The 141,212-nt window shown below is 51.1% G+C and overlaps 2 protein-coding genes across 6 annotated transcripts in view; one reads left to right on the forward strand and one right to left on the reverse strand.

The window, feature by feature from the left end:
- Positions 1-2,546: 2,546 nt before the first annotated feature.
- MLLT1 (MLLT1 super elongation complex subunit) lies at positions 2,547-67,589 on the forward strand. Of its 2 annotated transcripts, XM_033854559.2 has the most exons (12): positions 2,547-2,766; positions 12,417-12,597; positions 20,629-20,711; positions 49,158-49,301; positions 52,467-52,592; positions 56,397-56,951; positions 61,190-61,277; positions 62,909-63,017; positions 64,049-64,148; positions 64,410-64,481; positions 64,748-64,819; positions 65,031-67,589. In XM_033854559.2, the coding sequence occupies exons 1-12, from the start codon at positions 2,755-2,757 to the stop codon at positions 65,157-65,159; spliced, it is 1,671 nt and encodes a 556-aa protein (XP_033710450.1). In that variant the 5' UTR covers positions 2,547-2,754; the 3' UTR covers positions 65,160-67,589. The 2 variants fall into 2 exon arrangements, with proteins under 2 accessions (XP_033710450.1, XP_033710449.1); XM_033854558.2 differs by lacking the exon at positions 52,467-52,592 and having other exon boundaries at positions 2,583-2,766.
- A 28,045-nt stretch (positions 67,590-95,634) lies between these two features.
- The window catches only part of ACSBG2 (acyl-CoA synthetase bubblegum family member 2), a 69,104-nt gene continuing 23,526 nt past the window's right edge, over positions 95,635-141,212 (reverse strand). The window contains exons 1-15 of one of the 4 annotated variants that reach the window (XM_073803357.1): positions 136,822-136,918; positions 127,891-127,991; positions 126,103-126,332; positions 122,321-122,409; positions 121,358-121,478; positions 118,995-119,081; positions 114,164-114,313; positions 109,314-109,490; positions 104,799-104,980; positions 104,433-104,666; positions 102,019-102,236; positions 100,044-100,183; positions 99,709-99,955; positions 98,270-98,445; positions 95,635-96,096 (exon numbers count right to left, since the gene is read on the reverse strand). In XM_073803357.1, the coding sequence (XP_073659458.1) occupies positions 98,372-98,445; positions 99,709-99,955; positions 100,044-100,183; positions 102,019-102,236; positions 104,433-104,666; positions 104,799-104,980; positions 109,314-109,490; positions 114,164-114,313; positions 118,995-119,081; positions 121,358-121,478; positions 122,321-122,409; positions 126,103-126,332; positions 127,891-127,945 (2,004 nt within the window). In that variant the 5' untranslated portion in view covers positions 127,946-127,991; positions 136,822-136,918 and the 3' untranslated portion in view covers positions 95,635-96,096; positions 98,270-98,371. Of the gene's footprint in view, positions 96,097-98,269; positions 98,446-99,708; positions 99,956-100,043; positions 100,184-102,018; positions 102,237-104,432; positions 104,667-104,798; positions 104,981-109,313; positions 109,491-114,163; positions 114,314-118,994; positions 119,082-121,357; positions 121,479-122,320; positions 122,410-126,102; positions 126,333-127,890; positions 127,992-136,658; positions 136,794-136,821; positions 136,919-141,212 lie in introns of those variants that run through there. The other 3 variants (XM_073803358.1, XM_033854572.2, XM_073803359.1) reach the window with 3 other exon arrangements.

Here is a 141,212-nt window from a genome sequence, read left to right on the forward strand (position 1 = left end):
GCTGCTAAAAGTCACTGAACAAAGGTGGCAACGGTATGATGCTTCCATTGGAAAGTTATTTTTTCCCTCTTTGCATCTAGCAGGCAATCTATGAGGAGATCATTGGTGGACCTGATACTATCCAGTCTCCCGTGAACCTTTCAGTTAATCGTGTTAGCATCCATTGATGACTCTTGTCTGTGATGATTAGTTCATTAGGGGTTTCAAAACAGTGATTTTTCTGTCATCCTTTTAGCATTATTTGTTGGCATTTTTCTGCAAAAAGGGCTTTCTTCCCTCATCAACTGGAGCTGGTTTCATGCTGTAAAGGCTTGGTAAGTGAGGAGTTCATACAATTGTCACCTTCGAAGGTGACAAATGTGCTTCGTTGTTTTAATATCACTATGGACTCATGTATATTTGTATGTTCACAGAGTTAAATGGTCCTTTTTTTATTGTGGTAGAAACATATACAACATAACATTTGCCATTGTAACCGTTTTTAAGTGCACAGTTTTGTGGTATTAAGTACATTCTTATTGTTGGGCAACCATCCCCACCATCCATCTCCAGAACTTTCTCATCTTCCCAAACTGAAACTCTGTCCCCATGAAACACTGACTCCCCAGCCCCTCCCCCAGCCCCTGGCCCCCACCATCTAGTTTCTGTCTCTATGGATGTGACTCCTCTAGGGGCCTCATGTGAGTGGAATCAGACAGTATTTGTCCTTTTGTGTCTGGCTTCTCTCACTGAGCATCCTGTCCTCAGGTCCATCCATGTTGTAGCACATGTCAGAATTTCCTTACTTTTTGAGGCTGAATAATATTCCATTGTATGGACAGACCATATTTTGTTTGTCTGTTCATTCATTGATGGGCACTTGGGTTGTTTCCCCATTATCCTTTCTAATGCTCAAAAAGTTATACCTGATCTAGTCAGAGCTCCAGGGAGGTAGTTTTGAAAACCCCCAACAATTAAGAATCTCATCTAAGGATAGTTTCCAGATGAGTAAGAGGGAGGAGGCTGAGTTCCTGAAGCTTTTCTTTGCAACAACTGTAGCTTAAAGGTTCTTCACTGCCTGCTTCCTTCAGAGACAAATTTCTGCACTACCCCACCCCCAGCTGGCCACACACCCAGTTTCTGATTCCATAAATCAAGAGAAACCAGAAATTGCATTTGTAACAAAGTTCCCAGAGATGCTGAACCTCCTGGTTCAAGGACCACTTAGAACCACTGATCCACTTACATTCAGTTACAGGATTAAAAAAAAAAAAAAGTTAAAGTTGTACCCACATTAAAGGTGCTGCTGGGACTTCCCTGGCGGAGCAGTGGTTAAGACTCCGTGCTTCCACTGCCGGCAGCACGGGCTCGGAGAACTAAGATCCCACATGCCACGGCGCGGCCACAGAAAAACAAAACAAAACAAAAACAATAAATAAATAAACAAAATAGATGATGATTAGGTATAATTATGAAGAATATCTAAAAAAAAAAAGTTGTTGCATATTTTCTCAGCATGACCTCCACCCTCCCCTCTCCCCCCACGAACCAGCTCACCCTGCCCTAGATTAAAAAGTACGGTGTTACTATGTATTATGACAGTGATCTGGCCCTCTTCAGAGTTTTTGTTTGGACTTACTTCTATCCCAAAATAACTGATTTTCCGGCGCTGTTCTTCAGCGCAAAGCACAGGCCACACCACCTAATGAATACTTGCCTGACACTTAAATGAGAAGTGGAGGGGGGAAAATAGCCAAACAAACAAAAAACCCTGATTTCTATTTATAAGAAGGGATTTAAAATAACTGCACATCGTAGGTAGAAGTCCTAAGGTCCAAGAGACAAGTGGCTTACAGGATCCTGAAAAAGATGGGGCCATATGTTTACATTCGATATAAACAGTTTACAAGTCGCGGTATATTATCATGGGTAAATTAAAAAACGGTTTTTGGAGGGATTAGCATGATAAATCTCGTGGATAAAATGAGAACTTCTCGGTTATGTCAATGCAGCAGATTTTAGATTTGTATCATTCAGATTACCACGTACTAGCATCACACCGTGATGGTCCCCATTCTACAGACGCAAACTGAGATTCAGGGTAAGAAGGGAGTTGACCATGATACAGTTCCAGGATTGGAAAATTAATCTGCAGTTCCAGAGCCCAGGTCTCATTCCATCACACAGCAGCAACACGTGGCCAGGAAACAAAAGTGTCCCTGGGGATTCCTCCCTACCGGGGAGGTTGGGGCCCGGGGGAGGCTCAGCCCCGGGAAGCTCCGGTCACTGGGCAGCGGCCCCTGGGGCCACAGTGCGCAGGCGCGGCGCTCCCGTCCCGCCTCCGCCCCCGCCCCCCTCCACGTGCGGCGCACACCTCGCGCTCCCCTCTGCGGGGCTCGCCTCGCGCCTCCCTCCCTCCCTCCTCCCGCCCCTCCGGTCCGGGCCCCCCATTGGCTGCGGTCTTCGTCCCTCCGACCGCAGCCCGGCAGGCCCCCGCCAGGCCGGAAGTCCCGCCCCACAAGTCGCCGTCCGCGTCGTCGACTGGCCTAGGCAGCTGTCAGTCCGGGCAGCGGGCCCGAGTCGGCGGCGGGGGCCCGCAGTCGGTGCGCGACCCGGGTTGGCGGTGGTTTCCGGTTCCGCGGGGCTGGCGGGCGGGCGGGCGGCCGGGAGAGGCGGCGGCGGCGCCTGACAGACAATGAGGGCGGCGCGGCGGCGCTGAGCGGCGGCGGCGGCGGCGAGCGACGCGGGGCCCGGGGGCGGGGCGGGGAGCCAGCCATGGACAATCAGGTGAGGAGCGGCCGCGCCGCCGCAGCGCGGCCCGCGCCGCCCGCCCGGCCCCCTCCCTCCTTCCCTCCCTCCCTCCCTTACCCGCCCGCCCGGCCGGGCCCGACCCTCCTCGGTCCCGGCCTCCCCGCTCCCGCTCGGCGCCCGCCCGCCCAGCTTTGTGCGCGCCCGCAGCTCCCCGGGCCTTTATGTGGGGCGGGGGCGCCCATCCCCCATCCGCCACCCCCGCCGGGTCAGAGCGCCGCGGACCCCCCTGGGAACCCCGGTCCCCCGCTGCTCAGAGTCCCCTGGGAAGCCCCTCGGAACCCCGCTCTGGCCCAGATCCCCGTGAGACACCCCCCGTGATCTCCACTTCAGCCCAGAACGCTCTGGGACGCTCCTCGGGACCCCGGCCTGGCCCACATCCCCCTGGGACGCCCCTTGTGACCCCAGTCCGACCCAGCGCCCTCTGGGACATCCCTCGGGATCCCGGCACAGTCCTGAGTCCCCGCAGCCCCCCCGGGGGCCCCTTAGATTCCTCTGATCCGGCCTGTACCCCCTTTCCTGTCTGAATCCAGGGCCAGTCGGTGTCTCCTGCCTCCTCTGGCCCCTTGGCCCTGAATCCTCTCAAACTCCCGGCATTAAACCTTTGCTGGGGTTTGAGTTCCCCACAACTCCTGGGGCCTTGGTTTGCAGCCTCCTCCTTCCTCGAACCCAGGCTCACGCTGACCTCTCTCCCCTCTGGTCCTGCCCTTGCCTCAGCCTGAGCATCTGTTCCTCCTCAAACCCTGGTAGGGTCCCGGGTCTTTTCCCACCAGGACCCAGGCCTGCATTGAGTGGCCCCCTTTTTTGGACCTGGGCTTTCTTCTTCAGATGCCTTTGACCCACTCTGCTGCTCAGCCCCCTCTGCTTTCAGGCCCTGATCACTCTCCCTTGGACCGCAGGGCCCCAAGGGTCTGTCTCTTCACCTTCAGACCCTCTTTGACCAGGTCCAGGGACCATTTCTGCTTGGACCTGGAGCCTCCACGCCCTTCAGACACCAGATGCCTCACTCCCCTCAGTTCGGGCCCTCTTTGCCCCTGTGACTCTGATTTACACTTCCCCACGTTGTCCCCCAGTCCAGGTTTCCTCTCTCTGGTTCCTGTAACCATAGTCGTCCTCCCTGCAGAGACCTGCAGTCTCTCCTGAACCCATGTGTCTCTCTCCTTACGTTCAGGGTCGCCCACTTCCTCCCAGCATCCCCTAGTCTGATGCTGTGACTTTGACCCACTACCCTCTCCCCCTAGCACACCCCATTTTCCCTGCCTTCCCCAGCATCTTGGAGCCGCCACCGAGAGCCTTGCTGCAAACCTAGGGTGTTCCCCAGCCTCCCTAAACTCTCCCCACGGCCCCTTTCCCTTCTATCTGGAAACCCTGAGCCAGTCCTGGCGAACCCAAGGCTGTTCTCCTCTTCAGTACCCAAGCCCCTTACCCCTCCCCAAGCCCTGGACCATTGCGACCCCCGACATAGGATCATTTATTTCTTCACCCTCCCCTGCTGCCCCTGCCTTCCAGGGGCTCGAAGCCAGGAGAGGCAGTGTGGGGGCAGTGGGGCTGGCAGCTGAAATCCCCGCTGTTCGTCAGGGCAGGTTGGGGCATCCCTGGCTGCCGGCGCCACTCAGGCAGCTCTGGCTCGTAAGGTGCTGTGTGGCCGTGGGGTTTCAGGGTTGGGGGGTGGGAGACCTCCCCCCCGCCCATCCCAGCCACCTGGTGGCGCAGGATCACTGAGGCCTGTGCTTGGGGGCACCCTCTCACTGCGATTTCCTTTCAGCCTTGGTGTTGTACCTCTTTCTTGAGAAGTAGGGAATAGTTCATGACAGCTGAATGGGGGATTTCTGCAGAGTGGTGTGAGTTCATTTCCCTTGAAGGGACAGAGCTCGTTGCCTCCGATCTGTATTGAGTTAAGAAACAAAACAAAATAAACCTTCAGTGTCCACTTTCAAGGAAGCTGGCCCCTGGGGAAGTCTTGCTGGGCACCCTGTGGGCGTAGAGCATGGCTCCCGCTCCTCACCCCACCCGCCGGGCCTCCCGGGGAAACATCTCAGGCCCAGCTGTGTCCATTCCCCTTGTGATATGTGGCGCCCTGGCTGGTTGGGTGGCTGTCATCTGTATGAGCGGAGCGGTAAGAAGGGGCGGCGTTCTGGGTCGGTGACAGAGGGAGACAGCCGTCCTGCTGGGGGTGCAGGGAGCAGGCGAGCACCCTGGGCCAAAGAGAGGTACCTCGCCACTGCCCAGCGCGGCAGCAGCTAGCACTCGGTGGCTATTTAAACTTAAAAGTACGAGAACGAAAAAGTCAGTTCCTCAGTTGCACCACCCACATTTTAAGTGCCCAGGAACCACCACTCCTGAGGTGCCGGCCACCTCATTGGGTAGCACGAAGAGGCGACCTTTCCGTCAGGGCAGAAGGTTCCACTCGACAGCGCTGGTCTGGATCCTTGCACACGTATTGACAAGTGAAACCGGTCCCAGAGGAAAGCTTGAGCCACCCAGGCGTCTGACTCTTCATCCCCGGCTGTGTTCTCATGCAAATTTGGGAGAGGCCCAGGAGCTCTGTCCCTTCCTTAGGGGGCAGCAGCCCCTGGGGAGGCAGGAGAGAAGGGGCGGGGGAGACGCTGTGAATCCAGCAGAGTCAGCCTTCTCTGTCTCCCCCACGATGCCCCAAACCTGTGAATGCCTCAGTGTGATGGGAAACAACAGGGCTTCCCCCGCTCGCCCAGGCCCGCTTGCTCTGGGAGACTGGTTCTCTTGACCTTCCTGTTGCGTTTTCTAGAACTTCCAGGCCCAGCTGAGAAGGGGGATTCTGCATTTGGCTCTGGCTCCCGGGAAAATGTCATTCTGGTACCCTTTGCCTTGACCACACCCCCACCTGTTTGATCCCTTGACCTGTAGCCTGTACTTACACGTCTGTCGTCTGCGGGATTTGTATTTTTTTTTAGGGGGGACATGGTGATGTATTTTGGGGGGCAGGTCTTTGCTCACGCAGGGGTCATGGCTGGGAGCCATGTGATTTATCTCCAAGGATGGTGGGGAAGGAATGGGCGTGGTTACAGACTGAGCAGCTGCTGAAAAGATGGAAAGGAGGCAGGGAAGGGAGCCTCAGGGGGCAGGGGGTTGCCTAGGGAGCTAGAAGTGGTATCAGCGTCTGGGGAGTCCTGTTCCCCAAAGGACCAGGGAGTCCTCCCTTCACAAAAGCATTGGGCCTGGCTGCGAGGTGGGCGGCCGACCCGCTGAGCCACATGGTTGAACTGACGCTGACTCTTCATCTCCAAAGTTTGGATTTGAGAACAGCTGCCTGTGACCATACTCTGCTGTTGCAGAAGGGAGGTTTGTTTCTCACGGGGAAGGCCCATTTCACGGATGTGCAAACGCAGGCCCAGGACAGCCCTGCAAGGAGTCGAGGCCTGGTGGGATGTTTAGGGGGAGCGCTCGCTCTTCCCCCAGACCTTGCATAGAGAACCTCAGGACTGTGCAGAGTGCTAATGAGAGGGTGATGGGGTCCTCCCCCACCTGGCTCTGAAGCTGTCACAGCAGGTCGATGCCAGGTTTTAAAGTTGTGAAGCATGTTGTAAAGTGCTTGAGAGCGGGGACCAGAGTTCTGCTCCCCTTTGGGTCCCTCGTAGTTTGTAATGCGAAGATTTGCACTTAGCTTCGCCAACTGTTGGTTAAATAAAAGTGACTAGGAATCACTGCCTTTGTCACCAGGCCCACCTGGCCTGGTGACAGATGCCTTTATTGGGCTTGTTCGTGTTCAAAATCTCCCAAGACTGCTCTCTGGAGAACTCTGGGGATGGCCGACGCATCATCTACATGTCTGTGTGCGTTTCCTACATATTTAATGCATATCCTGTCCCAGGCCTCCCTGGTGGGCTGGTAGGGGTGAGGCTTCCCAGCAGCCTGACAGCCCTAAAGATTGTGGGTGTATCTGCACACCCTCACGGTCTGCACACTTACCTTAGAGAGTTTCCAGAGGCACATTCATTGAGCCCCTTCTTGTCCCTTTGTCATTAACCTGGTGCCCTGGGTCAGAGAATTGAGGCCGGATGGAGCCCTAAGAGAGTGTAGGGGCAGCCACCAGCCCCCGTGGGCCAGGCATTAGAGGGCCAGGGCCTCCTGCGGCTGTCCTGAGAGGTCCCAGCCTCCGGGCAGGCAGTCTCCACTTGAGAGGATTGTCTCAGAGGGACGGCTGTCCTCTCCCTGTCTTGTGCTCTGATTCAGTGGCTGCTCCCGGGAGCCCCCCGCTGGGTCTAGAGGGAGAAAGTTCTGTGAAGAGCACTTACTTCGGGCTTGTGTGGCTGCCGCTCTGTGGGCCCAGCCCCTGTCCCCCTTTGTGGGTGTGTGGACCACGTTGCCAGTGACCCTGCTGGGTGTCATCGGACTTGGCAAAATCGTCCCAGGCTGATCAGGGAAAAGACCCCTGGGTGCTTCCTCCTCCTGGGAGGGGAGGGGATTGCGCATCTGAGGGAATTAGCTGCAGTAGCCAGACTGCAGGCCTAATTAGGCCACTTGGTAAAGTGGGAATTCCCGGGGTGGGGGGACGGCGTGGGGGGGGGCATCTGGTAAAGAGAATTCCCACCAGAAGATCCGGGGAAATCTTACAGATACACTTGTTGAAGACCTGTCTCCTGGGGCCGGGCTGAGGGCAGGGTTCGAGGGATGTGGGAAGGATCCCGGGAAGCGAGGGCTGTGAGGCCAGCAGGGCTGTTGACACCAGGCTGGCTCTGTCTCTGCTGGGTGGGGCCTCCCCTTCCACACCTGCAGGGGTCTGTGCTGGCTGATGCGTCTGCCTGGCTCGCAGGACTTAGGATTCTGGCCCTTGGGTTCCAAGTGCCCGCCGCCAGTTGGCCTGGAGCGAGGGCAGTGCCCAGCGGAGGCCCTCAGCCCAAGCTTAACTGTCCCTAGATGGCCCTGGGAGCCCTCGTGCCACTCCATCTCATCTCAGGTCTTAGGGACGATTTCCCAGAGGTAGAATAGTTAACTCTTTCTGGAGCAGCCTGGAAAGTGCCCCTTTGTTCTGGGCTTTTGTGGGGGCAGTGGGTGGCGAAGTGGCCCTCAAGATGCTGGGACGTGGCAGTGACCAAGGCCGGGCCCTCCCTCTGGAGGCTCTGCAAGGGGCCTCCCAGCAGCCGCGGGGCAGGTGAGGGACGTCACTCCAGGCAGCGCGGGCTTTTTTTTTTTTTTTTAATTTATTAGTTTTTCTTTTTTCATTTTGTTTTTGGCTGCATTGGGTCTTCGTTGTTGCACACGGGCTTTCTCTAGTTGCGGTGAGCAGGGGGGCTACTCTTCGGTTCGGTGTGTGGGCTTCTCATTGCGGTGGCTTCTCTCGTTGCGGAGTACGGGCTATAGGTGCATGGGCTTCAATAGTTGTGGCACATGGTCTCGGTAGTTGTGGCTCTCGGGCTCTAGAGCCCAGGCTCAGTAGTTGTGGCGCACGGGCTTAGTTGCTCCGTGGCATGTGGGACCCTCCTGGACCAGGGCTTGAACCCGTGTCCCCTGCATTGGCAGGCGGACTCTTAACCACTGCGCCACCAGGGAAGTCCAGCTCGGGCTTATTAATCCAGCCAACAGTGAGCCTCTCCAGCAGGCACCCTTCCTGGAGAAGCAGCTGACTGATCTGCTTCAGTTCTCTAGTTCTGCTGGACAGGGAAGGAGTCCAGGTGGAGTAAGGAAGGAGGGGGCAGAGCCTGCAGAGGTGGAATTGTCGGAGGTGGAATTACCGTGACTCACCGAGTCGGAGTAGTTGGCCAGGGCTCAGCTTTACTTGCCTCCGCTTCGGTGTAGCTTGAGTGTCCTACGGAATCAATGATTTCTTTTCTAATATAGTGTCCCCAAATCTGTGATATTCCACCATCTTTACTTCTTAGAAGGTTCCAGCATTCAGGGGAGACTTCTCCTGTGTGCACTGGCGTATGCAGTCATTGGCACCTGGGGTCTGGGGGTGTCGGGACTGAGCTGGCGCTGGCCCCTGAGGCAGAGATGCCGCCTGGGCGGAGCTTTGGGCACGGCCCGCCGGCTGCAAAGATTACCCATCGCGCTTCAGAACCTTCCTGTTTACTTTGGCCTCTGGAGCGTCTTTTTGGCACTTCCATTTTCCCCCTCGGATGGAACTGTGGTCTTCCCTTCTTTCACAATCACTGCTCTGCCGGGCTTGCTCATGTGCCCTGGGTAGGAACCCCACGTGATGAGAAATGCCGGGAAGGCAGCTGGGGTTGGAGCAGGGTTGTTAATCTCCGGATTGGTGAACAGCAGAATCTGAGGGGGCATCTCATCACCTAGGAGTTAACTCTGAAAGTATTGATACCAGAAGCCATTCAACAGTGTCCTGTTGTCATTGTGATTATGTGGATCTGGTTTCCCATAATCCATGGATTGTCTCCCGACTCCTCAGTGTGAAAACAGGTCAGAGAGAAAGGCAGAGTTTCTTACACACCCGTAAGTGTACGGGGCGATTATGGCCTATTTGGGATCATGTAAATATTGTTGGGGGTTGTTTATCTTGAACGCTGTCCATAAGCAGCGTTCTGCGGATAGAAGCTTGTGGTTGATTCGAGCATGACTTGTTTATCCAGACGTCCAGGCCTTTTCTCCAGCTGTCAGGGGGGTATTTCCCCCCAAATGTCCCCAACCCCCCACCCCCGCTCCACCCACCCGGGCTCCATGGGCATCATCACAGCCACCCAGCTGCCTGGTCGCCTGTCTCTCCTTCTGCATCCGCCCTTGGGTCCTCCCAGTTCTCCTGTTTCAGGCTTCTTTTCCAGCCACTCCCTCTGGTTGCCTCCCAGCAGGCTTGTTGTTGTTGGTCTGTCTGTCCTTTTTGCCTTCAGCCCAGACTGTGTACACAGTTGCTGGGGTGCTTTATCACTTAGATGCTGTTTCCTCCAATCCGTCACCTGCGTACGGTTGGCTGTCATTTCTCTAGTGTGGAATCTAAATGCTCCATCCGGATCCCCACCCCTCCCCCGAGTGGACCGGTCCCGGGGCTCTCTGCTCTTTTCCCAAGCAGCCCCACGGGGACTGTCGTCCTGTGCCGGCGGGGTGGGGGGCTCCTGCCCTGTTTTTACAGTTGTCTCGCTAAGTACCCACTGCCTCCCGCCAGTCCATGCGTCCGGGCCACCCTGTCCTTATCTGTCACCTTGGCCCTTCCCTCTTGGAACCAACGCACCACTTAGAACTCACTGATCTAGGAAGCCTCTCTGGTTTAATCCAGTGTTGATGCCTCGTGCAGCGTGATTCCAGGATAGAGGTTAAAAGGACGGGTGGGATGTGGCCCTGGGGGAGACAGCAGTGAACAGTCAGGAGCAGGGTCGGGATGAAGTGGCACAGCGGAGTTGGTTGTACACAGACTGCTGTGGAGACCAGGGTCTGGTTGGTTTCCGGTGTGGATCTATCAGAAGGGGCTCTGGAGAGAGTAGCACTTGAGCCAGGGCTTAAGGGACAAGTGGAATTCCAATCAGAGAGAAGTGAGTTAGGGCGCCCCCGGCTGCGGGCCGGAAGGAGCAGAGGTGGATGGGAGTGGACGTTCCCGGTATGTTTGGGGATGGCTGGTGTCTGACTGAGTTGGGATGCAGGGTGTGTGCGTTTTCCTGTGCTTCCTCGGTTCTCAGCCTCTAAGGCCTGGCCAGAACTTAGCAGCATCTTCTTTGTGCACGAGCATGTGTGTGTGCACGTACAGGGGATTGCAGCGCGGGAAACTTGCACGGCTCTGTGACATACTCTCTGATCTTGGGTGAAAGCATGGTAAACGAGGAATACCCCAGACTTGAGGAAGCACAGGTGTGAGATGGGAGGTATGCTGAGGCCTGCGGACTCGATTCTGACCGAGAGCGGCGGGCCATGCTTTCCCGGCAGTGACCGAGCAGCGAGGGGTGGAAGAGTGGGGAGTACGCCGGTGGTGGGTCTGAACAGGGTTTTGGAACCCAGAGAAGAGGCAGGTCCTGGAGGGACTGTGGCCCCAGGGGTGCCTGGGGTCCGGTGGTGAGAAAGAGAGTGCAGAGGGAGGTTTCTGGTCTGGGCCTGGGCTGTTGAGCCCGACAGGGGAGTTTCCTTCCGGATGCGTGGGATCCAGGCCACTGGCCCGCTTGTCCCTCGTTATCTCAGTACTTAGGAGCAAGTGTCCACTTGGCCTCTGCTTTCTTTGTAACGTTCTTGATTTTGATACTAGGTGTCAGACTGTATCTCTGTGAAGTCCAGAGAGGGTTTTAACAGGCCAGAGCAGATGTGTACAGTGGGTCCCTGTCGGCGGTTTCAGCTGGCCTCACTGGTGCAAGTTCTACGAAGGGTTGGGGCTGCCTGCTTAGTGTGTGTGTGTGGCGGGGGGCCGGCACGAGCTGCTTCCTGTCTCAGGTGAGTGGCCAACATGTGTGTGAGGAGGGCAGCCCGAGGCCGCGGGCCCACCTGCACCTGTCCCCAGCTGGCTTCACACTTGCCCCCCATTCTCACTGTGAACCGCTGTTCTGCTTTGAAAACAAAGCCAGCGTTTGTGCAGGTGACTCAGGTGACCCCAGGGGTCTCTGTTTTCCAGGAGGCACTCTGTGGGATGGTGGAGAATGAAAATGCTTTAATCAAGGACGGCAGGATGGCACACTGGCCAAGGGAGTGGCCTTTGGGTGACACACACACACCTGGGCCTGAATCTCCCCACAACTCAGGCGCCTCGTGTGTGCCACTCCACAGCTCACTCTTGGAGCCTTGGTTGCCTCATGCGTAGAACGAGGTACAGTCTGCCCTCCGGATCCGTGGGTTCTGCATCCGCACATTCAATCAGTTGTGGATCGAAAATATTCGGGAAAACGATTCCCGAAAGTGCCAGTAAGCAACCCTTGAATTTGCTGTGCCCCAGCAACTATTTCCATAGTACTTACATGCAGTTACAACTATTTACCCAGCATTTACGTTGTACGCGGTATTATAGGTAACCCAGAGATGATTTAAAGTATGCAGGAGGACATCCGTAGGTTACATGTAAGTGCTAAGCCTTTCTACCTAAGGGACTTGAACATCCGTGGATTTTGGTATCCTCGGGTCCGGGAAGCGATCCCGCATGGGTACTGAGGGGCGACTGCAGTGGCACCACGGGTCACGCTGCTGTTTTCCAGGAGATCTTGGTGAGGGTTGCTACTCCGGGCAGGGAGCCATTTGCCGTGAGCCAGTGCAAGAGGAGAGCAGGCAGACTGCTAGCAAGATGATGTCTGATCATGGAGACTGCTGAGAAGACTGTGTCATAAAGAGCCATGGGGTGGTGGTGGGTGCTTTCAGGTTGGGTGGTCAGGGAGGGCTTCTCTGAGGAGGTGACAGTCAAGCCGAGACCTCGGTGACAGGATGGAGCCAGCCGTGGGGAGGCCTGGGGGAGAGCATCCGAGGCAGTGGGAACCACAGGTGCCAAGGCCCTGGGGCAGGGTGGGGAGGAGGCGCGGGGGGGGGCCCCGTTGGCCTCCTGGGGAGCGAAGGCATGGACAGCCGTCCGGGCCCCGCCCACCTGAGCACGTGTAGGCTCCTGCTCCTGTGAACGCGCTGCCCCTTCGCAGACTCCCTTCACTTACGAGCTCTGTAGGCCTCTGGGGGCCAGGGGGAGGGCACGGCCTGCAGCACCCTGCCCTGGGCTCTGCGTTGACCCTGTGCCCGCCTCTCTCTCCCTGCAGTGCACTGTCCAGGTCAAGTTAGAGCTGGGACATCGTGCCCAACTGCGCAAGAAGCCCACCACGGAGGGCTTCACGCATGACTGGATGGTGTTTGTCCGCGGCCCTGAGCAGTGTGAGATCCAGCACTTCGTGGAGAAGGTGGTCTTCCGGCTGCACGACAGCTTCCCCAAGCCCAAGCGTGGTGAGTGTCCCCACCCTGGCCGCCTGCCCTCTCCCTGGGGAGCAGGTGGCCTGTACCCCGCAGCCCGAGGTGAGAGCTCGCCCTCCACACAGGGCCTCCACCATCCCTTCTGCTTCTCCCTTGGCCGCGGACTTGGCTGTAGGGAAAACCCAGCGGAGGTGGTGACAGCATCTTGTGTCATCACTTAGACTCAGGCTCTGAGAAGCTTCCAGAGAATGTAGCCCTGTGGTTGAGGGTGGGAAGGGCGACTTACACCCCCTGGTGAGTAAGCAGGAAGCTGCTTACTGGGCCCACGTTGGAGGAGAGATGCCCTTTAGAGAGCCCGTGGTATGTGGGGCAAAAGCAGAAAAGGCTTGCGTTTCGCCGCCGCCTCCTCCCTGGCTTCACCCCTCAGAGTGCCCGGCCATCTGCGAAGTACAGGGTGACATGCGGCCCGGCTGTTTGACGGGGTGGAGAACCGGGAACTCACCCAGGGCGCGCGATCAGAGACCACTTCCTGGGGAATTCGGAGCAAAGTTGGAGGCGATGTTGGGAGCTCTGTGGGGGCCGGGCCCTGTCTCCTGTTTTTACCATTCGGTCCCCATGTGAAGCCCAGCCCGTCACAGGGGTCTTGAAAATAGTTCTCGAATGGATGCATTGATAAAGGAACAAAGGACTCTGTGCTCGGAAAGGGCTTCAGGGCTGGGAGAGCCGTTGCTGGGCTGCTGCCCCCTCTACCCACAGTAGGTGGCCAGGGGGCCGGGGGTCATGCTGTGACAGCATGGAGCCTCGGGTGGAAGCAGGAGCCCATTCCGGGACCTGCTGGGGGCCTGGGCTTGGGCCGGCAAGTGTCTTGCTGTCCAGTGGGGAAGTGACGTGTGTTACAGGAGTAGAAACTCCTGGTTCAGAACTGGCTCGAGATTCTTTTTCTTCTGGATTCTTCCATCAGCTTTCCGCTGTTCCTTTTCCTTCGTTTCTCCTTTCCTGAGTCTTCAGCTTCTCTCCCTTTTTCCTTTTTCCATCTCTGAGCCTCTTGGAGAGAGCCCATCTTGTTCCTGGCAACAGCAGGTATCTGTAAAGCACCTGCTAATAATAATAGTAGTAATACATGCCACTTATCAGGCACGTCCTGCTCACAAGCTCTTTTCGTTCACCCCGCGACCCTCTTTTACAGATGGGGAAGCAAGCTCAGGGGGCCAGGTAAGCTGCCTGTGCTTTAAAGCATGAGTCTATGCTCTGTGGGCTGGATATGCCCGTTTTTCTTGGCGCTTGGTCACGCCTGTTCATTCTGGGGGAGCCCGTGGTCGCTGTGTCCGGACGCAGAGCAGAAGCCGGGCTGCCCCCTCCTGGCCCAGGTGCCTGCTTTCCCAGACAGCTGCCACTGCGGTTCCTTCACCACCGCCCTCTCCCGTCCCTCCCTTTCTCTCCGGGAGGGGCCTCAGATGGTGACTCCTATCCACCTTTCAGCTGCTGGTTTCATCTTCCTCCCCTCCGGTCCTTAACCAAGCAGCCGCTAGAAGTAACACTCAGAGCGGCCTATGTTTGTCCTGCCCTCGCTCTGTGCTGTGCGATGCAGGGAGCCCCCCAGGATCCCCTCCCATATCTAGATGTGGAAACTGAGGTCCCGAGAGGCCCAGTCACCTGTTTGTGGTCACGAGGAAGCGGCACATTCTCTGAGCTCCCGATGTCTGAAACATGGGTTTTGAGTGAAGTGCACTCTTTTGAAGTGTCGTTTTGCAGGCAGAGTTTCAGTAGGTGAATCGTGCGTGTTTGCAAAGTCGGTGCGGCCTCTACACAGAGGGCACCTGCGTCATGGGTATCGAATGGTAAATGCTCACTCGCCATTTGCTTAGTGGTCAGTGAAAAACAGATCAGGTGAAGCAGCCAGTGAATTTCTTATAGGGCTCCAGCCTCTGAAATTATACTTTATGTGCTTAAAAAGTATCTTTTACACCACAATATGCACCCGTAACAGACCCAGCAGAGATGTGCCAGGTGGGATGTTCCCACCTCCCAACTCATCAGTGGTGGTATCACCCCAGGGGCAACATTTCTAGGCCTTTCTGGGTCGTGTCCTTTCTTAACACCTTAAAGCAGTAGAAGCAAATTTGCTTCTTATCTCTAGATTTTTCACATTTGTTTATTAACTTACTAGCGTGAAGGGTTAGACTTTCTCCTAAGCTTCTCCCTCTTTCATCCCCGACAAGTGAGGGGTTTGTGTCTGGCCATATAGTTTGCTGCTGTATCCTAAGTAATACTTAGGTGCTTACTAAGTATTCGTTGAGAGAACGAATGCATTCTTCGATGCTGTCAACTTTGGCCAAGGTCTCCTGACTTTTCATTTAGGAAGAGAAGGGCAGGAGCACCCCGTCTTCCTTGAACCTTACACCCCTCCCTCTGAGAGCTACACTTGACTTCATTAAGGTTGCTCCACTCCAGGATTAGAGATTAAGTCTAGAAGTTGGTAGCTGGCAAAGGGCACTGACCGTAGCGACTCTCTCCATTGTCGGGCTGGTTGGGATCCTCTCTGAACTCTGGGCCACTCCAAGGAGAACGCTCAAGCTCATGTCAAGGTCAGATGGGCTCTTTTTATCATCCTTGGTTAAAATTTGGCCCCGTTTACTGCGCTTCATATTTGACCCTTTGCTTCTCTTCCCATCCTTGCATTGTGTCTTTTTCATCAAAGGTGCTTTGCCTTTTTTCCATCCTCCCCAGCATTTCATTTATTCAGTGGAGTTTTTTCCCCTTCGAGATATTTCATTCTGGTCTCTTCCTCCTCTAGTCAGAACTGGCTCCTCTTTAGCCATCACGCTGGGACTTTCCTTTACTTTTCTCCTGGGGGGATTTACCTAATACCCTTATGTTTTGGTTTATTTTCCTGTTTTACTAGAATAATTTCTCAAGAAGTTTCCCAGGAGATTAATTACTGAAGCAATTTCCAAAGAAAGGTGTGTGGGGAATAAACTCCTTGACTCCTAGTGTATTTGAAGTGCCCTTGTTCTGTTCCCACACTTGAATAGTAGTCTAGTTGGGTGTAACGTTCTAGTTGGAGAATTACTGTCACTTAGAGCTTTGGAAATGTCGCTTCTTTGTCTTCTGAGAAGTCTGATGCTATTGGGTTCTTGTTCTGTTGCAGATGACCTGTTTTTTAGTTTTTTGTTTTGTCTTTAGAAGGACTTAAGATGGTTTTTATGACATTGTTTCCAGGATCTTTTTTGGTTGTGTGTTTGTTCATCATGTTGGACATGTGGTGTCCTTCATTTTATTTTATTCATTATTACTATTTTTAAAAATATTTGTTTATTTATTTGGCTGTGCTGGGTCTTAGTTGCGGCATGCTGGATCTTCGTTGCTGTGTGAGGGATCTTTGTTGCCGCATGTGGGCTCTTTTAGCTGTGGCATGTGGGATCTAGTTCCCTGACCAGGGATTGAACTTGGCCCCCTGCGTTGGGAGCGTGGAGTCTTAACCACTGGGCCACCATGGAAGTCCTGGTGTCCTTCATTTTAGCTTCTATTTCTTTGACAATTTCTTTCCACCTATTTAATTTCTTTTTTCGCATTCTAGGATGCTTATTATATAACTTGTCTATGTTTAAGTCTTTTCATCTGTAAAATGGGAACAACTGCATCTGCCTCACAGTGTTGTTGGGAGGATTAAATGAGTTAAATGTATAAAGTGCTGAGAATACTGCCTGGCATACAGTAGTTGCTTTATGAATATTAGCTGCTGTAGACATTTGTCTAATCTGCTGAGTTGTTTTTGCACCTTTCACCCTTTAAAAAAAATGTCTTTTTGCTCTACATTCTGGGAGATTCCATCGAATTTATTTTCTGGTCTTTTTGTTGAATTAAAAAGTTGTAAGTACTATATTTGTACTAAGGTCTAAGAGCCCTTTCTTACTCTCTAATTTTCCTTTTTAAAAGTATTTTGTTTTCATTTGTTGAGCAAGTCTTGCATCTGAGGGCATTGACTCTAGGTTTTTGTTTTTGTTTTTGTTTTCCTTTTCCCAAGTTCTCTTGTGGTCCCCAAAGTATTCCTGTTTCTTTGGCCTCTTTCCTCCAAGTGGGAACTCTTACCGAGTGCTCTGTTCAGGGCAGGATGGGTTCGCTTTACCAGCGGTTTCTGGTTAGGGAGTGGGTCCCCCAATTTCCTGACTGAGAAGGGCCTGACTCAGGGGGTGGGGTGGGGAAGGTCGCAGGAGGGATACCCAGGGCTGTTGTTCCAGTCACAGCCGCTCTGGTTGGCTTTTTTTTTTTAATAACTGCTTTACTGAGGTATGAGTCACACATGATAAAATTCACCCTTAATGTGTATGATCCTCGTGTCTATTGTGTTCGTACAGTGGCTCAGCCATCACCTCTCTCATTCCAGAACGTTTTCATCACCCCAAGAAAAACCCCTAGCCACCCGCTCCCCACTGCACCTGCGGATGCCCCAGCCCAGGCCTCCCGGGGCTCAGGCCCCCCCTGCAGCGCCTGTGCCATGTCCCTGGCTGCAGCTTCCTCTTCCTGTTTGCTTGCCCGGCATGCTCTCACCCACTTTCTGCCTTCCAGAAAGTTCTTGACTGCTCACATCGCCTCCCTCCCCGTTACTCTCCCGGCATTATTTGGTTTCCTCCTGGCCTCACTTTGCTTGCCATGGGCCCTCAGGTGGGACGGCAGGCAGGCCGGTGGCGTCTGCTCGGTCTCCCACATCTGGAAGCCTGTACTCTGGCCCCTGTGCCCCGTCTCTGAATGGATAAGGTGGTTTTCAGCCTGGGAGTGCCCGTCCTCCGAGAGGCCTTTAGAGAGAGATTGAGAAATGCAAAGCAGGGTCCCTTCCCTGAAGGGGTTTGTCGTCTGGTAGAGAGATGAAGATCAGAGGTGACATGAGTGGAAGTAAGTGACCTGGGGGTCAGAGGCCGAGGGAAGCCAGGGCTGTCCCTGCGGGAGGGGGCCCTGACTCGGGCCTTCATGGCTGAGGGGATTCAGACTGGGAGTGGGCGGGGGGAGATGGACATTGGGGTGGAGGGTGCAGGCAGGTCCCCGGTCCCTCCCTCCTCTGCTGGGGGATTGTGCAGCAAGAACAGGCCACCCTTCCTCTCTGCTTCCTCTTTCCTTCCTGGATGCAGGTTAATTCAGCAAGCAAGCAGGTGCCCGGCCCTGTGCGAGGCCGGGGCACATGAGGCAGACTGCAGGACGCTCACAGTGGGGGGGCTTGGGCACTAGGCGGGCAGGGTTCATGCAGGTGGAGAAACCCCCCCTCAGTCTGCTCAAACGGGATCGAGAGACTCGGGGAGAGGCGGGCCGTGACCTGGCCTCCCTGCCCACATTTCTTCCTGTCCCTGGACAGGCCTCTCACTTCAGTAGATGACCTGACAGAGGTGTGACATGTGGCCCGCTCAGCAGTATTTGACAGATATGTAGTGAATGTTTCCAAAAGGCCTGGCCATGGTGCTGGCTCTGGGGGTGTCACACTGCATGAACCGGAGCTCGTGTAGGATTGAGGAAGGTGGAGACAGTAAGCACAAGGAGTGCTGAGACCCAGTGATACAGGACGCTCGGGGCCGGAGGAGGGAACCGCAGCCTGGAACTTGATGGGGGACGGGGGCTGCTGCCCAGTGAAGGGGTCCCGGAGGAAGTGGTCTGTGATCTGAGAGGGGCAGCGTGGCAGGGCTGGTGAGAGATGAGCCTGGAGGGCATGGAGCCCCGTGCAGGCCCCCTGGAGCGGCTGGAAGTTGGTCCTGAGGGCAGTGAGGAGCCATCACGGGACACAGATCTGTGATTCAGAGGGGTCCTTCCCGCGGCCTCTGCAGAAGAGGCCTGGGAGCAAGCCTGAGGCAGGCCGGCTGGTGAGGGGCTGGAGCGGAGGCTCAGGGCGCCAGGCAGCGGGGTGCAGCCCAGAGATGTTTGGAGGTAGCCTTCACAGCGCTTGGTGGCGGGCGAGCCACCGAGCCGTAGGGGCAGGAGGGGCTGAGGCGTCCTCGGGGGAGCGGTGGACAGCTGGGGCCCTGACCTGCACGACGCCGGGAGCCGCGGGCTTCAGAGGGAACGAGGAGGTATCTTGGGGCGGGCTGCTTCCGGCATGCCCAGCCAGCACCACCAGGAGGCTCTCCGAGGAGCAGCAGAGTAGGAGCTGGCTCAAATAGGGATTTGGGGCCGAGGTCGACCCCACAGTGTCCCCGGGCTGCCTGGGCCACCGCCCATTGACCCAGCCTGCAGGCAGGGGCACTCCTTACTTCCAGGTGGGCTGACCGTCAGACTGAAGGTGACTGAGCTTACTCCTGGGGACCAGAGGTGTCCCCTTGGCCTCTGGCGTCAGCCGGGCACCTGACACTGTCGGGCGCGGATAGTGGTGGAGTGAATGCACGAATGAGCGAGTGCAGCGTTTGGTAGCAGTAATGATTCTGTGCAGGCCCCGAGGTCAGGTGACAGTGCTCAGGGCGCTCAGCCGAGGCAGCCGGGCTACTGCTGCCCCCACGGGAGGCTATGCTGCGGGGGCGGTGGGTCCTACGGCCCGGTCGGGACGGCCCCCCTCGCCCCTGGCAGGGAAGTCCGTCCAGCTGAGCATGCCTCAAGCCCCGGGCTGTGGGGACTGGAGCCTGAAGCGCAGGCTGAGCCCTCCTGGGGGGCGTGGGGGGAGCGGGAGCTGGGCTTGGAGGACAGTGGCTGGCGTAGGGGCAGGGGGAGCCCCTGGGGCCGGCTTACCCGCCAGTCCGCGCAGCTCCCTGGAGCCCCGCCCCTGTGGTTTGCAGAGCGGGGTCCTGTGCAAGGCTGTCCAGCCAGCCCTGGCCTTGAGGGTCCCCAGTTACTCTAAACCCACCCCCCACCAGTTTTGTTTGCACAGATAGATGAGACACGTGAGATATTTGAGGTATATGATATTTTAAATGATTTTTTTAAGAAAAATCTTACGAGGTTTTAATTTTTAAAAAGTCATGTTTCTTTTTTAAAATTAATTTATTAATTTATTTATTTTTGGCTGTGTTAGGTCTTCGTTTCTGTGCGAGGGCTTTCTCTAGTTGCGCCAAGCGGCGGCCACTCTTCATCGCGGTGCACGGGCCTCTCACTGTTGCGGCCTCTCTTGTTGCGGAGCACAAGCTCCAGACACGCAGGCTCAGTAGTTGTGGCTCATGGGCCTAGTTGCTACGCTACATGTGGGATCTTCCCAGACCAGGGCTTGAACCCGTGTCCCCTGCATTGGCAGGCAGACTCTCAACCACTGCGCCACCAGGGAAGCCCTAAAAAGTCATGTTTCATTATGTTCCAATGCACTGTTTTCTGGCAATTTCTGGCCCCCTTAAGAATTACAGTACAGACATACGTGTGTAAAGGTTTTTCCCTATTTTTTCCTATCTCCGGGTCTGGTTGCCTCAGGAGAGGGAGGGGCGGAGGACAAGGGGGATTTGATCTGTACAGTTCTGATTTTTTTTCTTACATGCGGGAGAACAATATTGTTCTCAATGCTGTCATTGCATAATGACAGCATACCTGTCAAAACATTGACAGTTCATCCTGGAGGGTGAGACTGCGGGAGATTGTTTTACCTCTATTTTACTGTTCTTCTTAGTTTCTTTCTCCCCCTCCCTCCCTCCCTCTCTCATCACTCTTCACCTGGGAATGCTTTGCTTAGGTGCTGAGGTGGAACCCAGGCGAGCCCCCGCTGGGACCGGGCCATGTCCATCTCCATCTCCTGGCGTCCGTGTCCCTGGCCCCAAGTGGGGCCTCAGTATCCATGTTTGAGTGGGCGATGGCAGGAGGAGGGCACAGCAGAGTGCCTGCCCTGCTGGGAGACCAGGGGCCCCCTGGCCCGGCACCTCGCTGAGCCGCACTGCTGTGCTGCCCTCAGTCAGTTGAACCTGTGTGGCCTGTGGCCAGTGCTGGCTGCGCTGCCGTAGCTGGTCTCGTGCCCCTTCCCCAGCGCTCTCCCACCCTGGCGCCACGGGGTCACCTTTCTCCTGCTCCGCTGCTTCTCTTCCTCTTGACCCCTTTGGCATGGAACGGGGCCTGGGGTTTCCCATGCTGGGGGAGCTGGCCTCCTAGCGCTGACAGCGGTTTTCCCTTTCTTTCCAGTGTGCAAGGAGCCCCCCTACAAAGTGGAGGAGTCGGGTTACGCAGGCTTCATCATGCCCATCGAGGTGTACTTCAAGAACAAGGTAGGAGCCCGGGTAGCGGCAAGGAGGATGCACAGCTCACACAAGGGCCAGTGGGACCAGCAGCGCCGGGTGACAGGGTGGATGTCGGCATGTGTAGCAGAGACTGCATGTTGGGCGCCCGCGGGCGGAGCGTCACGCGCATCCCTCCCGTGGTGGCAGGGCTGGGGAGCCGGGCACGTTGCGGCAGCAGGTGGGGGAGTACCGGGGCACGTCGCCATAAGTCATCCTGAAAGTGGCAGGGTCCCCGGCTCAGCCGCCACGTGCTGGGGTGGGGCCGGAGTCTATGACCTGTCCTAGAGGGGTTGTCACCTCGCGGGAGGAGGGGCAAAGAACTGGAAGTTATTAGACGTCTGACAGTGGGCTGTTGGTTGGATGCACTTATGCATCTTCTGAACAGAATCTTTGATGACCTTGGGGGAAAGAGCTTTTAATGCTGTTGAATGAGGAAAGCAAGTTATATGTGTGTCATTTATAGAAAAAAGGAATTATGTACGTGAAAGATGTTAACAAAGGTAATCTGGGTGGCAGGATCACAGCGGGGTTTTGTATTATTTCTCTCCATATGTATTTTCTAAACATTTACAATGAAAAAGTAGAAATAGTCATAGACCGTTCAGGCTGCTGCAACAAAATACTGCAGATGGGATGGCTCACAAACAACAGAAATTGTTTGCTCAGCGTCCTGACGGCTGGAAGTCTGGGATCGGGTGCCGCCGTGGTCGGCTGAGGGCTGTCCTCCATCCTCTGGGTCACAGGCTTCTCGCTGTGCCTTCACAGGGTGGAATCGGCGAGGGGCCTAGGGGCTCTTTCTGGAAGTGTTAATCCCATTCCCAAGGGCTCCATTCTCGTGACTTAAGCCCCTCCCAGCACCATCACGTGGGGGGTGGGAGTCAGCATAGGAATTGGGGGGGACACATTCAGGCCATAGCTTTTTTTTTTTTTTTTTTTTTTGAGCCCAGTAACCAACATTTAACAGTTGCCTCCCTGGCAGCGTGCCTCTGCTGATCCTCACAGGTGCCACCAAGCGGCCAGCAGTGCCCTTCGCTGGCTCCAAGGTGGCCGGCTGGCTGCTGCTCCTCCACAAGTCCAGCCAGACTGGCTGTGGGCGGCTCTGCCATCTTTCAGGAAGGACATCCCCCTGGGGGGCCCGAGGGTGCCACCACTCACTTAACGAGCCCCTTGTTCTGAGAGCCCATGGCGTCAGAGGCCTCTGGGGTGGAGCTCAGGTGGGCACCCGCGGCCCCCTGAGCACCAAGGGATATCTCAGCGGGTGCGGCTCAGCGGGATTTGGCGGCGGGGCCTGTGGGTCATCCCGAGGCTCTCTGGGCGTCGAGGCCTGAGAGTCCCAGTGACTGGCCACTGTTGAGAGGAGAGCCCAGCCTGTCCGCACGGGTGGGGGATGGATACTGCACCCTGAGGGGCCTGGCGCCCTGCAGCTTAGGGACCATGCTCAGGGAGGCCTCCTGCTGCCCCGGGAGCGTGGAGAAGGGGGCGTCCACGTGGGGCGGGGTGCCAGTGCTGGGGTGAGTCCTGGGGCCCCCCGTGGGGAAGCTGTGCAAACAGGATGCTGATTGTAGCCCCTCTGAGTGGTTGAGGAGACAGAGCGAGTCCATTGGGAGGGAGCGCTGAGCTGTGGGTGCCTTGGTATCTGCAGGGTTGGGTGCTGGGTCCGGCGTGGCCCCGTGAGCCCTTTCTCAGGATAAGTGCTGGGTGCTCTCCTGTGCCCTGCATCCTGTTACTAGAATCCTCTGTTCCTGGTGGGGGCGTTGCCCTCAGGGCTGTAGCGGGCAGCCCTGCGCTGCAAGGCCCATAGCGGGAAGGGGTGCAGGTCCTGTCACAGGTCCTGTGGGGTGTGTGTGCTGTGCCAGGCGCTCTGCTGAGCGGTGCTTATTACTTAGTACCCGGACAGGCCCCAGAGGATGGTGATCTCCCCAGTCTGGATGAAGGGGCGCCTAGATGCCCGGTTGTGTGGTCAGGGCTGCACCATGATTGGCGGAGCTGGGGTTTGGGCCAGCAGAGCGTGTGTTCACACAGGCACACCCATTGCTTCAATACCCGAGACAGGCGTGACCCGGGATGACAGCTCCTCATGAATTCTGTTGTTTACTTGCTTCTGGGTGACAGGGACAGTATTGTTTTATGTATCGTGTGGTACAGCTGTTGTCTAAATGTGGGTCCCTGTTGAGGGACGTGTGGGGAAAAGTGAGTGCCGGTTCATGGCAAAAGCAGCTTCTGTAGGCGTGGGATGCATGTGAACCAGGGACATCGTGAGAACGTCTGCTGGTGACTTTTCCCCCCTGCCATAGGCAAGGGCTGCGGTTGGCTTTCAGCCCTGCCTTACTGTCCAGCTGTCAGTAAGGTGAGCTGGTCTTTGTCCTGCTAAGAAGAGGCGGGGCAACTGTGGACAGCTCACTTCTCTTGGCCCCAGTTTCTCTGTCCACGAGATGGGTTCCTAATTGTGTCTGCTTCTCAGGCTGTTGGGAAGATTCGGAGTGATGGAAGCTAGCGTGTGGCCCGGTACCCAGCACAGAGTAAGGGCTTCATCCACGTGTGTCGTTGATGTCACTGCTGGGTCCACCTGGGTGAGCGGGTTGAGTGGAGCAGGCGGCCTCTGAGGCCTTCAGGCCCCAGGATGACATGTGGCCTCTCCGGACAGTGGGGGGATCTGCACCCAGAGCAGAAAGGACACTTTCTCAGGCGCGGGATGTTTTCTCGTGTGAGCGTGAGGCGTTCTAGCCTCAGTGGCGCTAGCTGGAGAAATTCTGTGTTATGTGGTGTTTGGCGCTAAAACTTATCTGAGGCCACGTTCCGTTTGACCTGTTGGCAGGATGTTCTTTTACAGATAAAGCCCTCCTTTCCCCCAAGCGAAAAAAAGAAGCAGTGTGGGGGGTGGGTCTGTCTGACTTAATAAAAGTAATCTCTGTGTCTTCTTCTTTTAATACTTTTAAAATATTTATTTATTTATGTGGCTGCGCTGGGTCTTAGTTGTGGCATGTGGGATCTTTAGTTGCCGCACATGGGCTCTTAGTTGCGGCATGTGGGACCTAATTCCCTGACCAGGGGTGGAAACCGGGCCCCCTGCATTGGGAGCATGGAGTCTTTAGCCACTGCGCCACCGAGGACGTCCGTTGAGCAGTTTTTACTCACATGCTTCTGACTCCAAATGCACGGTGTCCTTCCCAGCACCTCTCCTCCGGCTCTGATTCTCCAGGCACCACTGGAGTGCCCAGCAGTTCAGTTCGCTTCTGACACTAGCCACTTGAATTAGCGCAGACCTGCAGGTCAGGGGTCAGCCCCACAGGGCTGTCCCCAGTTCAGACGACAGCCACAGGTCTGCGCTGCGCCTCCTGTACTTCTGATGGATCAGCTATCCATCGGGGGTTCCCACAGCCCCCTCAGGTTCTGGAATTTGCTGACAGCTCACAAAACTCCGATCAGCATTTTACTCCCTGTTTCCGGTTTAGTGTATGGGATGTAATTCAGGAATAGCCAGGTGGGAGAGAGGCAGAGGGCCCATGCACCGCCCTCCTGGCACCTCCACGCTCACCTGCCCTCCCTGAGGTCTCCGAACCCCATGTTGAGGGGTTTTATGGAGGCTTCGTTGTGTAGGCATGAGTCAGTCATTGGCCACTGCTGACTGACTCAATCTCCAGCCCTCCCCCTCCCCGGAGCTTGGAGGTCGGGAGGGGGGATGAGCTTCTAATCAAGACTTGGTCTTTCTGGGGACCAGTCCCATCCTGAAACCATCTAGGGACCCACCAAGAGCCGCCTCGGTAGAACAAAAGACGCTCCTGTCACCCCGTCACTCAGGAAATTCCAAGACCGGGAACTGAGGACAAATGCCAGATATCTTTCTATGATGCCACAATTGTAAAATAAAATTTTTATTGAGGTGAAATTCACGTAACGTGCAGTTAAGCGTTTTACAGTGTACAGTTCAGTGGCATTTAATGCATTCATAATGTTATGCAGCCACTGCCTCTCCAGTTTCAAATTTTTCGTCTCCCCGTCCCCCCGACCCTCATCTTCTGGGAGCCTCTAATCTGCTTTCCGTCTATGGATGGCCTATTCTGGGTATTTCATACAAAACGAATCATACAGCGTGTCTTTTTGTGAGTGGCTTCTTTCACTTAGCATAGTGTTTTCGAGGTTCATTCAAGTTGTAGCATGTGCCAGTACTTCATCCCTTTCTATGGCTGATTGGAATATCCCACGGTGTGGGGGTGCACACGCACATACAGTCGATTCTCGTTACTCGAAGTAGCTATGCTCTCTGTAAGGTCACCAGGAACATTGAGTTAGTGAAAACTGAAGGGTTGCTACAGGGGGCCTAAAGGGTTAAGTTCCTGCGAGCCTCTGGTCACAGTGTTGTCAGCTGGTGGATACATAACCTTGTTTCCTGAGTGCTTCTGTTTGAAACCTCCTTATTTACTGTACACTGTTGATTCACTAACATTGAACTCACAGCCCAGGCACCGTCATTCATGCCTGAACCAAGCTTGTCCAGCAGACATATTTTCTCTGTAAGGCACATCACAGCCCTCCTGGGCTTGGGAACCCTAGACAGCACTTCAGCACTGTGCTTGGGGCCATTTCAGATGGCAGAAGCATAAAAATTTGGTAAAGATGGCACTACATACGTGGTGAAAAGGCCACTCGTTCAGTGTGAGAACTGCACAGGAAGGCCGAGTGCAGCTTGTTTCACAGCAGCCGGGGACGAGCCTGCAGCCAGCTGCTTTCTCACCACTCGGTGCCTGTCTGCAAGTGGACACGAAAGCCACGAGGACTGATTTTGGGTTTATAGGTAATTTTAGTGAGTAGCTGAATACAGAAACAGGGAACGCACGAATATTGAAGATCCACTCTGCCACAGTTTGTTTATCCACTCGTCTGTTTGTAGACGTCTGGGCTGTTTCCGCCTGCTCGCTGCTGTGACTCATGCTGCTGTGGACGTGCGTGGACGTGTACATGTTTGCGTTCCAGTCTCCAGTTTTGTGGAGCGTATGCCTAGAAGTGGAATTGCTGGGTCATGTGGTAATTCTGTGTTTAACTTTTTTGAGGACCTGGCAAACTCTTCTCTACATATTCCCACCAGCGATGTAGGAGAGTTCCTATTTCTCCCCATCCTCAACAGTGCTTGTTATTTCCTGTTTTTGTTTTGTGGTAGCCATCGAAGTGGGTGTGAAGTGGTATCACGTTGAGGTTTTGATTTGCATTTCCTTAATGACAGTGGTGTTGAACATCTCACCTGCTGTTGGCCATATATGTATCTTTGGAGAAATGGCTGTATACATCTTTCGCCCGTTTTTTTAATATTTATTTTTTTAATTGTTGTAAGAGTTTTTAATATATTCTGGGTATTAAACTCTTACTGCATGTGTGATCTGCAAATGTTTTCTGCCATTCTTTGGGTTTTTATCACATTCTGATAATGTTCTTTGATACACAGAAGTTTTTAATTTTTATGAAGCTCAAGTTATCTACTTTTCTTCTTCTGTTACACTTTTGGTGTCAAATCTCAGACTCCATTGCCAAATCTGAGGTCATGAAGATTTACCCCTATGTTTCCCTATACTAGTTTTAGTTCTTATGTTTAGATAGTTGACCCATTTTGAGTTAATTTTTGTGTGTGGGATGAGGTGGGGTCTAACTTCATTCTTCTGCATGTGATCGTTCTGTTGTCCCCGCACCATTTGTTGAAGAGATTGTTTTCCCCTGTGGAATGGCTTTAGCATCCTTGTTGAATATCAACTGGCCATGTATGGTTGGTTTTATTTCTGGACTCTCTATTCCATTGGTCTTTATGTCTGTCCTTATACTAGTACCATACTGTTTTGATTACTGTAGTTTTGTAGAAAGTTTTGAAATCAGGATATGTGGGTCCTCCAACTTTGGGGGTTTTTGTTTGTTTTTTTTAATATGATTTTGGTTTTTGTGGGCCTCTTGGGATTACATATGAATTTGACACTTGGCTTTTCCATTTTTGCAAAAAAGGCCACTGAAATTTTGATACAGATTGCATTGAATCTGTAAATACTTTGGAGACATTACGTCGTAACAGTATTGAAGTCTTCCAATCAAGAACACAGATGTCTTTCCGTTTGATTAGGTCTTCTTTAATTTCTTTCAGAAACATTTTGTACTTTGCAGTGTACAAGTATTTTACTTTCTTGGTTAAATTTATTCCTAGATATTTTACTCTGTTGCATGCTATTGTAAATGGAATTGTTTCCTTAATTTCCTTTTGGAATGTTCATTGCTGGTATATAGAAACATAACTGATTTTTGTGTGTGTTGATCTTGTACCCTGCAACTTTACTGAATCTGTTTATTATCTTTAGTAATTTTTTGTGGCTTCTTTGGGATTTTCTACATAAAAGATACCTGCAAATGGAGATAGTTTTACTTTTTTCTTCTCAGTTTTGGATGCCTTTTTTCTTTTTCTTGCCTCATTGATCTGGCTAGGACTTCAATACAGTGTTGAATAGTAATGATGAAAGTGGTCTTTCTTAGTTTGTTCCTGATCTTTGAGGGAAAATGTTCAGTCTTTTACCACTGAGTATGATGTTAGCAGTGGTTTTTTGCATAAATGCCCTCTATCAGGTTAAGGAAGTCCCCTTTTATTCCTAGTTTACTGAGTGTTTTCATGAAAGGGCATAACATTTTTTCAAACTCTTTCTGCCTCTGTTGAGATAATCATGTGGGTTTTTTTCCTTTATTTTATTAATGTGGTATATTAACAATGATTGAACCATTCCTGGGATAAATTTCCACTTGGTTATGTATATAATCTTTTTTAATGTGCTGTTGGATTAGGTTTGCTAGTATTTTTTTGAGAATTTTATGTTCACAAGGAATATTGATCAGTAGTTTTCTTGTGGTATTTTTGTCTGGCTGTTTTATTCCTAGTTTTATTCCTAGTTTACTGAGTGTTTTCATGAAAGGGCATAACATTTTTTCAAACTCTTTCTGCCTCTGTTGAGATAATCATGTGGGTTTTTTTCCTTTATTTTATTAATGTGGTATATTAACAATGATTGAACCATTCCTACATTCCTGGGATAAGTTTCCACTTGGTTATGTGTATAATCTTTTTTAATGTGCTCTTGGATTCGGTTTGCTAGTATTTTTTTGAGAATTTTATATTCACAAGGAATATTGATCAGTAGTTTTCTTATATTTTTGTCTGGCTGTGGTATCAGGGTAATAATTATGACTTCATAGAATGTGTTAGGCAGTGTTCCTTCCTCTTCTATTTTTGGAAAAGTTTGAGTAGAATTGTTGTTAATTCTTAGAATGTTTGGTAGCGTTTACCAGTGAAACCATCTGGTTCTGGACTTTTCCCTAATGATTTATGGCATTGAGCGTATTTTCATAGCTTATTTGCCTTTAACTTCTTTGATGAGGTGTCTGTTCAAAGTGTCTGACCATTTTTAAAAATTGGGATGTCTATTTTGTTACTATTGAGTGTATAACTGTGATAGAGTGTATAATATATCGATTGTATAATAGTGATATTGTGGATATCAGTCCTTTATCAAACCTTCCTTTTGCAGATATTTTCTTCATCTATGGCTTGTCTTTTCAGTCTCTCAGTCTCTTAGTGTCCTGCAAAGAGCAGAAGTTCTTGATTTTGATGTAGCTCAGCTTGATTTTGTCATGTGTGGCTTGTGGTGTATCTGTGTCAGTAACATATTTATCGTTTTAGCCATTTTTAGATGTATAATTCAGTGGCATTAAGAATACACACGATGTGAAATAAGCCAGACACAAAAGGCCAAATATTATGTTCTTCCACTTGTATAAAGTATCTAGAATAGGCAAATTCACAGAGACAGAAAGTAGAATAGTGGTTACCAGGGACTGGGGGAGTTATGTTTAATGGGTACACAGTTTTCATTTTGGATGATGAGAAATTTCTGGAAATGGATGGTGACAGTGGTTGCACAACATCGTGAATATACTTAATGCCACTGAATTGTACACTTGAAAATGGTTAAAATGTTAAGTATCATGTTACATATATTTTATCACAATAAAAAATTCACCAAAAAAGTAAAAAAAAAAAAAGAAAAGAATATGCACAGTGTTGTGCAGCCATCACTGCTATCTGTTTCCAGAACTTTTTGATCATCCCAAATAAAACTGTACCCATTAAATAATAACCTCTCCTACCCTCAGTCTTCTATTCTACTTTCTGTCTCTGTGAATTTGCCTATTATGGGTACTTCACGTGAGTGAAATCATACAATATTTGTCCTTTGTATTCACAACGTTTTCAAGGTTCATCCACATTGTAGTGTGTGTCATTGTTTCATTCCTTTTTAAGGCTGAACGATATTCCATTGTATGGATATACCACATTTTGCTTATCCATTCATCTATCTTGGACACTTGGGTTGCTTCTGTGTTTTAGCTACTGGGAATAATGCTGCTGTGAACATGAATATACAAATATCTCTTTGAGACCATGCTTTCAATTCTTTTAATTTTTTTATTGAAGTATAGTTGATTTACAGTGTTGTGGGCTTTCAGTTCTTTTGGATACATACCCAGAAGTAGAATTACTGGATTATAGATATAGTAAATCTATTTTAATATTTTGAGGAACCACCATGCTGTTTCCCACAGCAGCTGTACCATTTTACATTCTCACCAGCAGTACAGAAGGGTTCCCGTTTCTCCACATCCTTGTCAACACTTGTTCCTTTCTCTCTCTCTCTCTCTCTTTTTTTTTTTTTTTTTTTTGATAGCATCAATAGTAATGTGTGAGGTGGTATCTTCTTGTGGTTGTTGTTGGCCACACTGCACGGCTCGTGGGATCTTATTAGTTCCCTGACCAGGGACTGAACCCAGGCCCTCGGCCATGAATGCAGCGTGTCCTAACCACTGGACCGCCCGGGAATTCCTTCATTGTGGTTTTGATTTGCTGCTTCTAATGATTAGTGATATTGAGCATCTTTTCATGTGCTTATTGGGCATTTGTATATCTTCTTTGGAAAGATATCTATTTGAGTCCTTTGCCTATTTTTGAATTGGGTTGTTTGGTTTTGTTTTGTTGTTGAGTTTTATGAGTTCTCTATATATTTTGGGTAATAATCCATTATCACATATATGATTTGTAAGTATTTACTTCCTTTCTGTAGGTTGCCTTTTCACTCTGTTGGTCATGTACTTTGATGAATAAACGTTTTTAATTTTCATGAAGTCCAGTTTGTCTATTTCTCCTTTTCTTGCCTGTACCTTTGGTGTCATATCCAAGAAATCATTATCAAATCCAGTATTGTGAAGCTTTTGCCCTATGTTTTCTTCTAAGAATTTTATAGCTTTGGCTCTTACATTTAGGTGTTTGGTCCATATTGAATGAATTTTCAGATACAGTGTTAGGTAAGGGTTGAACTTCATTCTTTTGGACGTGCATATCCAGTTTTCCTAACACCGTTTGTTGAGAAGACTGTCATTTTCCTGTTGAATGGTCTTGATGCCCTGTTGAAAATCATTTGACCACATATATGAGGGTTTATTTCTGGGCTTTCTAGTCTATTTCATTGGTCCGTATATCTGTCTTTATGACCAGTACCACACTGTTTCAATTACCATAGCTTTGTAGTGTTTAAAAAACATTTTTTTTAATTGAAGTATAGTTGATGTACAATATTAAATAAGTTACAAGTGTACAACGTAATGATTCACAATTTTTAAAGGTTACACTCCATTTATAGTTATTATAAAGTATTGACTATTTTTCCTGTGTTGTATAATGTATCTTCATAGCTTGTTTTGTACCTCTTAACCCCCACCCCTATCTTGCCCCTCCCCTCTTCACTCTCCTTACTGGTAACCACTAGTTTGTTCTCTATATCTGTGAGTCTGTTTCCTTTTTGTTATATTCACTAGTTTGTTTTATTTTTCAGATTCCACATATGAGTAGTATCATACAGTGTTTGTCTTATTTCATTTAGCGTAATACCCTCCAAGTCCATCCATGTTGTTGCAAATGGCAAAATTTTATTCTTTTTTATGGTTAAGTAGTATTCCATGGTGTGTGTGTGTGTGTGTGTGTGTGTGTGTGTGTGTGTGTGTGTGTGTATACCACATCTTCTTTATCCATTCATCTGTTGATGGACACTTAGGTTGCTTCCATATCTTGGCAGTTGTAAATACTGCTGCCGTATCTTTTCAAATTAGTGTTTTTATTTTTTTTTCAGATATATACCCAGGAGTGGAATTGCTGGGTCATATGGAAGTTCTATTTTTAGTTTCTTAGGAAACCTCCATTCTGTTTTCCACAGCAGCTGTACCAAGTTACATTCCCACCAACAGTGCACAAGTGTTCCTTTTTCTTCACATTGTTGCCAACATTTGTTATTTGTGTTCTTTTTGATGATAGCCATTCTGATGGGTGAGGTGCTATCTCATTGTGGTTTTAATTTGCGTTTCTCTGATGATTAATGTTGTTGAGCACCTTTTCCTGTGCCTGTTGGCCATCTGCATGTCCCCTTTGGAAAAATGTCCACTCAGGTCTTCTGCCCATTTTTTAATTGTTTGTTTTTCTGATGTTGAGTGGTATGAGCTATTTATGTATTTTGGCTATTAACCCGTTATCAGTCATATCATTTGCAAATATCTTCTCCCATTCAGTAGATTGTCTTTGTCGATGGCTTCCTTTGTTGTGCAATAGCTTTTAAGTTTAATTAGGTCCCATTTGTTTAGTTTTGCTATTATTTCCTTTGCTTCAGGAGACATCAAAAAAATATTGCTACAATTTACGTTAAAGAGTGTTCAGCCTGTTTTCCTCTAGGAGTTTTATGGTTTACAGTCTTACATTTAGGTCTTTAATCCATTTTGAGTTTATTTTTGTATGTGGTGTTACAGAACGTTCTAATTTCATTCTTTCACATGTAGCTCTCCAGTTTTCCCAGCATCACTTAATTGAAGAGACTGTCTTCTCTCCATTGTATATGCTTGCCTCCTTTGTCATAGATTAATTGACCATAAATGTGTGGGTTTATTTCTGGGCTCCCTATTTTGTAGTAAATTTTGAAGTCAGGAAGTGTGAGTTTTCCAAGTTTGTTCTTATTTTTAAAGATTTTTTTGGCTATTTGAGGTCCCTTGAAGTTCCATATGAATTTTAGGGTAAATTTTTATATTTCTGCAAAAAAAAAAAAGTCAATGGTTTTTTTTTTTTTTTGCGTGGTACGTGGGCCTCTCACTGTTGTGGCCTCTCCTGTTGCGGAGCACAGGCTCTGGACGCGCAGGCTCAGCGGCCATGGCTCACGGGCCCAGCCACTCCGCGGCATGTGGGATCTCCCCGGATAGGGGCACAAACCCGTGTCCCCTGCATTGGCAGGCGGACTCTCAACCACTGCGCCACCAGGGAAGTCCTGTCAATGGTATTTTGATCAGGATTGCATTGAATCCCTAGATTACTTTAGGGAGTTTGACATTTTAACAATATGAAGTCTTCTGAATTCATGAGCATGGAGTATTTTTTCATTTATGTCTAATTTCTTTCGGCAATGTTTTATAGTTTTCATTGTACAAATCTTTACTTCCTTGGTTAATCTCTAAGTATTTTATTCTTTTTGATGCTGTTGTAGGTGGAATTGTTTTCTTAATTTCCTTTTCACACTGTTCGTTGTTAGTGTATAGAACTGCAGCTGATTTTTTTGTGTGTGTTATTGTATCTTGTAACTTTGCTAATTTATTAATTCTAACAGTTTTGTGTCTGTGTGTGTAATCTAGGATTTTCTATGTGTGAGATTATGTCATCTTCAATAAGAGGTAATTTTACTACCTCCTTTCCAATTTGTATGCCTCTCTTCTTTTCTTCCTTTTTTTTTTTTTCTTTTTCTTGCCTAATGCTCTGGCTATTACTTCCTAGGTGTTGTATAAAAGTGGTGAAAGCGGGCATCCTTGCCTTGTTCCTGATCTTAGAGGAAAACTTTCAGTCTTTCACTGTTGAGTGTGGTGTTTGCTGTGGGCTTTTCATCTGTGGCTTCTATTTCTAGTTTGTTGAGCGTTTTTCATATGCTCCTTCTACACTTATGGAGATATAATAATTATTGAGCAATATTACTTATAATATTGTTACACCTCAGATAATTTTATACTTGGGAGAAAAGTATTGAATGATAATAGGCCAGGGGCTGTGTTAGGCATTTTACAAATAGCTCCTATAACCCTCACACAATCTCTAGTGGGTGTGAAGTGCATCTCATTGTGGTTTTGATTTGAATTTCCCTAGTGCCTAACGATGCCGAGCATCTTTTCATGTGCTTTTTGGCCATTTGTATATCGTCTTTGAAGACATGTCTGTTCATGTCCTTTGCCCAGTTTTGAATTGGGTAGTTTTTTTGGTTGTTGAGTTGTAAGAGTTCTTTGGGAATCCTGGATAGGTGCCCGCTTTTAGATGCTGACAGAATTTGCTGGGCAGAATGAATGTGTGATGTGAACTTCTCTGGGTTGGGAGCTTGAACTCGTCCAGGGGGATCCAGATGGTCACCCTCTGATCACATGTGACCCAGAAAACCCTACGAGCTGTGGCTAAGTTGTTCCTTTGGAAAGTGATCTGGGGTGTTGGTTGTGGCCTGAGAGAGCATGCCTGGACAAGACAGCGTGTCCAGGATGAGTAAAGTATCCTAGGACCAACTGAATGAACAGAGTCTTGCTGAAATGCTCCCTTGATAGATATCGTTGTCCCAGAAGTGTCCTGAGGTCCTTGAAGCCCTTCTTGTTCCAACAAGTGAATTATATCTTGTGCCCTGGCTGTCCAGTAGAAATATGTAAGCCACGTATGTAACTCGAAACTTTTTAGTGGCCACATTAAAAAAGGTTACAAGAAACAGGTGAAATTAATTTTAGTACTGTAACTTATTTAACCCAATATATCCAAAATATTAGCATTTCAACATGTGTAGTCAGTACTTTAATATTAGCAAGCTGTTTTATATTCCTTTTAAAAAATACTAAGTCTTTGAAATTTGGCTTTACACTTACTGCACATCTAAGTTTGGACACAAGATTTTATTGGAAGGACTTGATATGTCTTTAGGTTCCATAACGTTCACAGTCAAAGAAAGAGGTAGCTTTGCAAACCCAAGTTGCCCCAAGTGTGCATAAAGGTGTCTTGAGTAACCCAACCAGGAAGGACTGGCTCATCGTCACGAATTTTTTTTTAACTTTTAATTCTGAAATAACTTTAGAAACACAGAAGAGTTGCAAAGATCATACAGAGAGTTCCTCTCTGCCCCACATCCAGCTGTCCCTAGTGTTAACATCTTATGTGACCACCGTGCGTGATCAAAACAAAGACATTAACATTAGTGCAGTACTTCCTGTTACTAGGCTTCATTTGGATTTCCCCGTTTCTGTTCTGGAATCCATCCAGGACCCTACCTTGCATTTAGTGGTTGTGTCTCCTTTTTTGCCTCCTTCCATCTGTGACAATTTCTTAGTCTTATCTTTCATGACCTTGATGTTTTTTGAAATATACTAGCTAGGCGTTTTGAAGAATGCTCCCCAACTTGGTTTTGTTTTTTCATGATTAGGCTGGGGTTGTAGGTTTTGGTAAGAAGACCACAGAGGTGAGGAGCCCACCCTACCCACCCCCACCATGCCCCACCCCCATCATTACCTCATAGTAGGGTGGACCTGATACCAACTTGACTTATTACTAGGGTTGTTACCTTGATCTGGTTAAGGGGCATCTGCCAGTCTCTCCTGTGAAATTACTATCTGTCCCTTTCCATACTGTTAGAAGTCAGTCGCTTATGGCCAGCCCTCACTCAAGGGCAGAAAAATTAAGCTCCACATCCTGGTGGGCAGAGTTAAATACACCACAGTAACTAGTATCTATTTGGGGGAGATACTTTGAAACTATGCAGATCACTTGTTTTTTTCCAAGCTTCATCCACTAGTTTTGGCATCCATCTATGGTGATTTCCATTTCACTCATTCCTTCTACATTTATTAGCTGGAATTGTTCTGTAAGGTAGTTGTCCCTTCTGCGTTTATTTATTTATTCAGCCCTTTATTTATATCAGTATGGATTCATGAATCTTTGTGGGGTTTTGGGGGGGTTATAATCCAGGCCTATCGTTATTTGTTTGGTGGTTCAAACTGTTCTCACTCTGGTGGGTGGGGACTCCCTCAGGTTGGCCCCTGGGCCTTTGCATCATGTTTCTGTGCTTTTTGGGGTGCTTCCTCGCTTTCTGGCACCACAAGGTGCTCCAAGCTTATCTTGGTTTTTTCCCCTGCACCAGCCCTAGAATCAGCCCTTTATCCGAGGAGCCTTGGTCCCTTTTATTAGAGAAGGGTGTTTAAAAACCAAGATCTGGGAGCAAAGCGTGTTCGTTGCTCCTGGGGCGTCACTGCTTTTAGGCCCCTCAGAGGGCAGATCTGAGAAGTGTATGCATGTATACTAACCGCCCCGCCTGTGCTCATCCCGATGCTGTCTGTATATGTAAACACAAAAGTAAACATCAGTTCATGCCTCTGCCTCCACCTCCAGTCCAGCGCCACCAAGTTCACTCGAACACCACTCACCCCCACCCTTGCTGATTTTAACTTCTTTCTCTGCAGGGAGACACCTGGCTCTCCTTACCTGCAATGTACTTGCTTATTTGTTTAACCTTAGTGTATCTGGAAAGTAGTTTCAGAATCCCTAAGCCATATTCCTGTGAGAAGTAAAGTAACGGTGTCTGCATGCAGTTTCTGTCTTCAGCCTTCCAGGATCCAGTGAAAAGTTCTTTGTTGCAGCTCCTTTCCTCCATCGTTGCTGGTATGGTTGTGTCATTCGTGTGTATACAGTTAGATTCATTAGTCATTGCCTGCGCTCTGTCTGGGGTTCCCTTTCCCCACTCATCTGGTTATTATTATTATCACCATTTTAGTTTGTCTTCAGTGAAGTTCATTCTGGGTTTTGACATGATAGAGTCATGCATCCACCACAGCGTCACCACACAGAACCCTTCGCTCCTCCCCAGACCCCCTCCCGCTGTCCCTTTGAAGTCAGCTCCTCCCCCCACCCTCAGTCCCTCAAAAACACTCATCTGTTTTCCATCCTTAGAGTTTTGCCTTTTCCAGAATGTCACATAAATAGACTCCTACAATATGTAGCCCTTTGTGTCTGGTTTCTTTCACTTGGTGAGATGCACTTAAGATTCATCCGTGTTGTCACATGAATGAATAGTTCATTCCTCGTTGTTGTGTGGATAATGCTGCATTTGTTTATCCATTTGCTGGTTGAAGGACATCTGGGTTGTTTCCAGTTTTTGGTGATTATGAAGAAAGTTGCCCTAAAACGTTTGCAGACAGTTTTTTGTGTGGATGTAAGTTTTCAGTCCCCTTGGGTAAATACCCAGGAGGGGGGTTGCCGGGTGACACCGTACCGGTAGGTTGGACTTTATGAGAAACTGCCCACTGCCATCTGAAGTGGCTACCACTTGGCACCCTCACCAGCAGTGGAGGAGGGTCTTGCTGCCCTGTGTTCTCGCCAGCACTTGATAAGCTCTGTTGCCTTTTTTTTTTTTTTTTAAGTCTTCATTGAATTTGTTATGATATTGCTTCTTTTTTATGTTTTGGTTTTTTGGCCGGGAGGCATGTGGGATCTTAGCTCCCTGACCAGGATCAAACCCACACCCCCTGCAATAGAAGGCAAAGTCCTAACCACTGGACCGCCAAGGAAGTCCCCCATTTTGCCTTTCTAATGGGCAGACAGTGGTAGCTCTCTTCAGTAGCTTTATTGAGATATAATTTATATACAATATAATTCATCCATTTGACTGTACATTTCATTGGTTTTTAGCATATTCAGAGCTAAAAACATACAGTGCAACCATCACCACGAATTCCAGAACATTTCCATCACCCCAAAAGAAACCCCGTCCCCATTAGCAGTCACTCCCCATTCCCGCCTCCACAGCCCCTGGCAACCATTAATCCACTCTCTGTCTCTGTGGATTTGCCTGTTCTGGATGTTTCACATAAATAAAATCACACACTCTGTGGCCTTTTGTGACTGGCTTCTTTTATTTAGTGTAATGTTTTCAAGGTTCATCCATGTTGTAGCATGTGTCAGTGCTTCATTCCTTCTTGTGGCTGAATATCTTCCATTCAGAGTGGATCACCTTTTGTGTATCCATTCATCGGCTGATGGGCGTTTGGGGTGTTTCCACCTGTTAGCTGTTTTGTGAACAAGTCTTTCTGAGCCTATATGTTTTCATTTCTCTTGGGCATATACCTAAGAATGGCATCGCTGGGTCTTTCGGTAATGCTGTGTTTAACTTTCTGAGTGGCTGCCAGACTGTGTGGCATAGCAGCTGCCCCATTTTACCTTCGCACCAACAACGTCCGAGGTTCCAATGTCCCCACATCCCGGCCCACACTTTCTGTCTCTCTGATTACAGCCATCCTGGTGGGCGTGAAGTAGTGTCTCATTAGATTCTGATTTGCATTTCCCTGATGGCTGATGACACTTAAGCATCTTGTCATGTATTTATTTGCAACTCATATATTTTCTTTGGAGAAGTGAAGTGAGTGTTCAGAATTTTTGTCTTTTTTTTTTTTTAATTGGGTTAGTTTTTTTCTTATTGTTGAGTTTGAATAGTTCTTTATATACTCTGGATACAAGTTCTTTATGTGGTACATGATTTATAAATATTTTCTCCAAGCCTGTGGTTTGTCTTTTCATTCTCTTTAACAGTATCTTTTGCCCAGCAAAAGTTTTACGTTTTGATAGCCCAGTTTATCATTGTTTTTTCTTTAATGGCTTGTGCTTTGGGTCTGGCGAAGGGAATCTAAAAACCCATGAGTTTTGTTTTTGCAGGCCACCCACTGGCAGCGTGTTCGGAAACAGCTGTTTAAAGAGGCAGAAGGAAATTGCCTGTAGGAAGATGGTATCTAGAAGGTGATGCCATTGTCATTTATTCTTTGCAGTTGAGGGTTTTTAGAAAAGTTTATTTATTTACAGTGAGGAGGGGGAATTGCTTTTCTCCTGTTTTGGGGGGGTTTTTGTTTTGTTTTTGCTGCAGTTTCATTGATTTATTCAAGCAACAGATATTTACCGAGTCTAGGACACAATGAGGACCAAAGTGGATCCGGTCCCACGTCTGGGGGAGCACCCAGACCGACAGCGCAAGAGGTGCTGGACAAGCAGGGATGAGGGCAGCGAGGTCAGCACCAGTCCTCAGTGCTGCCAGCGCGTCGCAGGGACCCACTTAGAAGGGGGCGGGGGGGAGGTGCCGAGAAAGGTTTCCCTTAGGAAGCCAGGCTTACTCAGAGCCTTGCGGGTGGGTGGGAGTCCGCGGGACACAGCGGATGGGAAGACACTCTTCCTGGTGAGGGTTGGGGCCACGCGGGTTCAAAGGCAGCCCGGGGTGGGAGGGGCGAGAGCGTTGGGGGGCATTGGAGAGATCAGCCCGGTTGTGTGTGATGCGGTCACGCTCGCTGTGTAAAAGACCCCTCAGGCCCGTGCGCGGCAGGTGGGTGTGCTCTAGACCCTCAGCGAGGGGTCGATCCCTCTGACCCCTCTGGGTCCATCTGCCTCTTTGCTCGCGAGATCTTTCGGCCTTGGCCTCAGACCCCGCGGTGAGGCGCCTCTCCCGGGCCTGTCCCAGGTTGTCTGGTGGCAGCACGGTCACATGACTGGGCAGACCTGGCCCAGGCCTTCCTGGGAATAACTCAGTGGCTGACAAGCGGGAAGTACTTGTCCGTGTCCTGGGGAAGCAGGGTCGGTGTCTAGGGCTCAGGGGCCCTGAAGTATCCACGTGAAGGGGGACTTGGGGGCTTGGTCTCGGGTGGGAGCAGGTGCGGACGAGCTGATCTCATTTTTTTCTTTTTCAAATTAAAGCTGGTTGCCCCTTAGTCCTGAGTTTCTGGCTTGGAGTGATTGGTGAGACCAAGAGGAGAGAAGAGGGTCAGTGGCAGGGTGGGGATGAGAGGTCATCTGAGTTCAGAGACACCTGCTCTGTCATATCCCACGTCGGGCCGGCGGCCCTCGCTTGTGCCCTGCAGACATCTGTTAGGGAGTGAACGCTGGCCTGGGCACACATGGGTGTGGAGCCCTCAACTGGGCCATTTGGGCTGTGAAAACTTCCCCGAAGCTGACCTTGGCCCCGTTTCCTCTGGTCTCTGCCCCCCTTCATTGTGAGATGTACCGTCCGCTTAATGACACACTTCGGGAGGAGAAAGAGAACACATCCTGGGTGCCTGCTGACTTCAGGACACAGCCCGATTTTCAGAAATGCAGAACGTGAAGAAGTTTACTCTGGTGGCTTCTGCTAATATTGGACATCCCCCCTGCCCTCCACCCCGCCCCCAGCAAGCTCTTGTTGGACACTGAGCGCTCACCATCACTGACTTAACGTGACTTTTCTCAGATGCCGTTAGCTGAAGTCACAGAAAGGGCGTCTTGGTACGTTTTATTAGGAATTTTGCATGGTTTTATTCAGAAAGGAGTTTTTGTTTGTTTGTTTTAAAGTAAGTTGAAACAGCGAGGCCGGCTTCTGAGCAGGAAGCCCTCAGAGGCCTCGTCGTTGACGTTCCCGCTGACTTGTGCTGGGGGGACGACAGTGTGGGCAGCGTGGCAGAACCAGCGACATGTTGTGGGCGGTGCTCTGGCCCCCAGGTCCTCAGCCCCCCTGGGCAGAAGCGGCTCTGGGTGCCTGGCTTGCTGGTGGCGGCCGGTCGGGCTTTCCCCACTTGCCCTCAGTGTGGGTTGAGACGGCGGGCGAGAGTGGGTCTTGAGTGATTAGGCCCTCGCCCCTGGTGGGACCACCAGCCCCGCACACCCCTCGGCTCCCAGGCTCTCTGGGGCCTTGCTGGGTTCAGGGGGCGGGCAGCCCTCGGCTGCTCTGCACCGGGGACAGTTGCTGGTCGAAGCAACGGGGGGGTCGGCCCCACTGGTGGATCCCCGAGGAGCCAGGACAGAGGGGACAAGATGGGAGGAGACCAGGGAAGAGGTCAGGGGCTGCCAAGTTGTGACAGGCCGCGTGGATGCCGGCCAGCTGTGCCTCGGTTCATCTTTCTCTGTAGCATCCCTCTACTCCTCCGTGTGGGACCCCAGAAGCATCTGCATTTCCTAGAGGGTGGGTGTGGAGCCCCGGAGAGGCACGCCTTGAAAGAGCGAATGAGTGAGAGAAGAGGTGCGGCCTGACCCACTTGTGTAACCGAGCCGTTTGCACTGTCGCCCCCCAAAGTGAGGGGGGTGCGGGCAGTGGGAGGGGCTTTTCCACATCAGCCCGGGTGCTCTCCTGGATGGAGCTTCGGCTCCGGCAGCCTCAGTCCCAGGTTGAGAGCTGATCCGCGTTTTTGCATACCTGGCTCTTGTGTCTCTTTGTCTTGACAGCACTGGGGATGGGGGCGGTCTTAGATGGGGGGCAGTGAGGTCCAGGGAGGAGACCAGCGAAGCCTGGGTCCCTTGGGCTCCAAGCACTCATGGGCTCGTCCCAGGACGCCTCACCCTTTCTTCTTTTTTGTCTGTTTTGCTCCAGGTTTCCTTGCCAGATTGCCATTTTACGTGTGTGTTCGTATTGCTGGCTCCTTTCTCACCCTTTTTGGTGTTCGCTTGGGGCCTAACCATTGTTAGGGCTCCAGATAATAGAAGCTAACTTTAAGCATAAAAGTATTTGTTTCCATACAAAGCTCTTTAAATTGTAGTCTTTGCCTTTCTGCTACCTTGTTTTAATTTCTAATTGATTATCAATACACTGATATATTCAGAATATAGGTTACCCAAAATTCAGACGACACTGAAGCATGCAGAGCAAAAAAAAAGCGAAACTCTTCCCTTTCCGTGTCTCCGTCCCCCAGCGTCTTTGCTCCTAAGGGGTGAGTGGTGGTGTGTGTCTCCAGCCGTTCCCCCGTGGGTTTTACATTTCGTGTGTGAGTGAGGCTTTGCTCTAGAGCAGTGGGCTTTCCCCCTGTCCTGGATTTGTGGGTTTGCTCTTGCTTTCCTCCACGGGCAGCAGGGCTTGGAGCTTGTCCACGTCGTTGTGGAATGATGACCAGGGTTTCTGGGGTCTGTTACTTCATTTCACAGGTGAGGAAGCTGGAGCAGGAACTGGTGGTGTCACCTGCATGATGTCACCTGCTCGATGTCCCCAGCAAGTGCAGGAGCCAGCGGGCTCCGGAGTCTGCCCCTGGGTCACTGTGTTCTGTCTGAGCCTCCCTCAGTGGGCATGCACCATTATGTTCAGATGTCAGAGGTACATTTTCAAGGAAAGAGAATGTCCCTGCACCCCTGACCTCCAGCCGGGCCATCCTGACTGGCATCTCGGTGGTTTGCCTCTCTGGCTGTCTCCCGCAGCACTGCAGTGACTGTGCCTCGTGCAGCCGGCCCTGGCAGGCACCGAGGTCACCCGCGGGGCGGCCTCCTGGCCTCCTGGGCCGCCCGACAGCTGCTGCCCATGCTGTGCTACCAGCTAGTCACAGCCGCTCCTCCTGCCTTCCCTTGTGCACCCAGAACCCTGGGGGTTTATTTCCTCCTCTCACCGAGGCTCAGAGAGGTGGAGTGGCGGGTCCAGTGCCACACAGCAAGGCAACGGTGTGACACCCGGGAGGTCTCAAGACCCCAAAGCCCACGGTTTTCAGCCCACATTGCACTGCTTTCCTTAATGCTTTTTAAAAGTTTTTTCTCGTACTTCTAACTGCAAAGGTGATATGTGGAGGCTGCGAGGAATCCGGGTCTCCTCTCCAGCCTGTTTCCTTGAAGTGGCCACTGTCACCACTGTAAGTCACCTTCCAGAAACAACATCATCTTCTGTGTGTATGTGTTTGAGTGAGTGGGGGGGGAGGGGGAGGGAGAGAGAGAGAGAGATGCAATTTCAAACTGAATATCTGTGGACCCTGCTGTGCTGGTACCCACAGCTCTGCCGAGTTCTTCGCGCTGTCTGCTTAGCGAGCCCCTCAGCTTAGACCAGCCATCATGGACCTGCCCTCCCCGGCTGAGGGCCACCGTCACTCCTGCGGGCTGCCTCAGTGGCCCTCCCTGAACACTTGTTTACTAGGCGGGTAGGCTCGATCCTGGCAGTGGGATTTCAGGCGTTGCTTCCCTCGCTGTGTCTCCCGGGCGGTCTGCGATTCTCTCCTGCCGCCTGGAAGCCCCGTTCTGGTCGGCCTGGGCTGGGGACCCGCGGGCCAGGCCGGAGGAGCTGAGTGCACAGAAGCGCGGGGTCTGCACACGCCCGAGGCTGTGGTGTGCCGACCCGGTGTCCGGCCTTTATTGGTTCCGTGTAGCATTGGCAGTTGATTAAATGCCGCAAAACCTCAGTTTCCTTGCCCGAGGGGCAGTGAGAGCAGTGACTAACTCTCAGAGCTTTTGCAGGATGAAATAAGGCACTGAGTAAAACCTGCCGCCTGGCGCCTGACCCCAGGGAGGGCTGGCAGGGCTGCTGGCGGCAGGGCGGCGGCAGGGGCGGGGGGATGGGGGAGACGTAAACCTGCGGCCACGGAGGATCTTGGGGACAGTGGGAGGGTGGCCGCGGGCCTGCCTGCACCCTTGTCCCCAGTACCAGGATACAGGCAGCCCACGTAGGTAGTCAGTAGATGCTCGAATGCGGAGCTGTGGGGAAGGCTGGGGGTGCTAGGAGTGTATATTTAAACTTTTAAATATAGAAAACCAAGAAACAGATGCAGAAGTAGAGAGGGCAGCAGAGCAAACCACCACATAGCGCCCACCACCCAGCTTCAGCACTTACTCACCTGCAGGCGGTGCTGTTCTCATCTCTGCTCCCAGCATGTCTTTTTTTTTCTTTTTCTTTCTTTTTAACATCTTTATTGGAGCATCGTTGTGTGTTAGTTTCTGCTATATAACCCAGCATGTCTTGAATCAGGTGCTAGGCATCCTATTTTTTTCTACTCTGTAAATGTTTCAGCCCGTGTCTATAAAAGATAAGACTCTTGGGCTTCCCTCGTGGCGCAGTGGTTGAGAGTCCGCCTGCCGATGCAGGGGACACGGGTTCGTGCCCCGGTCTGGGAAGATCCCGCATGCCGCGGAGCGGCTGGGCCTGTGAGCCATGGCCGCTGGGCCTGCGCGTCCGGAGCCTGTGCTCCGCAACGGGAGAGGCCACAACAGTGAGAGGCCCGCATACCGCAAAAAAAAAAAAAAAAAAGATAAGACTCTTTAAAAACAAAACAAAACAAACAAACCTAAAACAGTATTATCAAATCTAGAAATTAATAAATCAGTAATTTTTTAATATTGTCAAATATCCAATAATATCAGAGTTTCCCTGTCTCACGTATATATATTTTAAATAATTCGTTCACATCAGGATTCAAATAGTCAGTACGTTGCTACTGATTGCTGTGTCTCTTAAGCGTCTTTAAATCTTTCTCTCTCCCTTTCTCTCCCTTGCAAAGCACTTTCAGACGCTGTATTGTGGTCCCATAGGGATGTTGCTGACTACAGCCCTGTAAACCGCCAGTTAGGTCTAGAGCCATGGTCAGATTCAGGTTTACCTGGTTGTCCTTTAAGCTCAGCATATGCGAACCCCGGGGCCTCTCACAGGGAACGTGGAACAGGCCCGAGGGACCAGGGAGGGCAGAGGATACAGCCCCAGGGTCCTCAGGAACCAGGGGTCCTCCTCGGCTAGTGAGGCTGCGGGAGCCTTCCATTTGACCTGGAGGTCCTCTGGGCCAGCCCTGCCAGCTGCAGCAGAGGGGGGCCCTGGAGATGGCCCCGGGGGTGGGTTCTGAGGTGGTGGACGGGGCCCAATGCAGAACTTCAGTCAGCCAGCCCAGGGCTGGGGGCTGCTGGCCCGGACAGGCCCCGTGGCCCGCACTCCCCATGCAGTGGACAGATGTGTGTGCTGCCGGCTTTGGGCGCTGACACCAGTTTGGCCAGTTCCTCCGCATCTTAGTTTGCTGAGGCTAGAGAGGGATGCTGGCCAGTGGCCAGTGGCCCAGGGCCTGGCCTGAGAACCCCTGAGGCCGGCCTCGGGATCCCGAGGGTCCAGGGGTCCCACTGGAATGACTAAGTATGTTAGTTACTCTTGGGATTGCTACCCTGCACACCTTGAACTTGGCCACCCCTCACCTAGTGTGCTGCTGGCTCTTGGGGTGCCGTAGTGCTGCCTGCCTCTTGGCTTTCTCAGGAGGCTGGTTTCCTGGGGGCTGGGCAGGAAGTGGTCCGCCACCCTCTTGGAAGTTCCTAAGCCTCTCAGGCCCCAGGTCTTGTCCCGAGGGAGCTCTGATCATCAGTGTGCGCTGGGGCACATGCTGGGTGCTGGGGGAGGCCCCTGCCCAGCCCACATGCCACTCCCTGGCTCTGCTCCTCACCGCTCACCTGGGCATCCCAGAGAACTCCTCCTGGGCACTGTCTCGGGCCAGCGCGTTGCCCTGTTTGGTTTGTGTGGGTGTGAGAAATGCTCCAAGAGCCAGGGGTTCCAGAGGATACCGCCTGCCTGGAGGGCGTCCTGGCTCCCTGCTGACCGGCCTCTTGGCACTGGGTGTGTGCTCTGCCTCTGGTTCAGTTTATTCATCTGTGAAATGGGGACAGTAAGAGCACCTGTGCTTGGAAGAGTGCCTGGCCTCAGGGACACTCCACGGAGTTACGTTACAGGGCAGTGGGAGTCATGGCAGCATCGCTGCTGCCCTGAGGGCTTCAGGACACTGGAGACCCTCCTCAGCCCTGGTCGTGCTGTGGGCACATGGCGGGCACCCGTGAAGTTTCTGTAGGACAGACGAGTACATGGGTACATTCAGCATACATGGGTGCTTGCTCAGCGCTGCCCCATAGGAACAGAAGGGGTCCCTTTGTCCAGAAGCGTGGTGGACAGAAAACAGACATGCATCCTGTGGACCGTGACAAAGGCTGTGATTGGGGACGATGGTCAGAGGAGGCCCTCGGAGGGAAGCCATTGGCGGGCTTTAAAGGAGTGGGTTGGGGATGAGCCAGGAGCCGGTTCAAACTCCATGGGTTGAGAGGAGGCCGCAGCAGAAGCAGCTGGGTGGTAGGGGCAGCGAGTGGTCCAGAGGAGACGAGGAGGGGCTGGCTGAGGGGCCAGGGACTGGGGGAGTGGCTGGACCAGCCTTGCAGCTGCACCACCAGGCTGCAGCTGGTGGGGGGTGGGGTGGGTGACACCCAGAGAGGGCAGAGGCAAGAGGAAGTCCTGGTTCTGAGCCTCGGGCGCCCAAGTTTGGCAGCGGGGGTCCCATGTATGGGCTGCATCTCCACGTGCCCTCGTCAAGCCTCTGCTTCTTCCTGGTGAAAACAGTGGTTTCCGTCTCTTGATGGCGCAGAGCTGAGCCCTGTGGCTGTAGCTCATCCTCCCACCTTTACAGGTAAGGAAGCCGAGGCTCAGGAGGGCAGGCCTTGTGCAGGGAGAGACGAGCCCCAGGCCCAGCCTGACCCTGTGCCCTGCAAGGGGGACAGCCAGCTGTCTGCTGACCTCCCCTTGCTGACACACAGGTGCCCTCAGCCGAGTTCCTCCTCCTAGCCTGTAGCCTCACTGCCCTATGTCCACTTGGAAGGTGACCGGGGAAAGTTGGAAGCACCTGCAGGAGTGGACGGGGTGATGGGATGGGCCCCTGGGAGCTGTCTGTGGCCTGCCGCCTCCTGCCTGCGTCATCTTGGAGCAGATCCCAGGCATCATCATTTCACGTGTCAGCGCTTCAGACTGTGGCTCTAAAAGATAAGGGCTGCTTCTTATTTTTTTCTTTCTTTTTTTAAAAAAATCAATTAATTTACTTTTGGCTACGTTGGGTCCTCGTTGCTGCGCACGGGCTTTCTCTAGTTGCTGTGAGCGGGGGCTGCTCTTCATTGCGGTGGCTTCTCTTGTTGCAGAGCGCAGGCTCTAGGCGGACGGGCTTCAGTAGTTGTGGCTCGCGGGCTCAGTAGTTGCGGCTTGCGGGCTCTAGAGCGCAGGCTCAGTAGTTGCAGCACACAGGCTTAGCTGCTCAGTGGCATGTGGGATCTTCCTGGACCAGGGCTCGAACCCGTATCCCCTGCATTGGCAGGTGGATTCTTAACCACTACGCCACCAAGGAAGTCCCAGGGCTGCTTTCTAGTAGTGTAACAGTACCAGTGTCACGCCTGCAAATTATCGATTTTTTAATCCCCAGCCTAAAGATCTTTCCTGTCTGAATCAGGATCTTGGCTGGACCCGCACATTGTCATTCAGGCGGTTGTCTCCTAAGTCTCTTTGAATCTATAGATTCTCCTTCTACCTTCTTTTTCTTTTTTTTTTTTTTGTTTTGTTTCTTTGCACTTTATTTGTTGGAGAAGCTGCGTCATTTGTCCCGTAGAGTTTGGTACCGTCTGCCTTGTTGCTGCTTTCGTCCCCGTGGTGTCTGCATTTAGCACAGTCTCCTGATCTGTGTCTTCCCTGACAACGTGCACTTGAATCTGGAGGTGAGGTCTTCCCGGGAAGGGGGTCCGTGCTGGTGAGGTTGGCAGGGTTAACAGACAGCGCCTGGGTGACCGACCTGTCAGGAGTCACAGATGGGTGGTAATCTTGTTCCTTCTTCATGTAGTAGCCGGGATACGTTTGTGCCATTTACCCCTCTTATCGTCTGTGTGTTTACCTAGTGGGAAAGCGGGACAAATGCTCGCTTCCACCCGCCTCCTTTGTTTGCCAGTTTCAGGCCCTGCTCCCAGTCTCGGCAGACGTTCTGCCGGCCAGAGGCTGTTTATTCCCCAGCACACGAATCTGTGCTCTCTCTTCCCCAGCCTCAACCCCCGTAGAGCCCTCTGCCCCCAGGATGAGGCTCACCCTCTCAGTGGCGGCCAGGGCCCTTCTCTCTGGGTCCCCTGCTGCCACTGCTGTCCACCCTCCCCTCCAGCTGCAGCCACGTGGGCTCTCGGGGTCCCAGAGAGGACACTGTGGCCTGTGGTGCTTCTGTGCACCCTCTAGCTGCTCTCCAAGCCTGTCACAGCCTCCATGGGCCCTTCCTGGCCCCTTCCCGCCCCCACTGTTGGGTCAGGCCCCTCTCCAGCAGTGGTCACATTTCATTCTTTTGGCGAATATGGAGCGCCTCCCCAGGGCCAGCACCTGGGGAGGGGGGTGCAGGACAGGAGTCCCCACAGCTGCTGCCTCCAGGGGTTCCCAGCTTGGTGGGGACACACACCCAGTGTGACAAATGCCTCCATATGGGTGGACACAGAGGAGGGGCACTGGCTGCATGGAGGGGCGTAACAGTGGTTACCAGGGGCTGCTTTCTCTTCCTTAACAAGAAGTGGGAGGCAGCAGCTCTGTGGCACTAGGGCTGCCCGCCTGGGGTGCTCTCGGCTTCCCTCCACACTTGTGCCGTGGCTGATGCCGGCCTGCAGGTGTACCGTGTACTGTCTCACAGTTAGGCAGGAAGAAGAGAAATGCTGAGACTTTCTTGCACTTTTTTGATTTGGAAAGGAAAGCCCTCCCTAGGCTGACCTCCCTTATCTCATCGCCTCAAACTAGGTCACTGTCCACCTTGGACAAGGGGACTGATTTCCAAGTCTCGTGCAGATGGGCGAGGTAGAGACCTATTCTTCCTGGGGCCAGGGGCCAGGGGAGGGGCCGGGTCGGTGTCGGTGGCGTCAGGTTGGCTTGAGAAGGCCTGGCAGCTCCTGGAGGGCAGGGTCTGCGGCTCCATCGCGTGACAGATGCACCTTCTACCTTTGTGGCCTGGATGGGGGGACAGAGTCGTCTAAGTGCAACTGCAGGACCTCACTCCTGTCCCCTTTGTTCAGAAGCGGGCGTGTGGCCAGCCAGGCTGCCGCTCCCTGCATCACCAGCTCACCACGCGCCATCTGCCCAGGGATGGCGGGGCGGCCGGGGCCCTGGTGCACCACCGCAGGAGGAAGGGGCAAAGAGAAGCCAGCCTGGGAAGTGCCAGCGAGAGGGCTCAGCTGCCCCTCCTTCCTGAGCCCTGCCGAACCTGCCCTCCTTCCTCACCTCCTGTGCACTGCTGAGAGGCTGCCACTGGCTCCCTGTACTCCTAGTTTTCTCTCTCCCACGGATAGCACTTTAAAAAATTGGGGTGTAATTCACATACCAGGAAATTCACCCTTTTTAAAGCACACGAATTTGGTGGTTTTAGCGTGTTCACAGTGTCGTGCAGTCATCACAGTTTTCTAGTTCCCAGGACGGTCTCATCATTCCAGAAGGAAACTTCATCCCTATTTGCAGTTAGTTTCCACGTTCCCCTCCCCCAGCCCCTGGCAACCATGAAGCCACTCTGTCTCTGGATATGCCTGTTCTGGACGCTTCGTGTAAATGGAATCACACACTGCACGGCCTTTTGTGTCTGGCTTCTCTCACTGAGCATCGTGTTTTTGAGGTTCATCCACGTGGTAACGTGTCAGTGCTTCATTCCTTTTTGTGGCTGGATACCATTCTGTTACATGGATGGACCACAATATGTTTATCCATTCACCTGTTGATGGACACTTGGGTTTGTTTCTGCTTTTTGACTATTGTGAGTGATGCTGCTGTGGATATAGGCGTACAAGTTTTTTGGTTTTTTTTGCTTTTTTTTTTTTGCGTTACGCGGGCCTCTCACTGCTGTGGCCTCTCCCGTTGCGGAGCACAGGCTCCGGACGTGCAGGCTCAGCGGCCATGGCTCACGGGCCCAGCCGCTCCGCGGCATGTGGGATCTTCCCGGACCGGGGCACGAACCCGTGTCCCCTGCATCGGCAGGCGGACTCTCAACCACTGCGCCACCAGGGAAGCCCAGGCGTACAAGTTTTTATGTGAATGTGTATTTTCATTTCTTTGGGGTATACATCTAGGGGGGATATGTGGGTCATGCAGTTACTCTGTATTCAGCATTCTGAGGAACTTTCATACACTTTTCCAGAGGGACCACCATTTTACCTTCCTGCTAGCAGTGCACCAGGATTCTGGTTTCTCCACATCCTTGCCAAGGCTTGTTATTTTCCTTTTTTAAAATAATTGCCGTCCTAGTGGGTGTGAGGCAGTATTTTGTGGTTTTGATTTGTACTTCCCTAGCGGTTAATGGTGTTGAGCATCTTTTCGTGGGCTTATTGGCCGCCTGTATGTCTTTGGAGAAATTTCCCTTCCAGGAAAGGGGCCGGGGGTTGAGGCTGCAGGATCCTGGTCCTAGAGCCTGGGGTCCGGTCTCAGCATTGTCGCTGAGCAGCTGTGTGTCTTGGAGCGTCGTCCTCCCCGTCCATGGGCCGAGCCCTGAGGGTTGAGGGGGATTGTGTGTGCGGGACTCCGCACACCATCGGCAGGACTGCTTCATTAACCAGCTGAGAATATCATCCTGATGATCTTTATTTCTGTCGTGGTGCCTGCTTTGCCGCTCCGCAAATAGTAAGTTGATTTATTTTGCATGGGCGGAGCGATGGGGAGGCACACACACACACAGAGAAGCAGATGAGGGTCCGAGGGGACGGGGGGCAGGCCCGGCGGCAAGGAGTGCCTCCGCCTGGTCCGCGGCTGCCCTGCAGCCTCCTGCCCAGCCCTCTGAGTAGACTTCCTTTTGTTTTCTCTGTTTAAGGAGGAGCCAAGGAAGGTTTGCTTCACCTACGACCTGTTCCTGAACCTGGAGGGCAACCCGCCCGTCAACCACCTGCGCTGTGAGAAACTCACCTTCAACAACCCCACCGTGGAGTTCCGGTACAAGCTGCTGATGGCCGGCGGGGTGAGTGTGCCGCTCCACGTGCCCCAACATGGCCCCCAGCGCTGGGCGGCCCTGGTGCTGGGGGCACCCGGGGCTCTCCAGCGTGTGGTTGGGCACCCAAGACCCAGAGGGGCAGGTTGCACGGGTGGCGCCCAGCAGCTTTGGATGGGACCCAGGCGCCCTGAGTCTGCGCTAGGGTGTTGTCCGCTGCGAGTGACTAACTAGTCTCTAGTTACCCTGTAGCTTCTTGTTGGCTGTGGGCAATTAGCACTGTCCTCCATGGAGGTGGGGCGGGGTGGGGGGAGGGGGCAGGCATGGGCGCGAGGCCAATCTGTCAGCTTGGAGCCGGAGCCAGTTTTAACCAGATCAGCAAGGCCTCGCGGGGGCGTGTCATGGGGGGTGGGGGGGAGCAGCCCCGGCTCTGTAGGGGCTCCCTGCTGATGCGCGCTCCTGGCGGTTTTGTCCTGGTGACACAGGCTCTCAGAACTTAGGTCTCCGTAGCAAGTTGTGTGGCCAGTGATCCCCCTGCACGTGGCAAGGCCTTTGGAGAGCTGGGTCGGGTGCTCGGTCGTGGAGGAGGACTGGACTGCGCCGAGGGCGGTGGACTGAGCACACGGACATCCCGAGCCTGGGATGGGGGAGTCGGGCTGGGGGCGCGAGAGCCTGTGTGTGCGCACGTGTGTGTCGTCGAGGCAGGCGCACCTCCCCAGTGCGTGCAGGGCGCTTGGCTTGGGTTTCTTTGGCTCTGGGGAGCAGTCCCTTCCTGTTCACTTAATTCAGTTGGGTCTTTCTATAAACTTTTTTAATAATATGAAAGCAATCACGTATTCATCGCAGAATACGTGATTAAGTTACGCTGTATTCCTAGCAAAAGATTAACGTGCGATTCTAATCTAGCACATGATGGCTGACGGAGTCCAGTCACAGAGCCGGGAGGTGCAGCGTCAGCTTACACAGATGTTGGCCCTGAGTTTGCTGGGTTCAGCGGTCCTCCCCCAGCTCTGCTTCTCTACCTTATTTTCGCTGCCAAATATTTTCCAAAGTATTTCCCGAGGTGTTCCCGGGTGTTCCCCCAAAGCTTTCACGGTCACCTCTCTTTGGGAGACAGACACACAGAGCGTCCACGGGCCTCTCAGAGTCCCAGGACCCAGGCACCGAGACCTTGGCTCCCCACGTAAAGTTTTTTTTTTTTAACCTTTAGAGTCACATGGGAAAACTGGTTGTATCATTTATAGTCATTTATTTTATTTTTTAAAAACTAAAACGTTTTGAAATTTAAAAAAAAAAAAGATGTTTTCTTTGCTCTGAGGAGATGCAGGTTCAGTGAGCATCATCTAAACACATAAAACTGGAGGGCAGGGAGGAGGAGGTGCGCAGGGGCGGGGGAGGGAGGTGGGGAGGGCAGGCGCGGCCTGCAGTTTGGGAGGGAGGGAGGGAGGCCCGCGAGCTGCCACCCTGTGGTCTCTGCTGGCTGCTGTTCTGGCCCTTTGGGGCTGCCTGGAGAGCCGGTTGGCTGGTCAGGAACTTTGTCGCCCTTTGGGGCTGCGGGCTTCACGCCCCAGGCTGATGGCAGGGCAGTGCTTTCTGGTCCTAGGAGCTGCCCGAGACCTTTATGGGACGGTGGCTCCCGAGCCCTGAGTCCTGGTCCCTGTTTGCCATTCTGGGGCTCTGGGTCCCAGTGGCGCTGCCTTTGCCATCCCGTGGCGGATGGGCCCGGAGCCTGCCTGCATTGACATTGATGTCGGCGCTGGAAGCGCAGGAGGCCAGCGCAGGAGGAGCGGGCCGTCGGTGAGCCCACGAGGACTGCTTTCTGTGCGGCCCCTTCTCCCGGGGTTGCCTGAGCCCTGTCGCTCCTCGCGTGAGGCTCAGACACCATCAGCGGTGACCTGAGCTGCTTCCCGCTGTGCCAGGCGGTTGCCCGGCCCCTCAGCTTGTGTCTCATCCTTTGCCCCGTCGGCAGTTGAGCTGCGCAGAGGTAGAGGCTCCTTCAGAGGCCAGGGGTGAGACGGGTCCCCGTGGAGCCATGTGCCCCAAAGGGCTGTCACAGACAGGCAGCGACACGGGAGGCCTCCACGCGTTGTCCTGGGATAGGGTTGGTTGGGGACCTTCATTTGAAGGGAGAGAAGTTGCAGCGAAAGTAGAAGAAAAAGGTCTGTGGGTGGACGCACTAAGGCATCCCGTGGCCCCGCCGTTCTCCTGGGCTGTGCTCTCCGTTGCTTCCCTGTGGCGTGGAGTGTGCGGGTCGCCAACAGCGTGATCCCGGGCCTGGTGGGGCAGGCGGCTTCTGGGTGTCTGGTTCAGAGCGTGGTGGTCGGACAGGCTCCCGTGAGCAGCACCGCCTCGGGCTCCGCTGCAGGGCTTGGAGGGCAAGGGGCTCCACCGCCCTCCTTTCAACCCGGCGTCCCCGCAGCCAGGCGTGACCTTGGCCCCCCCCAGGTGAAACGCTGGTTCCTCGGGGAATCCCATGCTTTTAGGGTTACTCGTGGGGCTGTTCTACCAGGCTAAATGCTTGCTTCTTTCTGTGTGTGTGCGCTTTATTCTTTTGTTCTGTCTCATCAGCGTCTGGAAGGCTCCCTCTGAGCGCTGACTGCTACTAGGGTCAATTTGCGGTGTCAGTATTTCGAGGACTTGCCCGCCGCCTTCTCCCCCTTCAGCCGGGGCCTCGGGAGCCTGGCTGGAGCCGGGCAGGTGTTTCCCCGTGCACCTCCTAGCAGGACCCTGGACCCTCCCTCCTCTGGGCCCTCCCCCCAACCCCCCGCGCCCACCCCACGCAGCTCTCCTCTGGCCTGGCCGCACTCTCCCTGTCTGTCCACCCCGCCCGCCTCACGGTGGAGGAGGACATCGGGCACACACATCCCGCAGAGGTTGCCCCCTCCGCCGCAGCTGCCTGCTCTGGGTGTCCGGCCGGCTTCCCGCCCATGCCAACCGTGCTTCTGGTCTGTCTGCACCGCCGCGTGTGGGGCAGCTTTGGCCACAGCTCCGCGTCTTCTCGGCCGGCCCGGCCCACCGCGCCCAGCCATCCTGGGACCGGCTTCTCTTCGCTCTCTGCCCGGCCCCGCTTGGCTCCAGCGCTCGGCACTCGGCCCCTCCCGGAGGGAAGCTCCGCAGGCCGGCTTCCTCTTGCCGATCGAATTTCCAGCCTGCCTCCTTGCTCGTTGATAACATCTGTCTCTTCTTTATCACTAGGTGATGGTAATGCCCGAAGGAGCAGAAACGGTGTCCAGGCCCAGCCCCGACTACCCCATGTTACCCACAATTCCACTCTCTGCCTTCTCTGACCCCAAGAAGACCAAACCGTCCCACGGCTCCAAGGTTAGTGAGGCGGAAGGCCCAGTCATGTGGGAGCGCTGGGGCCCAGTGGCGGGGCCTGGGCTCAGGGCGCCCCTCCGCAGAGCTGGACCTTCCGTCCCCGGACTCGCTCCCTTGGCATCCTCTCTCGGAGCACATCTCTGTGCTCCGCCCGGCTGCTCTGCCCCTTCATCAGGAGGCTTGCCCTCCTGAACTGCTCAGACAGCCAAATGATCGCAGGTTCTTCCCCCTTTCCTCTTGAGGCCAGAGAGCCTGCCCCGTTCTCCCGTCCACCGAGTCTGAGGGCCTAGGGCCACTCGGACAGAACCCCAAGAGGCTGGCGTGGCTGGGGGCCGTGGACAGAGCGTGTCCACCGCTGCCTCCTGGGCGTTACTGGCACTCCCCATCCGTAGGGGCTGGCGCTCCCTCCCGCGGCTGCTCCAGGCTCCGCTTCCTTCTTTGGCAGCAGCTCTGGGCAGAGAGAGCTCGCCTGGGGGAAGGGCCGGGTGGAACCATGTGGCGGAGCCAGCTGTTTCGCCTCAAGAAGAAACGTTTCCTCGTCTTCTCTCGGCCAGCCAGGCAGGTGGCACTCTGCCCTCCCGACACCTCTCTCTCTCAGCTGTCCCGGAGTAGCCTCCGGAGCCCTCGGGCTGGTCCCGCAGTGGACCTGGAAGCTTGTGGGCATGTGTCCTACGCTGCAGCCACCTACACAGCTGTGTCCCCGAGGCCAAGCTCTGCCTGGCTCTCAGGGCAGCTGCTAGTCGTTCGCCACCAACCCTGCAAGTGTATCCATTTCTCATCTTGGCAGTTTTCTTGCTTCACTCCCTATCGGGTGTCGGGGGCCTGGTTGAGGTGGACAGGTTGAACTCTTGGGCCGTCTTACAGCCTTATGCTCATCAGCAACCTTGGAGGAGGGCCACGTCAGCCAGGCAAGGTCTTTCTGGCACTTTCCACAAGGCCACTAGGTCTCTGAAATCCTCAGATCTGTCTGACTTAAGCCCTCTGGACGCGTGAGGCCAGAGTCTTCAAGTACAGAGTGCGGCTCCAGGGTCTTCCCCTCACAGGACTCCTAGGTCTTTCCCTGAACCTCACGGGACTTGAAGAAAAATTCTTGCTAACGATCTTGGCAGCTTCTCCGAGCCACCCACGGTTTTTCGGAAGTCGGTGCAAAATAGGAAGAGTGGGAACTGCCATCTCTTCTGTACCTGTTGCTTGCAAGTCACCTGAGAAGTGCCCCCTCCCAGGTGGTGAGGACACTCCAGTGCCCGACAGAGCTACGTCTGCTGGGGGTGCTGGTGGCATCTCTTGCTGAGGTCTTTGAAACCCCTGGGACCCCCCCAAGCCAGTGGGTGTATCTGCGAGGCTTGGGCGGCCTGCAGGTAGGGTCCTTCCTCTTCACCCCTCCCGGTCCAGCATCTTTCTGCAGCCCCTGAACGCTGTGACATAGGGGGTCCCTGCGAAGGTTTCTGCTGATGGCTGTCTGACAGACCCCCTCTGCCCATTGTCACAGTCCTGCCTCTGAGTCATCGGCCTCTTCTTCCAGCTGAGGAAGCACCGGCTCTTTCCCCCAGACGGATTCTCCACTGCCTGGACCTGCAGAGGCTGACTGGCTGGACCGCATGCTCCAGGCAGAAGGGCCAGGAGGGAGGGGCGTGGTCCTTGTAGGGCCTTGGGGCCGCTGGAGAGTCTGGCTGTTGCAGCCCCAGGTGGATTGGTCCCTGTGGTTCTGTTTCTTCCCACAGACCCCCGGAGGGTAGCTTGGCAGGCAGGAAGTGGAGCCTCCTAGGAGAGGACCGGGACCCCCTGAAGGCTCACTGTGCAGGTGGCTGTTCCCTTTGGTCCCGCCGCCCCCTGGACTCGTGCGCCTATAGCTTCAGGGCGCCCTGCCTCTCCTTGTCTGATGTCAGCCAGTCGGCCTGGTGGGCTTTTCTCTAACACTTGGTTCTTAATCATTTTGGGTCCTCGACAGCTTTGAGAACATGACTGCAGTGGAGCTTTGCCCCAGGAACGTCTACATTATGCTACAGACGTAGTGTGTGACTTCAGAGGGCCTGTGCTCTTGGGTGCCCGTACAGCGCTCCGGGTGAAGAGCCGCCGCTCCGAGGCCCCTGCTAGTTGGGCAGGCCCTGGACAGCGGGGAGGCTCTGCCGCTCTGGGCAGGGGGCCGTCGGCAGTCGTGCCCATCAGGGGTGCTCCGCTGCACCTCTCGGGGCTGGGACTGTGCGGCCCAGGCGGGCTCATGGGCGCTGCAGGAAGAGGCCAGGATGGTGTGGGAGGTCTCTGCTTCTTGCCTCCCTCCTTGGGGGGACAGCGTGCTGGAGAGTGGAGCCCCCAGAGACTGGCCCCATTCCACACAGCAGCCTCCCAGGGGTGCCCCTTTACACAGGCTTCTAAAGGGGTGCTCGTGGTGTGAGCACCCCTTCCTGCTGCCGTGGTGACGTGACGGCCGGGGCCAGGGCACAGGGCCGACTTCTCTCCAGGGAGGTGGCAGGAGCCCATGGCCACATGGGGCTGGCCCTGAACCTTTGGCACTGGTGTGGGTAGTGGATCCGCAAGAAAACGGGGACTCCAGTAGGTCAGAGGTGGTTCTAGGCGGTGCCGTCTTTCCCTGTGGCTCTTTGCTGGGAGGCTTCTGTCGCTGGACCCTTGGAGACTGTGAGCGCAGGAAGCAGAGGCCCAGCTGCTGGGTGTTCACCTGGCTCGCCCGTCCCTTCAGCACTTGGGGTGAGCTGGTAGAGGGAGGCTGCTTTGGGGGCCCCGCCCAGGTGGGCCCCTGTGGTCTAGCTGCTGGTGGTGCCCAGCCGTGCACCTGTCCCACAGAGTTGGGGGCAGAATCCTGGCAGCGGACGGCAGCGGGCACCTGTCCCGCAGCCCTGGCTGTGCGGCGAGGTGGTGATGCGGTGTACACGGTGTTGGCGAGGAGCAGGCCCGCCAAGGTGTCAGACGGGGCTCCTGCCTGGGGGCGGGGTGACTGTGCACTCGCTGTCCGCCCTCTCCGCCCTGCCCACCCTGCACTGTCGCCTGGTGAGGTAGGTGGTCTTGCTCCTGCTCAGAGGGAGCGCAGGCGTGCAGGCTTGGAGGCCACCAGCCCGCCTTCCCGGCGGCCCGGTGCAGGGCCGCTCACTGCCTCTGTTGCCGGTGGGAGCCCCCCTGACCTGGCTCATCAATGCCAGAGTCCAGGCTCCACCCTCAACCCTCGGTTTCCGAGGCGGAGGTTGAGGCATTGCACATGGTTTAGAAAAGCTGCCCAGGCGGCTTGGGTTCCGGGATACGTCTAGGAGCCGTTAGTCATGCACAGTGCCTGGGAACCTGGCAGGCGCTCAGTTAATGCTCAATGTGGAGATTAAAGGGCGATCAAAGAGCTGCGGTGCTGGCATGCATTGGGGCCGGGCCGGAGCCGGGCCTTACAGGCAGGGTGGGGGCGACCTGGGGAGGCACCTGGCTCTGGTGGGGACAGAGGAGAGGCCCCGCCTGCTGGCGCCCCCAGCCCCCGCGCCGCAGCAGCCCCGCGGGAAGCTGCAAGGCGCTGGAGCGGGAGTGGGTCGGTGTGGCTTGCCTGTCTGTATCTGACTCACCGTGTACTCTTCTTGAATCCCTCAGGGGAGTCTTAGCCTGCAGCCGCCTGGGACCTGCTGACACTTCCTAGTAGTTTAAAGGGACAGCTCCATTTAAAACTCTCACCTGCTGCCTTACTTTTTCGCTTTATGGAAGATTTTCTCTAGCTGAGTCTGAATCAGGTGGATTATACTTTGTAGGGGTCGTGGGAGGCGGAGCAGGGCGGCCCCGAGATGCCATTTGACTGTGTCCCCCTCCTGCCCGGCATTGCAGGACGCCAGCAGGGAGAGCGGCAAGGCCTGCAAGGCCCACAAGACGACCAAGGAGCACCGGGAGCGGCCGCGCAAGGACTCAGAGAGCAGGGGCGCCTGCAAGGAGCCGGAGCGCGAGCAGGCCAGGAGCGCCAAGGACGCCGCGCGGAAGCTGGGCGAGGGCCGGCCGCCCAAGGAGGACAAGGCCCCGCCGCCCAAGGCCGCATTCAAGGAGCCCAAGATGGCCCTGAAGGAGACCAAACTGGAGAGCATGTCCCCCAAAGGCGGGCCCCCGCCGCCGCCCCCGCCCAAGTCTTCCAGCAAGCGGCCGGCCGCCGCCGACTCACCCAAGCCCAGCGCCAAAAAGCAGAAGAAGAGCAGCTCCAAGGGGTCCAGGAGCGCCCCGAGCACCTCACCCCGCACCTCATCTTCCTCCTTCTCGGACAAAAAGCCGGCCAAGGACAAGGGCGGTGCCAAAGCGGAGAAGGTCAAGCCTGAGAACGAGCCCAGGGAGATCAAAAAGCCTCCGGAGGCGGAGGAGTCCAACTCGGAGGACGAGGCCTCCTTCAAGACCGAGGTGAGGTGGCTCCTTCCCCCGCCCTTCTCCCCTTCCCACACCCCACCCTCATCCTCTCTCTGCAGGCTCTGAGCCGCCCAGAGGTTACAAGGAGGCTGGGCGCCCACTTGCTCCATGTAGCTTTGGGCAGCCTCTGCCTTGCCAGACCTCAGTTTCCCCTTACGTTGGGGGTGACGAAACCGCCTCGCAAGATCTGTGTGGACGGTGCTTGGGATGAAGGGTCCCAGTTCAGCGTGATACTGGTACCTGCGTTCACAGCTCTTCTCGGGCTGCCCCCTGTGTGGGCCGGAGTCTCACTGGCCGCTTTGGGGTCAGAGTGGGCGATTGTGTCTCACCATGGAGTCTTTACCCGGCTGCCGCAGGCTCGGTCAGCCAGGGCACCCCCTCCCTCCACTCGTGATGTGGTGTCCCTGTGTGTTTTCATCCCACTCTCTGGGTCCGGGAGCCAGAGGTTCTGGGTTTTTCCTGCAGCAGCATTTCCATGCGGCTCTGAATGTCACCATCAGAGACGGCTTGAGTCACAAAGGAGCTAGGGGCCAGATTGTTGACTGGGTAGCCAAACCTCTCTGGGCCTTGGAGGGCTATGTCATTTCTGCATGCTGTTTGGCCTCTGGTACTCAGCGAACAGGGACTTGGAGGGATGGATGGATGGATACATAGTTGGATGGACGGATGGATGAGTGAGCGATTGACCCCCTCACCTGTATCACCAGCCCCAGCCCTCAGTGGCCTTTTTTTAAAAATTAATTATTTATTTACGGCTGCATTGGGCCTTCGTTGCTGTGCGCGGGCTTCTCATTGCGGCGGCTTCTCTTGTTCTGGAGCACGGGCTCTGGGCACGCAGGCTTCAGTAGCTGTGGCTCGAAGGCTCTAGAGCGCAGGCTCAGTAGTTGTGGCGCACGGGCTTAGCCGCTCCGCGGCGTGTGGGATCTTCCCGGACCAGGGCTCGAACCTGTGTCCCCTGCATTGGCAGGCGGATTCTTAACCACTGCGCCACCGGGGAAGCCCTCAGTGGCCTTTTGTAGTTCCCAGACTCTTATTCACTCTCAATGGCAGAAGCTTTGTCTCCAGCATTGCTGCTCAGAGAGCCACTGGGACTTTGCAGGTGGTTCCCAGAGGTGAAGCCAGAGGTGGTTTGTGTCAGTAGCACCGATGTCGTGAGCGTGCGGCTTCCAGGGGCACCTCGTTGGAGGTGGCTGGGGGTGACAGTTTGGCTCATGGGTAACAGTGCATCCCCACAATTAGGGACACACACAGGGCTGGTGATGTCACATGCCCAGCGCTTCTTGCGCCCGGGAGACTGTCTGCCAATGAACCTGAGGATGGCAGGACCCTGGAACGTCTCTCTTACTTGGAGACTCCTGGGAGTCCAGGGCCCTCCCAGCCACCTCTCGGTTGCCGGAGGTTCTTTGGGTGCTTCATAGCGCCCCATCTAGCATCTTTCTCTTCCATCTGCTCAGACCCGGAGCTCTGGTCTGGTGCGCTTCCCTCCTGTCCGCCTCAGGTGCTTCCAGAGAGACCTTCCTGTGCCCAAGGCTGGTGCCCCTGTGTAGGGAAGAGGTGGAGGCCTCCCTGAGCCCTGCCTCCCCGGCTGAATGTTGGCGCCCTGGCCGTGGGTGTCCACCCTGACGTCCTGCTGTGATTGTTGTGAGCACCCGTGCCACTGTGGGCAGCTCCCTCCACCTGCTCCGTGCGGGGGGGTGGGGCTGGCTGGGTGTCCAGTGTCTGTGGCCTTGGCCACCGCGGCCCTGAGGCTGGAATCGCTCAAGGAAGCCCAGGGCTTTCTCCTGGCTGAAGAGGCGCATCCCACGCGCCGAGAGACTTCTGAACGGCGAGTCTGGGCCGTCAGCATGCCCGGGGGATCTCTAGGGCTGCTGGACAGTGACTCACATGTCCTGACCCTGGGACCTGGCGAGGCACACGTGGCCATGGCGAAGGGGGCGAGACGGCCTTCCAGACCCGGGCCTCCCCAGCTGCCCTTGCCTGTCTCCGGCCGTCCCACGCTGGAGGCCGAGTGGGCGCCACTGCCGGAAAGCTCTGACCGCTGCGTGGAGCCCAAGTCTCCTCCTCCCCCTCGGCCCTCAGAGGGGCCAGGCAGCTCCTTGTCTGAGTCCCGGGCCAAGCCCCCCAGCTCCTCTGGCTCTCCTCTGGCTGCTCCTCTGGGGTCTCCTTGGCTGTGGGGTTCCTGACACTCAGTCCCTTTCAGTCACAGGCCCTGGAGCACTGGGAGCACAGCAGGCCCTCCACCCTCCTTCCGGACGCCCTGTGTAGCCTGAGCCCCAGGACACGTCAGCAGCCCCTCGAGGGCTTTTGTGACCCCCAGGAACCATTAGGCTCTTGGGGCTGAAACCACTTCCCGATTCCCCCCTCCCCTCCACACCCCGCCTATTGGATTCATGTGGAAGGAAAGGGGACGAGTGTGGCTGAGAAGCCCACCTGGCCTGGGACGTCAGGACAGAGCAGGTGCTGCCCTGCCCTGGACCTTCCTGAGCCTGTTGGCCCGAGCCTGCGTGCTGGTGGCCTCCCAGCCAGGTCTTCCCTGCCCCGGAGCTCTGTCCGAATTCCCTGCCCCAGAGGTCGGAAGCGCAATCGGCATCGACCTCCGTGTGCTTAGCAGAGGCCAGCAGGGCAGCTCTTTTACAGATGGGGAAACTGAGGCTTAAAACCACGGGCTGCCTTGGCCGGTTGGTGAGAAAGCCAAGGTCAGAAGCCAGGACCTCCGAGCCAGAATAAGAACTGAGGGATATGCATGCAGGGGGGACCATGTGGCTCCAGGCCCGTTTTTGGGGGTGGGGAGGGTCACACACTGGTCTGAGTGGTACCCACCCAGTGGACAGTGGTTGATGGCAGTCTAGGCTGGTTTCCCGGGGAGGGTTCCTCAGGGCACACCACTGGCCCGTGTGAAGGTAGCAAGTCGGGGACGTTGGCAGGGGCGTGCTGGGAGGGCCCAGAGCGGGTCAGGCTGGGCGGTGGCGGACCCCAGAGGAGGGAGCCCTCAGCTCTTCAGCTGGGAAGCATTCTGTGCCCAGGCAGTGGGATCCTTCTCTGAGTCTGCTGAGGAAAGACCTGAGCCTTCCCGGGTCTCCTTCCGGGAGCAGGGGCTGCCCTCAGCCCACGGGCCAGCGGGAGGGGCTCCTCTCCTGGGGTCTCCTCTCCTGTGGCACGTGCCAGGATTGAGGAGACACTGCTGGGTTCCTCCGCCTGTCTCCTGGCCCCTTCCAGGTGCTCAGGCTGCTCAGCTCCCCCAGACAGTCCCCGAGGACAGAAGGCTGGACGGCGTCTGGGCGCCCTGGGCTGGCAGGCTTTCTGAGCCATGGACTGCCCACTGGAGCCCAGTCTGGCCCAGCCCCCAGCCCTGGGCTTATCACTCTGCTGCGCATACCTGTGCAGCAGCCTGTTGGTTTCTCCTGAGGGCCCAGAGCAGACGCCACCCAGTTCTGGCTCAGCCCCTTCCCCACGCGGGCCTCTCAAGTGGGAGGTGCTGCCCCACGCTACTTACGCCTTAGTATCCTAGGGCCTGGGCTCCTAGTTTGGGCTTTTACTGCCCCCTGGTGGCCAAGTCAGGGCTAAAGGAAGAGGAGAAGGGGGATGTGACCGGCTCTGGGTGCAGTGGGGCCAGCTGTGAGTCCACTGTGTCCTCAAGTGCTTGTCACTTGCCCACACACTCACTCATCATCACCTCAGGGGCACCCAGTGACAGGGAGACAGCTTGTTGTCGCTACTCAGCCTCAGGACAGACTGAGGAAATGAGGGGCAGGATGAGAACGCACCCACCTTTCCTGTTCGGACCTTCCAGCTGTTGGCCGCAGTGCCGCAGCGCACACCAGCCAGCTGTGGTCTCGCCGGAGGAGGGTAGGGCCCACACGTGAGAGCAGCCACAGTCGCCTGCCGCCGCCTCCAATCCCCCTGCGGCGAGAGCTTGCCTCGGCCCCGTCCTCCTGCGCAGGCAGGTGGGAGCACCAGGCGTGGCTGGAGATTTACCGTCCCTCAGTGGGAAAAGAAAGGTCATTGGTTGCATTTTGAATGCACACCGGCGGCATCCTGGGGCTGGGGGAGGAGGTGGGATGGGATCAGGGTCTCGGGTGCCGGGGCCTGGCGCCTTGGCGGCCTTTGGAGTGCGTATCTGGGGCGTCCTGCCTGGCTGTCCCTGCCACCGGAGGGCTCCTTTTCTTTGGACTGAAAGATGACTGTTGTCCTCTCTCCCTGCTGCCCCCCGCCTGCGCTGCCGTGGGGTGAAGTCCGCCCAGTCGAGCCCATCCAACTCCAGCTCCAGCTCCGACTCCAGTTCAGATTCGGATTTTGAGCCATCTCAGAACCACAGTCAAGGTGCGTGCTGGGAAAGGAGAGAGCCGGGGTGGGGACGCATGGGGCTGGTTTCCGGTGGAAAGGCTCACTGCTCTGGGAGCAGCCCCCTGACCTTCCCGGAGGCCAGTGGGGCACTGGGTCTGGTATGGAGTCCAGGGGTTCACAAGGAATCTCCCGATGTGGGCTTGCTCGTGCCCGAGTTTCAGCACACCCTGAGTCTGAATGCTGCCGCCACGGCCAGAAAAACCCGAGGGCAGGGCGCGAGGGAGGGTAGGGAGGCTTGGGCCTGGGCTGAGCTTGCCCAGGGTTTCACTTCAGGATACGCTGTTTGCCTGGACCGGGCCCTAGAGATCCGTGTCCACAGGCGTGTGGACGCTCAGGGGTCCGGTGTTAAAAGCAAAACTGGCACAGATGACCCGACCGCCAGCTGTCCGTCGCCTGGGCCCTCAGCTTTGCCCCATCTGTGTGACAGGGCTTTGAGCTGTGCGTTGTGGGTCTGCGGTGGAGGGCCCTGTTGTGACTTGGGCCCTGCCCTTGCCGGAAGCCTCCTTTCCAGCTCCTCCCAGATGGAGGCTCACTTGGCCAGCGCAGGGTCCCTTCCTCTGCCTCAGCCACCCAGCCAAGCACTCCGCTCCTGCCGCGTGCCTGGCCAGCACTCGGCCCAGGCCCCCGCAGCCTGCAGTGCTGCCTTTTCCCTGCAGGCCGCCTGGGGTACTTGTTGGGAGGCGGCACCAGACCCATTTCCTGCCCCAGAGTGGATAGGGCCCCCTGGCCCGTCGACCCCTGCCCACCCTCGCACTGGAAGCACCTGTTCTGGTGGATCGGATTGAGAATTTCCTCCACGGCCTGCAGTCCCTTTTGGAGGGTGGGGGAGAGCTGGGGGAGGCGAGCGTAGTCCGGGGGCCTGACATAAAGACACGCAGTCCTGAGGGGGCTGGGGGATGGGGTGCTCCAAGCCCACACTCTCTCCAACGGTTCTTATCTACGGGGAAGGGAGGGGGAAACCTGCCGTGCACGGGATCACATGACCAAGGTAATTGAGGGCTTTGTGTCCCTCTGTTGCCTTGGTAACAGGAATATAAACCAAGATGCCGTCTGTAGGGGACTGGAACCGAGTGTCTCTGGAGAAAGGGGAGGACGGTGGGCCGGGAGCAGTGGAGGGGCCTGCCACAGGGCTGGGCAGGCCCGAGGAGGGGCGCAGGCTGGGGGGCTGGTGTTCTGTGGCCCATGCTGCGGGCCGCCTCGCCCTTCTCAGCCAGGGCTGGTTCGTCCTGCCTGCAGGCAGAGCTCTGATCCCAGCAGCCGGAGCCGAGGAGGGCTGCTCCTTCCCTTTGCAATGGAGGGGCCCTGCGGTCCTGTCTTGGGCCAGGGCCCAGAGGCCTGTGAGGAGGGCCAGGAAGGTAGGGGTGGGGGGAGCCAGGGGTCTCTTAAGGAGGGGGTGGCCACAGGCGCAGTGCTTGGAGATAGGCGGCAGGCCCCACCGGGCCAGAGGAACCTCCGAGGTGGGTTTGCCTGGGTGTGTTTTGGGGGTCGTGGCGTCAAGGAGCTCCATGTGGCCCTGGGGGTGGAGGGGACTCTGGGGTGCACGTGGAGCCCTGAACCCCCTTCTCTCCCCCTCCCACCCTCCAACCCTTCCTCGCGGCCCTCACCAGGACCCCTGCGCTCCATGGTGGAGGACCTGCAGTCCGAGGAATCTGACGAGGACGACTCTTCGTCAGGCGAGGAGGCTGCTGGCAAGACGAACGCAGGAAGGGACTCCAGGTGCCTGGGCCGGAGGGGAGGAGTGGGCGTGGGCGCACCGGGGCAGCTCTGCCTGGCCCTGCTGTAATCGTGGGGCCTCCAGGAGGTGGGCCAGGACGGGGGCTCCCCGGGGTGAGGCAAAGGGAACCTCTGAGCCCACCGGGCGGTGCCCTGCCTAGGCATTGAGGTGGGCCTGGGGGCCTCGGGGGGCATCCTTCCTCCCGTCGCTGGAGGATGTGACTGCCTGGCAGGGAGGGGCAGGACGCTCAGGGAGAGGAGTCCATCACCACCCGAGAAGGGGGGCAAGGCGGTGCCCAGCAGCCCGAGGACCAGCCTTGGTCCCAGGCGTATGGGACAGTGGGGGCTGGTTCCTCTGCTCTCGGGCTCGGGCCAGGGGTCCCTTCCCCCTTCCCCAGGTGCACTGGCCCAGGGAAGATGACGTGTGGCCTTCCCCCAGAGTGGGGTAAGCCGAGGCCCCTCCTTTGGACACCCCCAGGCCTTGGGAGCGAGCCCACCTCAGGGATGGCTGTGCGTTCTCAGCCTCCAGCCCAGCGCAAGTGCCAGCCTTGGCCCCAGGACTGTGGGGTGGGCTCAGCAGACTCGGGGTCTGGGCCCCGCCCAGCAAGGGGCGGGCGTCTGGTGTCACCACACTGGCACCTGTGACCCTCCCTCCCTCCCGGGGCTTTGGGCTCAGGCTGCCGCTGGCGGGGACTGTCCTGCAGGGTGCCGCACCGCACCGGCATTCTGAGCCTGCAGTGAGCAGCGAGCCCCGCCGGGATCCCAGAGCCTCTCAGAGCCAGCGTGCTTGTCTCTGGGTTCTTTGCTCTTTGAAGGCAGCTCAGATGCATTCTTTCTTTCCTTTTCTTTTAAGCCGGCAGTGACCGCCTAGAGCTGGCTGAGGGGGTCTCCTGAGCTGTAGGGGGAGCGCCGGGCGCTGGCCTGGCCCCAGGGAGGGGCCGAGTCCGTCCCAGAGCCCCAGAGCATTGTTCGCAGGGTGGGGCCCCCTCCCCTGAGCACAGGGTGGCCTGACAGGGTGTCGTGTCTGCGTTCAGGTTGAGCTTCAGTGACAGCGAGAGCGACAACAGTGCCGACTCCTGCCTACCCAGCCGGGAGCCCCCTCCACCCAAGAAGCCGCCCCCACCCAACAGCAAGGTAGCGTCCTAGAGGCCGGCTGAGGGTTGGGCCTGGGGTTTCTCCAAGCGTCTGAGGCTCAGGGTGGTGGGCGCAGAGGAAGGTCATTTCACCCCCAGGCCCCAGAGATCGTCAGCTGCCCAGGAGGGGCTGCCCTTAGAGTTGGGTCCAGGGCCAGAGGAGGGAGGACAAGCAGGCCTGGGGCCTGGGAAGGCGGTGGCCCTGGGGGCTGGGGAAGGGGGTGTGGGCTGGCCCTCACACAGACCTGGGGTCACCCTGCAGACGTCAGGCCGCCGGAGCCCGGAGCCCTGCAGCAAGCCCGAGAAGATCCTCAAGAGGGGTGCCTACGACAAGGTGGGGGCTGGGGGGTGGGGGGACCTACGACAAGGGGGGGGCTGGAGTGGGGAGGGGGCTGGGATGGGGAGGGGCCTGTGACAAGGCGGGGCTGGAGTGGGGAGGAGCCTACGACAAGGCAGGGCTGGGGCGGGGGTGGGGGGGGCTATGACAAGGTTGGGGCTGGGGGAGTGGGGAGGGCCTACGACAGCACCAGCCTGGAGCTGACGTGGGTGTGGTCAGAGGGCTACGCGGGGCCACGCGCTGAGCGCCTCTCTGTCCCCCAGGCCTACACTGACGAGTTGGTGGAGCTGCACCGGAGGCTGATGGCGCTGCGGGAGCGCAACGTGCTGCAGCAGGTACTGGATGCAGCCACCCACGCCGCGGCCCCCGGAAGGCAAAGCATCTCAGAGGAGTCCCGGGTGGGGTGCCCCTGAGGCCCGTGGGCTGCTGACCCCGTTAGGCAGCCCCAGGGAATCACTCTCCATTCTCCTCGAGGGCCTGGTGGGGGGCGGGGTCCACGCCAGCCTAGCGCCCTGTACACTGAAGCCACCTGCCACCACCCTCCAGATCGTGAACCTGATCGAGGAGACCGGCCACTTCAACGTCACCAACACCACCTTCGACTTCGACCTCTTCTCCCTGGATGAGACCACCGTGCGCAAGCTGCAGAGCTACCTGGAGGCGGTGGCCACATGACCCTGGGCCGGGTGCCGGGCCGCGTCCCCGGGGTCCTGGGAGGCCACGTCTGGGCCCCGCCTTCCCTCCTCTCTCAACTTGCCCGCCCGCAGCACTGCCTTAGTGACCGCCCTGTCCTCGGCCCACACGGCCAGCTGCACTTTCCTCGTCGGGAGCCCCGGGGCCGAGGGGCCCAGGCCGGCGCTGCTGCTCCCCGACACCCTGGGGCCGTCACCTGGGCCCCCCTTGGAAAGTGGCTTGTGTACTCCCGAGGGGGAAGAGACGTGCCCTGTAGTGGGGGCCTCGCTCCTCGGTGGGGCGTGTGGCCCAGCTTCACTGCCCGGGCCCCTCTGAGAGGCTGGGGCACTGCCTCCGGCCTCCCCCAACGGTTCGGAACACCCCGCCGCGCCCCAGGACCTCAGAGGGCTCCTGCCGCACCAGGACGGGCCCGGCTCGTCCTCCGCGTCAGCCAGACACGGCCCTGTGTCGGCTCTCACTGTGCTGGGACTCCGTGCTGTATAGTTCTCTCTCTATTATATATATATGTCTGCACTGTAGGTACCGAGCGGTTCCCGGGTGTGCATTTCCAGGGCAGCAGTGCACGTGGGGGTGGGGGGTGTAAGGCGGGACTTGTAGGTTGCGATGTCTCCGCTGCCCTTGGCGTCGGGCTGAAGGCCGGGCTGGAGCGCCAGCTCACCCTCTCCAGGTGCAGGGAGGACGCCTCCTGCCGCTCCCGGGGCGGTGAACACTGCGCGCCGCCGTCTCCAGGAGCCGCCCTCCCGGCCCCCAGCCAGCCGCGGGCTGAGACTGGGTCGGCGTCCTGGGGCTCGTCCTCTTCCTCCTTCCATAGGATCCTCTTCCTTCTGTTGACCGAGTCTTCGAACTTTGGAAAAAATGAGCTTTTGCCAAATAAGACGGGATAGTTTGTGGAGTTTTTTGAGGAGCGTCAGGACTCAGAACCAGCCCCTCGTGCCTGGGCCCCGGCCGGCGACAGGCCCTCCCACCCCTGCGATTCACGCCGGTCCAGGGCTGGAGACCCAACTCCTCGCACGCCTGAAACTCTCCAAGGGCCAAGCCAGGTCCTCCCTCCCGGCCAGAACGCCCTCACAGAGTCAGCCCACCTTGTGGTGGGCTCCTGGGGGCTGGGGACCTCGACTCAAGGCTCCTCTGGTCCCCACCGGCTCCAGGAGAGGAGGCCAGGGCTGGAGCCAGGCTCACTTCTCTCCCACGCACTGTCGGACGGTCCCTCCTCCCCCCAGTTTGTGAATTCCCACGTGGGGCGTGCCACGCTCCCCTTCCCTGTGGTCCCTGACCATTGTCACTGCTCCGATTCTGTCTGTCTGTCAGGCAGACCCCAAACACTCCCTCGGGAGCCCCGCCTCCAAGGCTTCCCCGAACGCCAGCCTTCCTGGTGAGATCCCAGGACTCGGGGAAGGCCCGAGAACTTTCAGAGGAAACTGCCGTGACTCCTCGCCATCTGCTCTGATTCTCTCCCAACCCCACTGCCTTGAGGTATTAGGAAGAGGGCAGGCCTGTGTGGCAGGCTCCGTGCTGCCACCGTCCCCTTCTCCAGGCAGGCCAACAATACTCCGAAGTGGGGCACTTCTCTTCTCTGGAAACTCTAAGACATTGGACAGAAAGGACTGGCCCGAGAGCAGCAGCTGCCTGGCCCTCTGTGAACAGAGGCCGCTGGGGGTCGCGGGTGGGAGCCTCAGCCCAAGGGCCCCAGTCTTTCTCCTTCCGGAGGATCTCCTGGGAGGGGTTGTAGGCCCTCCCGGCTCTGTGACTCGGGCGGCCCTCTGCTCAGGAGCCAGGCTCTGCCCCTGAGGCAGCTAGAGGAAGGCCGGGCGCTCGGGCCTGCCCTTTGCAGTAGCAGCAGCAGCAGCATCTGGCCCTGCCTGCTGTTTCCAGGGCCTTTGGAAGCACCAACCCATTTCTGTTACCTCCTCTGGCCAGAAGGCCCCAGTGCTGGCCATGTGACCACCTGATGGACGTGCCAGGCAGCCAGGGCCCCGACCACGGCATTCCCAGCTGCTCCCCCCACCCCACCCCCAGCTGCCCGGCAGCTGGGCCCACCAGGGCTCTGGGGACGCTTCCATAGGAAGGGGCTGGCACTTTGTGATTGCCGTGTGTTTAGTGTTAAGCCCCCTGACCCCAGTGCAAACCCCGGTGTTTTGCTATCTCCTGAAGAAAATGTAAACCGACGCCTGAAAGCAAAAGGTATCGAATACCTTTCTTACCCACAAGGGTTTTTACAAAGAATGTGTCTAACTAGGAACTAGGACACTCATCGGCCCGAGACCAACTCCTGGATAAGAGGAATAAAGGAGAATTGTGTTTGTAATAAGTTACAGGATTGTTTCTGTCCTGGATTTTAAACTTTTTGTTAAATTGTGAAATTATGGAGGAGTTTTATAGAAAAAAAGTGAAATAAAGTCAGATGGGAAAGCAGAGATCTGTTCAGCTTCATGTATCTGCTTGCCCCCCCCCCCCCCCCCCGCTGTGGGGTTGGTGGGTGGAGCCACAGAGCACCATGGGGTTCCTCGTCTCCTCTCCCCGTTCCAGTGCTTCCAGACCGATGACCAGGAAGAGGAGAGAGGGCTGGAACCGAGCCTGTTGGGCATGACGAGTGGGGACAGGGAATGTGAGCGAGGCTGGCATCCCGTAGGAAGAGAGTCGGCACCACCAGAAACCCAAGAGGCGCGAAATGGCGGAGAACTGAGTGTCTGGTCCTGCTTCTGATGGTGTGTTCTTCCCTTGCACGCAGGCAGCAAGTTTTGCGTTAAAAAGCAAGCCTAACTTCACAATGTGGACGAATGGGTGGGTGGATGAGTGGGTGGATGATGGTGGGGGGGGTGGATGGATGGATGGATAGGTGGGTAGATGGATGATAGCCAGACAGAAAATGTGAGACATCTTTTGCCAGGGGCCAGGGTGCTTGTCTGCCAGTTTGTCTGTGGTGGGTTTTGCTCTGGACTTGGTGTGGCAAAGCTGAGTGAACCCCAAGGAGATGGCTCTCCCAGGCCCTATCTGAGCAGCCCTGTCCACTCTGGGCTCCAGTCCCACCAGCGGAGCAGAAGTTCCATTCCTGAGTGGTCGGCATTGCAGGCCAATACTCTCTGCCCACAGCAGATAATTAAAATCACTTTTGTGGGTTGGCAGCCACTTGGGGAGTCAGCTGGCCACACCAGGGTACTTGGGAGCATTTCTTCTTTCTTCTAGTCAGTAGCCAGAATTTCCATTTCCAACATCAAGGCTATGGCCTCCCTGCCCTGTCTTTCCTACCAGAGATTCTGCAGGCCTTTGGGGACAGTTTCTCATCTGAGCTCCTAAATTAGGGACACAGAGTGAAAGAGGGTCCAGAGTGGTTCCCACCGCTCCCAGGCCCTCATAACACAGTAAAGGACGACTTATGTGTAAAAATACAATAGGGCTTGCTACGAGCCAGGCGCTGGGCTGGGAGTTGTCTCACGGATTCCACAAACACTCGATGAGGGTAGGGACTGCTGTCAGAATCCCCACCGACAGATGAAGCAACAGCCTGCAAGCGTTGACCCGCCTACAACAATACAGCTAGTAGGCGCATTCCCTGAGACTCAAGACCAGGTAGGTGTTAATTTTGTTGCTTACAGTCAATCTTTCTTTGTATTTATCCATATACTGACTCCTTGGGGTCACCTTCTTTCATTCTGTGTTTCTCTCTGGAATCATTTTCCTTAAGCCTGAAAAAATCTCACTAGCATTGCATTTAGTGCAACAATGAATTCCCTCAGCTTTTGTTCATCTATAAACATCTTCATTTCATCTTTATTCTGTAAGGATATTTGCATTAGGTGTAGAACTGTAGATCGGCAGGTATGGTCTGTCCCCACTTTCCACGTGCTGCTCCATCGTCTTTTGGCTTCCATTGTTTCTGTGGAGAAGTCAGCCATTCAGTCTCACTGTTACCCCTGTGGGTATCGTGTGAACAGTTTCTTACATTTTAGCGATTTGTTTCTTCTATCGATATGACATCTCTGCCCTTTTCAATGTTTTGCCTTGAATTTTTTCAAATCTTTTTTTTTTTCAAATTCTAAATGTATATTTGGGTGATGCAAGCACAAGTTCAAAGTTTTCAAGGGCACATGTGCAGGAAGCAGTGAACCTCATTCCTCCTTCTTTTCCTTCTCCACTTTCTTATACAGCTCTTGAGAGCCATCTGTGCATGAAGAGGACATAGTTCCTCTACAAGTGGCAGCATACATGCATCCTTTTCTCTTAATATATCTTAGAGTTCATTCCAAATTAGCATGTTGTGTAAACGCACAGTAGTTTACATAACTAGTCCTGCTGGTGGGCATTTAGACCATTTTCCCTCATTTAATTCCGTGACCACACATAACTATACACGTGCAGGTGTGTGATAGCATCTATGATTAACAGCTTTGGCAGTGGACTTGCCTATTTTCTACCAAGTTTCTTGGTATTTATGTCTGTGTGCTTGTGTGTCTATGTGTATTTTTAGGAGCTCCTTATGGAATATGAAATGTAGGACTTTGCAATGTATTCTGTTCCCCCCAGTTTGCCTGCAGGTTTTGTTTATGGCATTTCCCACCGTGCTGGAGTCTTTCCTTTCAATGGCTTTAGAGGTTGTTACTTCTTGTCTAGGATGATTTTTCTATTTTTTTAAAGTTCTCTCATGATTTATTCCCTCTCTCCTTTTTTCTTTCTCACCTTCCAGTTTGCCGTGAGCTAGGGCCCCACTGATGCATTACTCATTTCCTGCATATATTTCTGTCTGTCCCTGACTTCTCTCTTCTGCATATCTATTTATGCCCATCACTGAGCTTTTAGTTACCGCTGCTTTGTAATTTAGATAATATCTGGTAGGTCTAGTCCCCCTTCAACAATATTCTTTTTTTTTTTTTTTTTTTTTTTTTTTTTGCGGTATGCCGGCCTCTCCCGTTGCGGAGCACAGGCTCCAGACGCGCAGGCTCAGCAGCCATGGCTCACAGGCCCAGCCGCTCCGCGGCATATGGGATCCTCCCGGACCAGGGCACAAACCCGTGTCCCCTACATCGGCAGGCGGACTCTCAACCACTGCGCCACCAGGGAAGCCCTCAATATTTTTAAAGAAATTTCCCAGATATTCTTGCATGTTTGTTTTCCATATAACCGAATCAGCTTATGTTGTAAAATGTTTTTCTTTATCGTGTTCTGAAGTTTCACATTAACATTGTTTTTAATTCTAATTAAAAAAAAAAACATATCCTGGGTACCATCTGGTGGACTCCCAGAGAACTCTCAACCATTGTGTCTTCAGGTGTTGCTCCTCCCCTTTTCTCTTCTCCCTCTCTGGACCTCCTATGACATAGATTGGAACCTCCAGGATTATTCACCTTTCAGATCTCTAACCAACTCCCATTATGCATATGTTACACGTTTTGCAATTGTGCTACAGCTCTTGGATATCCTTTTCCTCCCTCCCTTCCTCTCTCCCTCCCTCCCTCCCTCCCTCCCCTCTTTCCTTTCTTTCCTTCCTCTTCACTTTCCAGTTTGGGAAGTTTCTATTAACATATCTTCAAGGTCCCTGGTCCAGCTACTAATGAGACCCTCAAAGGCATTCTTCGTTTCTATTATAGTTCTTGATTTCTTGTTTTTTTAAAAATTATTTATTTTGGGGGGCTGCACTGGGTCTTCGTGGCTGCGCATGGCTTTCTCTAGTTGCGGTGAGTGGAAGCTACTCTTTGTTGCGGTGCATGGGCTTCTCATTGCAGTGGCTTCTCTTGTGGAGCTCGGGCTCTAGGCACGTGGGCTTCAGTAGTTGTGGCGCACGAGCTCAGTAGTTGTGGCTAGGGGGCTCTAGAGTGCAGGCTCAGTAGTTGTGCACGGACTTAACTGCTCTGTGGCATGTGGGGTCTTCCCAGACCAGGGCTCAAACCCGTGTCCCCTGCATTGGCAGGAAGACTCCCAACCCCTGTGCCACCAGGGAAGCCACCAGGGAAGTTCTTGAATTCTAGCCTTTCCTTTTGATTTTCTCTTAGAGTTTGCATCTCCGTGTTCACATGACTCATCTGTTCTTGCATGATGTCCAGTAGGGCCTTAGCTGTAGCACGTTAATCATATTAATCATAGTTGTTTTAGGTTCACAGTCTGATAAATTCAAAATCTCCGCTGCCTTGGAGTGTGGTTCTGACCCTTGCCCTGTCTCTCCGGACTGTTTTTTGCCTTTTAGAATGTTCTATAATTTTTTTGTTGAAAGCTAGACCCAGTATACTGGAGAAAAGGAGCTGAGCTGAACAGGCCTTTAGGGGGAGGGTTTATGTTCCTCTGGCCAGGAGTTAGGCTGCATTCACTGTTTGCTGTAGCTGGAGGTGTCCTTGTTTTTGTCTATCCTGAAACCCTGGGTTTCCCTAGTGACTCTTTGTAATTAAAATAGGGTCTGAGCCTTGCAGTCCTTTTTATCTGTAAAACCCTGTTATACAAGAGGCCTCTTGGTGTGGTGGTAAAATGTGTGACAGGGGAAGCGTTCTGTGGCCTCCACCTTTTAGGGAGCTTGTGCCCTTGGACCGTGACCTTCACAAGTGCTTCTCAGCTTTTTGTTTTGCTTCGTTTGGTATCCTTAGGTGAGAGGAAGCCTAGAGAGGCCTGGAGGTGGGTGTTTCCCTTCCCCCAGGTCAATGAAACGCTGGTAAAACCCACTTTGGTCAGGCCCTGCTAAGATAGTTTCCCTTGAGGGCAGGCCTTTGTTAAGGAGAACAGAGTGCTCCGAGACCTGTTTCAAAACAGTTACTTTCCCCCTCCTTCTGCAGGAAGCACCAGAGTTGATTTTGTTTTTACTTGTTCTCTCAGATCTTCACTGTGAGAACCTGGGGGGCTCTTGAAATGTGTGTCCCCCCGCCCCAAGCCTGAGTCTCCAGGCGTTCTTACCCCTCAAGCTCATCCACGCTCACTCTCCAGCAGTGAGTCAGCGCCACACCCCACCGGACACTGGCTCCGGCAGTGGTTTCTGCCCCAGGTAAGCAGAGTGTCCGTGTATCCACCCCTCTCCTGTTTATAGGGTAGGGGTTTGCTCTGCGACCTCAACTCACTGACGGACCCAAGAAGTGTCAATTCTCAGTTTTTCAGCATTCTTCTTGTTGTGAGCACAGAAGTGACGGCCCCCAAGTCCTTTACCCGTCAGACTGCAAACTGCTCTAACCAGCTCCCCTAGCTTATCTCTTGGATGTGATTTCCTAGTCCCCATCCAAGGAAATAGCTCTGTTTCCCTGGGTGTCAGTTCTTCTGTGTCAGCCTCTTGTCTCCTGATGTTGGCCTCTCTGGACATTTCATGTTCCTTGTTTGTAAACACGACTCTTTTTTTTTTGTTTTTTAAATTTTTATTTATTTATTTTTGGCTGCATTGGGTCTTCATTGCTGTGCACAGGCTTCTCATTGCAGTGGCTTCTCTTGTTGCAGAGCATGGGCTCTAGGCGCGTGGGTTTCAGTAGTTGCAGCACGTGGGCTCAGTAGTTGTGGCTTGTGGGCTCTAGAATGCAGGCTCAGTAGTTGTGGTGCACGGACTTAGTTGCTCCATGGCATGTGGAATCTTCCCGGACCAGGGCTTGAACCCGTGTCCCCTGCATTGGCAGGAGGACCCCCAACCACTGCACCACCAGGGCAGTCTGTAAACACGACTGTTGAAGGAGGGTTCCCTTGAGTGTGTCCTGGGCTGTGACGGCCTCATCATCCTCCCTCTGAGCCTTGCTTTCAGCTGTGCCCCCCCTCCCCCCCCCCATTCCCCTATCTGAGCCAAAGGCCCTGCTGTGTAGCACGATCACGCCTACCAGTTAATCCTTACGTCTTTTCTATGGGTCGGGTGCAGGGTGGCATTTAGTATGTACCCCTTGAACCACAAGTCCAGTGTGTGAACCCCTGAAGCCAGCCAGGCCCCCTCGCCGTATAAACGGGAGCTGGTCGATCCCTTCCGCAGATGGACCTCAGGGTGACCGTGAACATTAGGAGGTGTTCCCGCACCATCTCTCAAAAGGGGTGCAGCAACCCCTCAACCTCTCACTGAAAGAAGAACTGTATTTTTCAAAGTAAAGACACCCATGAGCTTTATCGCGTCCGTTTTTGTCTCTTCCGGAGCCCTCAGCATGAAACTCCTCACCCACCCCAGCACTATGGACGTTTCCGGGAGGGGCCGTCCTGGGCACTGTGGGGTGTGGAGCATCATCCCTGGCCCCCCATCCACCAGTTGCCAGGAGCACCTGCCTGCCTAGCTGTGACAACCACAGATGTCTCCAGATGTTGCCCAGTGTCTCCTGGGCTGGGGCGAGGAGGGGCAGAATCACCCAGGTAAGAACCACGGCTCTAGTGAAACCAAGCTTATTATTCTCCTACATTTAAAACGCTTCCCCAGAGAGGGGCATCTTCGTTCAGACCGGCTCCCTCACTGGGAGCAGTTCCCTTCCCTCTAGAAGGTGGCTTCTCTATCATCCAGCAGGAGAGGCGGGTGGGCAGGGGGTGGGCGGGTGTCGGCAGTCACTTCCTAGAGGAAAGGAGCCCACAGTGCTCTCCCAGCCCCTAGGCTTTGTCATATTCCCTGTAAAATCTTTCCGTTTCAGCTAGGCTTCCTTGGGCACCACGGCCCTCTTCAGTTTCATGGTCACCCCTGTAAAGGCATCAGGTTCCAGGTGGGGCCTTCCCTCCACCCCTACCAGGAGTCCCCACCACCACGGGACGAGGGGTCAGTGGCCGAGTCTGCTCTAAGGACACAGAGGGCCAAGTGGCATCGGAACGGCGGGAGGCCTTGATTGGGGAGCCCCGAGAACAGGGGTGCAATAGGCCCATCCCGGGGTGCCAGGAGAACTTCCATCCTGTCGTGGACGCAGCCTCCCCTGCGTGTCAGACTCCCCAGAGGCACCGGGGGTCCCCGCTAGGGAGATGGCATTTTAGGAAGCACCCCAGGGCCTCGGGCGCAGCGACCCTGCCCGGACCCCCTCACCCAGCTTGAGGATGGTCCGCTTGAGGATCTTGGCACTGAGGTGACCTCCACGTTCACAGTGTCAATGCCCTGCCTGCCCAGTGAACTCCATGACCGCAGGGTCTCCGTCGTAAACGACATCTGACAGCCCGCTGGACAGGCTCTTGAGCTGCGGGCAGAAGGCGATGGCGTGTGCATGTTGATCGGGCACTGTTCTTTGGGGCTGAGGGGTCAGGGAGCTCTCAAGCCGCCCCTGCATCCACCAGCAGCCCCCAAACCCAGCTCCCCAGGCCGGGGGCTCCCCCTCTGAGGTCACGTGTCACTCTCGCCTCGACCCTGGGGGGTTGGGTCCCCACCCCCATTGCCTCCTACGGGCCGGGGGGCCACACGCAGATCCACCTGCCATCTCTCTGGACTCCCATTCCCGGCCCAGGCGGGCACCTCGGTGGGCACCTGTGCCCCAGCCTCCTCTGGACAGCCGACTCTTGTTGACCCTGAGCCCCAGCCCCATGGCACACTGGTCAGTCTTCCGAACGGGGTCAAGGCCAGCTGGCTGGTCTTCAGGTCATCCGGCAATCTGTCCCAAACCCAGGGGACGCCGCAGAACGTGGTGGGCTTCACCTGCCGCAGCATGTCCATCAGGGAGCCCCGTGCCGCCCGACCATCATTCAATGATCCCCCTTATTGTTTGATACTTAGGTGGGTTGTTTTCTTCCCTCCATTTTTATTAGATAACATGTCAGGGTGAACATCCCCGTAGCTTCAGCTCTGCCTGCACACATGATTACTTGTGCTGTTGTCTGGATTGACTTGAAAATTCAAGATGGCGCACCATTCATTCATCTTGGCAGAACCAGGTGATGCCCTCTGATCCAGGTGGGGCCTCTCCCCTCCACTCCAGACTCTCGGCTACTACTGCCCACTCCTTGTGTCCCCGTCTAACAGGCATCTCAAACTCAACACGGCCCAAACAGAATCCCTGATGTCATCCCCTACCCCAGCCTTCCACAATCTCAGTTAAACGGCAGCTCCATCCTGCAAGTTGCACAGGCCAGAAATCTCGGCCATCCTCCGCGCCTTTCATTCTCTCAGACACCCGATCCGTCAAGGCTCTGCCTCCAGAATCTGAGCGCTTCTCATCCCCTCCCCCACTACCATCCAGGTCCAAAGCATCTTCATCTCAACCTCAACTATGTTTCCACCCGGTCTGTTTTCCCTGAAGCCACAGAAGGGCGCCTGTGAGCACCTGAGTCAGGTTCGGTTCTGGGCTGCCCACAGCCCTCCAGGGCTCCCTCGGGGTAAAAGCCCCAGGTCCTCCCCTCACCTGCCCCCGCAGCCCACAAGGCCGTGTCCCCTTCCTGCCCTCACCTTCTCCCACTCCCCCACCCCCTCACTTTGCTCCAGCCAGAGTGGTCTCCTCTCTGTTCCTCCAACTTGCCAGCCAGGTTCCTGCCCCAGGGCCCTAACACTGCCCCATTACCTCTGCCTCGAGCACCTTCCACCAGATACGTAGCACCCTCCCCCACCTCATTTAAGTCTTTCTTGAAATTTCTCTCTCATAGAGGTTCTCCTTGGCCACCATATGTTAAAATTTCAAACCCCAGCCCTGACTAGTCCACCCCCTTCCTGTTTCAGTTTTCTCTGGATCACTGTGTACTCACTGGATACTTTATTATGTTGACCGGACAAGCCCCTGGAAGTCTCTTATGCCCTGTCTGAATCTGGAAAATGGGCATTTATTCATTGAACACACACCTGAGGGGCCAGTGCTCTCCTAGATCCTGGGGCCCACGTGGAACAAGGCAGTCCAGCCCCTCGCCCTCATGGAATTGACCAACTAAACAAATAAATGATACAACCATGGTCGCAGGGGGCCAGTAGGGCCGGGCAGAAAATTTTAAAAGGGTGTGTGATGGAGAGTGAGTCTGGGTGGTGAGTTTGGGGAGTCAGGGTGATCAAGAACGACCTGGCCGTGGATGAGAGTCGCTGGAGAAGAGACATAGTTAATAACAGCCAGTGTAAGAAGAATAATTAATGCTAATGCAATGCTTCGTGTGCCAGGAGCTATTTTTTAAAAAATAATTAATTTATATTTTAAGAAAGACTTCCTGAGTCTTTTGTCTTTTTTGTTTTTAATTTTTGGCTGCGTTGGGTCTTTGTTGCTGCGTGTGGGCTTTCCCTGGTTGCGGCGAGCGAGGGCTACTCTTCGTTGCGGTGCGCAGGCTTCTCACGGTGGTGGCTTCTCTCGTTGTGGAGCATAGGCTCTAGGCGTGTGGGCTTCAGTAGTTGTGGCACGTGGGCCCAGTAGTTGCGGCACACGAGCTTAGTTACTCCGCAGCATGTGGGATCCTCCCAGACCGGGGATCGAACCCGCGTCCCCTGCATTGGCAGGCGGATTCTTAACCACTGAGCCACCAGGGAAGTCCAGGATCTATCTGCTATGCGTAAACTCACGGAATCCTTGTAGCAAATCTTTGTGCTAGGTGCTATTATACATTTTAATATATTTATGTAAAAATGCCAGTATAAGAAATACATTTTAAATTTAAACTATAAAATGGATCTGTTCACATATAAATTTAAAAATTTTAATATTATTTATATATATCTATAATACCCCATTTTACAGATGGGGAAACTGAGGCACGGTGATGCTAAGTAGGTTTTTTTTGTTTTGCTTTTTGTGGTACACGGGCCTCTCACTGTTGTGGCCTCTCCCGCTGCGGAGCACAGGCTCCGGACGCGCAGGCTAGGCGGCCACGGCCCACGGGCCCAGCCGCTCCGCGGCACGCGGGATCCTCCCGGACCGGTGCACGAACCCGTGTTCCCTGCATCGGCAGGCGGACCCTCAACCACTGTGCCACCAGGGAAGCCCCTAAGTAGGTTTTTTTTTTCCACAAAAAAATCACACGAATTTAATGTACACATGTTGATGAGCGAAGCTAAGTGATTTGAGCAAGAATACGCGGGTAGTGGTGAAGCTGAGATTCAAACCCACGAATTCAGGAAGCCTTAAAGAAACCGGCCAAAGACACAGAGGGGAACGAGGGACCTGTGCGGGAGGGAAGAAATGGTGCGCAGGCGCAGCAGGGACGAAGCGGCGCCAAGGAGTGGCGCGCAGGCGCAGGAGGGGAAGAGGGCGGTGCGCAGGCGCAGGAGGGCACTTTGAGGAAGGCCTGGTTAGCGCGCTGCCGTTCCTCGTGGTACCTGATGTGGGCTAGCAGGTGCCAGAGTGTTCCTCTGCTTGGAGCCAAGCGCTATGTAGTTGGCGTACTTGATGGCCGTGCCAGAGACCACCACAGTGATGGGTGCCTCTCTGACGAAGGAGACCTCTTGCCAGCAGGTACACCCCGCCATCCCGCTTTGTGGTTCAACGGCGGTGGTGTGAGGGCAGGCCCAGACCCCAGGTAGGTGAGAAAGACGGGGGAGGACGGGCACAGGGGCGGGGGTGTGGCACTGATGGTGTTACCAAGCAGGGATCTTGGCTTCCTTAGTCTACAGAAATTGATAGGAGGCGTGAGGAAGATTCAGGCAAGGCTTTATTGCGGCCCCTGCTGCAGCAGGAAGGAGCAAAAAATAAGTCACAAGTTCTCTTGCTTGCTGGTTCCTTATATGGTGTGGGTCCAGGGGTCGGGCGCGAGTGGTGGCTCAGGCGGTCGGCCCACCCGCTTCGTGGTGCTGTGAGGGGTTTTGGTCTTTTTGTATCTTGTTGTTTATAATTTGCCCCACCTGCTTATGCACGCAGTTTTTAGTCCCATATGGCTTCCTTGTATTTTGTTGCTCAAAGAGAGGTGTGTCCAGGTGCAGGCACTGCAGCAAAGGGTCCCAGGTCCCAGCCTGTCTCAATGCAGGCAGAGAAAGTCGAGGGAGAGTGGGGTGAGGGGAGAGGCGTGAGGGATACAGTGAGAAAGACAGGGGCTCGCTGATGGCGAAAGGACACAGGGACAGGTGGACAGACAGATGCACTGGCCCAGAGAGCAGAGGACAGCAGCAGACCCACCAGCAAGCAGGCAACTCAGTCCAACTGTTGGTCCTCTAGACCCCTCCCCTCCGGGACCAGGCGCCTCTGACAGCGAGTGACCACCTGCACACACACAGACTCCCAGCCTAGCGTCCAGGCAGAGAAACAGTGTCCCCCTATCCAAAACAAAAAATCTTGACTGGACCTCAGGGATCCCAAAGCCGGCTCAGAGACCCTGGGTCGCCTCTGCGGGGCCCAGCCCTCAAACTGGTCTGTCTGGGAGCCTCACCAACCACAGCCGGGGCCCAAGGAGCCCGCCACCACTGGCTTTCATTACTGGCGGGTGAGGTCTCTCCTTCGTTGAGCTCAGCATCTTGGGCGAGGACACGGTGTCCAGGTGACTTTCACGTCTGTTCGCACTTGTCTGCGGGGCACCTGGTCCCTGGGACTGGGCAGACAGATACTCATACAAGCAAGGTTGCAGCAGAGTGGAGGGCGGGGAGTGACCAGCGATGGGGAGGCACTGGGCTCCCCCCGGATCACGGGGTGGTCGGGGAAGGCTTCTCCGAACAGTGGGTAGGAGTTGACCAGGCAAGGGGAGCGAGAAGCATCTGAGAAGAGAGTGATGTGACGTAGACGGTTGGGCTGGAGGATAAGGAAAAGTGGGTGGTGTGGAAGGAAATGAGACAAGACAGGGGGTGTGGGCCAGATCACGTGGGGTCCTGTTGGCCGTGTTAGTAAAGAATTGTTTTCTGGTATTTTCGGCGCCCTCCCCCCCAACAACCCACGTGCAGGGATCCATCCCTGGTGGAAGCTGAAAGAGCTGGGCTCCCAGCCCCCGCCTTCCACCCACAACGCACTTTCACCCCTCTGTCTGTGGGTTCCGCAGCCCGCATCCATCCTGGCAACACAGCCTGCTGCGCCTTGGCAGAGGCCAGTGTTGGGGGCAGGGGTCCACCCAAGAAGCCCCTTCACCCTGTGCCCCTACAGCCCATGGTTCCCAAGGTGACAGTCTCCAGGGAGGAGCTGGCGGCAGAGTCTTGGGTTCCAGTGTGAAAGCTAGAGGGATTCCAGTCACTGCTCAGCATTCATTGTTGGCTTTCAGGGAAGGAGTTCACAAGGGAGCCTGAAAAAGAGTAGGGGGATGGAGGAGGCAGGCTCGGAAGGTGTGATGTCATGGAGGCCAAAGAAGCAGAGGGTTTCCAAAAGCAAGGCAGGGTCAGCAGGACCCAGGGCTCCCAAAAGGTCAAGGACTTTGAGTCACTGTGCCTGGGGGTTCATGAATTCATTTGCCCACCAGGCATGATCTATAGATAGTCTCCTGTGTGTGTACAGCTGCATTTTCAAATATTGTTGGATGCTGTTGAGATTGATAAACTAAGAAATCATTTAAAAGCCTCTCTGGTTCCTCAAAAAATTAAATAGAATTACCATATGACCCAGGAATCTTATTTCTGGGTATATATCCAAGAGAATTGAAAGCAGGGACTGGAAGAGAGATTTCACACCCATGTTCACAGCAGCATTATTCACAGTAGCCAAAAGGAAGCAACCCATTGTCCGTTGACAGATGAATGGAAAAACAAAATGTGGTCCCATGGAATGTTATTCAGCCTTCAAAAGGAGGGAAGTTCTGACACATACTGTGATGTGGATGAACCTTGAGGATATTACGCTCAGTGAAATAAGCCAGTTACAAAATGATAAATATTCCACTCTTATTATGTACTCAAAATTAGTGGCATTCATGGAGACAGGAAGTAGAATGGTGGTTGCCAGGGGAGAGGGGGTGTGGGGAGTTGTTTAATGTGAATAGTGTTTCAGTTTTGCAACGTGCACAACAATCTAATCTACTTAATCACACTGAACTATGTATTTTTAAATGGTAAATTAACATGAAATGGTAAGTTTTGTGTTTACCACAAATTAAAAAATAAGTTTAAAAAAAAGCCTTTCTGGGCTTCCCTGGTGGAACAGTGGTTAAGAATCCGCCTGCCAGTGCAGGGGACATGGGTTCGATCCCTGGCCCAGGAAGATCCCACATGCCGCGGAGCAACTAAGCCCGTGCGCCACAACTACTTAGCCTGCGCTGTAGAGCCCCTGTTCTGCAACAAGTGAAGCCACGGCAATGAGAAGCCCGTGCACCGCAACGAAGAGTAGCCCCCGCTCACCACAACTAGAGAAAGCCCGTGCACAGCAACAAAGACCCAACACAGCCAAAATTAAAAGCAAATAAATAAATTTATATATATATAGAAAAGCCTTTCTGAACTTAGTAGCCTGTCATTTCTTAAAGAACAGCTGTTAAGAGAACAGTGAGGCCAGGATGAGAACCGTTGAGAAAATACATGTATTTCTCTACTGAGTTTGAGCATTTTTTGTACAATATAATCAGCTATATGTATTTCCTTTATGCAGGATAAATATTGAAAAGTAAGTAAAAAAATACTGCTGAAGATATATGCTCATCTCTGTAAAAAAAAAAAAGCCGATATGTTTTGAGAAATACATTGACAGTGAAGTGTCTAGTTATAATATTAACACAAAAAAACCCAGCTTTCCCATATATCAACACTCACCACCTAGAAAAAGGGAGAAATCACATCCACGATGGAAACACAAACTATAAACTAGAATTAAGTTGACCAGAAATTATACGAGATAATTAAAGATAAAATTATTAACATTTAGGACATTCCCTGGCAGTCTAGTGGTTAGGACTCTGTGCCTTCTCTGCAGGGGGCATGGGTTCAATCCCTGGTCAGGTTACTAAGATCCCACAAGCCTTGGGATGCGGCCAAAAAACAAAATTATTAAGGTTTACTAAAGAAAAGACATGAATAAATTGAAAGAGACATCATATTAATGAATGAGAAGGCTGGATCAACATTGTAGAAGTTATTCTTCCACAGATTAATCAATATAAATGCCATTTCATTAAAAATCCCAACAGGAATTTTTATGGAACTTAGGTTGGTTTTAAAGTTTACATAGGGGGACTTCCCTGGTGGTCCAGTGGTAAAGAATCCACCTTTCAGTGCAGGGGATGCGAGTTCGATCCCTGGTTGGGGAACTAAGTTCCCACATGCAGTGGGGCAACTAAGCCCACGCACCACATCTACTGAGCTCACATGCCCTGGAACCTGTGCACCACAACTAGAGAGAGAAAACCCGCATGCCACAACTAGGGAGAAGCCTGCACAGCACAACGAAAGATCCTGCACGCCTCAACGAAGACCCCACGCATGCTTCAACTAAGACCCGATGCAGCCCCCCCAAAAAAAAGAAAATAAATAAGTAAAATAAATAAATATTTAAAAAATAGTTTACATAGATAGTAAATTGCAAGAAAAAAATAACAAAGGAGGTCTTGTCCTGCCAAAATCAAAACACCTTATAAAGCTATAATCATTAAAACAGCATGAAGGACTTGTAATCAGAATATACAAAGAACTCTTGTAAGCCAACAATAAAAAGACAAAGAACTCAGTTCAGAAATGGGCAAAGAATTTGAATGGACGTTTCTCCAAAGAAGATATGCATATGGATATATGTGGTACATCCAGGTAATGGAATACTACTCAGCCATAAAAACAAACTATTGATATGCACAAATGAACTTATGCTACCTGAGAGAAGCCACTAGGACAACCACTACTGCCTGGAGGATGATGGATCCCAACCCCATTCTAACAGTCGGAAGCTAGAAAGCTAAAAACTGTATTCCCCAGAATCCCATGCAGGGAAATTTCTGGACATAACTTGGGTTCTGCTAATCATGACTGATTTGGAAGTGCCACAGGGAGAGCCAGGTTGGTTGCCAAGGTGCTTCTGGGGCCAGCAGCAGTGGCATCAGCTTTCTGTCTTGGCCGGCAGTTTCCTGACTCAGCGGCCTCTTGAGTATAAGCAGTTTTCCTGGTCACAGCAGATACAGTGTGATTCCACTGTCAGCTGCTGTAGAGATGATGGAGCCTTCTGGACTGATGAACTAGGGCTTGTTTTCGGAACATACTCTTCCAGCCCCACCGATGATTTTTTTTTTCAGATTTAAAAAAAAAATTTTATTCGTTTATATTGGCTGCATTGGGTCTTCGTTGCTGCATGTGGGCTTTCCCTGGTTGCAGCAAGCGAGGGCTACTCTTCGTTGCGGTGTGCGGGCTTCTCATTGCGGTGTCTTCTCTTGTTACGGAGCATGGGCTCTAGGCTTGCGGGCTTCAGTAGTTGTGGTGTGCGGGCTCAGTAGTTGTGGTGCACGGGCTTAGTTGCTCCATGGCATGTGGGATCTTCCCGGACCAGGCATCGAACCCGTGTCCCCTGCATTGGCAGGCAGATTCTTAACCACTGTGCCACTGGGGAAGTCCATCTCCCAGATTTTTTGAGCTATGATTTACAAACTGTAAAATTCACCTCTTGTAACAGTACAACGACTTTTAATAAATTCATACAGCATGAAACCATCACCACAATCTAGTTTGGGGACACTATCACCCCAAAAACTTCCCTTGTGCCTGTTGAGATCAGTCCTGCTCCTAATCCCAGCCTCAGGAAACCGCTGATCTGTGATCTGTCAAGGTAGTTTTCCCCTTGGTAGAAATTTCACATAAATGAGATAATACAACATTGTAGTCTTTTGTGTCTGGCTTTCTCTACTTAGCACAAGTTCATTCGCATGTATCAATAGTTCATTCATTTTTATGGTTGATCAGTATTTCATTATTTCGATGTATCATGTTTATCAAGTCAGCAGTTGATGGGCATTTGGACTTTTCCACAGCATTTGGTGATTATGAATAATGCTGCTACGGACATTCATGTACAACTTTTTGTGTGTGAATATGCTTTCATTTCTTTTGGGCATATATAGGAGCTGAATTGCTGGGTCATGTAGTAACTCCATATTTAACATTTTAAGGAATTTCTAAACTGTTTTCCAAAGTAGCTGTGCCATTTTACATTCTCACCAGCGATGTGTGAGGGTTCCAGTCCCTCCACATCCTCAGCCACACTTGGTATTATCAGATTTTTTATGTTAGCTGTCATAGTAGGTGTGAAGTGGTGTCTCATTGTGGTTTTGATTTGCGTTTCCCTGATGGCTCATGATGTTGATCGTCTCCTCATGTGTTTATTGGCCATTTGTATGTTTTTAGAGAAACGTTCATTCAAATCCTTTGTTCATTTCTAAGTTGAGTCATTTGTCTTTTTACTATTGAATTGTAAGCGTTCTTTGTATATTCTGGCTACAAGTCCTTTAGCAGATACATGATTCTTAAATACATTTGTCTTCATTTTCAAAGCTGACATTTGTTTGACAGTATGGTTTGAAGGGCAAGAATTTTAAATTTTGATGAAGTCCAGTTTTGTCATTTCTTTCATTTATCGTTTGTGTTTTGGTGTCATGTCTAAGAAATCATTACCTAAGCTGGAACATAGAGAGTGGCATTGACATATATACACTACCAAATGTAAAGTAGATAGCCAGTGGGAAGCAGCCGCATAGCACAGGGAGATCAGCTCGGTGCTTTGTGACCACCTAGATGGGTGGGATAGGGTGGGTGGGAGGGAGACGCAAGAGGGAGGGGATATGGGGATATATGTATATGTATAGCTGTTTCACTTTGTTATACAGCAGAAACTAAAACACATTGTAAAGCAATTATACTCCAATAAATATGTTAAAAAATGAAATAAAATGTGGTTTATTTAAAGTGTATAAAATTTGAAGATACTGTCATAAAAATTACATACTAAATGTGAAAAATCAAAAATTAAAATTATTTTCACATTTGTTTTCAAATATTATATTTTTTCCAAACTATTGAAAATTATTTATAAAATTAAAAAAGAGTATACAAATTGTAATTAACAAATACCAAATTTTAAGTAAAATAATAATAATAAAAAAGAAATCATTACCTAATCTGAGGGCACAAAGATTTTCCCTTATGTTTTTTTCTCTCCCAACACTTTTGTAGTTTTGGCTTTTATATTTTAGGTGTATGATACATTTTGAGTTAATTTTTGTATATGGTATGAAGTAAAGGTCTTAAGTTTTCTAAGTTATTTATTTATTTGCATATTATCCAACATTGTTTGTTGAAAAAGCTATCTTTTTTGCATTGAACTGCTTTGACAACTTTTTTTTTTAAATATGGTTGATTTACAATGCTGTGTTAGTTTCAGGTGTACAGCACAGTGATTCAGTTATACATATATTTTTCTTTTTCATATTTTTTCATTATAGGTTATTAAAAGGTATTGAATGTAGTTCTCTTTGCTATACAGTAAATCCTTGTTGCTTATCTATTTTATGTATAGTTTGTATCTGTTAATCCCATACTCCTAATTTATCTCTCTCCCTCTCCTTTTCCCCTTTGGTAACCTGTGCATCTGTTTCTGTTTTGTATATAGATTCATTTGTATTATTTTTTATTTATTTTTATTTTTTGATGGTTCATAAATATTTATTAAAATTCAAAGTTGGAGAATTCCCTGGTGGTCTAGTGGTTAGGGCTCTGCGCTTCCACTGCAGGGGGCACGGGTTCAATCCCTGGTGGGGGAACCAAGATTCTACATGCTGTGCAGCATGGCCAATAAATAAAATAGGCTTTAAAAAAAATTGAAAGTTGTTTCCTCTCCTATCCCATGAGCATCCATCCAGCTGCCTGTCAACTGTTAAGATGCATGACTGCTGTCATAAATGCCCTTTGCTTAAAACTTCTTGCTCCCTGCGTTGTAGCCAGTACCTCTCTTGACACCTTTATATAAAAGATATCCAAAACTTGCACCCCAAGCAAGCCATCCATGGATAAAAACGTGTATCCAGGATCAAAAAGTTGGCCCGGACAGGTCAACGATTCAAGTCCACCCCTTCAGCTTTCAGCTTAGTACCTACATAGTGCTTAACTTCCTGCATAGTGCCTGTTTGCCCATGGATACAGCATTAAGCTTGTGCTTTAAGACCCCAGCAGCAGTTCTCATCCCTTTGGTACACAACTGTCCACCAGAAGCCATCAAAAGCCACATTGCATTCATGCCTGGCACCCATGCCTGGCACCGTTCCAAGAGCCGTCTCATACCTTCTAAAGCTGTATTATTTTTTAGATTCTACATAAAAGTGATATAATATTTGCGTTTCTCTGTCTGACTTGCTTCACTAAATATAATATTCTCTAGGTCCAACCATGTTGCTGCAAATGGCAATATTTCATTATTTTTTATGGCTCAGTAATATTCCATTATATGTGAGATGTGTGTGTGTGTGTGTGTGTGTGTATACACACATGTGTGTATATATATATATATATATATATATATATATCTTATTAAGCCAATCATCTGTTGATTGGCACTTGCGTTGTTTCCATGTCTTGGCTGTTATAATTAGTAGTGCTATGAACATTGAGGTGCCTGTATCTTTTTGACTTAAAGTTTTTGTTTTTTCCATATATATACCCAGGAGAGGAATTGCTGGATTATACGGTAGCACTATTTTTAGTTTTTTAAGGACTCTCCATACTGTTTTCCACAGTGGCTGCACCAATTTACTTTCCTACCAACAGTGTAGGAGGGTTCCCTTTTCTCCACACCCTCTCTAGCATTTGTTATTTGTAGACTTTTTGATGGTACCCATTCTGACCCGTGTGAGGTGGTACCTCATTGTGATTTTGATTTTTATTTCTCTAATAATTAGCGATGTTGGGCATCTTTTCATGTGCCTGTTGACCATCTATATGTCTTCTTTGGTGAAATGTCTGTTTGAATCTTCTGCCCATTTTTTTGGATTGGGTTGTTTGGGGTTTTTTGACATTGAGTTGTATGAGCTGTTTGTATATTTTGGGTATTAACCCTTTGTTGATTGCATTGTTTGCAGATATTTTCTCCTATTCCATAGGTTGTCTTTTCGTTCTGTTGATGGTTTCCTTTGCTATACAACAGCTTTTAAGTTTGATCAGGTTCCATTTGTTAATTTTTGCTTTTATTTCTTTTGCCTTGGGAAACTGATATAAGAAAATTTATGTCCCAGAATGTTTTGCCTATGTTCTTTCTGGGAGTTTTATGATGTCCTGTCTTACATTTAGGTCTTTAAACCATTTTGAGTTTATTTTTGTATATGGTGTGAGGGAGTGTTTTGATTTCATTGATTTACATGTAGCTATCCAGCTTTTCCAACACCACTTGTTGAAGAGACTGTTGTTTCTTCATTGTATATTCTTGCCTCCTTTGTCATAGATTAATTGACTGTAGGTGTGTGGGTTTATTTCTGGGCTCTCTATTCTGTTCCATTGATCTATATGTCTATTTTTGTGCCAGTACCACACTGTTTTGATTACTGTAGCTTTGTAGTATGTCTTAAGTCTGGAAGGGTTATGCCTCCAACTTTGTTCTTTTTGCTCAGGATTGCTTTGGCATTTCTGAGTCTTTTGTGTGCCCATATAAATTTTAGTATTATTTCTTCTAGTTCTGTGAAAAATGTCATGGGTATTTTGATAGAGATTGCATTAAATCTGTTGGTTGCTTTGGGTAGTATGCCGATTTTAACAATATTAATTCTTCCAGTCTAAGAGCATGGGATATCTTTCCATTTATTCGAATCATTTTCAGTTTCCTTTATCAGTGTTTTACAGTTTTCAGTGTATAGGTTTTTCTCCTCCTTGGTTAACTTTATTCCTAGGTGGGCTTTTTGTTTTTGTTTTTGACACGATTTTAAATGGCATTGTTTTTCTTTAAATTTTCTCTTTCTGATATTACATTGTTAGTGTAAAGAAATGCAACCCCATTTCTGTATATTAATCTTATATCCTGCTATCTTGCTCAATTCATTTATTCTAATAGTTTTTGTGTGGAGACTTTGGGGTTCTCTATATATAGTATCTTGTCATCTACAAATAGTGAGTTTTATCTCCTTCCTTCCCATTTGGATACCTTTTATTTCTTCTTCTTTTCTGATGGCTGTGGCTGGGACTTCAAATTCTATGTTGAATAGAAGTGGTGAGAGTGGGCATCCTTGTCTTTTTCCTGAATTTAGTAGAAACGCTTTCAGCTTTTCACCATTGAGTATTATGTTGGTTGTGGGTTTGTCGTAAGTGGCTTTTATTATGTTGACATATGTTCCCTCTGTACCCACTTTGGTGAGAGTTTTTTTTATCATGAATGCATGTTGAATTTTGTCAAATGCTTTTTCTTTGTCTATTGAGATGATCATGTGATTTTTGTTTTTACTTTTGTTAATGTGGTGTATCACATTGATTGGTTTGCATATGTTGAACCATCCTCGCAACACTGGAATGAATCCAACTTGATCATAGTGTATGATCCTTTTTGTGTATTGTAGGATTCGGTTTGTTAATATTTTGTTGAGGATTTTTGCATCTGTGGTCATCAAAGATAACATCCCGGGGGCTTTCCTGGTGGCGCAGTGGTTAAGAATCTGCCTGCCAATGCAGGAGATACGGGTTCAAGCCCTGGTCTGGGAAGATCCCACATGCTGCGGAGCAACTAAGTCCATGTGCCACAACTACTGAATTCCACGTGCCTAGAGTCCATGCTCTGCAACAAAAGAAGACACCACAATGAGAAGCCTGGGCACCGCAACAAAGAGTAGCCCCCGCTCGCCGCAACTAGAGAAAGCCCGCACCCAGCAAGGAAGACCCAATGCGGCCAAAAATAAATAAATAAAAATAAATTTTAAAAAAAGATAATGGCCTGTAATTTTCTTTTTTTGCAGTGTCTTTGTCTGGTTTTGGTATCAGGGTGATGGTGGCTTCATGGAATGAATTTGGGAGTCTTCCCTTCTCTTTAATCTTTTGGAGTAGTTTGAGAAGGATGGGTATAAGTTCTTCTTTGTATGTTTGGTAGAATTCCCCAGTGAAGCCATCTGGTCCTGGGCTTTTGTTTGCAGGGAGTTTTTAAACTACAGATCCTATTTCACTTCTAATGATCTGTCTGTTCAAATTATCTGTTTCTTCTTGACTCAGTTTTGGCAGGCTGTATGTTTCTAGAAATTTGTCCATTTCTTCTAGGTTGTCCGGTTTGTTGGCATAAAACTGTTCATAGTATTCTCTTGTGTATTTTTGTTGTTGTTGTATTTCTATTGTATCAGATGTTACTTCTCCTCTTTCATTTCTTAACTTATTTGGGTCCTCTCTTTTTCTTCTTGGTGAGCCTGGCTTGAGGTTTGTCAATTTTGTTTATCTTTTCAAAAAAACCACCTCTTGGGTTTTTTTAATCTTTTCTGTTTTTTTTTTGATCCCTATTTTATTTATTTCCTCTCTGATCTTCATTATTTCCTTCCTTCTGGTGACATTAGGTTTTGCTTGTTCTTTTTCTAATTCTTTTAGGGGGTAGTTTAGATTGTTTATTTCAATATTTTTCTTGTTTCTTGAGGAAGACCTGTATTGCTATGAACATCCCTCTTAGAATTGCTTTTGCTGCATCCCACAGATTTTGTAAGATTGTGTTGTCATTTTCAATTGTCTTTAGATATTTTCTGGTTTCTTCTTTGATTTCATTGTTGACCCATTGGTTTTTTAGCAGCATGTTGTTTAGTTTCCATGTGTTCATTCTTTTCCGGTTTTTCTTTCTGTGGTTGATTTCTAGTTTCATACCACTGTAGTCAGAAGATGCTTGAAATAATTTCTGTCCTCTTAAATTTGCTGAGGCTTGTTTTGTAACCTACTATGTGGTCTCCTAGAGAACATTCAGTGATCACTTGAAAAGAATATGTATTCTGGGTTTCTTTTTCTTTTTGGATGTAGTATCCTGTAGACATCATTTAAGTCCAACTGGTCTATTGTATCATTTAGGACCTCTGTTGCCTTATTGATTTTCTGTATGGAAGATCTGTCCATTGATGTCAGTGGGGTGTTAAAGTCTCCTACTATTATTGTATTCCTGTCATTTTCTCCCTTTATGTCTGTTAGTATTGGTTTTATATATTTAAGTGCTCCTACGGTGGGTGCATATATATTAACGAATGTAATATCCTCTCTTGTTTTGGTCCTTTTGTCATCATATAACATCTTCATTGTTATTCTTTGTGGACTTTTTTTTTTTTTTTTCTGTACGCGGGCCTCTCACTGTTGTGGCCTCTCCCGTTGTGGAGCACAGGCTCCGGACATGCAGGCTCAGCGGCCATGGCTCATGGGCCCAGCTGCTCCGCGGCATGTGGGATCTTCCCAGACCGGGGCACGGACCCATGTCCCCTGCATCGGCAGGTGGGCCCTCAACCACGGTGCCACCCGGGAAGCCCTGGACTTTGTTTTAAAGTCTATTTTGTAGCCAGGTCATGGAAGCAACCTAAATGCCCATCGACAGATGAATGGATAAAGAAGATGTGGTACATATATACAATGGAATATTACTCAGCCATAAAAAGGAATGAAATTGGGTCATTTGTAGAGACGTGGATGCATCTAGAGACTGTCATACAGAGTGAAGTAAATCAGAAAGAGAAAAACAAATATCGTATATTAACGCATATATGTGAAACCTGGAAAATGGTACAGATGAACCGGTTTGCGGGGCAGAAACTGAGACATAGAAGTAGAGAAAAAACGTATGGACATCAAGGGGGGAAGGTGGCAGGGGTTGGGGGTGGTGGCGTGATGAATTGGGAGATTGGGATTGACATGTATACACTGATGTGTATAAAATGGATGACCTGCTGTATAAAAAAATAAAATTTAAAAAAGATAATAAAATCTATTTTGTCTGATATGTATATTCTACACCCACTTTCTTGTCATTTCCATTTGCATGAAATGTCTTTTTCCATCCCTTCACTTTTTTTTTTTTTTTTTGGCTGCGTTGGGTCTTCACTGCTGCCTGCGAGCTTTTCTCTGGTTGCGGCGAGCGGGGGCTACTCTTCGTTGCAGTGCATGGGCTTCTCATTGTGGTGGCTTCTCTTGTTGCAGAGCATGGGCTCTAGGCACGCGGGCTTCAGTAGCTGTGGCACGGGGGCTCAGTAGCTGTGGCTCGCAGGCTGTAGAGTGCAGGCTCAGTAGTTGTGGCGCACAGGCTTAGTTGCTCTGCTGCATGTGGGATCCTCCCAGACCAGGGATCGAACCCGTGTCCCCTGCATTGGCAGGCAGACTCCCAACCACTGCGCCACCAGGGAAGCCCCCCATCCCTTCACTTTCAATCTGCGTGTGTCTTTTGCCCTTAAGTGGGTCTCTTGTAGGCAGCATATTTTAGGTTCCTGTTTTATTATCCAGTCTGCCACTCTGTGTCTTTTGATCATAGCATTTAGTCCATTGGCATTTAAAGTAATTATTAGACACAGACGTAGAGAACAAATGTATGGATACCAAGGGGGAAAGGGGTGGGGTAGGAGGAATTGAGAAACTGGCATTGACACATACACGTTATTGATACTATGTGTAAAGTAGACAACTGATGGGAACATACTGTATAGCACAGCGGAACTCTACCTAAATGCACTGTGGTAACCTAAATGGGAGGGAAGCCCAAAAGGGAGGGGATATCTGTATGTGTATGGCTGATTCCTTTTGTTGTGCAGTGGAGGCTAACACAACATTGTAAAGCAACCATACTCCAATAAAAGTTAATTTAAAGAATTAAGTAATTATTAATAGGTATGTACTTAACTGCCATTTTAAACCTTGTTTTCCAGTTGTTTTTGTAGTTTTTTGTTCATTTTGTCTTCTTTTTGTTTTTCCTTTTTTGGTGTGATGGGGTTTTTATGTATGGGGGGGAACGCTTGAGTTCCTTTCTTTTCGTTTTTTGTGAATCTATGTTTTTGATTTGTGGTTACCCTGGATTTCAAGTATGTTGACCCATAACTGTATCTACTTGCTTTATACTGATAGTCATACAAGTTCAAACATATTCTACAAGATCTACATTTTTATACTCTCCTCCCCCACATTTTGTGATCTTGATGTCCCATGTTACGTCTTCATGCTTTTTCTTTTACTGTTAACTGTAGTTAGAATCACTTCTACAAAACTTTTTGATTTTTTAAAAATCTGTATACTGGCTTAAGTGATTTTCAATCCTTTTCTATATCTGCCTTTCCTATTGTGCTTTTCCCTTTCTTATAGTCTTGTTTCCTTTCTATTTAAAGAAGTTCTTTCAATATTTCTTTTAGGGTATGTTTAGTATTGCTGAATTCTTTTAGCTTTTGCTTGTCTGAGAAATCCTTTGTCTCTCCTTTTTTTTTTTTTGGCCGCACCGTGCAGCATGCGGGATCTTAGTTCCCCAACCAGGGATCAAACCCACATCCCCTGCAGTGGAAGTGCGGAGTCTTAAACACTGGACTGCCAGGGAGGTCCCTCTCCCTCTATTTTATTTTGTTATTTTTAATTTTTTTTAAATAAATTTATTTTTTATCTTTGGCCGCGTTGGGTCTTTGTTGCTGCGTGCAGGCTTTCTCTAGTTGCAGCGAGCAGGGCCTACTCTTCGTCGTGGTGCGCGGGCTTCTCATTGTGGTGGCTTCTCTTGTTGCGGAGCACGGGCTCTAGGTGCATGGGTTTCAGTAGTTGTAGTTCATGGGCCCTAGAGTGCAGGCTCAGTAGTTGTGGCGCACGGGCTTAGCTGCTCCATGGCATGTGGGATCTTCCCGGGCCAGGGATTGAACCCGTGTCTCCAGCATTGGCAGGAGGATTCTTAACCACTGCGCCACCAGGGAAGTTCCTCCCTCTATTTTAAATGATAACCTTGCTGGGTAGAGTATCCTAAGTTGCAGGTTTTTCCCTTTCAGGACTCTGAGTGCATCATGCCACTCCCTTCTGGCCTGCAAAGTTTCTGCAGAGAATTCATCTGATAGTCTTATGGGGATTCCCTTATAACAGACTCTGTTGTTTTCTTGCTGTCTTTCGAATCTTCTCTTTATCTTTAACTTTGGCCATTTCAATTATGATGTGTCTTTGTGTGTGCCTGTTTGGCTTCAGCTTGTTTGGACCCTGTGTGCTTCCTGTACCTGGATATCTGTTTCCTTCTTTAGGCTTGTGAAGTTTTCTGCCATGATTTCTTTTTTTTTTTTTTTTTTTGCGGTACGCGGGCCTCTCACTGTTGTGGCCTCTCCCGCTGCGGAGCGCAGGCTTCGGACGCGCAGGCCCAGCGGCCATGGCTCACGGGCCCAGCCGCTCCGCGGCATGCGGGATCTTCCCAGACCGGGTCACGAACCCGTGTCCCCTGCATCGGCAGGCGGACTCTCAACCACTGCGCCGCCAGGGAAGCCCCTAGATTGCTTTTTATCTCACCAGTTGAATTGTCTAATTTTGACTGGTTCATCTTTATAGTTTCTACTTCCTTGTTACAGGGATCTGCATTTCTATTAATAATCTTTCTTAATTCCTTTAACATTTTTATTATCTCTTTCTTGAACTTGGGGTCTAGTAGACTGGTGACGTCTTTTTCGTTATTTGCTCTTTCAGGGGATTTCTCTCATTCTTTCAGTTGGGAGTAGTTCCTCTGCTTTTTCATCTTATTTAAGTTTCTCTGTCTCCATGAATTTAGGAGAAACAGTTATCTACTGTGGTCTTGAAGGGGAGTTTTCCTGTGGGAGTGTCCCTGTGTAGAGTGTGTTGAGTCCGGTACTTTTGGCGCAAGGGCTGGTTTTGGTATGGACACCAACCACATCTTTCCTCGGGGTATGCTAGCAGCTACCCCCTTGATAGGGGCTTTGGTTGGTGGTGTGGTATCCAGAGCCTGTGCTGGGTGTTGGGCAGGGCTTCCTCTTTGCTCCATGGCTGTCACCACCCTGCTGGGGTGGGGTCTGCTCCCCAGTTATTGGGGTAGAAGTCCTGAGGGTTGGGTTTGATGAGTCTCCCTTGCCCTTGAGTGCCTGCCCTCAAGGAGGTGACCGCTGAAGCAAGTGAGGCCCTTGTGGTCACAGCAATGCCCGGAGTGTAGCCCAAGGTCACATCCCTTTCTCCATCGTGTTCATCCCAGACCTAGTGCCGGGCTATGTCGTGGAGTAGACCTGGGCTGCCTCGTGGCAGGCCTCTCCCAAGACCTGTCCGCCTCAGATCTGACTCCAAGCTGCTGTGTAGAGTGGGTGGAGCTGGGGTGCTCCCGCTGGAAACGAATCACCGCCTACTCCTGCCCAGGGCCTTTCTGCCTGAGACTCAGCGCCCAGCCGCTCTGTGTTTCCGTGGCACCATTCGGTGTGCAGGCCGACAATGCCAGACCCCCTTTGCCGTGTGCGTGCTGACAGTGGGCTCCACGGTCCCCCCCCCCAGATGAGACCCCAGGCCTTCTGCAGGTAGATCAAGTCCTCTCCCAGGGCCTGTCTGCCCGAGATTCAGTGCTTCATGGCTGTGAATATTTGTGGCCCCGCCCCATGTGCACGCTGACAGTGTCCGCCCAGTTCCATCCGCTGCTCCCGTGCGTGTGCGGACAGTGGTCTCTGTGGTTTGGCCCGGATCACCCCCCAGGCGCCCCGGTCTGTCTCTGCGCAGCTAGACTGAATCTCTGCCCTGATCTCACACCAGGCTCTGCGGTGGAGTGTGTGAGGCCAGGACACTGGGTCCTTCGGATTGGAGAAGTGCAGCGAGGCGGCAGCCGCCAGCCCTCTGATTGTCTCTCCCCACCCTGACTGTTAGCAATCTGGCATGCATGCCCTCCTCGTGAGTGGAGTCTGGGCTTCTCCAACCCCTCTATCTGTCCTAGCGAGTTTCCCAGCAGGCAGCGGGGCTCCCCAGAGCGAGGGTCTGCCCGTGTGGACCTTCTCTTCCTTACAGATCCTTCCCAGGGTTGCCGGTCCTGTCCTGATGCTTTTTTTTTCTTTCTTGTCCAACCCAGTTATAGAGAGATCTTTCCTGCAGCTTTGGTCGTATAGGGGTTCTTCTGTCAGTTTCCAGTCGGTTTGCTGAGAGAATTGTCCCACGTGTAGATGTATTTATTTATTTATTTATTTGCGGTACGCAGGCCTCTCACTGTTGCGGCCTCTCCCGTTGCGGAGCACAGGCTCCGGACGCGCAGGCTCCGCGGCATGTGGGATCTTCCTGGACCGGGGCGCGAACCCATGTCCCCTGCATCGGCAGGCGGACTCTCAACCACTGCGCCACCAGGGAAGCCCCCCGGTCACAACATTTTTATCTGCTGATCAGTAATGTGTATTTCTGTTTGGGAACACCTTAAGGTATATTGATGATTCACTAGCATTGAACTCATGGCCAACAGCGCTATAATTCGTGCCTGAATGGGGCTTATTTAACGCGTGTATAATCTTTCCATAAGGCACCTCACAGCCTTCTTGTACTCAAGACCACTAGTCAGTACTTCAGCACTGTACTTGGGGGCCATTTTCAACAGTGAAATCACCAACAAAAATGCAAAAACACAGAGCCCTAAACAGACCCCCAAAAGACACACGTTAGCAGTCTGAGCCAAGGCAAGGAGGCACCTTCTTCGACCTTCAGCCGTGAACATGCACGTTGGGTCATTAGACTTTGCCGGTGCTGTGAGCATTTCCAGAGGTGACTTCAAAAGCACCACAGGCGTTCATTTGGGGGGTTGCAAGTAACGTTAGTGAGCAGGCAAGCTTGTTAATATGGACCCTGCAGATAAAGAGGGTCGACTATACTTACATATTCAAAAACATAAAGACTTGCCAAATTGAGGAGGCGGGCTTTAAGCCTTATCTGCATCAAGTGCTTTTTGCGAGGAGAACGTCTTCATACATTTCTTACCGATTTATAATTTGATGTTTGAAACTAAAAGAAAAGGGGTGCCTCTGGATATCTAGAACCTTAAGGGACACTGAAGGGTTTCTTCCTCCTGTCCTGATGGGCTGACCCTCCCTGCTCCTCCCGCCGATACTCTTTCAGGGCCAGATACTGTGGACGTGCAGGATCAGCTTTTGTCTGTCCATACACGGACTGTTGGATGAGAGAGGAAGAAAGTTCTGTCTTCTTTCAAACTGCTGCTGTCTTGGACCTTATGACAACAGCAAACTCATCTTTCCCGAAAGATGGAATTCATCAAGAATCACAGCTGCTGGACTTCCCTGGTGGCCCAGTGGTTAAGAATCTGCCTGCCAATGCAGGGAACACCGGTTCGAGCCCTGGTCCGGGAAGATCCCACGTGCCGTGGAACAGCTAAGCCCGTGCTCCACAACTACTGAGCCTGCGCTCTAGAGCCCGCGAGCCACAACTACTGAGCCTGCGAGCCACAACTGCTGAAGCCCGCTCACCTAGAGCCCGTGCTCCGCAACAAGAGAAGCCACCGCAATGAGAAGCCTGCGCACCACAAGAGTAGCCCCCGCTCGCCGCAACTAGAGAAAAGCCCACGCACAGCAACGAAGACCCAACGCAGCCAAAAATAAAATATAAATAAATTAAATTTATATATACAAAAAAAAGAATCCCAGCTGTTAACTGGGACCGACGGGGTGCTGTGGTGATCACTGTTAATGCGTGTGAGGGGCTTTGGGGCATCAGACACTGCCCCCTTCTGGTCATCTTGATGCCCCTCCACGGCCACCCTGTGAGATGGGGGTCTGTTTTTACAGATAACGTCCCCTCCCAGGACTCAGAAGGTTGGACTCACACAGCCAGTCAGAATTTGAACCCAGAACTGATTTTAGAGTCTGAGCTTCTCAACAAAGGACAAGACGTTCGCATCTGGCCAAAAATCAGAACACGGGGTGTTGAAGTGCTTTATTGTCAGAACTTGGTGGAAGGGTTTTCAAGTTGCTCCCAGGAAGGCAAGTAGGTTCGGGGGCCCAGTTCTTCTTCACACGTGTGAAAGCTTTTCTTCTCTGATGTCTCAAGTCAATCCTCCGAAGAGGAAAAAAAGCCAGTTGGAACCCACGAGGTCAGATCTTTCTTTAAAACAGGCAGTTCTTCAGAGACCTCCCCATCAGCTTTCCCAGGATCACGCCCTGAAGGTTCATGGGAATTCAGAGGTCTGTGATGGCCCTGTCGCTTCAAGAGGCATGGCAGGTCTGAGAGGGGGGTACCTCTTCAACAGGTGGATGACAAAGAGACTGACCCATGGGGAATCTGACTTCTTAAAAACACGAGAGACTCAAGTCCCTGCCCAGAGCAGCAAATCACGTCGTGATGGGGTCTTCCTCTTGGAGGCTAGAGAGAAGAGAAAGACAAGTTATCACATGGGGATCCTTGGTACATGTATTATATGTTCATTCCCTGAGACCCCACAAGGTGCTGTAAGATGGAAATATTCCAGAATGAACGGATCCACTTAGAAATGAGAAAAAAAAAAAAAGAAGAATCCCTCTGCAATGAACTTTAGAGTGGCACTCTCCAGGAGGAGTATCACGTGAGCCACCGAGGTAACTGAAAAATTTCTAGGGCTTCCCTGGTGGCGCAGTGGTTGAGAGTCCGCCTGCCGATGCAGGGGACACGGGTTTGTGCCCCGGTCTGGGAGGATCCCACATGCCGCGGAGCGGCTGGGCCCGTGAGCCATGGCCGCTAAGCCTGCGCGTCCAGAGCCTGTGCTCCACAACGGGAGAGGCCACAACAGTGAGAAGCCCGTGCAAAAAAAAAAAAAAAAAAAAAATTCTAATAGCCACACAAAAAAGGAACTGGTGAAATTGACTTAGGTGCTATATTTAACGTAACCTGGTATGTCCCAAAGAGCATCATTCCAACATTCAGTCAGTACTTTAAAATATGAATAAGGTGTTGTATGTTCTGTATTTCGTACACTGACTTGGAAGCCCAGTGTGGGTTTTATACCCACAGCACATCTCAGTTCAGACGGGCCACACTGTGGGCCAGTGGCTGCCATACTGGACAGCACAGGTGCAGAGAGGGTCCACCTCCCACCCCCACGTCAGTGTCGGATGACCTCTTACCCAACCACAAAGTGAAATCTGAAATCTTGCAAAAGACGCGGAATGATGAGTGTGATGTGTTTAGCTGCTGGGCTCACCCACGGCACTTTGACAAACAAAGGTGTGGAGAAGTTGAATCGGTTAACAATGAAGAAAAGAAAATGGATACAGTGGTGTCATGGGCTGGATCGTGTTCCCCTCCACAAATTCGTGTTGAAGTCCTCACACCCAGGACCTCAGGATGGGAGTGTCTTTGGAGATGGGGTCTTTACGGAGGTCATCAAGTTAAAATGAGATCATTAGGGTGGACCCTAATCCAATAGGACAAGTGTCTTTATAAGAAGGGGAAATTTGGACACAGATGCAGGGAGAAAATGGCCGTCTACAAGCAAAGGCGAGGGACTTGAGAAGGAACCAACCCAGCCGACACCTTGACCTTGGAGACTTCCAGCCTCCAGAGCCTTGAGAAAAAAATTTCCTGTTGTTTAAGCACCCTAGTCTGTGGAACTTTGTCCTGTGGTAGTTCTAGGAAACTAATACAGGTGGGTAGGCTGTGGGCATCAGAAGAGAATGATTTGACCACTAAAGGGTTACAGGTGCCCCTTGGGACAACCGAAGCTGCATCCTCCTCTCTGCCTGCACTGTGCCTCTAGCTGGGGTTCTAAAATCCTATCAGTGACTCCTGATGTCGTCAGGGCTCCCTGTGAACAAGACTTGGGGGAAAAGGGGGAGAAGAGGGGTAGGTGGGAGGAGCTCAAGTCTCTGTCCTTTACCCCCCAGGGTGGGTCGACACACCTCATTCCTTGAGTTCCCGGCCAGTAGAACTTCTCCCACCCACAATTGTTTTTTTTTTTTAATATATAAATTTGTTTATTTTTGGCTGCGTTGGGTCTTCGTTGCTGCGCACGGGCTTTCTCTAGTTGCAGTGAGCGGGGGCTACTCTTCGTTGAGGTGCGCGGGCTTCTCATCGCAGTGGCTTCTCTTGTTGCGGAGCACGGGCTGTAGGTGTGCAGGCTTCAGTAGCTGTGGCCCGCGGGCTCAGTAGTTGTGGCTCACGGGCTTAGTTGCTCTGTGGCATGTGGGATCTTCCCAGACCAGGGCTTGAACCCATGTCCCATGCATTGGCAGGCGGATTCTTAACCACTGCGCCACCAGGGAAGTCCCCCACCCACAGTTTTTGACAAAAGGGCTTCTCCAAATAAGTCACTATGAAACATTTGGGCATTTCACCAAAAGCTCTGGTCCTGGATGGGAAGGCTGCCCTGCTCCCTCTACGAGACAAGTAAAAGGCAGGAAGAACAGCTAACAGAGTTGGTGGCCAAGCAGGAGGGAGTTTGCATGCCCTGCTGGGACCCAGGAAGAGCGTGAGTTGAGGGCAGACACTACCTAGAAGCCGTGGCAGCCGCGCGTGGGTGCGTGTGCACATGGGGCCTCTGCGGTTCTGCTCAGGGACCTACCTGCCGCTCGGGGGAGACCAGCTGTGTTGGACTCATCTGAGGCACAGCCCAGCGAAGCCAGTCTCACCATCGGGGCAGCCGGGAGCAGCTCTGCCAATGACGTCACTGATAGAAGTTGTCGATTTGCTTTTTGTATTTCTGCATTATGAAATGTCTTTTAATCTTTGTTGTTGGACCTGCCGAGGAAGGAGAAACCAGTTCAGATGTGGGGATGCAATAAGAGTCCACGTGCCCCAGGCGTGACCAGGAGACAGGGTCTCATGGCTGGGGCCGGGCTGGTGGCTGGCTGTGCCCTTGACTTCCTGGGGGCACCCCCTTTGCCATCCGCCGGGATGAGAGGACCCCTCCCCACCCCCGCCTTGTCCTTGGGCCGCGGTGAGGATTCCGTGAGCCGGCAGGTGGAGAGCACAGTGAGCTCTGTGCCTGACAGGGATGCTGCACCCGACCACGGAGGGACAGCCGCTGACCCTCTGATTTTATAGGTGAGGCTCAGGGCCAGTTGCTCCAAGGTCACCCAGCAAGTGCATGGCAGGGCGAACACTCGAACTTGAGACTTGTTTCATATGCAGCCCAGGACGCCCTGTAGGCTCCGGTCACCAGGGGGTGTGGGCTTCCCTCCAGATGTCCTAGACACACACACACACACACACACACACAGACACACACACACACACACACACACACACACACACACACACACCTGACCCTGGATCACATTTCCAACTCATAAATAAAAAGACCAGGGTTTGGAGGGACAAGTCCCAACTCTGTGTGGCGGGCACAGGATTTGAACCCAGGTTGTTAAAGACTGCATGCTTGCCATGCTCCCAGCTCCCTGCGGTCCACGCTGTGGAAGTACAGCCGAGTGCTGAAAGCAAGCCCCAGGGGGGAACCTCAGGGGAAGGCAAGACCCCCCCACCCCGACCCCTCCCCTCTCGGCAGGGAGATAGGCAAAGCTAACCTAATATGTAGGGTAGTTTCAGACTCTGACGTATTAGGGAAGCAAGAAGACAGGGCGGTACAGTAGGTGTGACGGTGGACTGTAGGGTCAGTGTGTTAGGGGGGACGGCAAGCTGCCTTAGCCAGGATGGCCAGGGAAGGCTGCTCTCAGGAAGTGGCCTTTAGGGTGAGACCCGGACAATGAGAAGGAGTCTTTCGGGCAAAGAATTGCGGGGGAAGAGCAGTCCAGGCAGAGGGAGCAGCAGGTGCAAAGGCCCTGGGGAGAAGGGTGTGTGTGTGTGTGTGTGTGTGTGGCCGTGGGGAGCTGGACACCAGTTAGCTGGAGGCGGCCGTATCCCCCTCCCGGTCCACAGCTGGTCCCACAGACACTGTGACTCCCAGAAAAAAAGATGCGTCTCCTCAGAGCCCACAGTGGCCCTGGACACTAGCAAGGGACCAGCCTCCAAGTTTCAAGGCCACTGGCTCTCCAGGCCACTCACCTAGCTCCCCGCCACTGATGGAAAAGTCCTTCTCCAGGATGACCCACTTCTGAATCTTCTGCGCGTTGGAGATGGTACACTGATTCACGGCATTTATACCTTTCTGGATGGCCGTGTAGACCAAAGGGTCTCGCAGCTCCAAGATCTCGGACACGGTGGTCGCCTGGCTGCCTGCATCCCGGCAGAACCTGATGGCCTCCCAGGTCAGTCTGTCCAGCGGCTCTCCAGTCGTCTTGTCGACCTCACACTGCCCCGAGACACCCCTGTCACAACGCCTGGCACCCGGCCCTGAGGACCAAGAAGCGGCTCCCTCTCGCCTAGAACACCCACGTTACCTTCAGCGTCAGGAGGACACTCAGAAACTTGGCCTTATCTCCCACTAACATGGCATTACTGATGATGGGAATCTTCTCCTTAACCAGGTTCTCGATGGGAATGGGGGCCACATTCTCGCCGCCAGCAGTGATGATAATTTCTGAAACAAATCATGGTTGGGGGTGGGTTCAACCATGACAGTCCAAAAGCCCTGCCCCTCTGTGGATCAGAGGGGACAGAGGTTGGCACCAATGACCGCTCACCTAGAAAACCCCAGAAGCAGAGGAAGACCTGCGCCCATGGCCAGGACTCTCTCTCTGTCCTTCTCCAGGACACAGACCCAAAGTCACTCTGCCCCTCATCCCCCATCTTCAAATTTCCATTAAGCATCCGAGTCCTGGGCATTCCACTTGGACAGCGTCTTACGAACTCCTTGCCTGTTTCTTGGTCCCCCATACCCTGCTCCAGGCCCTCCAGCATGTCTTGCTTGGAAGATAGTCAGGTGTTTCTGACCACACCCTGTCTCTCTGCTTCCTCCTTCTCCCATCATTTGGCAACTCCCAAAGACCCTAAGTCCATGCTCTCCCTGGGGGGGGGTGTCGCACCCCTAATTTTGGCAAGCTCTAAGAGTTGTGTCACTTTCTCTCGCTGCCTCTGAAATTCTTCAGGAGCCCCTCCTCCTGCCCCAGACACAATCTTTACTTGTTCTTTCACCCTGGGATGCTTGCTACTTCCTGTGCCACCCACCCAAACTCTCTCCTTCCCATCCCACGATCTCACAGTCACCCTCGCCGAGGTGGTTACAGCACTAGTAATAATCAGTTTGATCCCATAATGGACATCTCTGATATCATCTGCCCAGTGACGACTCCTTTGGGTTTCTTTAGGGAGCTACTCTCCATCTTTGTGTGGTCTTGGGGGGGTTGGACTGCCGGCGTGAGCATGTGACCGGGTCTGACCAGTCGGCATATTCCATCCTCTACAGTGATTCATTCTGAGGTGTGATAGCGACCCAAGAAGATGCAGCGAGAATCAGGCCTAAAACTTGCCGACACGACTGGGAATAATACACGCTTACTCGTCCCTTGGGTGTTAGGATGAACCTAGACCGTTGGCAGCCATCTCGTCAACAAGTTGGAAAAGCCTCTTTAAGAACGGCGTCAGCACGGAGGACAGCATGGTAACAGAAGGATAGGGAGATTCCTTGTGATGTCATTTTGGCACCTGGATCCAGCCATGCCGGAAGCGTGACCTGTTGGACTCTTCTGGTTTTGAGCCAGTAGCATCCCTTTTTCACTCAAAGCTGCTTAAGAAGGGTTTTCTGTTGCTTATCCTGGAAATAATGCTAACACAGCCCTCTAATTGTATAATGACTGCCTATGTCAGGCTCTATGCCAAATGGTCTCCCTCAGAGGTTGGTAACCTCCAGCCTGTGGGCTAACTCCCACCGCCCGCCTGTTTTTGTATGGCCACGAGCTAAAAGCGGCTTTCACATTTTTTAATGGTCGGAAGGAAATCCAAAGAAGAATAATATTCGTGACACATGAAAATCCTGTGACGCTTGTGTTGGCAAACAGCCATGGCCGTCGGTCTGCACGTCGTCTCCTGCTGCAGCGGCCAAGTGGAGCAGCTACGACAGAGACCCTGCGTCCTGCAAATCTAGAATGTTTACGAGTGGGCCCTTGATGGGAAAAGTTGTCTGATCCCTGCTCTACGTCATTTCAGTTAATCCTCACTGAATCGTTACAGCTCTGTAGTTATTGTTATCCTCGATTGGCAGGGGAGGGAACAGAGGTTTCAGGCCCAGAATGGGCTTCTTCTCTGGCTCCCTGCCGAGGGCCACAGGCTGGGCACAGGGACAGAGCTGGGATGCGCGGACTGGGGTGTCCCTGTACATCAGTGTAAGCCCGCCCCGTGAAAGGCGGGGGCTGGGAGCCTTCAACGTTCAAGGTGAGCCTGCTCCCAGGAGGCCCCTGCAGAGCCCAGCCCCAGTACCTTTGATGCGGCCTGTGATAAAGAGGAAGCCCTGGTTGTCCATGCGGCCGAGGTCCCCAGAGTGAAGCCAGCCCTCCTCATCGATGGCCTCCACGGTCGCGTCCTCGCTCTCCAGGTATCCCATGAAGACATGCCGCCCCCAGAGGCAGATTTCCCCAACGCCGTCCTTGGTCTGCTGGTACAGCATGTTCTTACACCCAGTCGTGACTTTGCCGGAACTGCCAGGGGACAGGAGGGAGGAAAACTGAGGCTCGGGGAGACGAGGTCACCCACCCAGGTGGGCCTGGGTCTGTGGCCCAGGCTCCTGACGCTCTGCTCAGCTGGCCTGGGCTGGAACCTGCTGCCGCACCCTCCCCAGGACCCGGCGGGCATGAGAGGTGTTGACCGAGTGGAAGGAGGGCTTGTTCAGTCAAGTGAGCCAACTTCCCAGACACTTGGCGAACTGGGAAACCCAGCAGAGTTGTAGATTGTTTCATTATTACTATTTTGGGGAATTAAAAAATTTTTTTTATTGGAGTATAGTTGTTAGTTTCAGGTGTACAGCAAAGTGAATCTAGATTGTTTTTATCTTCACATAAATGGGAGAAGGACAAAGTGCTCCCGGGTTAAAAACAGCAACAGGGAATTCCCCTGTGGTCCAGTGGTTAGCACTCCACGCTCTCACTGCCAAGGGCCCGGGTTCAATCCCTGGTCAGGGAACTAAGATCCCACAAGCCCCATGGCACGGCCAAAAAAAAAGGAAGCAACAAAACCCCCTCTAGAAAACAGGTATGTCGACCTGAACGCAATGACCAGGACAGCTGATTTTAAGTAAGTCAACGAACCAGAATCTCTTTAGAGGTTAAAGTTACTTCCGCAAGACAGAATAGCACCGGCTGATATCTGGATTTTCGTGGAATTCCTTTCACTAGTGATACTACTCGGGAGGGTGGTTTTAAGATGCAGAAAAGGAAGTATTTTCTTACTGCCTTGCTGAGGTCTTTTTTACTGGCAGTTAGAAGGGCCAGTGGTTTTAGGTTTAAGTGTAGGGATTCCCTTAGTAAGAGGAAAAAGAAGGCCGTCCTGTGAAGCTTAAAATTTATAAAGAGCCTCCTTACGACCTCCGTTAAAATCTTTTCTAGGGCTTCCCTGGTGGCGCAGTGGCTGAGAGTCCGCCTGCCGATGCAGGGGACACGGGTTCGTGCCCCGGTCCGGGAAGATTCCACATGCCGCGGAGCGGCTGGGCCCGTGAGCCATGGCCGCTGAGCCTGCGCGTCCGGAGCCTGTGCTCCGCAGCGGGAGAGGCCACAACAGTGAGAGGCCCGCGTACCGCAAAAAAAAAAAAAAAAAAAAAAAAAGCTTTTCTAGGGGGACTTCCCCAGTGGTCGAGTGGTTAAGACTCCACCGCAGGGGATGAGGGTTCGATCCCTGGTTGGGGAACTAAGATACCACATACTGCATGGCTAAAAAACAAAACAAAGCAAAACAAAAAAACTAACTTGATTTCAATGTTTATCAACAAGGTATCTCATTTCCAGGATCTACAAGAGGTCCTTTCTGAACACCAAAACTTAAGAATTAAGATTAAATCTTTAAAAAAAAAAAAAAAAAGCTTTCCTAGGAATATGGAAAAACTCAGAAGCTATACAAGTTTCATGAGTTCAACCAGGTAAAGATAAAAAAAGTTCTGCACAGCGAAAAACACTCTTTTAGGAAGGACCACTCTTTGGTTTTGGAAGAAAACTCCAGTGGGTGTTTGGGTTCTGCAGAAAACAGACCCAGATGGGATTATGGACTGGAGAAGGGGAGATACTGATGTGCAAGGTAAAGTCAGAGGCAGGAGATGGTTTTGCCAGATTGGGAAGACTGAATTTAGTTTTTGCTAAGTTCAGAGGCAGCCGGAACTCGGCCGAGCATGAGAGGAGAGTCAGGGGGGGTCAGGGAGCGGCACAACCAGGAGGCCCTGTGTAGGAACACGGTTCTGAGACTCCACGTGGAGCTTGGCTTGGATGTTCTTACTGTGTCAGTGTCACTGGGCTCCATGCTGCAGCCCGAGGGGAGCTGAGCTTGGGAGAAAGCCAGGAGGGGCCTGGGGACGTGCTTGAGAGAAAGCACCGTGGAGATGAACTGTCCCGAGGTCTAGGGAGGTGAACCTCGGGTGGGTGAGCCCGGGGTGGGCCGTCTGGAGGCAGAGCTAGCAAATGGCAAATAGGGAGAGTCCATAGCATGTCTGAGAGCCCTTCCCCTTTGTCCATGGGCTCTCGTTCAAACTGGGGCTTCCCACGGTCACGAAAATTTGAGGCTTGGAGGCTGGAGAACAGGGGTCATTCTGGAGACACCAAGTCAGGATTCATCTTAGCCCAGAGGCCTGTCGACCCTCCCATCTTCATCCCTTTGACCCCAGAGGACCCAGAGGCTGCCCAGGAGGCCAGTACCTTAGAATCCGGTAGTTCTCTGGGCTGGACGCGGAATGGGGTCCTGAGCTTTCACTCATACCGTACGCCTCACCTATAGGTACGTCCAGACTTAGAAAGAACTCAGCAGTCTCTTGGTTGAGGGGTGCGGCCCCGCTGATAAAAATGCAGCAGCGATCCAGGCCAAGGGAATTCTTGATTTTGGTGAACACGAGGGCCTTTGCCATGCGGTAGCTCATGGGAGTGTCATGTCCCCTATGAACATGAATGCCAAGGAGAGCTCTATAGCCATGGGGCCACAAGGGGGCTGATGGGACCCAGCTGGAGAAGGCTGAGCCCCCTCACCCACTGCCCTGTATGCCTGGCCCCGCTGGCCCCGCCACTTACCCTTGCATCCTTTTTGAGTTGACCTTGAAGCCTATATTTCTTGCCCATGAGAACACCTTTCTCCTCAAGCTTGAAGATTTGCCAACAGTTTCCTTTATCTTCTCATGCATCTTTTCCCAAATTCGGGGCACCCCCAGGAAGGCGGTAGGCTTTACCTCCTGCAGAGTGTTGACCAAAGTGCCCTGCAGGGCGCAGAGCTGGGTTAGCCACACCTGCAACCCAGATGTCCATCTCTCCTCAGCCGCTCAGCTCAGCCCAGGAGAACCTTCTCTTGGCTTATTGGACCAGGGTGAGCTCCTGACCCAAGGGAGCCAATCCATTGGCTGGCCAGTGGCCAATCCGATTATCATGCTCTCTCTGGGGATTTGGTAGAGAGCACAGGCCGGTAAAATATTTTTGGAAGGCAGCGTGAGAGTACTATTAACGTTTTAAATGCAACTTGGCAACTTCACTTCTGTGGGTGACAGAATTCAGCTGAATGCAAGATCAGGTACACAGAGAAGCACGTGTGAGATATTCTTTGTGCATCATTTTGTAACAGGATGGAAACAGACTTCATGGCCAATGATGGGGGATTGGCTAAAGAAACTGTGGTCCAAGAATGCAGTGGAGTATTATGCAAGATTCTCCCCCAAATTGATCTATAGGTTCAATGTAATCCCTATCAAAAATAGGCAAGCTGGGCTTCCCTGGTGGCGCAGTGGTTGAGAGTCCGCCTGCCGATGCAGGGGACACGGGTTCGCGCCCTGGTCCCGGAAGATCCCACATGCCGCAGAGCGGCTGGGCCCGTGAGCCATGGCCGCTGGGCCTGCGCGTCCGGAGCCTGTGCTCCGCAACGGGAGAGGCCACGACAGTGAGAGGCCCGCGTACCGCAAAAAATAAAAAAAAATAGGCAAGCTATTTCATACAAATTGACAAGCTGATCTTAAGATTTATATGGAAATGCAGAGGATCTGGAATAACCAAAGCAATTTTGAAAAAGAAGAACAAAGTCAGAGGGCTTGTTACCTGATTTTGAAACTTACTACAAAGTAGGGTGATCAACTGTCCTGATTTGCCCAGAACCGGAGGCGTTCCTGGAATGTAGGATTTTCACTTATGAAATCGGGTAAGTCCCAGGTAAACAGGGACAAGGTGGTCATACTACCATAAAGCCAGAAAAATAAAGTCAGTGTAGTTTTGGTGTAAGGATAGACATAAAGTTCAGTGGATCAAAACTGAAAACCTGGAGATGAATCTTCACATTTATGGTCAATTGACATTCAATAAAAGTGCCAAGGCAATTTAATGCAGGAAAGGATATCTGTATACAAACAAACAAACGAGGGCTTAGCTAACTTAGAGCCTTCTTGCCAAACGCAAAAATTACCTCAAAATGGATCACAGACCTAAAAGTAAGAGCTAAATCTAAAAGCCCTCCAGAAGGACACATAGAAGAAAATCTCTGTGACCTTGGAGTAGGCAGTGATTTCTTACAAATGACACCAGAAGCATGGAAGAAAAAAATCAGTAAATTGGAGAGTCAACACTCATTAGAGGTAAACACGTTTTGCTCTTCAAAAGACACTAGTAAGAAAATGAGAAGACAAGCCACGGAACTGGGAGAAAGTATTTGCAAATCATATATTTGATAAAGGATTTGTATAAAGAACCCTTAACATTCAACAATAAGAAGATACACAACCAGATTTTTTAATGGTTAAAAATTTGATCAGACATTTTTCCAAAGAAGATATACACACGGCCAGTAAGTCGGGAAAAGTTGCTCACCGCCATTAATCATTCGAGAAATGCAAATTAATATGGGAGATACCACTTCGCATCTACTAGGATGGCAATACTAATAAAAACAAAAACAAGTGTTGGTGAGGATGTGGAGAAATTGGACCTCTCGTACACTTCTGGTTGGGAATGTAAAATGACACAGCCACTTTGAAAACATTCTGTCAGTTACTTATGATGTAAAGCCAGGGTCCAGTGGTTAAAACTCCGCGCTTCCGCTGCAGGGGGCGCGGGTTCAATCCCTGGCGGGGGAACTAAGATCCCACGTGCCGCGCGGTGCAGCCAAAAAAAAAAAAAAAAAGAAACTGTTAAGACAGCTTCGTTTCCTGGTTGACAATTTAAAATTTTTTTGACAGTACTAGGGGTTGATAAGGATATTGGAGACTGGGAACTTCTCAGGCCCTGTAGGCGAGTGTGTATACATTATGTTTTCAGCCGGAAAACAAAGTATTCATTTACGGAGTGTCTAATGTGTCTCAGATACTGAGCATGGGGGATGTGAGAGTGACCGAAAGGGGTCAAGGAGATACTTAAGCAGGGAACTAAATGACATGGAGGAGCCAGCCATGTGAAGGACAGGAGAATGAACCCCGTGGAAGGAATTACAAAGGCCCTAAGACTTAGCCTAGGGGAGATTATCCTGGATTTTCCAGGTGGGTCCAGTGTCATCACTGGATGACATAAGGGGTCCTTATAAGAGGGAGGCAGGAGGATCAGAGAGGTGTGACAGTGGGAACAGATGTAGGGGTGTGTGTGTGTGTGTGTGTGTGTGTGTGTGTGTGTGTGTGTGTAAGAGAGAGAGAGAGAGATTTGAAGATGCTGTGTGCTCCTGGCTTTGAAAATGGAGGAAGAGGCCACAAGCCAAGGAACACAGGCAGCCTCTAGAATCTAAAAAAGGCAAGGAAACCAGTTCTCCCCAAGAGCTTCCAGAAAGAACACAGTCCTGCTCATGTCTTGGTTTTATCCGATTGAGACCCATTTTAGACTTCTGACCTCCAGAACTGTGGCATGATATATTTATGTTGTTTTAAGCCACTAAGTTTTGTGGTCTTTGTTCCAGCAAGGATAGTAAGCAAATACAGAGGATGTAGCTGAGGAAAGTGCAGAGTTCTTTTCTGGCTCTGTTAAGTCTACAAGGTCAGGACATACAAGAATACTTTCACTTACTTAACATGAAAAACCTCCCAAAGATGAACTCCAGCTAAATGAAGAGGTAACCCCCCAAAAAAGAACACAAAGACCTTAGAAAACAGAGGATTCAGCACAGGAGTGGGAGGAAGGGATATCCCTGCATGACAGCTTGTAGAAGCTACTGTTGATGTCCTCTTCAGACCTCTAATGGTCCACAGCTTCCCTCTTTTTCAGAGAACTGCCCTTATTCAGAAATGCCTGGGAAGTTACGCACCCACATGAGTGCGTAAGCCTATCGCCAATGACTCTCCGAGATGGGGGTACAAAAGCCCAGACCCCTTGCCTCAAAACAGTACCACTGTGGTGCCATTCATGCTTCAGAGGTTCCCATGGGATTGGTTTGCGTAAGGGCAATTCCACTCGCACGCCAGCTGAACTTACATCCTCTCTTCTCCCCTTGCCGTATCTTGCTCCCCTCACTCCCTCCCTTACAGTTTTCACCTGAGAGATCCTACTCAATTAATTACAAAAACCTCCATCCCATCTCAGGTTCTGCTTCTAGGGGGCCCAATCTAGGACAACTTAAAACAACAAACAGTCCTACTCAGGGCAGAAGGATGGAGGAGAAAATAATGCAGTAGGTATCAGAACATTTGGAAAATCCTGATAAGCATGTGACAGCTGAGATGGAGCAACCGGACAGGTATACAGAAAACTTCCACCAAATTGGAAAAGAAAGGCAACTATTAACTCTGGGGAAAACAAAAGGTTGTACCAGACAGGCAGTGTAATCACGTAGTAAACTGCATGGCTCCGTTAACTAAGAAATCTTTTCATTGAGAGGGTGGGCAAAGGGGAAGCAAGTGAAGATGGGGGTGTAAGAGGATTAAATCCTTGCCTACTGCAATGGAAAAGTAAGAGATAATATTTAAAAGTGCATGAATCAAGAAAATTATTACATATTTTTTTAAAAACTGGAGGTGAATGCCAGAAGAAATCTCTTGAAAATTCTGGAGAGTTTGCCGCTGGAGGGTGGTTAGGACATTGCTGCTTTTCAAAAGCGGTCCAACATCCCTTATCTCAAACCCTTGGGGCCAGATGTGTTCTGGAATTGAGGATTCTCCGGCCTTCAGAAAGGTAATATGGTGCTAATCTCATTTGTAATATGAATCCCACGGCGGTGTCTTGGCAAGCCAGCTGAAATCCTTCACGTTAATATTTCTGCAGATACACATATTCCCAATAAGGGGGATAAAAATGAAGACTCCAGATAGCTTCCCATCAGTTTAGGTCAGATTTTACTGCCAAAAACGTTTGGTTTGGGGAGCTTTTTGGAGTTGGGAATACTGACTTGAAAAAAACTACACATGTACACACACGTTCTGCTTTCAGTACCATTCCCATCTTAGCCTTAGGTTGTTCAGTGTACAGTCTGCACAGCCATGGATACCACGACTTGGATAAAGATAAAAACTAAAAGAAGGCGGCTGACTGTTTCAAACGCTGCTACCTGGGAGCGTTAGATGAGGATGGAGAAGGAAGCCCCAGATCTGGGACTTGAAGGAACCATCCACACCTCCGGGCTGCCCTTAGCCTTAATACCTTGAGTGCATCTGGTTGAGCAAAGTAGATGAAAGCCCCGACCTTCATGGGTATCCAGACATCCATCATCTGAGCTGCGATGTGGCTGAGAGGAAGGTAGCTGACCACCACCTCCTGCTTCTCAGGAGCGTAAGCCAGATGGAAGTCCCTCGCCACCGACCCCGCCGTCCACGTGATCTAGAACACACGTCGAGCTTACAATCCAATACCCTTCAGCGCGCCTCATCCTTGCCCGAGGGCCATTTAAATACAATTATTTAACAAACACAAAGCATCTGCTTAGGCACCGCTCTTGTACTTTACAAACATTGAGTCCCTTAGTCCTCATCTGCACACACTGGGGTTGATAACTGCGATTCTTCCATCTTACAGATGGGGAACCAGAAGCACAGAGAGGTTCACTGACTTGCCTGAGGATGGAAGGAGCAGTAAAATTCGATGGGAAGCTTTGGGGGATTACCAGACGCCCTAGGATCCAGCAACAGACCCTAGAGTCCGAATGTCTATCGGGGATAGTCAGAAATCTGAAGGATTCAGTAAGTGTCCCAGAATCAAATCCTGACTCCACCATTTACTAGCTGTGTGACCCTGGACTATTTGCTTAAAAATCCTTTGCAGCCTATATTTGCTCATCTGTAAAAGGGGCACAGAGGTTCCTCGTGCCCAACATAAAACTATAAAACCAACACCGTCCAACAAACGAAAAGGCCACCCATAATCCCGTGGCATTAATACCCCAACAATTAGTATGTTAATGTTTTTCTTTCTCCGGTGCATACGTTGATGGAAAGTTTTAGCGTACCTATGATTTTGCAATCTATATTTTTTACTGGTGCCATAAGTCTCTGGCAAACAGTCGTCTCGTTAATGCAGCCACACGGGCCTCTGCACTGTTCCTCCAACACATCAGGCAACGTCCCGCCTCAGGGCCTTTGCATGGGCTGTTCCCGCTGCCTGGGATGGGCATCCTCTAGCTGTCTCCACAACTGACTCCTCAAGATGTTATATTCTGGTTAAATGTCGCTTCCTTACGGAAGCAGTCTCACATCACCCGAACTGAAGTTTCCAGCATCTTTCTAATCCGCTACGTACTACTTGCCACAGTCTGAGGGGTTTCATTTGTTCATTCCCTGGCTGTCTTCCCGAGCGCCACCATTGGGTCTGTTTTGCTCAAAGGGGTTTTCCCGGCACATAGTAGGTGCCCAGTAAATTTTTGTTGAATGAATGAATGAATGAAGAAAGAAAAGTTACATTTAAGTGTAATGAAATATGCAAAGCACTCGCCCTGTAGTAAGCCCTCAAGATTTGTCCCTCTTCTTTCTCTGGGCCTCAGGATGGAGGGATTTTCCGTCTGTACCCATAAGCACTGTCACCCACAGTGACCCAAGGAACCCAGTGCCCATTTGTTGAGAAAAGGGGCTAGGTGTGTGTAGACCGTGATTTACAGTGGTTTAGACACTCCTGGGTTCAGATCCTGGCTCAGACCTTTCTACGCTCTCTGACCTTATGCAAGTCATTTCCCCTCTCTGAGCCTCAGTTTCCCAATCTCTGAAAGGGGTTAATGACACATCTTACCTTGTGGGGTTTCTGTTAGGGCTTAGTGCGTTTACCTCAGCATGGCATAGTACCCTATAAACGGGAGAAGCTTTGAGCTGTTGACATATGTTGAGAACATGGGACTAGCTTTGACTTCCTGCTGTAAAGATGATGATGATTTAAAAAATAATAGTCGACAGGGATTATTTTTTAATCCCAATGTGCAAGGCTTTGCTCTGAGCATTTTATGTCTGTGTGGTAGGTTAAAGACAGCTGCAAATTCTCTGCCACCCCTGCCATTCAGAGCTGAAGTCTGTTTTCCTTTCCCTTCACAGGGCTGGTCTAGTGACTGGTTTTGACCCACAGAGTGGAGCACCGTGTAAACTTCTGACATTGAGTCCTAATAGACTGCAGCTTCTGCCTTTGTATCAGGGCATGCTTGCCCTCGGAGGAGCCAGCGCCACGTTGAGAAGTTCGACGGCCTCGATGCCCCCATGCTTTGAGGAAGTGCAAGCCCCATGAAACACGTGAGTGAAGCCCTGCTTGGACCTGCCAGCCCAGCCTGGGCACCAGCTGAATACAGCTGAGTGACCCCAGCTGACACTCTGTAGGGCAGAAAAGACACTTTGCCAAGCCCTTCCCAAATTCCAGACCCAGAAATAACACACTCTTGGTGTTTTAAGTTGCTAAGTTCTAGAACGGTTTGTTACACGGCAGTAGCTAACTGACACAGTATAGGAAATAATTTAACCTTCATAGCAACTCTGAGAGGTAGCAACCATTCTTGTCTCCATTTTACAGATGGGCAAACCGAAGCCCAGAGAAGTTAAGGAAATCTTCTCAGGTCACATAGTTAGCAAGTGGGGGAGCCAGGATGCAGATCCAGGCAGACTTGCTCCAGGGGCTCGGCTTTTGTCTGCCCTCTGTGAGGACATGATCTCACTAGACATGAAGCCACTGGGAGCGTGGACGCTGGCCAGGGTTGGGTGGGCGCCTCATCAGACTCCATTCATTCAGTCCACAAAATGGATTGAATCCTCCTGTACACCAAGCACTGGAGACACAGCAGTGAACCAGACAGATAGCCCCTGCCCTCAAGGAGTGTTGTTCATGATAAACACGTGACTGTATAATATGGCAGTGCAAGACAAAACAGTAGCCAAATGGGGCTTGGGGGCTAATGGGATGGTTTATTTTTCTTTGCTATTTTAAACGTGGAAGTCAGGGAGGGCTTCACAGAGGCGGCAACATTTGAGCAGGGACCCGGAGGAGGTGAAGGAGCAAGTCATGTGGGTCTCTGGGAAATAGTATTCCTTGTAGAGGGAACAGCCAGTACAAAGGCCGGTGTGTGCTGCCAGCTGTTAAGCTGGGCGGGTGGGGAAAGCCCTTATAAAGTAGAAGCGCTTCATTTGAAAACTAGCAGTCTTGGGGCTTCCCTGGGGGCGCAGTGGTTGAGAGTCCGCCTGCCGATGCAGGGGACACGGGTTCGTGCCCCGGTCCGGGAGGATCCCACATGCCGCGGAGCGGCTGGGCCTCTGAGCCATGGCCGCTGAGCCTGCGCGTCCAGAGCCTGTGCTCCGCAGTGGGAGAGGCTGCAACAGTGAGAGGCCCGCGTATCGCAAAAAAAAAACAACAAAAACAACTAGCAGTCTTTCTGACTCACAGAGCGGAGCGTGTTGGGTGCATGTCCTGCCAGACACTTTCCTGCTTTTAAAACTTACAAACTTACTCGCCGCCATTTTTCAGCTTTTAACAAAATTGCGTTGTGCTCTGTGTACTGTTCTTCAACCAGCTTTAACATATTTGTAACGATTGCATCTGTGGACATTTTTACACCTTAGCCCCATAGACCTACAGTGTAGTTGAAAATGTGGATTGTGGCGCCTGCCTGCCTGGGTTTCAGCTCCTGGCCCTGCCATGCTGCTTGCTGTGTGACCTGGGCCCAGCAGCTTAATCTCTCTGGGTTTCAGTTTTCTCATCTGTAGAAACAGCGTCCACCTGATAGAACAGATAGAATCATAGAATCGCTGTGAGGATTTACAAAGTGTAAAATTCTCGGGATGGCCTCTGGCCCCATAGTAAGTGTGCAACAGAAATGAATCACTGTCTTTCTTGTTTAAAAAAACACCAGGGCTTCCCTGGTGGCGCAGTGGTTAAGAATCCGCCTGCCAATGCAGGGGACACGGGTTTGAGCCCTGGTCCGGGAAGATCCCACATGCCGCAGAGCAACTAAGCCAGTGTGCCACGACTAATGAGCCTGCGCTCTAGAGCCCGAGAGCCACAGCTACTGAGCCCGCATGCCACAACTACTGAAGCCTGCGTGCCTAGAACCCTTGCTACGCAACAAGAGAAGCCACCGCAATGAGAAGCCCACGCACCACAATGAAGAGTAGCCCCCGCTCGATGCAGCTAAAGAAAGCCTGCATGCAGCAACAAAGACCCAACACAGTCAAAAATAAATAAATAAATTTATGGGAAAAAAAACCCAACAACTTTATCGAGCTGTAATTGACATACAGGGAACCGCATTTGAAGTGTACAATTTGGCACATACGGACTATGTCTGCACCCGTGAAGCCAGCCATCACCACCATCGAGATGGTGGACATTTCCATCGCCTTTGTAATGCCTCTCTCTTGCCCTCCCCAGGCAGCCACTGATCTGCTTTCGGTCCCTGTAGATAAGTTTGCGTTTTCTAGGGATTGAACCCGGGCCCTCAGCAGTGGAAGCATGGAGTCCTAACCACTGGCCTGCCAGGGATGTCCCCCATAAACAGGATCTTTTAGCATGTATTCTCCTTATTCTTTCCTAACAGTGACCTAAATAACCATCAGATTTGGACTCCACCCACACATGAGTAAGTTTTCCCCAAGCACACGGCCTTCCTCAAGTAACTAAAACAGCTTCTGCTTTACCTCTGAAACACAATGTGTATACTGCCCTTTCATGTATTTATTTTATCAAACACGGTTCTGAGCTCAAACAACCCATGAGGCAGGGACTGTTCCATTGCACCCATTTTACAGATGAGGAAACTGAGGCTTGGAGGTGTCAGATGCCCTGCCCAAGATCACAGAGCCAGGTCTGCCCCAGAGTCCCTGATCTCAACCCCCGCACTATGCTGCCCCCAGCCTTGGAAGCATTTGCATAACTCTCTATGACCCACAGATCAAGGATCCCCCCATGTGCTGGGCCCCTAAACGCCACTGTGCCCCTGTGGGTCAAGAACAAAACTAGCCTGAAGACCACTGCCCCGGAGTGACGGGACCCTGGATGCTGCAAATTTCGTCCGTGTCAGCAGAGACAGCACTTACGTTGTCATGGCTAAGCATCACCCCCTTGGGATAGCCTACGGTCCCAGAAGTGTAGATGATCACAGCACACTGATTGGCCTTCTGGCTCTTGATGATCTGGTCCAGCTGGGACTCGGGGATGCTGTTGCCAAGCTCCATGAAATCATCCCACTGCGGAGAGAAAAGACAAGCAAAGACCTAAATAGACATTTCTCCAAAGAAGACACAAAAGATGGCCAAGAGGCACGTGAAAAGATGCTCAACTTCACTAATCATTGGAGAAATGCAAATCAAAACTACAATGAGGTATCACCTCACACCTGTCAGAATGGCCATCATTAAAAAGTCTACAAACAGTAAATGCTGGAGAGGGTGTGGAGAAAAGGGAACCCTCTTGCACTGTTGGTGGGAATGTAAATTGATAGAGTCACTATGGAGAACAGTATGGAGGTTCTTTAAAAAACTAAAAGTAGAACTATCATACGACCCAGCAATCCCAATACTAGGCATACACCCTGAGAAAACCATAGTTCAAAAAGACACACACACTCCAGTGTTCATTGCAGCACTATTTACACTAGCCAGGACATGGAAGCAACCTAAATGTCCACGAACAGAGGAATAGATAAAGAAGTTGTGGTACATATATACAATGGAATATTACTCAGCCATAAAAAGGAACGAAATTGGGTCATTTGTAGAGTTGTGAATGGCCCTAGAGACTGTCACACAGAGTGAAATAAGTCAGAGAAAAACAAATATCATATATTAACACATATGTGTGAAATCTTGAAAAATGGTGCAGATGAACTTATTTGCAAAGCCAAAACAGAGACAGTGTAGAGAACAAACGTATGGACGCCAAGGGGGGGAAATGGGAGGGTGGGATGAACTGGAAGATTGGGATTGACGTATGTACACTACTATGTATAAAACAGATAAGCAATGAGAACCTGCTGTATAGCACAGGGAACTCTACTCAGTGCTCTGTGGTGACCTAAATGGGGAGGAAATCCAGAGAAGAGGGGATCTATGTATGCGTAGAGCTGATACATTTCACTGTACAGCAGAAACTAACACAACATTGTAAAGCAATACTCCAAAAAACAAACAAACAAAAGAAATGGAGGGTGGGGACTCGGGGTGTGTGAGTGGGGTCCTCAGCACCTAGGAGTTCCCTTCCCCAGTCAGATCTTGCCCCACCAGCTTCTCCCGAAGCATGATTCCCAGCAGGAGGAAAGGCACCTCTTACAAAAGCCCTAAGACGTTTGCTTCTTCTCCTCCACTTCCCAGGCAGGCTACTCAAGCACCGGTGCCTCGGTTTCCTCATAGGTAAAATGGGAATGACATCAAGACCCAACTGCTTGGGTTGTTTTAAGCAGTAAATGGGTTAATATATGTACAATGCTCAGAACAGCAGAGTTCAATATTATTTGTGCTGTGCCTTCCCAGATGCCACTCAGCACCTCAAACTTATTAGTTACCAGATTGATGTGGCTGAGGGCCACTGTGATTGGTTTAAGCTAGAAGGTCCCATCTGCCTGGGCCCCAGTGGTTAGACTGGGTCTGGTCCGATCACAGTGAAGGTCGGGGCTTTTGCTGGAAGTGCTGGGACATGAATGCGTCATCTGGACGTGAATAAGATGTAGCCATAGGAGCTGCTGGACCATCTCAGGACTAGGGGGAATCAAGGCTGGCATGGAGCCAAGATATGAAGAGAGCAACATGGAGTCTCAGTCACATTATTTGAGCCCCTGGTTCCAGCCGTGCCTGAAATCCACACCCTAGGTTGTGGCTATGAGCCAATAAATGGTCTTTTATGCTTAAGCCATTTGGTGTTAGGCTTTTGTCACTTGCAACCAAAGACATCCTTACTGATAAGAGATACATCATCTCCCTATGGCAGATGAAGGAGCTGAGGCTCAGAGGTGGTAAGTTACCTGCCCAGGGTCACACAGCAGGTAGACAGAGGAGCTATCATTCTAACCCAAGACTGTCTGACTCCAGAGCCTGTGCTCTTAATTAGCTTAGAATTTGGTGCCTCAGAAGGAACTGTTGGGCTGTGTGAACCAAATTTCACCTGGGACCTGCAACAATTCTACCTCTGAGCCCCTAGTGAGGCCCTGGTTGAGGGTAATGTCCTGTCTGCAAGACAGAGGGCACTCCAGGTCCTCCAGAAATGGCCAGTATTGCCTGTAGCCTGCCAGGGCAATGCTGGCCCCATCTGCAAGGGAAGAACCTTTACCCAGACCATCTCTAACAGGGTAGGGTGATGGTGAGAGGAGCAGCACACAGAAGCCTTTTGCAGGACCCTGTCCTTTCTCTGAGAGATGCCTCAAGCCCTCCCCCGCAAAGGATGCTCCCCTAATTGCTGGTGAAGACCTCATTCTCCCATGGCCACAAGTGATTGGATTAGGTAGACCCCAGACCCAGTCCTGTCCAATCCAGTCCTCTCTCTTGGCAATCTGGAATTGGTCCCGAGTCCCATCCCAGGCATCGTAACCTACCCAGTTAATTGTCTTATTCTGCCATCCCCCTGCCCCCGAATTTCACCTTCTGATTTCCCAGGCGCTTTCTTTTTCTCTCAGTTGTAATGACTGTCTTCCTAAACTGAACCTAAAAACGGTAGGTCCTACTCACCCTTGCAGAGAAGTAGATACTAATCTGTGTCACAGAACTCTTCCCTATAAATCATTGTCCTTAACCAGGGGTGATTTTGCCCCCGAGGGGACTTAGGCAGTGTCTGAGGATAGTTTTGATTGTTTCAACTGGGAGGGTGCTATTGGCATCTAGTAGGTGGAGGCCAGGGATGTCGCTCAACATCTTACAATGCACAGGATGGCCCCCACGATGAAGAATTATCCACCCCAAATGTCCAACAAGGCTGAGAAACCCTGCTGTAAATACTATTTCTAACAAATGAGTTGATTTAACTTATCCAGGCTTCAGATATTGTTTCTGTGTTGGTCATTTTTAACCTCTGAAAGGTCTGTAATTCTGATCGGTTGTCTTACTTAATTAGGCATTGTCCTGGTCTTAACATTTAAATGTTTTCTGAAAGGTGCACGAGCTGGTGAGTGTTTTGGCCAGAAAGGATCATTGACATCTTTCCTCCCGCTTGCGTGGAGGGCAAACCAAATAAACTCCATGACATTTTAGGACTTCTGATTTGGGACATGGGTTTGCTGGCCTAACAGTGGCTCATCCTGGCCCCTCACAGACCTCCTGCCCTGACTTCTGTGAGTTAACTCATTGTATCCTTAAAAACAAAACCCAGGACTTCCCTGGTGGCGTAGTGGTTGAGAATCTGCCTGCCAATGCAGGGGACACGGGTTCGAGCCCTGGTCTGGGAGGATCCCACATGCCGCGGAGCAACTGGGCCCGTGAGCCATGGCCGCTGAGCCTGCCCGTCCGGAGCCTGTGCTCCGCAACAAGAGAGGCCGTGACAGTGAGAGGCCCGCACACCACGATGAAGAGTGGCCCCCGCTCGCCGCAACTGGAGAAAGCCCTCGCACAGAAACGAAGACCCAACACAGCCAAAAATAAATCAATAAATAAATAAATTTAAAAACCAAACAAACAAAAAAAAGCAAAACCCAAACCCCCTCCTTTGGCTTAAGTGGGTTTCTGTTGCTTGCACCCAAGCATTTTCTGATTCTAGAAGACCCTGAGGCAGAGTGAATTTGCAAAAAAATGACTGCGACAGCATTTACGGTGTCACCCACTCTTCAGGGGCCCCGCCCCTCCCCCAGTAAGAGCTGAAGTCTGGGCCCTCATGCAGCTTGGCCTTGCTGGGCAGTGTGTTACTTCCAAGAATAGGTCGTTAAAGGCAGGACAGCTTCCACCTGGATATTTCTCTCCCTCAAAACATTCTCTCTGGAGATCTGAACCACCAATAAGTCCAGAGGTCCTGAAGTCATCATGCCGGAGACAGCATATGGAGACACCACAGAGAGACAGGGAAATGTGCTGGAGGAGCCCCAGCTGTAGGGTTGGGACCAGAGTGAGGACCAGGGGCTTCTCCTTGAGTGCAAAATTTTAGCGGATGCGGAAAAAAAAAAAAAGCTTGTAATCAAGATAAATAGTACTTTAATGCAATAATTTAAAAGTCACTATCAAAGCAGAGCAAATTCATTATGAATGAAACATCAAAAGTTTAAAAAAGGCTCCAGCAGTGCTGTTGGTCCGAGCCATTGCAGATATGTGCACCCCTATATCCCTATTTGTATATATTAAAACTGGCTAATTGTTTTAATAAAAATGTTGATGACTTTGCATCTATGAAAACCAGGAAAGTAAATTTATAATAAGTTCTGGTTTGAATACAAATTAAATATTTAAACTTAATGTTGTGAGTTCCAGCACATCTAATTTTCAGTGATGCAGTATTTTTTCAGTTACCCTAATGGTCTGAAAAGCAACTAATGATAAAATGATTGGTATTGTCTTATGCCACCAATTTTGGGGGCGATTTGTTACACAGCAATAAATAACCAGAACAGACACCTTCTGGTAAATCAGAACCTTCATGCCAGAAAAAAATTATCTCAAAAGCCTCACCCCCTTCCCTTGTGAGGCCCCTTCCTCTCCCTCGCTCACCACCCACTTCCTTTGAGAGTCCCCGCCCACTTCCCTGGTTTGGCCCCGCCCTCCCCTTTCCTCACCACCCACTTCCTTTGAGAGTTCCCGCCCACTTTCCTGGTGAGGCCCCGCCCTCTCCCTTTCTCACCGCCCACTTCCCTGGTTTGGCCTCACCCTCTCCCTTGCTCGCTACCCACTTACTTCGGGAGTGCCCTCCTTCCCTTTCAAGGCTGTGCCCTCCCCTTTGCTCAGTGCCCCCTCTCACACTTACAGAGTACAGGTTGTTACATTTGCTCTCCTTCACTGGCAGCCTGTACTGAACGATTGCTTTTAGGGTCTCCATCTTGGTCTTTGGAATCTGAAAGAAAGTTGTGTACGGACCTCATGGTAACGGGGCCCTGGAAGAGCGCATTCTAAGCTCTCTCCCTCAGGGACCTCAGCCTCTTTCCCTCCCCCTGCCCATGCAGTAAAACTTTTGCTCTTTGTCTTGACTGACAGGTCGGTATCAGTAGACTGCAACCATCACAGAGAGTTGAGGGCAACAGCCTCCTGAATTCTGCTGTACAGAGCTGTGGTTTGGGTTGGTGAGTCGAAGGAGGCCCTCCCGGCCCTTTGTCTCCTGGCACCTTATGCTCCACGGCCAAGATCCAGCTAACCTTCTGGTTGGAGCAGGGCTACAGAGATCCTCCATGAAGGTGGCTGGAACTGGCGGGGGTTCAGAACGCTCTTCCTAAACCTAGACCTGTAAGGTTCAGGTACCCAGGCCTGTGGGATTCTTGCCCCCCTGTTTGTGCAAAGGAAGGAGTGTGCCTGTGTGACATTTCTAGCCAATCCAGTGAAGAAGTCACTTCCAACATCCAGAACGCTCCTTACAACCAAGCCTCTGGCACGACCTGGAGGGAAAAGATGCCAGAAGTGCTTGTAACAGCTGGACAAGAGTTTTCCAGAGAGAGAAGAAACAGACATCCAAAAAGCCTGAAGCAGGTAGTAGCCGGGATGTTGGAGGGATATAAAAAGTCCAGGCTGGCTGGAATGGGGATGGAAGGGAGAAGGCCGGGGGAGGATGCAGGAAGCGGTGGAAGGGCCAGGTAGGCCATGCCTTGGAGGTGAGAGCAGGAGTTTGCAGTTTATTCTAAAGGAAGAAGGGAAGCACTGGAGGGTTATGAGCCGTGACCGTCCCCCAGAATCAAAGATTTCCAAGTGGAGCTGAATGTCCAGTTTGGGAGGAGAGTATCAGAAGCCTGGCTTTGAATCTTCCATGCAAAGGAACCAGAACAAGAAATCTCCCACAAACTGCATCTTTGATGAAACTAAGAGATGGAAATAATTCATGCCTGTGAGGTTGAATATACCAGAACGAGGACAAGAAGCCATAGCAATGAGGTGGCTGCAGGGGAAAGGATGGGGCACGTGACCTCTTCTAACGCTGGAAAAACCCAAATCGGAAACCGGTATTCACGGCAAGAAGGAGAAGGGCCCCACCCGTCACCCACCCCGCAGTGTGTTCTGCTGCGAACAGGACAGACAGGGCATGACATGAGTACCAGGGACCAAAGAAGCATGCCTTCAGAAAGCAATTTCAGAAAGTGGACGTCCGTCCTCACTGAACCAGCTCAGGAATTAGGTGTCGAAGGAGGCCTGGTGGCACGAAATATCCTGTTTCCCCGAGTCTGGCTGGATTCCATTGAGGCTGGCAAATGTGCCCTGATTTCAGAGAAGTTAAAATGTGGGGAAACGCATGGCCCACGGCGTTCAGAGGATGCCACCCACGGCGAGACATCTCCACTCGAGAAATAGCAAAAAGTAACGCAGGAAAGATGAAATATGGTGTTAAAGAAACAGTCGCAGGAATTCCTTGGTGGTCCAGTGGTTAGAACTCTGCGCTTCCACTGCTGGGGTCCCGGGTTCCATCCCTGGTTGGGGAACTAAGATCCCACAAGCTACGCGGTGCAGTGGCTCTTGGGGTGAGCCGTGAATCTGGCCATCGAGGCTCACCCCTCCCAAGGACTCCCCTCCCCTCAGGATCCTTCTGCCCAAAGCTGGTTCAGGCAACTGCAGCTCATTCAAACACAAGTCATCGGAAACGTTTCTTGCAACATTACAAAGATAACACAAGGGGGGGTAAAAAAAAAAAAAAAAAAGGAATAAGAGAGGGTCAGATTTCACTGTGCGCAAAAAGTCACTGCAAAGCAAAGGAAAATTGCCCCCTAACCTTCCAACGTAAAACCTAGGACGTAATGGGGTAAACGCAGCTGGGAAGGAAGAACACAAAGCAAACATACAAGCCCTGAGGGGAGAGCCAGACATCAGAAAGTAGTGAAACAGGAAGTGGTCGGACTTATGAAAGAAACAGAAAAGAAAGACAAAAGCATTCCCGAAAGGAGGACAATTATAAGAGGTGAACATAGCAAGGATGACAAGGTTCAAAATAACTGTTTCTGAAAGAAAACTGGTAAGCAGTGAAAGGTATATAAAATAACACACAAACACATTTTTAAAAACAGAGGCTGAGTAGGAAATGAATACGCATTGGAAATTAAACTCATCCACTCCACGCACATCCACTCCACACGTACACAACCCCCTCCTTCCCCCAGTGACTGGCAGGCAGCAAGGGGGGGCGGAGGGGTTTACCGAAAGGATTTTCTGCAGCTGTAGGTCATTTTCCACCAGCAGGATGTTCACTTTGGCGTGAGCAATGATATGTTGACAGGCTTCCGCAGAGTTGGTGGCATAAATACCAACACAGAAGCCCCTGGGAAAAGAAAACACATGCACGAGTGTGCCCCACACACCTTAAGTCGAGAACGAACGTCCTGGAAGGTGGGGGGAGGGGAAGCGTCTGCGGGGGAGGGGGAGGGTCTGCAGGGAAGGTCTGAGTTTGCAGCCTCAGCACCAGCTTCCCTCCCTCCACAGCTGGACAGTGATGATGAGAGAGGATGGGCTCCCGGGATGTCATTATGACCTGGAACCCTCACAGTACCCCCATTTTACAGATGAGGAAACTGAGGCTCAGGGCAGGGAAGTCACTTGTTCAGGGTCCCACAGCAAATAAGAGGTGGGGTTTGGACCCCCCCACCCCTCCACCCGTTCCCTTCATTCGCAACCTTTCGTTCTTGCTTTGAACCATTCTGCTGTGGGTTCCCTTTGTATCTCCCTGCTGGGGCTGATGACATCACGGATCTTTCCAAGTGCCTATTTGCTACTTCCCTTAGTGATGTTTCTGTGCAAGTCTCTTGCCCATTTAAAAATCTTCTTTTTTTTTTTTTTTTTTTTTGGCCGCACTGAGCAGCATGTGGGATCTTAGTTCCCCGAACAGGGATCGAACCCGTGCCCCCTGCAGTGGAAGCGCAGAGCCTTAACCACTGGACTGCCAGGGAAGTCCCTCTTTTTGTGTTTTTATTCCTGAGTTGTAGAAGTCCCTTGTGTATTTGAGATACTAGTCCCCTGTTGGACGGGTGTGTGTGTCTATCTCGCCGGCTCGCCTGCGGCGGCTTCTACAACCCCCATTCACATCTCCGTGGGAACCAGCCTGGGGCTGCCAGTCTTGGAGTAGCACCACCCAACATCCACAGGGACCCGGGCCCGAGGTCTTACCTCGCGAAGATGGCGCCAAGAGCCGCAAGGAACCACTCGACGGAGTTAAACCCAAGGATGCCGACTGAGTGGAAAGGCTCCAAGCCCAGCTGGGAAGGCAAAACCAGACAGACAAAAAGAAAACAGAAGCAACAGAGGTGGTTTGCTTCCGGATGGGATCTGCTCACTGGCAGGTGAAAGCAGAGCCCACGGAGTCACAAGGGGGACAGCCCGTGTTGAGATGAAAATCCGGAGTGTGATTTTTTTTGTGTGACTCTTGGGAGGCCGGTTTACCTCCCTCTCTGTAATACCCCCTTTATTTATTCTAATTTTTATGTATTTTTTCTATATTTATTTATTTTTATTTGGTTGCACCAGGTCTTAGTTGTGGCAGGCAGGCTCCTTAGTTATGGCTCGCTGGCTCCTCAGTTGTGGCATGCAAACTCTTAGTTGCGGCATGCATGTGGGATCTAGTTCCCTGACCAGGTATCGAACCTGGATCCCCTGCCTTGGGAGTGTGGAGTCTTAAACCACTGTGCCACCAGGGAAGTCCCCTATGTATTTTATTTTTTAACCATTAACCAACTTTAAGTGCACAGCTCAGTGGCATTAAGCACATTCACATTGTTGTGCAACCATCCCCACCATCATCTCCAGAACTTTCTCACCTTCCCAAACGGAAACTCTGTCCCCATGAAACACTGACTCCCCACCCCCTCCCCCAGCCCCTGGCCTTCACCATCTACTTTCTGTCCCTATGGATTTGACTCCTCTAGGGACCTTTTATAAGTGGAATCATATATTTGTGCTTTTGTGTCCGGCTTCTTTTAACGTCCCCTAGTTCATCTGTGTTGTGACAGGTGTCAGCATCTCACTCCATTTGAAGGTTAACGTTCCATCGTATGGACGGATCACAATTTGGTTATTCATCCATTGATGGGCACTTGGGTCGCTTCCACCTTTTGGCCGTTGTGAGCAATGCTGCTGTGAACGTGGGTGTCCAAATATCTGTGCGAGTCCCTGCTTTCAATTCTTTTGGGTCTGTACCCAGAAGTGGAATTGCAGGATCATATATGGTGATTCTAAGTTTAATTTTGTGAGGAACCGCCAGACTGTCTTCCAGGGTGGCTGGACCATTTTACATTCCCGCTGACAGTGACTGAGGGCTCCAGTTTCTCCACATCCTCACCAACACTTGTTATTGTCTGTTTTTTTTTTTCTTAATTAGCCATCCTAATGAATTCATTTTTAGTTTTAATCATAACAGTACTCAAAGAGTGATACCCTATAGTGGTAATAAATTGCACTTTTGAAGGCATAGCCCTGATCTGAACGTGGTTGAGGATGAATCAGGAAACCTGGACATGAAAGTGATCATGCTTGGTGATCGCCCCCCTTTTGTCCTGGAAACTCCAATTTTGTTGGCTGTTTTAGTCACCTGGGCAGTGACCCTCTGTCCCCGGGGAAAACCTAAGCATTTGGAAGGCATCTGCCTGCTGATGCTTCAGAACGTGATGCAACGTTTGTGCTCAGTGGCAGGAAGGCTGTCTTCACTGTGGACACTGTCTCCATCAACGTGTAGATAAAGTGACTTCTTTCTGATTGGATCCCTGAGATTTAGGAGAGCAGGGGTCCTTGAAGTCCAGAACTAAGGGCAGAGGGAAAGAGGACCATCTTTCAGGAAGGGTGAACTAGCTACAGCACTATGGCGTGGGGGTAAGAGCAGCCAAGAAGAAATCCAGCCCAAGCAGGTGGTTCCTAATTCCGACCTCTCACAGTCTCTAGATGAAGACACAGAGGAGGGGAGAGAGGAGCTTGGGTCTAGGTCAGAATGCGATCGGATTTCCTGTAAATCAGAACCATCGGGAGGTGCCCTTTTACAGTACGAGATGTCTGTTGCGTTCATTATCTGTGGCTGCGTAACCCATCATCACAGATGTAGCAGCTTAAAAGAGCACACATTTATTATCCCAGTTTCCACAGGTCAGGAGTCTGGGGGGTGGCGCGGCTGGGTTCTCTGCCTAGGATCCCCCAAAGCTGTAGTCAAGGGACCGGTGGGGACCATGACCTCCCCCGAAGCTTGGGGGCCCCGCACTTGGAGGTTGTTTGCAGAATTCATTTCCTTGTGGTTGAATGATTGAGATCCTCTTCTCTTGCTACCTGCCAGCTGAGGACCGCTCTCAACTCCTAGAGTCTGTATGCCATCCCCTGCTACATGGCCCTCTCCAAACATGGCAGTTTGCTCCCAGGACAGCAGGAGAATCTCTCTTAATGGTTCACCCCATTAAGTCAGGCCCACCCAGAGCACCTGCCCTTCCTCATGAACTCAAAGTCAACAGATTAGAGACCTTAATGACATCTGTGGAATCCCTTCACCTTGGCCATCTCAGGAGGGAAATCCCATCATAGCCCACAGTCACAGGGAGAAGATTATACAGCACAAGTACACCAGAGGTTGGGAATCTCGGTGGAGTCACCTTAGAATTCTGCCTAACATGCCTATCAAATAGGCCCAGATGAACAGTTTTGATAATATGATGTTGACAATACCATAGGTAAACAGATTCTCTCATACATTGTGAGTGGGCTTAAAGGGCATTGGCTTTGTAGGAATTCACTGTACAAAGAAGGTTCAATATGGTACCACGTATCGTAGCAAAGGCTGGAAGCAACTTAAATGCCCACCCGTAGGGGGCTGATTAAGTCAATACTGTTACATACGTATTTGCAGTTGTTGAAAAGAATATGGATTTAAAAACAAATAAGTAAATCAATATGGAAGGATCTCAGAATGCAGCAACCAGCCTCCAGGATGAGTTTCATCTCCTGGTATTTGTGTTCTACTATAATCCCTTCCCATATCGTATCAAGGTCTGCTTAACCTTGTGAAAGAAGTGATAGTATGTCATCGCTGAGATCAGGTTATAAAAGATATCACGGTTCCCATCTGGTTCATTCTCTCTTTTGGATCACTCATTTTGGGGGAAGCTGGCTGCCATATTGTGAGGACACTCAAGCAACCCTACAGAGAAGGCCATGGAGCAAGGAACTGAGGCCTCCTGCCAAGAGCCAGCCATGTACAGAAGCCATGTACAGATGATGCAGCCCAGGCTGACAGCTTGACTACAGCCTCATGAGAGATCCTGAACCAGCAACATCCAACTAAATCACTCCTGGATTCCTGACCCACAGAAACCAAGAGATAATAAAGCTCTGTCATTTTTTTTTTTTTTTTTGCCGTACGCGGGCCTCTCACTGTTGTGGCCTCTCCCGTTGTGGAGCACAGGCTCCGGACGCGCAGGCTCAGCGGCCATGGCTCACGGGCCCAGCCGCTCCACAGCATGTGGGATCTTCCCGGACCAGGGCACAAACCCATGTCCCCTGCATCGGCAGGCAGACTCTCAACCACTGCACCACCAGGGAAGCCTGCTCTGTCATTTTGAGTTACTAAGTTTTGGGGTAATTTGTTATGCAGCAGTAGCTAACTAAAACACACATATACTGTGCTAACAGAAAAAAAAGCAGGTTGTAGACTCTTGAGTATGCTACCATGTGTGTAAAAATGTACTTCTATAGAATTATATAACATGTACACATAATTTATTCCACAGAATAGCATAGAAAGAACTGAAAATGATGGCTACCTCCATAAGAGAGGGGACAAAGATTGGAAGGAAATTTTTCACCAGTTAACCTTGTATCTTGGGGTGCCTTGTGCATTTTGTCCCATATGTATGTATACATAAAAGGAATGATTTACTACATGATGAACGAATGAAGGAATGAATGAATGACTCATTTACCTTGAGTAAGGCTCTTGCAGCTTTCCGACAAGCCTCGTAGTACTGGTTGTAATTCAGAACTTCCCACTTTCCATTCTTCTTTGATGCGAGGGCTGGATAAGTCCCAAATCGGTTGACTGACTCCCGAAAAAATTCAGGGATGGTCATGGGGGTCTCATGGCCTGGCCCGTGTTTTGAAAGCCTCATAAGGACTTCTCCATCTCGGTGAATGGTCCACAGCCCAGGAGTAACTGCAAATAGTCACCAGGGTTGGGTGGCAGACTTTTTTTTATTCATTTAATAACTCAGGAGTTGCGGGGGGGGGGGGGGGTGCTGTCTTTTTGAACCTGAATTAATCCCACACCTTGAGTGAAGTCACATGGTCAGTGCTGGTCTACTCAAGCTTCCTCTTTCATTTATTTCTTCCTTACCCTCTCAACAGTTTATTATGAAAATTTTCAAGCATACAAAAAATTGGATTGTATAGCTAATGACCTCTACCCACCACCAGATTCTACAACTTCTAGCATTTTGCTGTATTTGCTTTATCACATCTCCATCCAGCCAATCCTCTGTTGATCCATCCATTCCTCCATCTTACTTTTTGATACATTTCAAAGTAAACTGCAGCTGTCCATCCATTTCACCCTTCAACATTTGAATCATTTTAAAACATTTTATTGAGGTATAGTTGATTTATTACAACGTGTTAATTTCTGCTGTACAGCAAAGTGACTCAGTTATGCACATATATATTCTTTTCCATTGTGGTTTATCACAGGATATTGAATACAGTTCCCTGTGCTACACAGTAGGACCTTGTTGTTTATCTGTTCTATATATAATAGTTTGCATCTGCTAATCCCAAACTCCCAATCCTTCCCTTCCCTACCCCCTTCCCCTTGGCAACCACAAGCCTGTTCTCTATGTCTGTGAGTCTTTCTGTTTTGTAGATAGGTTCATCTGCGCCATATTTGAAATTCTACGTACAAGTGATATTGTATGGTATTTGTCTTTCTCGTTCTGACTTCTCTTAGTATGATCATCTCTAGGGCCATCCATGGAGCTGCAAATGGCATTATTTCACTCTTTTTAAAAACATTTTAATCATTTGATGTGAGTCAGCCTTTTTAGTATTTGAATCATTACCTAGAATTCCACATTATTTACAAATGATATATATATATATACACACATATCTGCATTACATTATTATTACATCTGCACCGTATATAATTATATCTGTACCGTATGTATAATTACGTCTACACTCTATATGTCTATAATTACATCTGTACTATATAGTTATATTCTCAGTCTAAATATTATTACGTCTGTACTATATAAACAATTACATATTACATCTGCCACATATATATACACACACAGTTACATCTGCACTATATATAATATATATGTAATATGTAATGTACAATATTATATATATTATATATTTATGTGCTTTACCCACACAGGCTCACCATCCTAATAAGGAGGTGCTATTATCAATGCCCCCCTGCCCCGCCCCCAGTACCAACAATACACACGAGGCTTCGAAAGAGCAAGTGACTCGCCCATTGTCACCGGCTAGCAGAGCTCTGCTCTGAACGACAGGGCCCAGCTGTCAACAACTTGCCAGTGCCGCCTCTGCTCCCCATCACATATAGAGACTTGGCCTCCCAGGTTCGGGCACCTCCGCCAAGGCCAGCAGCTGGGGCAGGGAGAAACTGTGCCTGACTCTCCCGGCCCAGACCCCTTTATAAAAAGCCATGACTGAGTCAGTGCACCCTTCTCTTTCACACAGCATACCTCGTTCTTGACTCATGCCTGCCTTAAGGTCCTTGGCCTTCTCTTCTCGAGTCATTGATGTTTCAGCCCTTCCAGGTCCACAGAGACCATTCTTCACAGTGCTGCAAGGCACAAAGCAGGGAACTTAGCAGGCCCGGCAAAGGGGCTGCAGGTCTGAAGCCAACTCCCATGTCTTCTGAGTCATGTCTTCCCAGAACCCTGGGGTTGATTAGTCATGCCTGTCCTGGGCCTAGGAGGAGAGGAGAGTGGCCTGTATGCCAGATCATAGAGCAGTTGTAAAGTCCAAAGGGTGTTCAGTCTTTGAGTTTCCAGAAGAGTGGCTTAAACAGTTAGAATATAGGGGCCAAGTCCACACGTGATCCTTTGGGTGAGAAAACATTTTGAGGTCTCCTGAAGGAAAGCAACTCACACAAGAGAGTTCTGATCTGGTTGGTTGCCTTAAAGATAGTACAACATGAGGGACTTCCCTGGTGGCACAGTGGTTAAGAATCCACCTGCCAATGCAGGGGACACGGGTTCAAGCCCTGGTCCAGGAAGATCTCACATGCTGCAGAGAAATTAAGCCTGTGTGCCATAACTACTAAGCCTGTGCTCTAGTGCCTGCGAGCCACAACTACTGAGTCTGTGTGCCCTAGAGCCCATGCTCCGCAACAAGATAAGCCACCGCAATGAGAAGCCCGCACACCGCAACAAAGAGTAGCCCCCACTCACCACAACTAGAGAAAGCCCGCGCTCAGCAACGAAGACCCAACACAGCCAAAAATAAATAAATAAATACTTTTTAAAAAAGATAGTACAACGTGAAAACCCAAAGGGCATAAAGGAAAAAACAGAGTAAATCTTGTTACATAAAAAGTTTAAAATTTTTCACATAGCAAAGAATACCATGAACAGAATCAAAAGATCAGCAACAAACTGAAAAAAAAAATATAGGCAACACATCTAATCAACAGAGGCCTGATTTCCTTAATATGTAAAGAACGCCAAAGAATCAATAAGAAAAAGATCAATAACCCAATGAGAAATGGGACAGAGGCTTGAACAGACAATTCTCTGAAAACACATTTTTAAATGACTTTTAAAAGCAGGAAAACATGCTCCATCTCAGTCCAGAGAGAAACGCAATAGAAAATACAATGCAATTTTCAGCTATCAGATGAAGTAAGACCAAAAAGGTTGAAAAAGACCTTATATTCTTGAGGATGTGGGATAACAGGGGCTCTCAAATACTGTGGTAAAAGTTGATGCAGCCCCTTTAGAGGATGTTGTATTAGTAATCAAGCTTAAGGTCACATGGCCATGAATCCATTGGCAGAGGACTGCAGATTCCTGGCTGCCCAGGGTCCTTGCACACTCAGGAACTGATAGACGCCACTGTTTGAAGCCTTTTGTGTATGATGAGGGGCAAGCACCACTCCTTAAGCTTGTTTGACTTTCAGTGTGTTAATCCTTAAATCTATTAAACAGCATTTTTCTAAACATCTACATAACATGAATTAACAGTCATTCTCATGGACTGAATTGTGTTCCCCAAAGTTTGTATGTTGAGGCCCCAACCCCCCTAATGTGATTGTATTTGGAGATGGAGACTTGAGGGAGGTAGTCAAGGGTGGAGCCCTAATCCAACAGGGTTGATGTCCTTCTAAGAAGAGAAAACCAGCCCTCTTTTTTTCTCTCTACCACATGAGGACACAGCAAGGAGGCGGCCGTCTGGAAGAGATCCCTCACCAGAAACCAGTCCTGCTGACACCTTGATCTTGAACTTCCAGCCCCTGCAACTGAGCGAAAATAAGTTTCTACTCAGGCACCCATTCTGCAGTGTTTTGTCATGGCAGCCCTAGCAGACAGTTACATAAATACCTTAAAAAATGTTGTTTAATGAGCTCGTGAATTTAATCAAAATTTCCCAAACAGGGACTTCCCTGGTGGTCCAGTGGCTAAGACTCCGCGCTCCCAATGCAGGGGGCCCAGGTTCGATCCATGGTCGGGAAGCTAAGATCCCACATGCATGCCGCCAGCTAAGAGTTCGCATGCCGCAATGAAGATCCCGCATGCCACAAGCAACTAAGACCCAGCGCAGCCAAATAAATAAATATTTTTTAAATTCCCAGACAATTCAACACTGGCCACACATGTTTCCTTAATCAACCCCAGCCCTCCAAGCATGTAATTAAACTCACAAGTCCAATACATGAATCTGTTCCAATCAAAAGGTATCTCCGGACATCCTCAGCTGTCCCCTTGGAGAGCAAACTAGCTGGTCGACACTGGTTGCGAGTGATGTTTCAGTGGTTTCCGCGAGGAAAACTATTATTTTGTTTGTGATCCACAGTGTGTTCCGTATAAGAATCAAGCCGTTGTTATAAATTCTAGATTTGCGGTTAATGTTCTACCAACTCCAAATATTTCTATCAGAACCAGGGGGAATGGAGCCCCGTGACCTACACAGGGTTCTCTACTAGCAGATACCGGCTTTGTATTTCAGTGAAAACAGGTAGCTAGAAAAAGGCGCCTTAGAAGATGAACTTGAGTCTCCGCGGAGCTTATACACACAAAGTAGACCAATCCGCGGAGCAAAGCACAGCCGATTTAGACGAAGCTATAAACATGCACGTGAAGACGTGCCCAAAGCATGCGGCAAACGAAGAAACTAGAAGGAGGTCCAAGGTCCGGATGGAGCGAACCTGAGGGTCACCCTGGATTCACCCTTCACTCCCCACCTTCCTTTCCTTCCCTCCCTCCCTTCCTTCCTCCCTTCCCACCTCCCCCTCTCTTCCTCCCCCCCACATCTGGTCCACCAGCAAATCCTATCAGCTCAGCCTTCAGAATCAGTCCCAAACCTCGCGTGAGCCAGAGGGACCCCAGTCAAGGTGGGGCCCATCACCCGCATGCGCTGTGTGGTTGCTGGCTGGATCCCAGCGCAAAGAAGATGCTCGTGAGGCAATCGAGGATTTGAACGCTGCCTGGATCTCAGGTGACACGAAGAGAGGATGGTGGCTTTTGAAAGTGTGATAACAACGGCTCTGGGACTCAGTTACAGAAGAGAATCCCTGTCGCTAAGGCGTTCCCAACCTGGAATAATAGCGTGCTGTCTGGGGTTGGCTTTAAAACCAGCAGGCGGGGGGCGTGGTCGCGTGGAGATGAACAAGGTCAACTTCACGTTGACAATTATTGTAGCCAAGTAGTGGGTACATTGTGGTTCACGACACCGCCAGCTCTATTTGTGCGTGATTGAAAATTCATAGAACTCTACACCAAAAATAAATTCTCTGATATGTGAAAAACCTGTACTATGCTTAGGATGGACAATTTAAAAATATGCTGTGGCTAATTTCACTGGGCTTCCAGGTGTTGCTAGAGATAAAATATAAGGAGAAAATAATATGAGCAGTAGCTTCCCATTTTCAATATAGACTTAGGTCTTGTCCATAATATATCAATTACGTGTTGATTGTTAAAAAGTCTTCATCACTTTTCCAAATGTGTTACGTGGTGATAGCATACAGAGAAGAATTTCCTCCAGTCAATTAATGTTTTATAAATAAAGTTTTCCTTTGGCAAAGTAGAAAAGAAAAGACGTACTATACACCAAAATCCTATATCCCTACCCCAATGTGAAATTTTTGATAAAATATAAAAATTTTTTTTAATGGAATATAAGATCTACCCCATGCCAAGCACCATGACAAGCTGTTTGGGGCTACCGTAAAGGACTTTCAGAAAGTATCTGCTTCCACAAAAAAAAATTAAAATCGGGAATAGAACTCCCACTTGAGGGCAAACTGAAGTAAAGTGAGACTTCCCTGGCGGTCCAGTGGTTAAGACTCTGCACTTCCAGTGCAGGGGGCGCCGGTTTGATCCCTGGTCGGGGAACAAAGATCCCGCGGGCTGCAGCGCAGCCAAAGAGAAAAAAAAAATCAAAGTAAATTGGAAACACCAAAGTATTATTCACCTAACAGAATTTTCAACTACATACAAAGAATGGCCACTGCAGCCCTGTTTGGACAGCAGAAGACTGGAAGAAATGGAAGTATCCAGCGATGAAGGACTGGTAGTATGCACTATGGAATCTCCACATGGTGGAATGTTCTAGAGCTGTGTAAGAAAACACCAGGAACCAGGAACGCACAGCCGTGTTCACAGCAGCACAGTTCCCAGTAGCCAAAAGGTAGAAACAGCCGGAACACCCCTCAACGTGTGAATGGCTAAACAAAATGTAGTCCATTCGTACAATGGAACATTATTTGACCCCCGAAAGGAGTGAAGCCCCGACACTCGCTACAACGCAGATGGACCTTGAGAACACGATGCTCAGTGAGAGAAGCCAGACACAGAAGGACCCACAGTGTGTGATTCCATTTATATAAATGTACATAGAGACAGAGAGTGGGTTTGTGGTTGCCGGACGGCTGGGGAGTGACTGTTTAATGAGCACAGAATCTCCTTTTGGGGTGACGGAAATGTTTTGGAACCAAATAGAAAAGATGATTGCACAAGATTGTGAATGTACCAAATGCCACCGAGCGGTTTACTGTAAAACGGTTGATTTTACGTTACGTGACTCTCACCTCAATTAAAAAACACCAGAAATGTTGATTCATGGTTCCCGAAATGGAACGTTCTCCAAGACATAACATTAAATTTCAAAAGCAAGATGCAGGACAACGGATAAAGAAGGTGACCGGGCAGGCAGACGGGTACGTGTGTGTGACTCAAGAGGAAAGTTCTGCGTCTCCGGTCTAAGAGGTCATTATCTCCTCGGTGGACACAGTGCAGAATGCGAGCAATCTGACCCCAGATTTGACCGCTGACGCCCTGAGAATGGGACAATGAGAGAGAGGTCTCAGATCACGAAGTCCCCAGGGGCCTGTGGCCATCAGCAGGCCTGTGCTGGTCTCTTCCAGCTTCACCACCACCAAGCACCCATCCTGCACACCCAGCAAGGAGGAAGGGAGGGGCTCCATCCCAGGGGTCAGCCACTCTCCTGACCCTGGTGCTTCCCGAGCACCTGCTGTGTGCCGGGCAGCGCTCTAGCCACCGGGCAACCAGATGGACAGAAATCCCTCCTGGAACGGGCATTCTAATTGGGAGAAACAGCCAGGAAACAAACAGATCAATTCAGATGGTAACAGGATGAGCCTCGATAACGTCAGGCTGAGAGAAAGAAGCCAGATACCAAAAGACACAGAGTGTGTGAGTCCATTTATGGGAAGAGTCCAGAACAGGCAAATCCGCAGGGACAGAGCGTGGATTCATAGTTGCCTGGAGCTGGGGGAGGTGGGTGGGGAGTGGCTGCTTAACGAGAGTATGGTTTCCTTTTGGGGTGTTGAAAGTATTTTGGAACTAGATAGTGGTGGTGTTTGTGCATCATCGTGGAAGTACTGAATGCCACTGAATTGTGCACTTTAAAATGGTGAATTTTGTGTTAGGTGTGTCTGCCATTAATTTTAAAAAATTCAGATTAATGATGACCAGAATGGAGACAATAGAACAGGGCGTTGTGATAGACAGTGCTGGGGTGGTCGGGGAGGGCCTCTTGGAGGAGGTGACATCTGAGCTGAGACCTGAAGGACGCAGAGTTCTACTGCAGAGAGTGTTCCAGGCAGGGGGAACCGTGAGGGCGAAGGCTGTGAGGTGGGAAGCAGCTTAGCATGTTCCGGGTGCAGAAGGTAGTATGCAGCGTGGCCGGCCTCCAGGCAGCAAGGGGCATATGGAGATAAATACAAAGACGCCCCCCACCCCCCCTCATTCCACATGCCCTCCTCTACTCAGCTCCAGCTACTGGACCCTTCTCTGCACCCCTCCCCCCCAACACACACACACTCCAAGCTCCTTTGCACCTCAGGGCCTTTGCACATGCTGTTCATTCTGCTCCAAACACTGTCCTCACTAATCTTCACCTATGGCTTCCTCTGTTTATGAGTCCGTTCTTCAGGGAAACCTCCTGTATTATCCGAGGCTGGGCCGGACCCTACACCCTCTCATTACACCCTCTTTCCCTATATTGCACCATCTAGCTTTGTAATTGTGTGTGTGTGGGTGTGTGTATGTGACTATCTTGTTGATCATTATATCCCTAACACCTCGTACAGCACCTGGGGTTCAATCAATATTAGCTGAATGAATATATATGTATATATATTGATTCCATAGACCTATGGTTCTCAATCAGTGGTAATTCTGTGCTTCCCCCACCCCTGCCCCGCAGAGGATCCTTGGCAGTGTCTGGAGAGTTTCGGGTGTCACAGGTTGGGGGTGCTACTGGCATCTATCGGGTAGAGGCTGGGGCTGCTGCTAAACATCCCACAATGTCCAGGATGGCACCCCACAACCAAGAATGATTCGATCCCAAGTGTCAAAAGCACCGACACTGAGAAACCCTGGACTAGACAAGGCAGTTATAACGTGAAAATAGCAAGCACAGTCAGCGTCTTTTCTATACACAGAAGGAGTAGAGGGAGCCTTACGAAGAGAGACATTTCCCTGTGTTCTTGGGCTGAGAGGCTCCCTGTAAAACCAGGGACAGTTAAACTCTGGTTAACACAAACCAACAAAAGCAATAAAAACAGGTAACGTGGGTCTTTCTGCAAGCGCGATTCTGAGAGTTTTATATGTACTGACTCATTTCATCTTCACAACCCTTCGAGGCAGCTACTGTTATTGTTCCCCGTTTTACAAACGAGGAAACGAGAGCCTGGCAAACTGAGCTTGCCTGTGGTCACAGTGTAATACTTTCCCTTTGATCCTGAAACCAGCTCATCATTCACGAGCAGCTAATAAGGGGAGGCAGTATGATTCTTCCACAAAGCTGAGGTCACATCAAGCTATAGATTAAAAGAATCTTGGCCAGATGGAGAATGTCTGTTTATCAAGACATCAGGAAGCAGTAAGTGAAGATAAGTCACTGACCAAGATGAAGCATTGGCTGTTTATATCCCAAGAAAGAATTCATATACAGAACATGAAAAGACTTCCTCTTTAGTTTTAAAAAGACAACCCCATAGGAAATGGGTGCAAACCATGAACAGACGGTTCACGGAGCAGTAAACATGAACAGGCTATAAACCCAGGACAGGATGCTAAGGTTCCTTGGTAATCAGGGAAATGCACATTAAAGCCACAATGAGATATTATTTCACCCCCAGTAGATGTACAAAAATGCATCAAATGCTAGAGAGAAAGAAGAATGGGAGCCCTCCTCCACTGCTGGGGAACTAAAGATGACATGTCCCATTGGGAAAGCATTGTGGTGTTAATGGTTAAAAGTGAACACATGCATATCCCTGACTTGGCATCTTCACTCCCAGTTATATATATATACCCAAGAGAAACTCTTGCACATCAGCCCCAGGAGACATGGACAAGGATGATCACAGTGGCCGTGTTCATAAGAACCCCCAACTGGAAACAGCCCAAATACTCATCAGCAGGAGAATGCATGCCTCCATTATGGAATGCTGTGCAGTGATGAAAATGTAGGAACAGACACAAAAACTTGGGTGCATCTCCCAGCCTTGATGCTGATAAAGAGGCAGGTGGCAGTATGATTTTATTAATATAAAGTTCACAGACAGGCAACATAAATTAGTCCTCGCTTAGGTGGTAAAACAAGAAGGAAAAGTTCTACAGGACAGTGTTACCTCATTCAGGCGAGGGAGGAAAATGAGCAAAAGGACACAGAGGCCTTCTAAGTTTCTAATAATATTCTATCTTCTAATAATATTGTGTCTCGTAAGGTGAAGTAGGTACACAGACATTTATTGCTATTCATTAAATTGTACGTTAAAATGTTTTGTGCATCATTTTGTACGCAAGATGTGTTTCACAATTTTAAAAAGCCATGTAGGGTTTATTATAGCAATGCAAAAGTTATTCAACATTCAAATTCTCACTGGATTTAAGGGACAAGTGGGAGAAACTATATCATCTCCTCAAGAGAGAATTTCATGAAATATCCATTTTTAAATGACAGTCCCTTAGCCGGTAAGCAATGGAAGACTCTCCATTTCTTGGTAAAGGCTACCTACCAGAACTATAAATATTATACTTAACAATGGCAGCAGAAGTATTGGAAGAGTTTCCATGAAGTCAGAAATAAGACAAAGACATCAGCTGTCACTGCTACTAGTCAGCATTGTTCTGGAGGCACTTAGCCAATGCAGTAAGATAAGAAAAGGAAGTGAGAGGAATAAAGATTGGAAACAGACAACATCGCCATTTTGCAAACAATGTGATCGACTACCTAGGCTGTTCAGTCAACTGAAAAGCTGTTAGAAATAAAAACAGCTCTGTAAGGTGATTAGATAGAAGATCAATATTCAAAAACCAGTAGCTTTCTTGTACATCAGCAGCAACAAGTTAAAAGATGCAGTAGAGGGGCTTCCCTGGTGGTGCAGTGGTTGAGAGTCCGCCTGCCGATGCAGGGGACGCGGGTTCGTGCCCCGGTCCGGGGAGATCCCACATGCTGCGGAGCGGCTGGGCCCGTGAGCCATGGCCGCTGAGCCTGCGCGTCCGGAGCCGGTGCTCCGCAACGGGAGAGGCCACGACAGTGAGAGGCCCGCGTACCGCAAAAAAAAAAAAAAAAAAAGCAGTAGAAAAAGATACTGAGAGTATCCCAAGGCCAAAATGTGTGTCTGTGGTGAATCCGGCTTCTACCGAAATATGCCTGGATGCTACATTGACGTATTGATACATGAAAAGTCAAGTATGATAGTCAGACACCGAATCCCAGAGGACCCTCGTGTGCCCCTCTCCCATACCACTGGCACCTGCCACTCTTCACCAGGTGCGGTTCTGGCCGTCACAGCAAGGCATTGGTTGCCGAGACACCTGGGCACTCAGGGTGTTTCCTTCTTCCACAGAGATGATAAACAAGTTGCTCCTCCTGGGAGCCTGAACATGTGCTGCCCCTTCCCGGCCCTCGTCACTTACCAGGTCCAGCCAGGATAGTGGTGGTGACAAGAGGCAGGAAGGCGGGGATTTTCCCCTCCCTGACAGCACTTCTGGAACCTTCCTCCCAGCCACCTCTTGTGACGTCACTGGCTGTCCCTGCCTCCCCACCCTGCCCCCACTCCTGCTTCTGGGGCACTTCCTGCTTCTCTTTTCACGGATCCATTCGTTCACGCACTGCACTCCTGCACCTGATTGTGACGTTTTCATGGAGCCACAGCACTTACGCTGGGCATCTTGCTAGATGCTGGGACCGTGAAGATGTGCAGAACCAGATGGGGTCTGCTCACGGAGCCAGCGGGGAAACCTAGAGTCATGCAAGCAGGGAGACCCAATGTATGTTGGTCAAGAGGGTGTTGGTGTTGGGGGGAGGGCTGACCTAGGCAGGGAGGTCGCGAGAGTTTCCTCAAGCTGAGGTCTAAAAGCTGGGTGGGTCTCAGCCCCGACCTCACCACTTTCTATCACGCTGCCCTGCTTTATGCATCGGCTTTGCTCATTGCTGCATTCCAGTGCCTAAAACAGTGCCTGGCAGGGATCGCAGCAGGTGCTCAATAAATAAAGATTTATTACCCAAATATTCTGCTCTGCCAAGAGAGAAGAGTAAGGAGGGTTCCGTTGTCTCTGGACCCTTCTGGGTGGTTCCCATCCACGACTGACCAATGCCACTCTGCAGAGCAGTGAGACAGCTGTGGCTGGGAGAGTGAGCATCCGCCGTGAGCCATTCTGCCCCTTCTTTTCTAGACCCCTCACCTAGAGATTGTTTCCCAGGCCCCCTTGTTGCGACATGTGGCCGTCTGGCTAAATCCTGACCTGTGGGATGTGGACCTAGGTGGTGGGGGTCACTTTGGGGTTATGCCCTTAATGGAAAGGAGATGGCACCCCAGTTCCCTAGTGGGAGGCTGGGATCTGAAGCAGACACCTTGGACAAGAGGGGAGCTGGACAGTGAGGGAGGCAGAGCAACAAGAGGGAAGGAGCCTGGGTCCCTGATGACTGTGGAGCCACCTGGCTAGTCCTGGACAAATACAGAGTTCCATGCACACACACACACACACACACACACACACACACACACATTCAAACACACCTTCATATGGACATGCAATCACATGCTCACATGCATGCACACCTGCTCCTACAATCATACCCACTCACATCCTAAGACACACCCTCCTACAGACACAAAACTGCATACAGCCACACACTGAGTCACACACACCCTTTTATAGACACAATTACATATACACACTGTCATACATATGCACTCATACACATACAAACTTCTATGCAGACACACAATTATATATACACACGCTCACACACACATGCATGACAACCTCACAGTCACGTGCATCCTCATTAGATACACGATTGCATACATGTATGCTCACACACGTGCACTCACACGTCTTCACACAGATACATACTCTCACACACATGCACACACAAGTTTCTCACCACAGAAAAGTCCACTTGGGAAAGACCTGTGCAGAGATATCTCAGTTGAGCCTTGGTGAGGACGGGGGAGATGCTGCAGTGCTTGCCCAGATCTCATTCAGGGATAAACGGCGTGCTGCCCGCTTCCGGAAATGCTAAGCAGACCTCTGCTGCCGGCCCTTTGGGATCAGCCTCTGCTGAATAGCACCCCAGCGTGTAGGGTTACGCTCCCTTCTCAGGGCAGCCCACATCCACGTCATGGCATAAAGTCCCTGCCTGTCACCCCAACTCAGAGCAACTCTGAGAGGCCGTCCCAGCCGCCTCCCTGGGGGCAGGTGACCTTCTCTCTCCCTTGGAAGCCCAGTCCTGCTTCCTCCCCTCCCACCAGTGTCCATCCTGAATGCTCCCTAAATAAACCGTTTTGCAAGCTCAGTTTTCCTCTGCTTCGCAATGAGCCCAACATAGTGCAAAAGCAGTAATCGTCTCACACTCGAATCCCTCCGTTGACCCTGTCTTACCTTTCTGTTACCTGCCCCAGCTAAGGTAGCAGCAGGGACCCTTCTTTCCCCACAAGTCTTGGCCATTAGCAGTGACCATGCTCTCTGAGTGGTGGAGGAGCCCCTCCTCCAAGCAGAGGGACAGTTTATTCCAGGCCACCGCGCACATTTTAATCGAGAAAAGTCTGACAGTAGAAAACAGGATTGCATGGAGGCAGCAGCTACAGAAAGAAAAGCCCTGATTTGGCAAAATCCATCTACCCCAACCCCGCTGACCCCGGAAGACTCCCCCTCCCCCAAAGCCAAGGGCAAAACGAACTGAAGCTGAGGGCAACTCTGTGAAAGGACGCAGGTGCCCGCATTGGACATCGGGGAAGGGGTGACTCACCTGGATGTCCTCCACCCCCCTCGCTGGGCAAGGGGGAGTCGGACCCCGAGCACTTCGGGCTGCTTTCAGGATCTGCTCCACATCCGTCTCTCAGGATGAGAACAGGGGGAAGCTCTCAGCCAACCTCCAACTTTCCCCAATTAACCAACTCACCCACTAACTCAGGTTCTGTCCCCCTTACAAAGCATGCAGATGGCCCTGGTTCATATAGAACCCTCGTGGGGTTACTCTGAAATGCACGTGCATCTATCCCACATGGGATGAGCTGTGTGCTTAGTGAGGGTGAGGTGTTTATTCCCAAACCTGTTTACGCCAGTTGTACTCGTTACCCTAACAGCATGATTTAATTAAATATTATACCCACCAATGCAATACAAGGGCAAAAAATCATTGTTTCTAAGCCCAAAGTACAGGTGATTAAAAAAAGATTGATGAGGGACTTCCCTGGCAGTGCAGTGGTTAAGACTTCCCCTTCCAGTGCGGGAGGTGCGGGTTCGATCGCTGGTCGGGGAGGTAAGATCCCACATGCCTCACAGCCAAAAAACCAAAACATAAAACAGAAGCAACATTGTAACAAATTCAATAAAGACTTTAAAACACATGGCCCCCATTTTTAAAAAAGTGATTCACAATAGTGATTCACAATTTAAAAAAAAAAAAAAGACTGATGAATTAAGCAAGATGGTATATTGCGTCTGGGAAAAAACTGGAAATCTACCCTGTCCAATATGGTAGTGACTACCTGTGTGTATATCTAGATTTAAATTTTTATTAAAGTGAGAACTGTACACTTTAAAAATGGTTAAGAGGATAGATTGACTGTTGTTTTGCTACAGTTAAAAATAAATTAGCTTAAATTTAAACTTCAGTTCCTCAGTCACACAAGCAATAGTTCAAAGGCTCAATAGCCACACGTGGTTGGTGGCCGCCATATTGGACAACCCAGATGCAGGGCATCTCCAACATGCTCTAGACTGGACTGGCAGACCAGCTCTATATCCAGGGTGCTCTTCAAGTATCTTTATGCTCTTACTACACTCTTGTGATTACAAGCTCTTCATGATAGTCAGGAACATTAAAGATGGGATAGTAATTTGACTATTGAAAAGTTTATAAAGCTTATTCACGTATTCAGTGGGTTGCTTGGTCATGTGAGAAATTTCAACACCTTCCTTCTTTTCTTATACTATCTATTTATTAAAACAAATTTGCTTTTCTTGGTGATAATCTGTATCATCAGAAACTTCAGTTGTAGAGCTCTCAACATTGGCTTCCTCACCACAGTTCCCAAGCTTTTGCTGAAAACCCAAGAATTCTTGTCTTGACACCCCTTTGTCCTTGTGGGCCCATCCCTAGTATCCCATGATCACCATGACCTTCAAGATCAAGCGAACAAGAACTTTTTTGGACCTCTGCTTGGGGTTTCAGGCTAGGAAGCATCTAAAGAAGAGACTCCCCCCATCTTGAAGAAATTGAAATTAGAAAATGTAGAGGTTGATTTATGCAAGAGGTACCTAAGGATCTCCAATGGGCAGATCCATCTTCAAAGAGAAGGACTTAGGAGCCACACATCAAAAGGGTACAGAAGATCTCTAGGACAAAGGGAAACAAAAAGCCAAATGAATCCCTGCCTTAAATGACTTTTTCCAATGACCAGTCAAATACTGGAATGCTCACACATCCAAAAGTTTCTCTGGGCACCAACCCTCCTCCAACCCAGGTCCTGTGTCCTGTGTTGTTTGTATTGTGCTTCATCTAAGCACCACTCACTGCCTGGGGAGCTGGGGGGAGGATGAATAGAGCAGAAGCAGAGAGGAAAGTCTGTGGCTTGAAGTAAAGGGCTGGGGATTTGAGGTTCAAGAACTGATACCCACCCTCCTATATTTCTGGTGGGAATAAAAAAATAGTGCAGCCCGTTTGGAAGACAGTCTGGCGGGTCCTCAAAAGGTTAAACACAGAGGTATTATTTGATCCAGCAATCCCGCTCCTGGGTGTGTTCCCAAGAGAAACGAAAACATACGTCCACACAAAAACTTGTACATGAACGTCCACA

Source organism: Tursiops truncatus, chromosome 3 (genome assembly GCF_011762595.2).
Source record: "Tursiops truncatus isolate mTurTru1 chromosome 3, mTurTru1.mat.Y, whole genome shotgun sequence".
Classification (NCBI taxonomy): Eukaryota; Metazoa; Chordata; class Mammalia; order Artiodactyla; family Delphinidae; genus Tursiops; species Tursiops truncatus.

What these genes read in the sequence shown, in the direction of transcription:
- MLLT1 (XM_033854559.2), top strand. An exon ending in AACGCAGGAAGGGACTCCAG is followed by an intron (nt 63,018 to 64,048) that starts GTGCCTGGGCCG and finishes GTCTGCGTTCAG; the next exon opens with GTTGAGCTTCAGTGACAGCG. An exon ending in CGCCCCCACCCAACAGCAAG is followed by an intron (nt 64,149 to 64,409) that starts GTAGCGTCCTAG and finishes GTCACCCTGCAG; the next exon opens with ACGTCAGGCCGCCGGAGCCC.